Genomic DNA, 121,229 nt, shown 5'->3' on the forward strand with positions numbered 1-121,229 from the left:
AAAAAAAAAAAAAAAAAAAAAAAAAGAAAATCGCAACATTTTCGTCGTTATGTTCATTTTCACCTGACATTTGAAATTCAAAACAAAATGACGAAAAGTGAAGTTCTAGGGGGAAAGAAATTTGTCAATAGTTCTACACACTATGGCAATTTGTAGTATTTCTGAGAAAAAAATGTTTCTCCATCCATTGCGTCGTGTAAGAACACCTTAGAACTAGATAAATGATGTATTTTCGAAAGTGATGTGTTTTCGAAAAAGGCTTCGGATTTTAAAACGAACCAGGTTTATTGTTGTTTCATTGTTGTGACAGTTCGAATATTTAGTGCCTGATATTTAGTGACGCACGTCGAGAATTTTTTGTTTCAATTGGCAACATTTTCTTAGTTTTAAGTATGTATAAATGTAACCCAGAATAAATGATAAAAGTTTATTGTTTCTTAATAATTTTTGTCCAGTGATATCATACCGAAAAGAAAGCGACGGATTATTGTATGTGACCGGTTTGGTCACTCGTTATGGTCCGCAATCAGTTGCCAGCGCAAGGGGTTAATGTGAATGACTGTGACTTTAATGTGAATTTAATTTTATAACAAAAACCTGTATAATGAAATAATAAAATAATCTACGAAATTGAATTTTAGTGACTTCAATACGAGTTTAACTTTATAAGAAAAGCCTGTGTAATAAAATAATAAAATAATCTACGAAATTGAATTTTAGTGACTTCAATACGAGTTTAACTTTATAAGAAAAGCCTGTATAATAAAATAATAAGAAAGTCTACGAAATTGAATTTTAGTAACTTTAATGCGAGTTCAACTTTATAACAAAAGCCTGTATAATAAAATAATAAGAAAATCTACGAAATTGAATTTTAGTAACTTTAATGCGAGTTCAACTTTATAACAAAAGCCTGTATAATAAAATAATAAAATAATCTACGAAATTGAATTTTAGTGACTTTAACTTTATAACAAAAACCTGTATAATAAAATAATAAAAAAATCTACGAAATTGAATTTTAGTGACTTTGCCATTACGAAAGCTACCATTTCACTCGCGTGACTTGAGTGAAAAGCAACCCTTGCAGGACACCATAGGGTGCGAGAATCGTCACGAAAGTGGCAACAGGTGGTCAAAGCTACCGCCTCGAGGATCGCTGTCTATAGTCCTTTGTCAATGAATAACGAAGAAGGCGTTACCACGATGTGAAAGGAACCCTGTGCAAAGAATGGCGCACAGAAGGGTGCTGGAAGACAGCGGATAAAAGGTAGGCGGGCGTCAGTTACAGATATTTAAGGAAAAACAGGTGAAACGATGAGAAGGATGAAATATTCTTTCCCTCTATAATCTGTTCTTTCGACAAAAAGAAAAATTGGGGACTTCGTGTTCTCAATTTTTCTTTCCTGCTGTTCGACGTTTCCGAGAATCATCTGACTTAATGTCGCAGCAATTTTTGAGAATGGACCGATCGTGACTTTGCTTCGTAATTGTTCTGTGTCGAACTGAATGAAGCTTCTCATTGTAAAAATTGTAAATCGATGACTTCTATTCGAAAATCTTCGGACGTGTGTTGTATCTATTTTAAAATTGGGAAAAATTACATAAATTATGGTTTTACAAATAATATATTAACAGTACTATAAAATACATGTGTATTATTATTATATATAGATTATAAATATTAATAAATAATAGTATATGAGTAATATAATAATATATAAATACTAATAAGTAATAGTTATATATATAATAGTATAATAGTATTTATGTATTGTAACACATATATAATAATTTGTATTTCATTTTTTTAATTATGTTGAAAATAAGTCAATAAACTAGTCTGTATAGTCAATAAACCAGTTTACATTAAATATTTTATACTATATTATATATATTTATATTATATATATATAGTATTATTATAATGTTATATTATATATAGTATTATTTTATATACTTATATTATATATAGTATTATTTTAAATATTTTATATATAGTATTATATACAGTATTATATACAGTATTATTTTAAATATTTTTTTCTAGTTATTATATTATATTATTATATTATTATATACTGTGCATTGTACTCTTTTATTTTATCCTACAATTTTCCATAAATGTATAATAATTCGTAGTTTAATAATGACAGTGAATGAAATAGAACAATAATGCAAATATTCTGGTACCGCTGTAGAACATATGCTAATTAGCTGCTGTAACTACATTGGCTTATCAGGAAACAAAGAAATGTAAAAATTTAGAGAAACAAACATGCAGCAATCCTTATACAAACTATGAAAAATAAAATGCTCGTATATAATAATTTAAAATAAAATTCTACTCGCGTTAATTGCTGCATAAAACGCAGTTGAATTATCATTAACCACAATTCAATTATCAAAATGGAATATAAACTTGCATAGAAGCGAAACCAATTAAATTAAAAATACAATCAATTTATTTTGTAAATGTAAAGTGTAAAATAAATTCAATTCAGACTACAATTAAATCGTATTAGGTATACACATATTAATTATTGCTGTCATTATAATTAAGAATTGTTTAAATCGAACTACCTCAAAGTGAAACGTAGGTTTGCTTAAAAATTCGCAGGTACTTCCCCCCCTTTCTCGCGATCGAACACGGTGGGGCTCGATGACCACACCGACACGTGATCCGTCATGCGAAATGAAAACTGTCCGATTCGGAAGGTGGATTCGAAGAAGGAGAAATCGGCGAGTCCCACGCAGAGACGATGATTAAAATTGTAAATATCCACAGCGGCCGATCCCCGGTGTTACGACCTTTGCGCTGCTCGACGGCGCCCCATCGGCTCACCCCATACATCAACGGATATTAGATTATAGTAAGAGGCGCGCATTAACGAACGTTGCATTCGCGCGGCGCCTCATTTGCCGCCCTTAGGCCCCGTTCGCGCGCCATTTTTCACGCAACCGTCACGTCCCCGTGCACCGATCGCCGATTTCACCGCGGGTGCTGCAACCATCTCCTTTCTTTCTCTCTTCTTCTCTTTTTTTTTTTTCTTCTCTTTTCTCTCTCTGGAGCGCTGGAGCGGTAGTATCGAATGATTACGATGAATAATTGATCTAATACGGGGAGGGATCCAGCCGAGCGATGGATACATTTGTTCTCGTTGCAAGTAGGTGAAGGTTCCGTTGAAAGCCGCCTTCGACGCGGCTAATGGCGTGCGCAATCTTCGTGAAATCGCCTTTTGTTCGCGCGGCGGGTCTTGTTTGTTAATTAGCAGAACGCGTGGGGGTAGCGTACAAAGGAACGGTGAAAGCGAAATTAGAGGCCGGTTAGGTGAATCGCGTCGATGGCTTGCGAACGTAACTCGTAGGAAACAGCGTGAGCGTAAGGAGGCATCGTATCTTTCAAGAAGAAGAACTTTGGCAATTTTCTATAAATATTAAATATAATATTATATAACAAATATAATATAAAATATTTAATATAATATAAAATTTATTTATTATAGCATAAATAATATAAAATATTTAATATAATATTTAATGCATTAAGTGTATGAGACATTTAATATAATATTTAATGCATTAAATGTATAAGACATTTAATAAAATATTTAATGCATTAAATGTATAAGACATTTAATATAATATTTAATGCATTAAATGTATAAGATATTTAATAAAATATTTAATGCATTAAGTGTACAAGACATTTAATAAAATATTTAATGCATTAAATGTATAAGATATTTAATATAATATTTAATGCATTAAATGTATAAGACATTTAATAAAATACTTAATGCATTAAATGTGTATGATATTTAATAAAATATTTAATGCATTAAGTGTACAAGACATTTAATAAAATATTTAATGCATTAAATGTATAAGATATTTAATATAATATTTAATGCATTAAATGTATAAGACATTTAATAAAATACTTAATGCATTAAATGTGTATGATATTTAATAAAATATTTAATGCATTAAGTGTACAAGACATTTAATAAAATATTTAATGCATTAAATGTATAAGATATTTAATATAATATTTAATGCATTAAATGTCTTATACATTTAATAAAATACTTAATGCATTAAATGTGTATGATATTTAATAAAATATTTAATGTATTAAATGTATAAAATATTTAATATATTATACGAGTGTTTTACGAATAAATACTTGCATCTGTTATTAGTAGTACAAGTTTCTTTTATGAGCAAAAATTTTCTTAAATTTATCTGCTATGTAATATAAACTTTTTCACGAATTTTATGATGCACTGGAGTTATTACATTCTTACTCAAATTTATTAATTTCTCCAAATTCCTTATTCTTCAAATTAGAAATTTGGAATTATTATTATTATTTATGAAATTATTATTTTATTTACAAAATGTGAAGAATAATAGGTCTTTAAATTTTGTATAAATAATAATTTGAAGAATAATGAATTTAGAGCAATAGCTATTTACGAAATCAGACTTTTTCTTGTTAAAAATGATTACAAACATATCAACTCAAATACAATACTATTTTTTGCATTAATGCAATCAAAAAACAAAATGATGCGAATAGAAAACCTGTTTATTTGTTTGTCATAAAGAGAATTGAATCTGATATTCATTTAAAATAAATAATAGGTATATAAAATACTGTAAGTTTCATAAGAAAATCGAAAACATTTGTCAGCTGTTGAGTATTGGATTTATCAGTGATGTTACAGTAATTATTTAAAATTTTACCATAATGTTCTGCATTTTATTACAATGCTACAAAATAAAAATTGCATATCTCTAGTAATGCACGTGAAATATTTTTGACAAACGACATTTTTTAATTCTTATTTTAGTGTTTTTTGTTACCGTCTTCGAGTATCGAGCCTTTGTCGGATAATTTTAATTTAAAGATTCTTACGGCGTTGCACGGTAACGTGAAAGTGGGTACCATTGTTTTGGATAATTAGGCATGTATGTTATTTTCGATTGGTTACGGTGTGTTTGTTCTTTGAGCATTCAATTTGTAACGAATGTGATGCAACGTAACGAGGAATCGATGGGGCCTTTCAACGATGCTGCAATTTTCTACGATCTTCCTGCAGGTTGAAATATTCTTCGCCACTTTTATGAATTTTAGTTGCGAACAACTGTACAACAATGGTCTGATGCAATTTGCTTGATCGAGCTGAAAGAGATGTATTGCACGCTATCTCGTCGACTAATCAAAAAATAATATTTTACATAATGTGTTATTAATACGATTACGCAAGTAATCGTAAATATAATTTAAATAATAGCAATTTATAAATTAATATTATTACTTTTAATCTTTAGTTTTATCTGTCGAGGAAAATATATTTTTATTTAAAATTGATAGAGTGCACCAAACTTTTGAATGGTTGAAACTTTAATAAGCAATATTATAATATTGAAATCATGTTCATTACAAATGTTACAGTGGCTTATCACAGTGAATGTTCCACATTATATTCACCTATATTTACAACAAAAAAGAGCATAATGTAAGAAAAGAAATGCAATTAAGAGAAACTGTTTTCTTTTATCTTCAGATGTTTTACATTACAAAAAAGAGAAAGTGAAAAATGAGAATTGAATGACACCAAAGATTAGTTTCTTAATTTCATAACTTCAGTTCATTCATTGCACGAAAATTACACGAACAACTATTCTTTTAAATATCTACAGTACAAAGTGAACCAAGTTTACTTCCGAACAGCTCCTATTCTCACAGTCCAGAAAAGGAATGACTTCTTTTAACCACTTGCGCTGGCAACTGATTGCGGACCATAACGAGTGACCAAACCGTATATACAATAACTCGCAAGAGGTTTCAGCGAGTCTGTCATCGAAATTTAGGGGCTGAAGCGACAATCGCTCCTCACCTTCAACCGTAATATCATTCAACGAGAAGAGAAAGATAAAGTTTTCGCGAATTGAAAATGCAGGACGAAAGTTTCCTCCGTCGAGCGTTTGAAGAATGAAGGAATTCGATCCTTTCGACGAGAGGACTTTCACGTCCAGCGACGTTAGAACAACGGCTCTGACCGTCCTGGAAAGCACCCCCTCCCCTTAACTCTCATCCAAGAAACCACCGAGAAGAAACGGCGTCACATTTCATGGAGGAGCCGCTTCCCGCGGCAAAAAGAGAAGCAGCGCAGCGGTCCGGCGTCACCTCGTTCCTCGCCGGTAGAACGTGGTAAAGGGGTGCGGATACAGGTCGAGCTGGGAGCAATATTTTCATGGCGCTTAGCGGCAGGCCGGGTCGGACGGCTCCCATCCGCGCAGCACGACACTATTCCCGAACGTAACGCACGCACGCACGCACGCACGCACACGCGAGCCGAATACCGTGGCCGCGGCGATATTTTCCTGGATATACTGTGTAGCGCGTGTACATACATACGTCGAAGATTAATCGAGTCAAAAGGCCGCGGTCGTTACAAAGTGTGCCGCCCGCCGCGACGCGAAACCCATACGTTACCGGTACGAACGTTCCCGAACGTCGAGAGGACGTCGCGTTCGTGTTCTAACGTTCATCTTGTCCCCGTCGATACACCCACGCTGCCCTCGCGCCGACAATCTCGGAACGGGGGAGGCCGGCGTCGCCGCCACGTCGCCACGTTGCACCGAACTTCGCGTCCGCGTGTTGTGTCGAAATGGTCGGCGACAACTCCGCTCTCTCCGTGTGTCTTGATGTGTCCGCAGAATTCGGTTACTATTTTCGTATTTCGCTGTTTCGACAGTTTCCACACTTTTTTTGTCGCTGAGTTTTGGATTGTCGTAGAATATCATGAAAAGATAGGGGAGAGATAATGGATGTCTATTGTATAAACGACTATTAAGCAAGAAAAAAAAAAAAAAAATGGTAGAAATATAGAATGGTACTTTCTATAGTTGTTTTCACATTTCTATAGATGTTCACTTGAGTTAAATTTTTTATAAAAATGAATCATTGTTGTATTGTCATTATCAACAGTATTCAAATTTGTCGGCTATATATGTATATGTATATGAAAAGTACAAAATAGTTGTAAGATATATTGTAATTATATATATACATATATATATATATAATTATAATAGCAGTTGAAATATAATTTCAAAAGAAAATTGAACAGTACCACAAAGGACCGTGAAAATTTTCAAAACAGGGTACGTCACTGGATAACTTACTTGTTGCTAGTTAAGAAGTACTGAAAAATATGTGTGACATTTGTCTTATCTTAAGATGAATTGTAAAAAGAAAAGTACAAATTAAGTTATGTGGAAACCTATCAATTCTCAACGTGACGTAAAATTAATTAATTTGCGATTTTCATTTGGTAAGAATTTACCAATATTATAGAGCAACCCTTACATCATTACCAATATTATAGAGCAATACCAATTTACCAATATTATAGAGCAACCCTTACATTATACATCAATACCAATTTACCAATAACAATTTACCAATATTATGGAGCAATACAAATTTACCAATATTATAGAACAATACCAATTTCCCAATATTATAGAGCAATACAAATTTACCAATATTATAGAGCAACCCTTACATTATATAGTTGTTAAAACTACTAAACTATAGTAGACTATTCTACTATTTATACTACTCGTTATTAAAAAAGCAATTAAAAAAAAATTAGAAATATGTATATGAATATTTACACGTACTTCATACAATTCAATGAAAGATATGTATTTACATATGCATTAATCGAAGCATGTGTTGAGAAAGATGAATATCATGGAAGACACAAGTATAATACAATTTACAATGAAGAAGATGAGAAAGTTTTAAAAATTAGAATAAAATCTCAGCATTTCATTGTCAAATATAGGAAACATGAAAAATTTACCATAATTTAATTAATAATATAAATTAATTAATAAATAATAATATTTCATCAAAATAATAAATTTAATATTTAATATTCAATATTTAATATTTAATATTATTAAAATAATATCAAAAATGTGAAGACCTTCAACATCATTTTAAATGAATGTCGTTCTTTATTCAGTATATACGCAACTAGAGTAATAATAATATTAAATAAACAAACTGGTAAATTTGAATAGTGGTGTTGTTCTAGAATACGATAAATTCACATTTGTACAGTCTTCTTACAGTATCAGACAAATATTTGGATACACTTTCATCACATTTGTACTTTCATCATATTTAGTTTAATATTTCATCACATATTAATTTTCATATATCTTTTGGCTATTATCTGCAATTACAAACATGTTATTTCCTACAAGTACATAATGTACTAAAGGATTATTATCGATATTAAAATTGCGTTATTATTGATATTAAAGAATTTACATTTTATTATATATTTTATATATATTTTTTACATATATTATATTTCTTACTTTATATATATTTTATACACATTATATTTTATATTTTATATATATTTTTATATATAACGCGTATCGATATCAAAGAATTCATATTTCATCATATACTTTATATTTCATACATGCTTATATTTTTATATTTTGCAAGCAAATTTTTGACTGCTGATGCATCCACAAAATCATCATGGATATGCGCACAAAATCAACCCCCCCGATTTAATTCCAAGGATATTCTTCGTCTTCGTTACGTTGAAGGACAGCGAAAGATAGTGGAGAATCGTAAATGTCGATCGCGCGGTCGGTGCCGTCGGTCGCGATCGTTTGAGGTTTCTTCGAAATCAAGCGGATATTCCTCGGAACCACCGTGGGCACAATCGCGTGTTGGTCGATTTCTGTTGTCATCGTGGCCCGTGGAGATGGACGTGAGAATGCGAAAATTCATAGGCAAGGAGGGGGCGCACGAGGCCCGTCAGAAGGCCTTAGGCTGGCTCATTACCAGCAATTGTGGCCGAACGGCACCCCGCGGCGTGCTACACGGCTGCACCGGCCCCCGCCGACCTTGGCCACCATCGGCTGAACCTTCACCGACCGCGAGACCCTGCCCCCGCCTGCCGTACGACAACGGAATTTAATTGCTCGATCAATCATTATTTTCGTGACTCCGCGACCGCCACCGTGAACACACCTCTTTCGTCGCGTTTCACCGTCGTTTCCCGATTTCATCTTTCGTCGTTCGAAAGTTGTATACGATTGTGCCGATGTTTTCGTTAATTTGGCAATTTTCGAAAAGTTCGATGCCTGATACGTAGATAGTACAAACGAGTGACAAGTGTCGTATGCACAACCTGAGGATTTGACGTTCCTACGAAACGATTTCTTCGAAAAGATTAATTCAGACGGGGTCAAGTAGGTTATTGAAATTACGTACGATCAATATTAGCGAAGGCTATAAGTACAACTGTAGGCACGTAGTTTATTAAGAGATAGTAAATAAAATGATCAATTTATAAATCATTAGAATAAGAATTCGTTCAATCAGGTATTGATTAAAATTTGATTTAAATTCAAATTCAGTTGGTTATATAAATCTGTATCTGTATCTTTATTAATTAATCATTAGAATACAAAGAATAATTATTAAGAATGTTTAATTAACTGCCACTTGCAGATTATTCCATCGTTATGATTTAGTTTTCCTCTATCTGATTGTAACCATGAAACAACTTGAATGAACTTGTGGAGAACGATTAATTACAAAATAAATAGTTTATGTAATTGGACTTCTATTTATTATTTCTTGAATTGTAATTTTTCAACAAGTACACCCGTTATTATCTTCAAACTTTTTTCTATCGTCGTCGCAAAATTTATAAAGTTTCAAGAAGATATTTAATTAAAAAATTACATAGTGCAGGTGCCATTAAGAAATTCTTCCCATCATGTTCAAGCACAAGATACCTTTCAACACTAAACGATAAATGACAGGTCGAGATCTAAACTAAACGAAACCAACAGATACAGTTTCATTGTATTGTACTTATACCTATTTGGCTTCGAGTCGGTTTCCTCTTTCATTAGATTGGAACTTCGTACACGCCCTCCACAATTCATCGCGTCTGTCAAATTAAACTTCGACGCGATTCACGACGAAATTCCGACCATAACGTCGTAACTCATAAAACTTTCGCAGTGTCTTTAGACATTCATACGATTATCCCTCAAACGGAACCACGCTCCATTGACGTCTTCTATTCCGTTATTATTATCAACAGCCAGCGTTTCACAAGCCTCCTTTTATTTCTAAACACGTTCGCGTGAATCTGAAACTCGACCGAGACAGCCCACGCATTATTCAAAGGCAAATAGACGACACTCTCTAATCAAACACTGCTTCATCTCTCTTCGGGGCAACCGCTGGGACAAAGAGCGTCAGCAGACTCGACACGCGGAAACCAATGCCCTCGAATGGTCGGCTCTCTATCGAATTAACGGAATACATTAACCACAGCTGTGTGTGTTGTATTCCGCCGCGCGGACACGCGCCTGCCGCGTCCATAAAATTCCAGCTAATTCCCCATCATCATAACAATGAGAGGCTAAACACACGCCGTTTCAAAAGGAACGGCCGGGGCGATCAGAATCGTTGGTCGGCATTGGTCTCTTTGATGACTGCGGACAGATCGTCACTTAGGGGATGGGATCGAGACCAATACGTGCCACATACTTGTTTACGAGTCATAGCTTCGACTATCTCGGTCGAATATATGGATCTCGAGTATCGCCACAAGTGAAAATGTTTCGATGAACATGCACTTGTAATGCGTTCTGGAACATTATTGAGAAGCAGGTCAAACTTTGTTCATTATTATTTTTTAGTACCACCAGCTCGTGGGTCACTAAGTCAGTGGCGTCACTTGGAAAGGGGGAGGGGAGGATGGTTAGAAACTACTTTTTTTCGGTTCTCACTTTGATAATCCTCTGAAAAGCTTATGTCTCCTTTTTTGTTTTACAACTTTTACTTTTGCAAGTGAAGAGCAAAAAATAAATTGATACAAGACGTGAAAAAATTGATACAAAAGGGGTGACATCATGTCCAGTCACCTCTGCACTGTACATTATATATATATATATATATATATATATATATTAAGGAAAAATATTAAGAAATAAAGTATATCATCATAAAATAAAGTAAAGCATCATGCCCAGTCAGCCTTGCATTGTACATTATACATATATATATATATTATTTCTTAATATTTTTTATTGTCTGTTGTCTCTTTTATTATATAAAAAACTAGCAAAGCTAACCATTTTGAGAATGGGATCTAGTGTGTTTTTTTAGTATTTATTACATCTGTTCAATCGTAAGCGCTGTATAACATTTTTTGGACACAAGTAACTCGTATAACATTGAAGATTTAAAATACCTATATGTACACATAACATTTAAGACTTAAAATACCTATATGTACACATAACCAAGTCGTAAATCCTCCATAAAACACAATTATGCATTTATTTCTCACATTTAAGCTCTAACCGAACACGTAATTTTCTTAACATTTTTTGAAAAGAGGGGTTCGAAAAATAATTAAAATTCTTTTATATATATATATATGATGATAAGTTTATAAAAATCAACGCGTGGTTCGGTCAGTGTCTGGTTCGCCATCATTGTTCTAGAATAAAACGTGTAGATGCTCGTTGTAGGTGCAATTGTTGAAAATACAGAGTGGCCATAAAGTCTCTTTACAATTTCAAAAATTTATTACAAAGGCAAATGAAAAGATAGATAAGTAGAAATTATTGTAAAATAAGACGTATATATTTAAGTATTTTCTGTTTCGTTTAATACAGCTCTATATGGGCACCATTAGTTGCACAAAGCACATTGTAACCTTTATTAATTGTTTAGTCAAACGTTATATATATAATTAATAATTACATATTAATTAATTATACATAATTAATGTTATTCTCTGAATTAAAAGAGGTATCATCAATCGTATTTTTAATATTGTTTGGTCAAACGTTATATATATAATTAACAATATACATATTAATTAATTATACATAATTAATGTTATTCTCTGAATTAAAAGAGGTATTATCAATCGTATTTTTAATATTGTTTGGTCAAACGTTATATATATAATTAACAATATACATATTAATTAATTATACATAATGAATGTTATTCTCTGAATTAAAAGAGGTATTATCCATCGTATTTTTAATATTGTTAGGTCAAACGTTATATATATAATTAATAATATACATATTAATTAATTACACAAAATTAACAGTATTTATATTTATTAATATGTAATTAATTAATAAGTTACGTTTGATGCGAATGCAATGCTTGAAAATTGCAAAACAAAGTTCTATCTATTACACCAACATGAAGGTGAGATTTCCTATAAGCGTCAAGAGCATGCGTGTTAGGTGCAATGCGCGTTACGCGCGTCAACGTATTTATACCGATACCGAAGAAAAAAGGCGCGAATTCAACCTTCAAACGTCAAACGTTTAATAAAGAAGAACAGTTTATAAAAAAAATCCCGTCTTCGAAAGTTTCGTAACTACTAATCTCCTAACCTATCTGCTATCCGAAACCACTATTTTCAGTCTTTATTCCCGGTAAGTAGTACTCAACATTGAACGTGTCATTGAGAATGCTTACAAAGAGCTTCGAATTCAAACGAACAAACAAAAAGCATGCGGAAACTTCGTCGCGAAGTGCTCGGATTCCGATGAGAGAGCAGAGCGTACAAAACACGGGAGAAGAACAAGAAAGGGAGAGATACAAAGTGGAGGAAGAGAAAGAGAGAGAGAGAAAAAAAAGAGAAACAGGCGGAAAGAAGAGAACGAAGGAACTGAGACAGCGTGGAGACAAAACGAACCAATTCTCGGCCTTTTACGATCATTCTCCACGCTCTCACCGCGTCATTAGCTGCTTGCTCGGATAGATAGAGGGCTGTGTTACGAAAGGGGAGCCCCTCTCCTCCCGCCGCGAGTCACCCTTTCTGAGAAACAATCTGTTATAGTGGACCACATGAATGGCGAAACGTAAAAATATCCCCTCGAGTTCCCACGTGGCCGGCTCAATGGACCCGGGAAGGAGCGGCTTGGATCTTCGAGGACGGCCACAGATCGAGAGAGAGAGAGAGAGAGAGAGAGAGAACCGAGAAGAGAAGATGATGAACGAAGGCCAGGGAAGGAAGGTGGAATACTCTTCGATGCTTGGCGCGCATGTTGAACGAGGAGAAAGGATAAGACAGGCCACTCGTTGGTGGAGTGAGGTGGTAAAGGATTCGTCGCGGAGTGCGGTTTTCAACGAAGCCAATTATTAGATGCGTCTCGAGGCAAGGAGACTCGAAGAAAGGTGCCTCGGATATCGATGTGAAATACACGGGGGAATTTATATTTTTGTCGTGGACGTAATTGGGAATGGGCCGCGTGAAGAGAGAAGCGGAGAGATTTAATTTTCGAACGAAACCGGCCGGCGGGCTTAGAACCTCTGACAGCTTGCTGGCCGCGCGAATTGCAGTCGTTGCGAAAGTAGACTGGCCCCTTGCCTTTCCTTTTTGACGAACGTGCTTCCACGTGTATTTCGGAGGTTTAAAGGTGGACACTTTTCACGGTCCTTTTCACGGTGGTTTACGAGCGTTATCGCTGAACGAAGTTATTATTACGAAGGGGAAAGTGTAAATATTTTAAAGTAAACGTGCAACACGAAGATGTATGTTTTCTTTCTTTCAGGGAAAAGACGGGATTAAGGAGAAGAAAGAAAGAGAAATTGTATTGACAATCGGAACGAAATTCACGGAATGACGCTCATGACGATCAATTATGAAGTGTGAAACACTGTGATTCTTAAATGCACGCTCATATTTTGAATCTACAGATTAAATATTTGTAAAACGTGTCACATGAATGATCCATGTCCTATTAATCTTAATTTTCGTGTTATATAGGTAATTCAAGAAACTGTTCAACGTGTTTATTTTATGTCTCAACACAATGCTATTCCGTTGAAAATACCAAGTGTTTCTCATAGTCTGAAATCCATTCTGAATGCATACAATTCATCTCAATCGAACGCACAATAGATTTTTTAAATTGCACGAAAAATAAAAATGGGTTGAATTCTCATCAACGCACATCTCGATGGATTCTTTGTAAATATTAGATAAGGTTTAGGTGTACGCAGCAGCATGTACTGAGAGACAAAGTGGATGCATTGAATATTGCATTTCTTCAATCATCATACGAAACTTGAAAATTAAAGGATCTATTTATTTTATCGTGTAATGCAGAGTATGGATATGCATTTAATGATCACTCTGTACGATAATGAATTATTAATAAATTTCTGATTGTTACTGTTGTCTAGTGTGACAATCTAATAATGCCAATAACACAGATTATAAATGAACATCAGTTTTAAGCTATATATTCTTGTATACTACATTGTAATATATTATTTATATAATATATATTATTATTATTTATCTTTATATACTATATTATTATATATTATATAAGATATATTATATTATTATAATAGATATAAGATATAGAAGAAAATATTCAATATTATTATTTATTATTATATACTATGTTATAATATATTATATTATTATTTATTATTATATACTATTACTTATATAATATATTATATTATTATTTATTATTATATATTATATTATAATAGATATTATTATTATTTATTATTATATACTATATTATAATATATTACTTATATAATATATATTATTATTATTTATTATTATATACTATGTTATAATATATTATTTTATACTATATTTCATACATATATTCGGATTCTTGCGAGTATAAATAAATTTTCATACCGAGCAAACAATTTCTCACACACCCACGAGAAAACCCGAGCACGAAGCAGTCTTCGAGTCACGACCGCGTATGACCGCTCATTTAGGGGGCCATTCATCCTCGTGACACTTCTCTTGTCCGGTGTCTCAGGGCGCACCGACCGATAACTCTCCCCCTGTCTATCATTTTCTCTTTAGGCCGGCGCTGGCTTATTCGAAATGGAACGAAACGAATTACTCGCGTTGTCGGGGACACGTGCTCTCTCTGGTCCCCGGCTCGTCGTTGTCGTCGTTCGTCGCGTCTCTTCATTCCTCTCGGTCCGTTCCTTTCTCTCTTTCTGTTTAATTGCGACGACCGCTCGGGCGGGCAGCACGAGCTGGCTGGGCGGCAGAGAGGGATCAAACATTTATTATTCCGAGGGATAAGTCCCTGTAAATACCCGCAACAGAGACAAAGAAATAAAAAGAGAAAATGGGGGAGAGAACGGAATGTTAACCCTTTGAGTACTCTCGATAAGCCGTATAAACCGTTCTTTGTATTTATAATTGCCCCCTCCCTTTTCTTTGGACGTGGTTACTTGCTCGCTCTTTTACAGGTGATGGAACGAACGAGTGTTATTTACGTTATTCTTTTTATTTTTGTCTTTCACGTAATTTTTAACGTTACGTCAAAATGAAAATTTTAGCAAATTTGTATTTTTTATAGATACTTATAGATAATTTTTATATTTATTTTTCTTATCAGCGAGTTTAAGAGCAATGTAAGTCCAAAATTAGATATTAATAAAAAAAAAATATTTATATATATATGTATATGTATATAAATATTTTTTTTTTAATATTTAATTTTTATTATGCACATATATGCATATATATATATATTTTTTTTAAATATCTAATTTTGGACTTACATTGCTCTTAAACTCGCTGATAAGAAAAATAAATAAATAAATAAATAAATAAATAAATAAATAAATAAATAAATAAATAAATAAATAAATAAATAAATGAATAAATATATATATGAAACTTGGAACGTGAATGCACGTTGACAGAAGGAATAGTGAAAAATGCATAGTATAAAAGAATAGTAATTTATATAAAATTACTACAATGTAGGATACGATGAGCATCACCTATAAATACAATAATCGTATAATATCGTGCGATATAATGATATTAAAAAATAATTAATAATATAATATAAATAATTGTATAATGTAAACTCAATAATAACCTAATAATTATAAATAGTCAAGTGATAAGTTCGTTCCTGTTTAATACACAAATTTAAGCACGTTGCGAAGATTATTTAAAAAAATAGCAAAAGTACAAGCACATGTTGCATTTCTTTTGCAAGAATACGTGTATGAATGAATTTATTATTAAATATCAATGACAAAGCGAAAGCGCATAATAAAATTTGATTAAATTGAAAATTCTAGAACCAGTCCCCAGTAACTCAACTCAAAATCTCGTACGTATCAAAGTGGATCAACGACGATAGTTAAGAGATGGTTAACAACAGCATACACTCGTACACTTCTTACACTCGTTGATCGAGTCGAAGTCACTTGTCGAACGTTTCTTGGCCAACAGATCTGCTTGTTCTCCCTCTTACTTCACCCTTGGATCCAACCGGGGCACCTTTGTGCACGTCGGCGAGACCGAAGAAGAGAGAAGAGACGCTGCAGAGACACTACGCTGCTCGTATAGCCCCTGACAATGGGCCATTCATTCGCCATTGTATCCTCGGCACATTAATTGTCTCTTTGAAGCCCGATGACCTCCGTGGATACGAGACCGCTCCTCCCTCATCCTTTCCTTATCTCCTCCTGCCCTTTCTATTCTGGCACCCTTTTGTATGCCGATTGCCTTATTGGTAGGGGTTGATAAAGGGTTAAGAGAGGGTAAGGAAGAGAGATGATGCCTGACAGAGAAGGTGAATGAACCTTGGGCAAGTGGTAGACAATTTGGTAGACATACAGTGAATATCGCGTAGTCATCGTATATACTCAAGAATTGTCGATTTTTCCAACTGTTACAAACAGAGGCTGAAAACCGAAATATTTCGAGGTTTAGGTATAATATACTCAGAGGCTGAAACCGAAATATTAATGAGGTTTAGGTATTATACCGGTATTTGATACCATATTATCGTAATGTAATCGCTATTTGGGGAATAAATTGTATAAGACGGTCATACCGGTATTTTCACACGTATTTTATCGGTATTTGATGTCCACAAAGGTAAAAATACCGAAATATATATACTACTTTACTGACGAAAACACGTTTTTCATTTTCTACGTACAGTGACTCTTATTTATTAATGTTCGGACATCATGCTATTCAAAATATTGTTGTGGATTTCGATTGTTTATAATAAATTTGGATTAATTTTTTTTAATAATATAATAGAACATTCATTATGGTTTATAGTAACGTAAATTTTATTTATTCATTGCACATACTTTTCTTAATATCAAACAATAAACTGAACTATGTCGAAACGTAGCGTGGCAAAAATATTCGGACATTTGAAGAAAATTGTCAACATAAACAATAATTAATATTATGTTAGGTAGCCCTTAACTTCAATAATATATCGCAGACGCGTAGGCATATTTCCAGTAATTTTTTTTCAAGTAATTTAGCGGAATATTCTTCCATTCTACGATTAATCGTTGTTTTAATTCCTCTTTCGATTTGTTGACGTATACGACAATTAGAGAAAAAGGAGAAACGTATCGAGAAATCGGTCATCTTTGAAAATTAAGTAAGAGCATCGTGGCTGATATTCTATGGAGATACAACGATGAATTAGTATTAGAAATAATAAAGGATACGTGTGTAAGCGTCATCAAATTTACTATCGGCAGCTTTATGAAAACGTTTAATCATTGTCTCCTTTTCCTTTTCTAATATATTAATATTTTATTTACCGGTATTATACCGAAATACATCTACCGACCTAACATCGTTTTGATAGCATCGTACCGGCATTCGCACCATTTCGGTTTCATCAAACGTAATCGAATAGTAACCTAAAAATACCGGTATTTTACCGGTGTCCGTAATACCGATTCGGTCTCTGGTTACAAACTCTTCTCTGCGAAAGACAAATATTGCAGAACGGAGTTGAAACCTTAATTTTCACAGTGGAAGAATGTGAAGATATCTTTTTTTCTCGCAAATGCTACGAATTGTCATAGTGAAATGCATTTTTCGTGATTGAACCTGGAGATTGAAATCTTAACATTTGATGTACGTGACTTTCTGTCTGTTTTATTGAACACACGAGTTATAGCTTATTTAACGTGTGATTTTATTAATATTATTTATATTTGAAAATTTAATAATTTGTATTTAATAACGTGTGTTTTTATTAATATTATTTATATTTGAAAATTTAATAACTTGTGTTTAATAACGTGTGTTTTTATTAATATTTACTAATTTACTAATTTAATAACGTGTGTTTTTATTAATATCATCCAGATTTGAAAATTTAATAATTTTCGTTTCTTACAAATTACTTCTTTTTATATTTCTGATAACTGTCAACGCTTATGCTTATCACTGAATGCCTGTCACAAGCAAAAGTATTTTTCCTTTCATCAAACTCCACTTGGATATGTCACAAACAGGTTTCCGTGCAGTTTGGATTTTCAGCGATATAACAAATGTATATAATAATAAGCTACGTTGCACGTCAAATTAAATTAAATTTATTGGGAACTCAACTTACTGGATCACTTGCAAATTTCGTTTAGGGAAACAGCAAAATATAAAATTCGTAGACTCGTAGGAAAAACAAGACGTGAGATATTTATAAACTCATCAAAATTAATTACATCTGAAAATTTCCAATTTCATCCAAAACAACTCTTTAATCGAGAAAATCGTTTGTCAGTCGTCAAACAAGCGTTCAATTCCAAAGTTCACGGTGGAAGAAGGACAATCGCAGTTAACCAGTGGTTTATTACCAAAATCGCCATGAGCATCGAGTTTCAAGTCCATCGAATTTTGACGAAAAGCGAAGGAGCAAGGGGAAGATCGTCCAGCAGGAGATCCCCCCGTAAATCCCTGGACGATGTTTCGCTGAATTACGAGCGATATCGAGGGGAAGGGTTCCGCCGATATAATTAAGGAGGCGATCATCCTCCGCGATCATCCTGCTCGTGTCTCGCGTTGGAATCCAAATTTTATGCCGGTATCATAAAAGCGCGTGACGGCAGAAGAATTAGGACGGCACTCAGTTCCTTTCTTCACTGTTGGCCCTCACAAGGACCGCCGCGGATATTATAAAGGCTAATTCACGACGGGCTTCTATATTTCCAATGTTTACTGAATCGATCGCTGTTAAACTTCTGCTTTTTGAATCCTCTTGCTCGCCTAACCCTTTCTTTCGTGGTTTATCAACTGGTTTATCAACTGGATGACTGTTTGACTTTTGGGCGAAATTTTTTATGCCTCTTTGAGTTAAACGTGCGACATTGAGGAACGAGACGGACCTCTGTGTACGTTACCATAGGTGTTCGGACGCTATTAAGTTATTGCAATAAAGTTCAAATTATTTATTAAATTATTAAAATAAAGTTGTTTAGATAACTAGCTATTTAAATTTTTAAAATAATGGTTCAAACGAATGCCTGATGGATCTATAAAGGCTAATTCACTTAAAATTTATTATATATTATATATTATATTTATTATTTATTATATATTATATTTATTATTTATTATATATTATATTTATTATTTATTATTTATTATATATTATATTATGTATTATATAAGAAATAAGTTAAATAGTAATTTATTTAATATTTATCGAATAGATTAGTATTAAATCTCTACTTTTATTCGAATCTTCCTTTCTTACGTGATTTATTAAATAGCTGAGTGATTATTCGATTGCGAATAAATTTGCGAATAAATTTCATGAACGTGGGGATTAAACGTGTAAAAATATGCAGAATTGAAATGAATGTCTGTATAAACTATTGTACATAAGTATTTGGATATTTTTAGATTATTGCAATATGAAATAAAATTCAAACGAATCTCTTTAATAATCTTAACTATATATGGTTAATAAATATTGATTAAAAGAATTACTGATATTACAAAAATTATAATATTTAATAGATAATTAAAGACTTTGTAACGATTGAAATACGTGTTTCTAACTATATTGGAAAGATTTTAAAAAGCATCAGCTATTTACTAAAAATGAATATGAAATTTAAGAATGTAGAAAATTAACAGTAGCATAACTATATTATCAGAAAAACTTTTAATAACGAAAATTATTCGAAAACACGAAAAAATGTACAAATCTCTATGTAGTTCAAAAGGGTCAATGTTTTTTAATTTAATAATTATGACATGCAAATATAATCTACTAATATTATATTATGGTACGAATTTTACAACGAAAAATATTCGAAAATGTGTAAAATTTTCCAAAATCAAAGGTCCAAACAAACCTCCACGTAAATGTTAGATTATTAATATCTGATTATTAATATAAAAATCCTCTGGCACTATGTTATAACAAGAATTTTTAAATTTATTCGATAATGTGCAAATATTAAAGGATGAAATTAATCTCTGTATGCTATTTCTAATGAATTTCCATAAAAACGTCTAATTCGATGATACTCATTTAAATATTTAACTTCGTGGTGAAAAAATGCAAAAATATACAAAAAATTAAAGGGAGCCTAACCCAAACCTCAATGGCGTTTTAAGAAATTTTAAAACGAGTGATTGCGATATCATCCAAATATTAATTCAATAAATTAAGTTTGAGATGATTCTAAAAACTTCATCTATAGAAATTTCATCCTTTAATTATATATCATATTTAGATTTCCTTGCTATATTTTATATATACATATCATGTCACATGTAAAATGCTTTTCAGTATGCTTCTTGGAATTATTTTTTACTTTCCTACGTTTCTAAATAACAATTCTCCCCTAAAAGGCGGAACACGAAATAGGCATGATCCAATGTAGGATATCTGTCGTCTAAATTACAACACCAATTGGCATTGAAAATATTTCTTGCAATCGAACACATAACGTTTCATTACATTTATGCAAAGAGTTTTATAAAAGATTCAAGCGCTAGAAATTAAATATTAGATACAAAAAGTATCTCATATATGCACTTCTCTGTTTCTCTTTTCTCTTTCAGAATAAATTAAAACCAATTGAATAAAGCGGGTATTCGTTTTACTCCAATATGGCGTGCCGTGTACCACAGTCGGAATTTTACAACAAAAATTGTCCAAAACGGTAGAAAACTCGCGAGAAATTAAATATTATATATAAAAAGTATCTCATATATGTACTTTTCTGTTTTTCTTTTCTCTTTCAGAATAAATTAAAACCAATTGAATAAAGCGGGTATTCGTTTTACTCTAATATGGCGTACCACAGTCGGAATTTTGCAACAAAAATTGTCCAAAACGATAGAAAACCTCGCAAGAAATTAAATATTATATATAAAAAGTATCTCATATATGCACTTCTCTGTTTCTCTTTTCTCTTTCAGAATAAATTAAAACCAATTGAATAAAGCGGGTATTCGTTTTACTCCAATATGGCGTACCACAGTCGGAATTTTGCAACAAAAATTGTCCAAAACGGTAGGAAACCTCGATCGAGAACGAGAAATCACGGAGAGAGATGGAATGATCTCTGATCGTTGTATAGTGATTCTGAAAATCGAAACGTCATCAAGATACGTAGGCCTACGAAATCGGTGTCCATTGGCCCTTAAACCAACGAGCCACGAATAAAAGAGGGGACATCATGGCGGGTGGGAGAGCGAGAGCGAAACACGGATGAGTAATATGGGTTCCTCGCTACCCTCACGAGGCTGAAAGGCAGACGAGGGTGTCGCGATTCCCCGCTGTGCATTGATGGCCTCATCTAGCCTAGAAGAGCTCGGGAATTCAGCGGTAATTACCTTTTCTTCGGGCCGACGCCAGCCAGAGGTGTTTCTGGTGTACCGCTGCCCTCAAAGACTTGGACGTGGAAGTTTTCAGCTGCTTGTGAAGCTTCATCAAGGTGTCCCGTGGCCGAGTAATGGTCCCGCGATGTCCGTTGGCGATTCCTGATGGGCCTGGGATAATGCATTAATTCTGGCTCGTTCGAGCTTGAAGTTCCAACCGATTTGAATGCGTTGCGCTTTAGCATAAACTGGCTCTGACTGGCGAAAGAAGTTACACGGTAATTGTATCCAATGTTGTACTCAAGAATTACTTGATGAAAATTGATTATTAAAGTACCGTCAGTGTGATATTAAACGGAATTAGTTGATCATGGTTTTGCGATCGACGGGCCAAGTACTAGAGCAGGCAAGTAAGCTTTGCTGTGTTAATTTTTGTTTCATAGTTTCGCGTATTTTACGTTTCAATTTTTATATTCTTTTCCTTTTACGGCTCATCGATTTGTTTGAATCATATTAATGTATTTGATTGTTGACGCAACACTTTATTCGCAGTTCTTCGATTCTTTTCGTTTAGATTGTACCTACGAAAATTAATTTCAACTATTGTTCGCTTGTTCTATCGTTATGATCGCTATTTCTTCTATATCGCCCTCTTTTTATAAAATATTTATAATATTTATATTTATAAAATATTTATAATATTTATAATTATAAAATATTTATAATATTTATAATTATAAAATATTTCTAAAATATTTGTAATATTTATATTTATAAAATATTTCTAATATTTCTAATTATAAAATATGTGTAATATTTATATTTATAAAATATTTGTAATATTTATAATTATAAAATATTTATAATATTTATATTTATAAAATATTTCTAAAATATTTATAATTTTATTATATTTTATTACATTAACATATTCAATATTATTATATTATAAATATATATTATAAATATATTTTGTATTTAATTATATTTATATATTTTTATTATTTATATATTATAAATATAATATAATTACTATAAATAATATTATAAATATAATATAATTATTATAAATATTATTATATTTATAATTTTATTATAAAATTACAAATTTCTAAATAATTACTTGATTCTTCATGGACTGATTAATACAATTCGTGTGAACGCTACAAAAAAAGGAAAAAAAAGAAAAAGAAACACAATGTTACGTTAAAATGTAATCAAAGTACCTCTGAACCTCCGATACCTCTAATTAACGCGTCTTTCAAAATTATCCGTACGAAAATCGTACGATAAGGACGAATTAAAATACACGTAACTCGCATTTAATTCGCCGGCCGGTTAATGACTTTCGCGCGGCGCGTCGTAAACTCGGGATTTTTACAGGACACGGAGACCACGTCCGCGGCCAAGGCATAATTGCTGAATCGTGAATGAATCGCGCGCGTTCCACGCCAGATTCTCAAGATCATTACGGCCTTGCAAGACACCTTCATCGAGGCCCGCAGACACCGGGACAGCCTGTTGAAGCTTCAGCCACGGACTTTTCATACACCGTCCATCCGACACAGGCATAAACATCTCTCGTTGCCGTTGACAGCCGCTCCTTACGGCGAAACGTATCAATGTACGTGACGTTTCGTACAGAAATCCGCGAATTTTCCCACGTATCTCACGCCGCGACCGGCTATTTACGATTCGGTAGTATGCTAGTGATTTCACGTGGAAAAATCACAAGTTCTAGAGAAGAGATAAACATTGTTTCGATCGAGGCTCAATTTTTCGAGAAAATCAGGTACATTTGGCTAGAATTCTACGTTGGACAGAAGGTTATTCTACGAGCGTTGTTTCGAAAATAAAGACAGCATCATTCTTCTTTTTTAGAAAAAAATCAGTGTAATCACCTTTTACCTGTCGGTAACCAATGCCTTTTCAGTTTTTTAACTCCAATACACATTCCCATTCCTATAAATATTTCATTATATTCTTTTATTCATTTTATTATTATTGCTTATGATATTTTTGCATCATAAGACTTATTTACTATAAAAATTTTATTTTAATTCTTAACATTCCGAATTATTATATTTATTATTTTAATTCTAACTTTAAAAATTGATTTTATTTATATTTTTTAATAATGTAATTAACTTTATACTTCAATATTTATTATAAATAATATTTATAACATTTATATTTTGTAAATATTATAAACAATAATATTTGTAGTATTTATATTTTGTGAATAATATTTATAAAAGAAGAAGATGACTAAAGAAGATTAAATTTGATTTGTCCCCAAGAAATGCTTTTTTAATTCTCTGCACGAAATTCTTGAACAACTATCGTAAATAACGAGTGAAAAATTTTAGGGAGAAATCTTTCCATTGTACCCGGCTGTATCGTCAGATTGAAAACACCCTGTATATATCCACGACGAGACGGAAACTGATCGTACTACTTGTTAGCTGAAATTAATTCGTTCGTGAAATTTATGAATTCCGTTGGAATTTAGTCGCGTCTCCAGCAGCGAACTGGATGGTACGAAGGAGTGTTTATGATTCGTTGAACCGTGGACACGTCTGTCGGTCGTTCTTTCTCTTTTTTTTTTTTTTTTACAGCAGATGAGAAATGAGTATTATGTAACCAATGTTGTTTAGACGATACGATTCTCGAATTGTAGAGAACACGTATTCGTAAAAAAAGAATATATATATATATATATATTTGTAAAAATATATATATATATATATAGATGTATAAATATATATAAATAAATAATAAATATAGATGTATAAATATATATATAAATAAATAAATATATATATATTTTTTTTATTATAAGAAACAGAAACAGAAAATTTTTTATATTTTATGTTTTAGATTTGTTTTACTATAGAAACAGAAAAATTTTGAGAAAATGTGATTCATATTTAAATTTCATTTTTTCGTTATAACTAATTATAATCAGGTCAGTATAATTATGATACTGTACTGATAAAATTTCTTATTAAGTGTTCTCATTTCGTACCATTTATAGTATTTATTACTATTATCATGATATACAATAGATATATTACTATTAATATTGTTATACAATAGTCTTATAATATTAATATTGTTATACAATAGTCTGTAAATTAATATTGTTACACAATATTCTATACAAGGACGTATTATAGAATTCATACCAAGTATCTAAAATTTTAATATTTCTTATTGAGTCCGGTTTCATTAGACTTTCGTATCATTTAATTGTAAAAGTATTGCATCAATAGTAATATGTCTGTTTTAGATGTATTATATATTGTATATATTGTAGTAATAATAAATGCTATTGAATCATACGAAAAATTTTTTCAAAAAATTCAATGAAAACACATAATAGATGATATAGATTTTAAATATTTTATAAATAATACCGAGTATCTAAAATTTTAATATATATATAATTAAAAATTATAATGTATATATAAATAATTATATGTATAAAATTGTAATATATATGCAGATGCTAATATCTCTTATTGAATGTTTTCATTGGATTTTTTAAAAGAATACTACCATGACATACAACATATGTGATATATTATTATTAATACTATCATATAATATTCTACACAGTACATACATCATATACATATTGTAGAGTATTATATGACAGTACTGTGTAGAGTATTATATGACAGTATTGCACATATCTGTAATACCACGAATAATGGTATTATATAAAAAAAAAAGTTTCACTGAAAAACAAAGATGCACGCAAGTGGTTCCTATAATTACTGTAAAAGCTCGTTAAAATTGTCAAGAGAAAAAGAAACATCACAACATATTACGACATATTACATCACATTACACGGTGCTACACCATACCATACAATATTATACCGTATTAAGTATATTATTTCATAGTATTCCATTCTGTAACCGTACTAAAACATATTTTACCATACTATACCACATTATACCGTATTATACAATATAATATCCTATCACAGCATACTGAACTGCACCAATACAATATGCACTACATTATAACATATTATGAAACATTATAACTTATTATGCCACATATTGTATTGTACCATATTGCACGCTTTTCTTTCGCCATTTTATAAATGCCACCAACGTGGCCAACGTGTCACAAAAACTTCGCCACAGAAACGCGAACTTCGAACGAAACGAAAGAAGAGAAGAGCAGAGGGGTAGCTGCAGCGCTCTCGCGCGAGAGCCAAGGTGCTAAATAATTTCTATCCTTCGAAAGGAGGGAAAGAACGGCGACTCGCTATCGCCGATTTCTCCACGGCTATCTGGCCGTGCCGTGTGACACGGATGTAAGTTACGAGCGTCGGAATAATTACACGGGGCCGGGGTATTCGAGGCGAGTCGCGGTCAGCGGAAGGCGAAAGACAATTTTACGCAGCGGGGCATCGGTCGTCCCTGGCGACCCGGTGGCAGCCTCCTTTTCTGCTAACTATTTGCCCCACGAAATCGACAGCCATCGTCGGGGCCATCGTGTTCAACTTGGGAGAACACCGACGATCCAACTCTCTATTTCAACGTGGCTGAAAATGATATATCGCGCCGCGTTCCACCCCGCAGCAACACAAGTTTCCTTCGAACCGACGCGGGGGTGGACGATAAATCATAGATACGTTTTGAACGGCGCTCGCGCGGTAATTGCGTGGAATTGCCGTAGAATTCGTTTCTCGCGATTTCGCGGCTAAGTAGATAAGCCTGATTTATCTACTTGATTTATCTACTTTGTCCGCGACGGTGCTTTATGCGCGAGCATTGTTGCTAAACGACACTCGCGTTATTTCCTCAAGTGAAAATCGGAGAACGATTTTGCATAAATATGAATTCGAGAAGGTATCTTCTGACGAGAAGCAGGAAATGGTGATAAACTGGTTTTAACTCGATGAATGTATTAGTATTGAAATAGGTGTATGGTTAAATGGTGTTAATTTTTATGTTGCAAATTGTTTGTTCATTGATCGCAGCATGCACGTCATGTGGAATGAAATAATACAATTTCACGAAGGGGAGATGTCAATTGGCTATCAAAATCGTGTAAATTAATATCGTTGGGCTATTTCCTGCGAGGATTTTTGAACAGTAAATCAATAAATATGGCCGATTCGATTTTTATAATTACACAATTGATGTAATCGTTCGTTTTTTTATGTTTCTTGTGCTTTGTAAAATATAATATTTTAATATTATAATATAATAATATTAATATATATAATATTTTAATATTTTAATATTATAATATTATAATAATTTAATATTGTTAAATTTTAATATTTTAATATTTTAATATTGTTAAATTTTAATATTTTAATATTTTAATATTGTTAAATTTTAATATTTTAATATTGTTAGATTTTAATATTTTAATGTTGTTAAATTTTAATATTTTAATATTTTAATGTTGTTAAATTTTAATATTTTAATATTTTAATATTGTTAAATTTTAATATTTTAATATTTTAATATTGTTAAATTTTAATATTTTAATATTGTTAGATTTTAATATTTTAATGTTGTTAAATTTTAATATTTTAATATTTTAATATTGTTAAATTTTAATATTTTAATATTGTTAAATTTTAATATTTTAATTTTTCAATATTGTTAAATTATAATATTTTAATATTTTAATATTATCAAATTTTAATATTATAATATTGCATAATATTATAATATTATATAATATTTTAATATTAAAATATTATATAATATAATTTTTTATAATTAATTTATAATTTTAATATTATAATATTATATCATACATATAATATTTTAATATACTTACATTTACATAAATGTAAGGGAGATGCCGCGACTACAACATGTACTCGACGATCTAGAACGCGTCGTTTCCAAAAGACAGTCGCGAGAAAAGTCAGAAAGACATCCGTCAACGAAGAAACTTGCCTTCATTAAATCGAGCAGCCGTTGGCCGAAGGGGCCCGGGCTTTATGTAAATCAGTCGCGCGGCGTAATTGGCACCGAACGAGAAAGCTAATTACCGAAATCGTGCACCCGGGACCCCTAGGACCCAGAGCTCCATCAGCGCTCAGCGGGATGTCGCGACACCCTCGCCCCCTCCGGCTATCTGCCCGTCCCTCTCCCAATTTTCACGGACACGATCGGCACCAGGGCCGCGATATTACTCATCCGGGGCCGATATACGACTACCTGCTTCTCGATTATGCTCGCTGCTACTCGGCTGCGCCGGCTCGCGTCCAAAGAGTGGCGAAAGAGATATATTTCGACCTGTTCTCTCTCCCTTCCTCCCCCTCTCCTTTTCTCTTTCGAGCCACTCCACCTATTTCTTCCCCGTTCTTTCTCGAAAATAAGTAATGAATAATATCGTAAATCTTCGTGGCCGGAATGAGCGTCACCCTTTGTGGCGAAAGTGCGCGAGAAAATTTGTTTATGGAGATTTAGAGGCCGTGGCCGGCCGCGAGTTTCGACGAGTGTTCGTTCGCGAAGAGGGTGTCGAATGTAAGTCGGTTGGGTTTGTTGGGTGTTGGGTGATACTGATCGAACGCGGTTTGCTCGTCGATGGGGTGATCAATGCCGACGAAGAGGGGATCGGATTGATCGATCGTGTTTGATCGAAGGAGATTAAGTGCTTGAGCGATTACAGGAATAACCGAAGCCTGTTACGAAAATATTCTTTTACTTGTAATTTAAATTGCTAATTGATGGACTGTGGTAATTCTTGCGTGTAATTTTATATTTTTGCGAGCACGTGAGAAATTGAAGCAATAGAAAATATCTGATACGTCGGTTTTAGGGGATTGCTGCGAGCGGAAGGTCTCAATCTTTAACCACTTGCGCTGGAAACTGATTGCGGACCATAACGAGTGACCAAATATACAATAATATACGTATACAATAATTTGTCTCTCTCTTTTCGAACTCGTCGGTACGATATCACTGGATAGAAATTATCGAGAATGAATTTATTATTATATCTGTTTTGGGTTATACTTAAATATACTTGAAACTGAAAGAAAGTAATTGCAATTTTGGGACAAAAAGTTCTCGACGTGCGTGGCACGTTATTCAGCAGATTCAATTACAAAATAAGGTTCCTTTCAATGACAACTTCGATGATTTCACTTCATCGTGCGAAGTTCTAACTATATTTGAATTTTGTCGACAATCGTTTGACTGTGTTTAAAGTGATTGCCCGATCTTTTCCTACAACACGATGCTAAGAATTGCACGTGTTCGTACGAAAATTCAATTGTCAAATCGTGACATTTAATCAATTATTAAATCGCAATGGCACAAAATTATAGAATTTTGATTATACGACGGTGTCGTCCCGGTATATTTGATAAATGACGAAAACAAAACAGAGCAATATTAAATTTAGTAGCTTGGCCGTTAAAAGACTCAATGGCAATAAATTACATCTCCTCAAAAAAAAAAAAAAAAAAAAAAAAAAAAAAAATCACTCGAGACATTGTCGCTTGTCGAATTCGATCGATAATCGACGTTCTCATTTTCCATTATATTTTACGAAAGAAAAATTTCTTGGTGGATCATATTGCAATTTACATAATAATGATCTTTATATGAACTTTTTCTTGTCCTTTTCGTTGATATTCTTCCAACGTATTTTACTTTCTCTTCCCCCCCCCCCCCACTCTTTTGTAACATGCATCTCGAATTGTGTTTTTTCTTTCCTTTTTTTTTTCTTCTCCATTTTAAGGAGTGTTCGACGTGCATTTTGTTTTCTTTTTTTTCTTTGATCTTTGAATTATTATTATTATTATTATTATTATTTTTTTTTAATTGTTGGTTATCGTGTGCGTCCAGCTGCAATCATTGTTCTTAAATCATTATCCTCCATCCGGGAGATGGATCTCTATTCGAATTATATTACCTATATTACTTCGTCGATCGATGACTTTTTTTTCTGTCTTGTTCCTCTTCCTTTCTTATTTATTGTTACTGCCACCGTCGCAGCGGTGCGATCGTTATTAATTTGTCATCCGTATCTCTATTGTATCGATATATATACATATATATATATATTGTTACTTGCGTATTACTTCTTGAATTGTAACGCATTTGTCCTTGAAGTCGCGTGTGCGATCCCTGGATCAACGACAATTTCAAGAATTTTCCTCCATTCTCAGTGATCTATTATCAAGGAGAAAATTGCAAGATATTAAACGAAAGAAAATAGAAAATAGAATCATTTTTTTGGAATAAAATAAAAGAAATAAAAAGTTGAGTGCTTTTAAGGATGGAATTATTTTTTTTTTCTTTGCAAAATTAAACAATGCAATTGTCGTTGAATTCGCTTACAATAAACTTGTAAAATCTTTGTTTGGCGATTAATGAAACAAAAGGTGACTTGGTCCCTTCTTCAATTTCACAAATAAAAAGAGATTCGATTGAAAATGATAAGAGTGAGAGAGAAAGAAAGAAAGGTTATAGAGTGAGAGAGTGAGAGCGAGAGAGAGAGAGAGAAAGAGAGAGAGAGAGAGAGAGAGAGAAATTATACGCTGAATATGCGATAAATGATTCCATACTAATCGATGTAAACGAATGAAAAATATTAATTTTTACCGAGACGATTATTTGAATTTCAATAAACTTGATGCCATGAAATGAAAGAGAAAACAACGCTAGTGTGACAGAGACGATTTTTCTAATTTCTAACTCGATTATGAAGATAGAAGGATCGCGTGCTTTCTAAAATTAATTAAATCGTCTCTTTACACTGGTCGAACAATTCTTTTATGGCTATTTTATTTGCATTTGTTGTATCGAATCTGAAACTATCGCAAATAGCTAATTTTACATTTATCCAGGGCATTATTACGCAATGAATGCATTATACTTTACTCTTGATCGTAAAATTCGTAAAATTCAGAATATTAACTTCATTCCTCTGGGTTAACAAATGATCAGTAATTCCAAAAAGGAGTTGCTCGAATGTTGGAACGATTATTATTTGTGATAGTTTTTCTTTTAAATTGCGTTCCCATACTTTTCAGAAATTCTGATTTGCGAAGCAATCAGTGATTCGTGTTTTCTTTTTTTTTTTTTCTTTTTCCTGCGAAAAACCTCGACATTCTTATCCCTTTTTTTGCGTGGAAACTGTAACATTGCGACATTTAACATTTGCGAAACTCGCGTGATAACGTACGCTGTGTATAATTTTTTTCTCATGCCTGACTTGTTATTCGGAATTATTTCGATCCACGTGACTGCGAGTGGATGATTGATTTAATTTGTAAAATATTCACAAACATTGTACCTAATTAAAAAGAAAAGAAAAAAAAAAAAAAATACCAAGGAAAAATAGACATTTTTCGACGGCTACCACAGATAATTAGACGATAATTTTATTCAAAACTCGGCTTTTCTCGTCGTTCTTTCGTCATCGAACTTTTTCCTTTGTCGATGATTCTTTGACTGTGTTGTGTTGTGTCATTGTCGAACGTTCGTCTACGTTTTCTTATCCTTTATATAAATATGCACGTATATTGCAAAAGTCTTCGGTCATTTGAGAAATATTTTTGTAATAAGCGTTTCACATACAAATGAATTTCTGTGGCTTTTCTTTCGTGATCCACAATTTAGTTTAGTTGGGTATAGAGTTCTAAATTAAATTAAATTTCTGCAGTTAGCTTAGAACTAAAAACAGTTTGAAGCAACGTACAAAAGAAGAAAAAAATTTCAATTTTTTACGCAATGACCGTGAAACTTTTGCATAGTAAGGGGCAAGAAGAATTTTTTTATGAAGTTGGTTGGCTCGTAGAGTACTTTTCGCTTGTATTTTATGAAACATGGAGATAGAAGCCTGGAAGGGTTCTAGAGAAAAATCCAAAAGCGATGAATTTTCAAAGAAACTTTACAAAAAAAAAAAAGAATTAGCAAATAATGAATCAGAGAGAGAAAGAAAGAGGAAATAAGAGAGAGAACAGAACGCAAGGAGACGATAACGACGACGACGACGACGATAATAACTCTTCTATTGGATTTTAAGCATAGATTACCTGATCAAAAAAAAAAACATCGAAAGAGTTCGTAAATGTAGTGCTAGTTACTTTTAAATTGTAGGAGATGATGAATTGTTAAAGAGAATGAAAAGAAAAAGAGAGAGAGAGAGAGAGAGAGAGAGAGAGAGAGAGAGAAGAAAAAAAAAGGAGAGAAAGATGGATCGTTCAACAGTTAGTATATCGAAATCGGTCAAAGTATTGGAATTGTACTATACACTCTCCTTGTTTCTAATTTTCAACTCAAACTTTCCCCTATAAATGTGTTAATCGGAGATCAAAGGTTACTTAAGTCTACTAAAAAAAAAAAAAAAAAAAAAAAAAGAAATAAACATTTCTAACCGCCGTCGTCATTGTTTCGCTTTCTGCGAAACTATTTCACGAGCGATATCACATAAACATAATGGCGCCGGCATAATCTTACTACGAGAGTATTACACGCCGAAAGAAAGAAAAGTTGCCGGCTGGAATACGTCAGCCGTGTGATATTTACAGGTTTCAGCTTCCTATGACGTCAGTCCCCCGCGAAAATCCATATATCAAACGTTAGAAGGCGCATCGGAGAGACGATGAGTACCAAGCCGAGGGATTCTTCAAAGATGATCAGCGGGGGTCCACGGGACGGTCCTCCACGACACACCGAAAGAAATAACATTCCCTCCGCCTTTGCTGGCGCGCGCGTCCGTTCTGTAACCCTGAAATTTGTGGTTTTCCTTAAACAGGCAGCTTCCTCGTGTTTCGACCCGCTGATTTCGGCCGGGTTTCACCCCTTCTTTCAGAAAGGAGGAAAGAGGAAAAAAGAACAACGAGGACGAAGGGAAACGTTATTAATCGTCGCAGTGGGCCGTTGAAAAGAGGCGCAGAACACAGCCAGGAGAAGACGATGAAGGTGTACAGGGTGTTTCTGATCCGGTGGTACAATAAAAGGAAATCTTTTCATTTAATTTGTGACTTCAAACTTACAGATATTGTTTCTCGATATAAATTATCGTTGGATCGCTTAAGAATGCTCGTGAGTCGAATTCGTTGGCGATGATAGTTTTGAGAAAATTTGAGAACAATTTCGATATTTTAATATAATTTACATAACGTAAGGTGTAAGACTGAGTTTCGGAGACTGGTTTTCTAATTTGGATTACAACTATCTTAAATTGGACCACATATTTATTTTTGCACACGCATATATTGTAAAAAAGTAAAGAGAAAAAAAAAAAAATAACTCTAAGAAACATTTTGCAACATACTAGGAAAATTTAAATATTCTAAATTTTAATATTCCATTTAAATATTCTGGTTTAAGAATAACCTTAATAATAAATAAAAACTAGCGTAAGTGTCAAATCAGTGGCGCGATGTTTCTTTAAAAATTATAGTCGCAAGAATACAAAATTTACCTACTAAAGTTGAAAGTAATTATTATACTTTCTCTACAATTCCTCAGTTCCCTGTTGCTACAACGAATTAGATTATAACACACGGATGAATTCTTCTTCAATTTAGGCAACATTCCCTTTCAAACTTAATCTCAATTTCAAACCTGCTCAAGTGAAAAAGGAAAAAAAAGTGTCCCCTTTATCAACTTGCCTTATCATAATCACCCCCCTGCCCCCTCCCATTTCAATTGTATCACTAGATCAGAAACATCCTGTATATTCTCTATCCTCCGGCTGATGCTGCTCGGAGGATGCTCAGGTAGCCAGTGGATCCTTTGACCTTTCCACCGGCTGTCCTGCGGGATACGTCTCGTTCCTGTCCACCTTCTGTCTTTTCTCACCGAAAGAATTCCGCCAGCGGCCGATTCCTCCTTTGGGGCGGAGTACTGGAAACTTCAGTCAGCTCCCGCTATTCATTTTGCTGCCTCCGAGAGAATGGTAGAATTAATAAGTGACATCTCGTAGGGGAAGACACGAGGAAAAGGTGAAAGAGAAACAGAGAGTAAGAAGAAGAAGAAGATGAAGAAGAAGATCGCTCTTCCTTGCCCTCCACCTTTCGTTCTTTTCTTTTTTCGTGGCTTTGTCGTGCTGGTTCGGTCGCGTTGGTTCACGCGGTCCTCCGAACTCTTCGATCCGCCGCCGCCGCGTCCCTTTGTTGCGCCGACGCTGCCTTTTGTCAGGCGACGAATGAAACACCTTGTCTTTCGGCTCTGCGTAACACAATGCCTTTATCTCGCAGATAAAACCGTGTCTGGGAAGCCGGAACGATGAAGACGAGGGGAGGATTGACAGTTGCCCGTTGGATTATTGGCTCGGAGGCACGTGCAGAGAAGTCTGGGTGCTGGAGAAGACGCGAGATTTCGCTGATTACCGGGGAATCGGTGTCGTTCGACGATGCTGCAGAAGCTTTCCAGTTACGTTCCTTGCGGGAAAACTTTTATTACACGCGAGTTTTTGGAAATTAGATTTATAGATCGACAATTGTTCGATTGCCGAGTGTGAAGAACTCGCGAAAATCCATTCCTTTCCTATTTTAAATATTTTTCTGTTTGTAAGGAAATTTGATTGTACCTGCATTCTTACAATTTACAAAAATGCAGACAGTATAGATTTTTAATATCAATTTGTAGTGTCCTGTATGCAGCAATGAATAACATACAGCGAAGCTTTGACGATCGAATTAATATCACTCCGGAATCGCCAACGTTTTAATCAAATTAAAATTCAACGAAATTACGCGTTTATAACAATCACAAATTTCATTAACTATTAAAGTATCAGGGATACTTTGTTAACTATTAAAGTATCAGAGAATTATCGTGCGAACGTTTGATCAATTATAAGAGAACATTTACTAGTCTACACTTTAGAACTTCTACGATGTTACCACCTATTGTCATGTCTTACTATTTAAATTTACTTTCACAACACATTTTCACAGTGCTGCGACTAAAAGAATGCTGCTTTTGAATTTTTAAAGAAAAGCAGTACGGAATATGGCAAATATATATGTGTGTCTGTGTACTATTAATAATTATTAACTTTTAATTAAATTTTATTTAATTAAATTGAATGTTAATTTATTTATTTTACTGACATCTATATCATTTTAACTATTTGCACTGGCAACTGATTGCGGACCGTAACCAAACCGTGTACAATTTGTCGCTTTCTTTTCCTTTTAAACTCGTCAGTATGATATCACATTGAGAAGTAATAAATTTATTATTTGTTTCGCCTGGGTTATACCTAAATATACTTAACACTGAGAAAGTATTGCAATTTTGGGACAAAAAATTCTCGACGTGCGCGGCAAGAGGTTAATAATATTTACTAACATTGTTTAACAAATTTATTTATATTACCAAACATAAATTTATTTATTTTACTAAAAACTTGCAAATCCAAAAAAATATCTGACTTATATTGATTTCTATAACATCTAATACGTAAATAACTATAATTTTTGTATCGGCGAGATACAATGACGAAGCAACAATGTGTCTGCACAAGGTAAAATTATCAAAGGGTGGAATATACGAATACACGACGTTATAGTCATATTTCTAAAAAGTAAATATAAAATAAATATTTAACGTTTAACACAATTATATAAATATTTAATAACAGACAAGTAAATAAAATAAATAGAAAAATATATAAAATATCTGATTTATATTTATTTATATTTTTAGAGGGTCAAGTGTCACAGTCATATTTCTAAAACGAAAAGTAAATATAAAATAAATATTTAACGTTTAACACAATTATATAAATATTTAATAATAGACAAGTAAATAAAATAAATAAAAAAATATATAAAATATCTGATTTATATTTACTTATATTTTTAGAGGGTCAAGTGTCACAGTCATATTTCTAAAACGAAAAGTAAATATAAAAGTAAATATTTAACGTTTAACACAATTACATAAATATTTAATAACAGACAAGTAAATAAAATAAATAAAAAAATATATAAAATATCTGATTTATATTTATTTATATTTTTAGAGGGTCAAGTGTCACAGTCATATTTCTAAAAGTAAATACAAAATAAATATTTAACGTTTAACACAATTATATAAATATTTAATAACAGACAAGTAAATAAAATAAATANCTTAAGTCTACTAAAAAAAAAAAAAAAAAAAATATGTGATAGAAACGATCTGCGATCAAAACTCAGAGTACGCTCGCTTTATAGAGTAAATTCAGTGCCTTTGAAATAATTCTAACTGAAAAAGAGACGCTTTGGAGAGACGCTGAACAGAATATTTAAGAACGAATCGAAACTGACAGACGGATAGAGATATTTTTCAAATAGCTGTAAACTGTTCTAGAGGAATGGGATAATAATGATTTGAATGGAGACGAATGGTGTCCAAGGTGTCTAACAACAAAAAATGGAGCATCCTCGAACATCGAAGTAATAAAACAGCAAATTTTCGCAATTTCGTGATATGTTTCTTCCAGAGTCGGACAATGAAAGTGTACCGTCTCCGGTAAAGCCGCAGCCGAGGGTCCCGTACTGCAAGACATACGAGGAGATTCGTCTGGAGGAGATTCAAGCCGAGAGTGCCGCCTACTATTCCTATCAGGCTGAGGGCTCTCAGAGCGACATTGGTGACGGTAACATCAAGGCTCGTAGGACGAAACGAATCTCCCAGTATCCGCCGGCAAACAAAGATTCGAACGACAGAAAGGGATTGGACTTCGAGGTTCTCACACTCGACGAAATTCGTCGTCGAAAGCGTAAAAGCTTCGAGGAGGCTAAAACCGGGAACAGCGAGGCGGCGAGCTCGACGGAATTGTTGAACGACACCGTGGAAAGTTTGGCTGGACTTACAGAAACAATTTCCGCCAGAGGAGTGAAAAGACGTCTGAATGAAAATTTCGAGCAAGACGCTTCGAAGCGCAGGCGTAAAATGAAGTGTCCGAACGATCGCGACGCGATTTCGAGCGGCATAGTGCCGCCTGTTAAGCTCAGAAGATCTCCAAAGAGGTTGGGCTCGCTTCAGGATGAAGAACGAGACGCGAGAACTGACCAAGAGCAGCAGCTCGAGGAGAAGAGGGACGAGTCAGGTAGAAACAATCCTGAGTCCAGTTCCATGGCGAGATTGAACGAATCGGAATCGTCGAGTTCGACCAGTAGGCCTAGGAAGAATGAGGTTGAGGTCAGATTGTGCGACAGCAGCACGGACGAAGATCAGGTGCCGTTAGAGAGAAGCAAGCAAAAGAACTTGCAATCAGTTAACACTGTCGAAGATTCCAAAGAAGCAGACAGTTTGTTGAATATAAATGAAGAGGATTATTTAACGTTGGACATGGCGTCGGATGATATTTTGAACGACATCGACGCGTTGCTCAAAGATAAAACCTCGGTTTGGAGGAAAGGCTAATAAGGAGCATGTACATACATACTGGAATGATATTTGTTCATATCTCGTGGTTTCTCTTTCTCTCGTTTGTCGATGAGTGGAGAAAAAGCAGGTAAAATTTGTCGTTCGACTTACTTTCCACTTACTTTCGAAGCGACTGAGGGATTCTGTCTTTCTGGTTTTCTTTCGTCGCAAGATGAGACGAGAACGTCGATGAATAGGCAGTTGTCGTTATAGGTTGATTCTTAAATAGGTGAAGAGAATTCTTAGATAATTTTTAATCGTGTTTAATTAGTAAAGGGCGAAGAGGATCGTATTTTCGAATTCGATTGCTTTTGTAGCTGACTTTACCGATGTCTGGATGCTGTGTATTTGTGAAGGAACGCGAAGGAAGGATTCTTCACAGATTGGTCGAATTCCTGACCTTTAATTTTTTTTACACTATTGTCGGAATTTAAAATTCGATCTTTTCCAAAATTCTCCCTTTTATAGAAAGTTATGGAAAACAGTGTTGATAGGTGAGATAAATTGAGAAAATAATTCTCATACTCGCGAAAGTTTCGTCGATATTGCTGATTTATTAGTCCAGGATTTTTTTTTCGACGATGACATAATTTTAATACACTATTGTTTTATTATTTTATTTGTGTTTTATAGTCTTTATATTATAATATTTAATATTATACGACAATATTTGTTCTTGAGAACGAATGCATTTCCGTCATTTTTTATTCGTCTTTATATAATGTTAAGATGTTCCTTTGTTAAAATTGTTAGGGATTCGTTATCTTTAATCATATTTTCTTTCTTTTTGTTGAACATATCTCTAGTTTTATTCTAATTATTTATATTTCGGAGCGATATTTAGAACAATCAAAGCCATTAACAATCATTTTTTTAACTATTATTTTATTTGCATGATATTAAATGGTTCTCAAAATTGAGACAAATTGTAAATAAGAAAATTAACAACGTTTTAAACAATGGTTATACTTAATTAATAAGAATAAAAGAGACAAAGCATTTGTTGAATTAAAAATTGAAGATTAATATTTAACTTCCAAATCTTAATTATGTTCTTTGTCGTGTAAAAAGATTTCAATAGAATTGAATCAGATATACACATATCTGATGTATCTGTGTTCGATGTAGAATTCTTTTATTTATTATTTTCGAATTGTTACGAAGCTTTCAAGCGTTATTTAAGTCCGGAAGAGTATTCTCCGCTCTAGTATTTTGATTAGCTTCGTTAAATAATTCATATTTCGTAATTTCAAAATATCGGAAATACAAATTATTTAAACAAAACGTAAGAAAATCAATTTTATCAATTTTACTGGAGAGAGTAATAATTTTAATTAATAACTAAATAACTAAAAGATAATTCAAAATAATTTTAAAATTCAAGTAAGATTTACTTTCAAGATGAATTTAAGAAATTTGTTTAGAAATTTATATTTTTCAATTTCTAAACGAACGTTGAATTTTCTTTTAATCAACTTATATTAATCTATGTTATATTTTTCAATTTCTAAACGAATTTTCTTTTAATCAACTTATATTAATCTATGTTATTAATCTGAGAAAATTGTTGGCTATCCTTTATTTGATTTGCATTTCGTCGATAGGGAATAGAGTAGGCTAAATCGGGACTTGGAAGATTCGTTCGTTCTGTTGGACGTTTCTACAAGTGATTCTGATCTTTGAAAGCATAGAAAATCCAACTACCTTCTGATACGATTGTGTTAAGGGATAGTATTAAATTGGAACAAATATACGATTGTTACATTTGCAAAAACTGCTGGACCTCGTTCCTCCTTTCCTCTATTATAAATTTTACATTAGAAATAAGTCCAAAATAAGTGAATTGAAAGGTAAGTGGTGAAATCAAACTGAATGTTACTTGAATGCACACACTATTTATTTTGAATGCATAATCGTACGGTTAACATACCTGGTTTCGCGTCATTCTGACTGATCAAAATCTTGCACCGGATATAAATGATGAGTTCGATCTCGCTTTTTTTTTTAATCGGATATTTGGGGGATTGGAATCAACTATAATATAAATGTCGAGATATTCTTTACGATGTACACACAACAAACGTTCAATTATTCTTGCTTCTCTTCGACTTCTTACACGAATATAAATAATACCGACTTAAAAACTATGGTTTTTTTTCTTACGATCTCCTCTCTCTCTCTCTTTTTTTTATTTTATTTATTCGCCTATAGAAATTACGTCTAAGAAACTGTGGTTTAAAATCTCTGCGAGATTCTCCCCATTCTTGCTAACGAGTTCTTCTTCCTCATTAATGCTCTACTTTCTTTTTCTTTTCTTTTTGTTGCTGTTCTTTCTCATGTGTAATTTCTTTTCCCTTTGGTTATCATACAAATTTTTTCCTCGAATTTCGTTTTCTGCTCCGATTCCGATATGAATTATTTCTTTAAATTTATATTATGATAAGTAAAGTCGTCGCCGCCTCGTGGTCGGAGAAAAACGACGACGACGCTTGGAATTAAACGATCGCATCGAAGAACGAAATATTTCGGTTCGAAAACTTACGTTTTCTCGTGAGAAAATACGTCCAGACGTTAGGAAAGTTTTCTTTAAAAATGTGGAAAAACTAACGAAGTGTAATTAATAATTCCAAAGGGCAAAGACTAGCAAAAGGCAGTCCTCGTACTTGTAAATTCGATCGAAATGAAAATAGATTCGTAACTGGCAGGGTAAGCTCTCAAATTTAAGTTCAAGTCTGATTTTCGAATCGTCGAGTCTTCCAACATTTCAAATCTTCAGAGTTTCTGAACTTTCCAATTTTAAGGAGAAAAGAAAAAAAAAAAAAAAAAATAAAACTTCGTGCATGATTAAAGAAAACTTGTTGTAACATCGTCTGCACGCTATGTAGCGCTAACAAAGAGGTCGGAAAAATAACTATGTAAGATCGAAACGCGAAGTAATATGTCTATCAATGATTAGTCTTCAATTTTCTCGATTTATTCGCAAATTTTATGTATAATATTGCCGCTTACAACAGAACATTTTAAACGTTCAGCTTCGAACGAATGTCTCGAAGACCTCTCTACGTATGTTGCTCAATTTCTGCTGGTCGATAATAAGCCAATATAATAGTACCTTGGCTGCCTATTATTACTTAATTACCATCGAAACGAAAATACTTCGTGACGTAAATTCCGCTAACAACATATTGAAACAGTTCGGTACCTACCTATTAGCTTCGTTACAAAGAAACTTCTCCGTCATGGTGTCGTCATGGACTACCATGGAGATACTCTTGCTAAAAGTACTTTTCGTAATCGTAACTCGCGACACAAACAAGAGGTTTTCTTTTCTTTTCTTTTTTTTTATTTGAGGAGAAAATTGCACGCGTCCTGAGAACTATTTTATGTACCATTCATACTAGAGACCAAAGGAATTTGTTGGCCAAGGATCCATCTTTTTACAACTGGTTTTGAGGTTAGTTTAAGAAAAATTGTTTCGCTGTCTTTTTAAGGTTTGTACAGAGACTTTTGAAATTGATGATGTCTTAAGTTATGTATAACCTATAATTTATTTTAATTTTAGTACATTGTAACTGATAAAAAGTTTCGTTTCGCATTCGCAACCATAGAAATATAATTTAAATTTGTAACAAGTTTTATTTGGCAAATCCATGTCCAATTAAGTTCTTTGGTCTGTAGCATTGTAGGAGAAGTACGATAGCTATATAGAAAACATAAACGAGAGATTATCAGGAGATAATTGTAGATTATCTGCGGCATAAAAACTTTACAGTACTACCGTAAGTGTTTCGATTGTTTTACTGATTATGTGAATTTTCTGAACGTTTTCTTGATTTTATTTTCCTCTTTTAGAGTATCGATGATGCGCGAGTCTACGACTAAAAGACTTCTAAACATCTGCATTTCGTAAATTCGTTCGAGACAAAAGTATTTTTTTCCTCATGCTTCCAGGCGTGTACGAGCACATTGAAAGGTAAATATTTCGATTTGTTTCAAACAATCGGATTGAAAAAGTAAGCTCAGGAGAAAGCAACTGGGAACCCTCTGTAATTAACGGTCGTACACGTCGATCGATTCGCAAAAGAACTTTCATCTCGCGCGTGAAAAGAAACTTTTCGCAAAATTTATTTTTCTTACGTTTGATAGATCTTATCGTCAGACGTGACGTTTATCATCATCATCATCATCGTTATCATTTTTATTCTCCTTCCTCGTACGTTCTTCGAGTGATTTTGAAGAGAAATCGGCCTTTGGATTGGTCAAAGGCAGTCGACGATCATCGACAACAGAACGATTTTTTTACTGAACGATTGCAAGAGCTGCCCTTTCATCGATTTCGAACGTCTTCTCCTTGCGTTCTCCTGTATCTAACGTTTGTAAGACTAACGTAAGTCAAAGAAGCTCAAGCCTACGGAGAGGATGTCGACACCGATGACCACCACGGTCACTGTAGCCGAGGGGACCAGTATTGCGCTGCCATGTCTGGTGCTGGTTGACCCGGTACCGCGATCGGCACGCTGACACCTGGTGATATCAGACCTGAAAGAGAAGTAAACCGCCTTGTTTAACTGATATATCTTATTGGTAAGAATTACAGACATTACGTTTAGCGTACATATTTACAACAAAACCCTCGTATCTGTGAGAAATTATTCAGGCACGTTAAGTTAGGATTTTCTAGGTACGAGGGTCTTCTCGTATTTCTTGTGTTATATTAACAATGTTATCGTGGTTGTATTGATATAGGATATCAGCATCGAGATTAAGAATCTTTCAAGATGAGACCTTTCAAAGCATTTGAGTGTCTGAAGAATAAAAATACAGAAGATGGTCAGTCATGCGAATTCGAGATCAACTGGGACATAATTTTATAACATTTTTAACACTAAGCTATCCAGATAGGAATGTTTACGTGCACGTGTAATATCACATTAATGATTAACAGGTAAGCATATTCTTCTGCATTATTAACTTCCGACCTTTTGCGACCCAAAATGACCTTTTACCATATCTTGTTAAACTTAATATCTCTATATTGGGCCTAGAAATATACACTGTAGGATATTATCTAAAAAAAAAAAAAAAAATGCCGTCACCTTGAAACCTACGGATCTTTAGGATAAAACTACTTACACCACGCTATCACGAACTATGTAAGTTCGTAAGTAATTTACTTTCCGACTTTTAAAATATTATAAATTTTCTCGGGAATTTTACTTTAGGTAGAGTTTACAATTGACTTATTCTCTTAAGCTTCTGGCATTTTAATAGTATTGCAAGTGATTTATTCTATTCTAATTCAATTTTAATTCCAGGCTTGGAAGGAATAACTGAATCGATTCTCGAAGCAGCGAGTCCCTTTAAATCCAACGACAACAAACACACCATGTTAAACCGGTAATTACCACGCGACAAAACCTAAGAACCACTCGAGCTAGCCAAGCTCAACCAGCCAAATTCAGCGAGACTAACTACCATTATTATGCATGTAGGTACAGGCTGAAGGGAATGGAGTTTTGTAACGATAAAAACACCTTGCGGTAACGCAGAAGCGAGTATAATCCATTACCGGGAGATTGGATAGCGTGTTATCCGTGGTAGTCCATCGGCTAAAGTGCAAGCAGCGAGTGCAGTGAGTGCGGTAGACACTCACCGGTGGAACTGGTATTCTGATTGTACTGATTCAGGCCCGCGGTGTGGTATGGCTGGGTGGGACTGCACGTGGGCCGTGCCCCGTATCCCAGATGAAGGGGCTCGTAACTCGGTGGACGAGCCACGCCGCACGAGTATCCGTTGTCCCGTTGCTGAAGGCACGCTCCGGGACTTGGGCCCACTGTCATGCCCACGGTCATGCCCATAGGGCCCATCCCACCGCCTGTTGACAACGACGACATACTGCTGGTGGTGTGCTGGTTCTGCTGGCTACCGCTGGACATCGTAAAACTCGGCATCGACGTCATTGGGCTGCAAGGTTTTACAAAAGTCCTCAAACACTAAATGAGAAACAGGCAAATTTCCACCAGCAGAAATTTGTGCAAGTAGTACAGCTGTAGAATAGACTGTAGATTTTCGAGCATTTTTATATTTATATGAATGTAAAAGTTTTCGCATAGTGCATGTACTGTCTGCAGCGTTCCACTTCCAAATTTCCCATGAATATATTAAAATAAGAAAAATATGCAGTCTAGTTATGCTGTTATTTGTAGCACTATAGGGATTTGAAATTATGATAACTCAAAGATTATAAACATAATGTACAAGTATTGATTAATTAGAATATTACAAGATGTTTCATTATATCTTAATTAGACAATTGTAATGTAATGCTGTACATTACATTTTATGTAATTGTGGAATTGTTCTTATCTTTTATACAAATAAATTCATAAATTGTACATAACACGATTTCGTTGTAATAATTACTAATAAATACTAATAATTAACTGATTACACAAAAACTACTTGTGCAATTTATTACGAACACCTTCAATAATGTTAATTGTTAATTTGCGATTGATTTTGATCGAAATTTTAAATACAATTTGCAAGAAATTAAATATTAAATGGATGAGGATCTCGATCTATTATGGAAAAATTTATAAATCATTATTCATGAATTTCCCACGACAAATGGCATATGGGAAGAAAGTTTAGGGTTTATTTGATAACATACAACTGCAAAAGTTCGATAATTATTGCTCTAAATTAGTTTTTTTTGCAATTGAAAAATTAGCTCGTTTATGGACACACAAATGCTAGCGGCGCGTAGCGGTGAACCAGTGGAACTAACGTATATTGCTGTCCTTTTCGCACACTAGTGCTCTCCTTGTCTGTCGCGCAATGTATATCTATCCTTGTCGCACACGGTTGCGCTCCTTGTCTACCGACGCTGCTGCCCTCTAAGCCAGTCTGATTTTTGTTTGGAACTAAAAGGTAAATTGGAAAAATCCGATAGATGGCACCACTTGCCACAGTACACTGTCGGTACATGTCGGTACGTGTCGGTATGTGTACTGTAGCAAGTGGTGCCATCTATCGGATTTTTCCAATTTACCTTTTAGTTCCAAAAAAAAATCAGACTGGCTTAGAGGGCAGCAGCGTCGGTAGACAAGGAGCACAACAGTGTGCGACAAGGACAGATATACATTGCGTGACAGACAAGGAGAGCACCAGTGTGCGACAAGGACAGATATACATTGCGTGACAGACAAGGAGAGCACCAGTGTGCGACAAGGACAGCAATATACGTTAGTTCCACCGGTTCACCGCTACGCGCCGCTAGCATTTGTGTGTCCATAAACGGGCTAATTTTTCAATTGCAAAAAAAACTAATTTAGAGCAATAATTATCGAACTTTTGCAGTTGTATGTTATCAAATAAACCCTGAACTTTCTTTCCATATCCCATTCGTCGTGGGAAACTCGTGAACAATGATTTACAAATTTTTCTGTAATAGATCGAGATCCTCCTCCACGTATGACGAGTTACCGTAACTTTCGAGTCATCGTATCGCCGTTATTTAATCCGCAAATAGTACAGATGACTAATTAGAACAATTAACATCACATTACTAACATTTCCAGCCTTTCATATCCTTCCGAGGATATTTTATATCCTTCGTACTATTGGATTTAGCAGCTGTCTAATTCAATCCTAAATTTCTTCAGCGGCTGAACGATAACCGGGTTAAAAGGGATGGAAACATCAGGAGCACCATCGAAGAAACGACGTTGATTCTCACCTATACGAGTCTGGCATGCTGGGTATTCCCGGATAAACGGCCGTGGGTGCGAAACCATGGTGTATCCTCGGTGGAGAGGGTGGTGCTTGCGGCGGTGGTTGACTAGCCAAAATACCCGAGGCTGGTGGCGGTGTCGGATGGCCAGCACCCACCAGGCTCACCCCTCCGGCGTGTTGTTGCTGCTGTTGCTGTTGCTGCTGTTGCTGCTGCTGTTGCTGCTGCTGCTGCGACTGTTGTTGCTGTTGCTGTTGCTGCTGTGGCTGCTGGTGTTGCGGGTTGTCCCTCCGTTGCGTGCGCAATTTCTCTTCGCGCCGCCACTTGGCCCGCCGATTCGAAAACCACACCTGAGTTAGTGAACGAGAAGACAGACGAAGATACAGGTCAATCGCTAGGCTACAGGTTCCGCCTAATTTTCGGTCTTTCGTTTCTCGATCCGTTTCTTTTATGGAAATCGTCTCGCGAGTTCGGCCGGAGATCGGGCGGCTTGGGGACTCTGGAGTGGACTCTGCAGTTGCGCCTTTTGGGATTTGTACGTTGGTATTTCGTTCGTGCGATCGTTATGAACGTATTAGTCTCTACAATGTAAAATATCGATCAACCAGGTGAAAGAACCGTTCGTTTCCTTTGAATTCCTTGCACGGAGACGCGCAAGTATTATTAATCCAGGGATTTCTGGTCAGCCTCGTTAGGTGATTAACAAAGACTCGATGTTAAAAAATAGAACGTGACTTTTATTGCAATATAATATCAGTGAAATATAATATAATTTGTTATAATTTTGTCAATACAGTCTGTTTGAAACATGAAATTACAATAAATGATACGACGAAGGGATGAACTTACGAACGAGAAGCATCAAACGAAATACGAAGCAATACGAAGGATTGCGACTGGTTTCGTCGGAATTGGAGGACTGAAGGATACACCAGGAGTAAAACGAAGAATTACATCGTGGCCATAATTGTATGTAGGATGTAACAGGGATGAAACGACCGTTCTCGCGCTCGATCACGTCCTCACACTGACTTCATCTCACGCATTGTCTCGCTCTCGACACACACGCACAAGCACACGCACAGTGAGACAGTAGCACCGATTCACCTTTGGAATTTTGAAACGAACGAATGAGAAGAGCGAATGAAAATACAGAAGAGAAAAGAAAAGAGAAGTAAAGAGAAAAGGAGAGAAGAGAAGAGAAGAGAAGAGAAGAGAAGAGAAGAGAATTGAAAGAAAAAGTGTGCGGGTATAAAATATAGTCACCTGTATTCGAGCTTCCGGCAGACCGATCTTGCCAGCGAGTCTCTCCCTGGCGAATACGTCTGGATAATGCGTCCTCTCGAATTCCTTCTCGAGAGCGTCGATTTGCTCGTTACTGAAGCTCGTGCGATTCCTTTGAAGCTTCCTTTTTAAACGGAGACGCGCCTGGTCGTCGTCCGTGCCTCCGGACACGCTACCGGCGTTGCTGTTGTCACCGCCGCTGTTCGTCTCGTCCGAGTGTGCGCCGCCCTCCAGTTCCGCCACTAAAACAAACGCCACCATTTTTTACGTCACGATTTTATGCACCGCAATTACAAAGAGAAATTCATAGAGAAATATCATCATTCACTTTCGAATGTACGAAAATATGTAAATTTCACGTGCACGTGTGTACGATATCGACAGCCAACGATTTATCGCAACGATTTATCTCTATTGGCTCGTAACGATTCTTTCTTTAAACGCGTGTTTCTGAACGCCTGTCGACATTTTAAACGCGCACCCCCGCACGTAATTTACTACGCAAAGGCAATAGGAATGAAACAACAAACGAATTATCCACAGAGTTATCCACCGGTGTAAAACAATCGAAGCCCATGGCGTTCGGTTTTAATTCAAATTCTATATATGTATCCACATAATACGTAATTCTCGCCTGACTGCCGTTTTATTTTCCGTTTTATGAACGCTGTGTGCCCTCGCTATGAAAATGATCTACGTATCGGAGGATAATTACTCCTCAGATTTCGCAACAGTGTAGCAGTCCGCGTTTGGATTTCATAAACTTTTCAACTCTCAGACAGATGGGAGATCCTAAATTTCTCATTTGAAGGAAGATGGAAGAAGAAAAAAAGGGAAATCGGCTAGGAAACCCTATCGATCGCGTGAGTAGAGCGTCGCGACTTTTTACTGACCCTGCCGCTCTCTCGTTCCTTCTTTTTCAAGGGTCGTCGACAGAGGCCCTCGTCAGTTTTCTTATATAAATATCCACGTGCGTGCACGATTTTTCGCCGCGTAGGTGCGCGCGCGAGTGCGTGCGTGTGTGTGTGTGTGTGTGTATATATATATATATATATATAGGTAGGTACACGTACGTGCACGTAGAAACGCGAGTAAAACGGGTGGATGGGTGGGTGGAGGATCGAAGGGAGAAAGGAGGCGTTGCTGGGTGAACCTTATCGTCGGTTTCTGGGTGAGCGCGTCGAGGCGTCACTGGGTTTTGGCTCGACGACGAGAACTGCCTGGAGGGTTGCACGCGGGGGCGGGGGGGGGGGGGAAAGCTGGTGGAATGGCTGGCTAGGGAAAGAGGGACGCACGATAAGACGTCGCAGCGTCCCGACGCCAGCCGTCCCTCTTCTCTCTTGCACGATACGCCTCTGTCATCCGTGCAAAGTGCCACCCTTCTCTCTCTCTCTCTCTCTCTCCCTCTACTCTCTTCCTTTACTCCCCTACCACATTCTTTTTTCTCTCGCTTTTTTATCTCTGGCTCCTATCTTTCACCTTCTCTCTTTAATTTTCACCTTCACGGCCTAGCCTCCTCTTTGTTTCGCTTCCACCAACGATAATCTTCTACCTCGCGGCCAAAGTCTTTGCTCCCAGGAGTCTTCGAGTCGCGTTAATGGAAACCTGATAACAATTTCTCGATGGGAGGTCCAACTGCCAACTTCCGTTGTCGAGCCTCGTGCCGTTTCCTTTTTTCCTTTTGCCTCTCTACGGTCTCTCTCCTCTCCTGCCGCTTGTTTCGAGCTGTCTCGCATCGTCGAATCATTGTGTCCAACCACCTCCTGCTACCATCTCGATTTGACAAGTTCGTTAATGCTTCGTTAATTATCGCGTGATGTTATTGTTACATGACAGACCCTTTGTTGCGCGCAGTCTTACGGTCTTTGTAGTTTGCGTCAGTGACATTTAGCACTAGTGGCAAGTTTATCGAATCGATTGTCACCTATGAACTTTGCCGTGCCTCGTGTAGCCTATGACAAAAGGAACCCACTGTTGAAAGTGGGTTTCAACTCGACTGTCCTATGGAAAAATTCTTTGCGCAAACTTTGCGAGTACGATACAAGGCGCGAGAGAAAGGACGCTGGAATTAAATAATATTGTTGGATGACCGGAACTAGGCCTGATAATATTGGCTCAGTGATAACACTGACTGTGAGAGTAATAGACCTGCCTAAAAGTGCGCCACGAACAATTATTCATAGGGTAAATTCCAGTAGGGTAGCTTCTTTCCTCCTCTCTTCGATTTACAATTATGAAAAGACGTGCTGGAAAGTAAACGCGTCCATGTTTTCCATTAGAAAGTCCTCTTCACCACGGTTCAAACTCGAATACATCGTCTCAAACGTACAAGTTGTACATTCAATTCTCATTTCATTTTCAATTCAAATCCAGACGTCGTCACTGGCAACCGATTTTCAACGATTACATTCTCAAGGGAGCATTCGGTTGTTGCAAAAGAAAAAAAAAGAAAAAAACAAAACATAATTTCACGAGAGGCGAGAAAGGCGAGCTCTCCTTTTTTTCTTCGTAATTTCGCGAGAGACGTGTCCGGAAGAAACGAAAGGATCGCAACAGATGTTGGAAGGCGAAAGGGGAACGTATCCATGGTCGGAGGGGAAATCCACTCCATCCATTCAGTTTCTCTTACTCTTGTCCTTGGTCTTTCGCCCCAACCGAATCGTCTCTCGTATCGTCGTTCAACGTATCATCCGCCAACCAGCGAGTTCAAGCTCGCTGAAGCGCGATGGCCGACTTCATTTTCACGTTTGCTGCCATCGCCACACCGTCCCCCTCGTTCTCCCTTCGTTTATAAATTATTATTCCAAGCTTTTACAAATTTTGCATCAAACAATTTGCAGTGTACTGCAAAAGGACACTTTGGTCAAATATCACCGATAAAGATTGCAAAATACACTACTGAACTGAAAGAGAGCAACAGGAAGCAACGGGGGGTGACTGGCTCTGAAAGTTCCGAAAAGTTCAAAAAATTCGAAAAGATAAACAAAAAGGGGAGAAAAGAAAGGAAAAGGAACAATCGGCGGAACGAAAATGGGAAGAACTGGGGCAAACGAAGTGAGAGGTGGAAAAAAGCGAGAGGTAGAGGGAAAAGATAGAACTAACCGGAGGCGGAAGCTGCAGACAACGAGAAAGGGAGCAGAGGATAGAGGATAGACGACGAAAGAAGCAAGAGAGGAGGAGGAGGAGGAGGAGGAGGAGGAGGAAGTTCCACATTGTTCTGGATTCTACATCCTGTAGTGGAAACTTGGTGTAACAGCCCTCCGATTCCACGAGAAGTTTAGTACTAGGAACGTGGCTCCCTGCCAGCTTTCCAGGATGAACCTTAACCGCATCCATGAAAGGGGAGGCTACGGGATTATCTCTCGAGTTCTCTCGCTTCCTCCGCGATATCATTATGAAAACCATCGCCGCCGTTGCGCGACCGGGGCAATACGTCGTCGCTAACGCGCCCCCTGCGTCACAACAATAGGCATTATTTCGTTTCTCTTTGTCTTTTTAAACCAGAAAGCCTCGTCGAGATCGTTCGATTTGCTCGCATACTTGCTTGCCAATGTGTGTATTTTGTTCCTGCGCGTCTGCCTAATGTGTCATCCTCTCAGTTGAACTATGAGCTGTCACAGGTAAAAAAGAGAAAAACCAAAAACTTGGGAAAGAAGTTTAGAAACGTTGAAACAAACTAGCATTTTCACTTTTCGTTAGATGGTTTGTGGACCGCGAGACCACAACGGGCGGCCACAATTACCCAACGAAGAAGCCACAACGACGACACAAGACCAACCGAGGCGTATTAAAAACGTTTCAACGAAACAACAACCGCGCCACTTGCGTTCGCCACTTTGACCGCCACCGATCAACTTCATACAATGGACAAACTCTCGCCGTTCCGTCGCTCCGCGTGCAACTACTTCTAAAGTAGCATTCAGTTTCCAATCGGAATAATCGAGTAGAGGCTGAAGTTGAAAAGCTGGCGAAAGGCACGCGTGCGATTTGAAACGTGAAAGGAAAGAGTGTACCTTTTGTCGCTCGTGATCGTTGGCGCATTTTTCCAATCGGCCTCGAGGATTGGTTACGCGCGTTACGAGAAACAATCAACTCTGTACACCGGCGACTTGGAGTGGCGACTTCACTCGCGGTTGCCATTGTAGCAGCCGGTGGGCCTCGTTCGAGTGGGCGACGTAGAAAAAAAATTCCAGGGAGCGACCAAGTGGCGACGTTTAGTTAAGTGCACCGACGACGGCCATTATCGGCATTAATAATGCCCCTGTTCGCCACTCGTGTGCTCGTGGCCATTACTCAGCCAGTCTTTTCTTTCTTTCTTTTTTTCTTTCTTTCTTTCTTTCTCTCTTTCTCTTCTTTCTTCACCGCCATCGGTCCACCAAGTGCCGGCATCGCCCCGCGAGTCTTTACGAACCTCGAGTTTTAAGGACTCGATGTTTTAACGGTCTCGTTATTCTTCCCCTTCGCCGCGAATTTCTCCACCGACTCTCTCGCTCGAGACCGTTTTCCTTTAGGATTTTTCGCCGAGGAGAGAAAATGAACGAGCCGAACTTCGATCGTCGTGTCGGAAAGACACGGGAGAGATCATCGGCGCGAACGACGTGAGAGACGAAAGCCGAAAGCGAGGGGCAAAGGGGGGCCCCACCAGATGCACCATTGGCTGCGCGTCGAATGTTCGAATAGCTGGCAATGATACAGATGTTAGCCGTGGAATTACCGTGCGATGTTCATCGAAGCGAGGAGGGAAGTCACCAACCTCGGGCCCGTGCGTATTCGGCCCGGCAAAAAAACGGCCACCACGGCATTAAGGGTCGGCTAATAACGCGTAATGCCAACCACGTTCTCTCTCTCTCTCTCTCTCTCTCTCCTCTGCCCGCGCTCTTTGTATCTCTACCCTCTTTTTTCCTTTTTTTTTCTTCCTCTTCTTTTTCCTTCTCGGTCCAGCCAACCCCGTACGCGAGCTGCGACACGCCATAGGTGAATCCCGCGCGTCGAGGGGTGGCGTGTCCGCGAGGGGAAATGAAAAAGATCACGCACATTGGGCCACTCGTTCCGGCGTGACACCTCGCAACCCCCCTCGGACGCGTTGCGTCGCGATTATCATTTCGAAATCGACTAGAAAAGCCAGTCGGTGACAATAGCCGGCCATGATGCGTTAGTAACGGCCACTCACCATTTCGACGGACCGGACCGGCCGAAAGAATGGATGGAATGGATAGAGAGGGGGGGGGGGGTACGCCTCGAGGGGTGGTTTCTGGATAGAGAAAGGTCGAGAGTGGGACACGTGCAGAAGCTACTTATTTCCAGGTTAAAAGAGACGAATCCTTGACAGACTGCCGACATTTCGTTTCAACAAACGTTATAAATAAATTTCAGCAAATTCGAACTTGGTACTTGAGGAGCTCGAGTGTGGTAAATGCGTGACAAACCGAGAGCTGATTACTGCAATTTGCTCGAACAACCACTCTAAACTCCTCTTAGGTAGCTACGAGAGCCACCATTAAGAGCGGAAGCAACCCCGTAAGTAATACCGCGGCATTTAAGGCACTAATACACTCGGTACAAGTAATCGTTCGAACGAATTCCACCCCCTGCTCCGACCAGAGGGAGGGGGAGGGGGGAGGACACGTTTTCACCGCGAGTGTTCTCCCGCTCGAAACTTCTCCCCGCGAGCGTGCACACATATTTGGCATTAAGGACCGAGAATCCAATAAATTTGTCCGTGGGATTAGGCATTAGACCGAAGCGGATTATACCTTGAATTCCTATCCACCCGCGGGACGATAGCGATCAACCCTCGCTCGCTCTCTCTCTCTCTCTCTCTCTCTCTCTTTAGGCTTTCTCATAACCAGCGATGGGCTCAAGCACGCCGCGAGTCGACTCCAATCTCAACTTATCGACTTTGCGATTGCTATTTACATCTCGAGTGTTTTCAATACCCGAGCGAAATGGCAAGGCGACGGATTCTGACTCAGCTCGAGCTCGAGGACCCGAAAAAAATTTTTCTAAAATTCGCCAAGACTCTGAACATTGAAGATTTCAAAGCGTTGGAATTTACACTTGGAGTTCAAAGATTCCAAGGAGATAACATTCGAAAATTCCAAAATTCCCCGAGTGTCTGATTTTAATTCCGATTTGAATCTCGAGGCACGCGCGTCCCGAAGTTGATCCCATCGCTAGGCTGTAACGTATCGCAGCCAGGGATGATCCTTCTCAACTTGTATATCAGTCGTTACGAGCCACTCGATATCCGGGACCCTGTTACCCTCGTAATCACTTTCGCGCGGCACCAGCCACGAGAAAAAAAAAAAGAAAAGGAAAAAAATTATTAAAAGCGATCTTGGAGAATTTTTGTACGCCAATATATATATATATATATATATATATATATATATATATATATATATACACATATATTATATGTACGTATGTATGTATGCACATAGAATCGTTTTCCGATACTTTCGTATTAGTCGCGGGTTCGACGAGGGTATTATCTTCTTGCAAGCTATTAATACGTAGCTATTAACGTCGTCGTTGGTTTTTAAAACGAAGGCGATCATTTTGGATACCGTTTCATGGATATTCGATAACTCGACGATTTTTTATTCTGCTTCCTTTTTTTTTTTATAACTGCATAGGACGCATGTAGGCAACCGGGACGAAAATATCAGTTCAAAGTCCAAGTATCTATGGACATCTGATTTTTTTAATTCTTTCGAAACGAGCAGAAAAGTATGTTTGAAGTAAGACTTTGGCGCGAACTATATGGTTGGTAGAATTAATCTTCACACCATGTACATTAATCATCTCTTTCTAATCTCTAGATTATTAATTATATCCTTCCTGTGATTAAGATTCATTTAATCGCGAGTTATTCGAAAAAGAAAATGATTAAAAAGATCTTTGCTGGGAAAGAATCTGTGTTTCTCAAAAGGGGAAGCAAATAAATAAACAAATTAATCGATCGAATTAATAATGGAACGAAATTTATACAACTGACCAAGTGCAACAAGCGTTTCGACGTAATGAAAAATAATTCAGTTCAACGACAAAGAGCCATCAGCGCGGGCGTCGCTTTCATTTCGTAGTTCTTCGCCGTTTTATTGTACAGCGAAAGAGTTGGTGAAACAGTAGCTTCATAGTGGAACGAACGTTGCGTAACGTTCATTCATTCATGCCAGTAACGTTTTCGTCATAATGTTTTCACGGCGAAGAAGTATGATGGACCATGAACATGAGCGGCAGCTAACGTTAAATGGTCGGAAAGAACGCGAAATCGTCCATCCTGCTGTACACTGCACGTACAATGAACATGTTACACAGCAGTGTTTACGATACTATCGTATGAATGCAAATAGACTGTGCTTTATAGGTCCATTCGAACGAACGAGGCGCGAGCGCGCGTGTTTTATGCATATGTTCACGCACGCGTGAGAGAACAATCAAAGGGCAATTTACCAAACGTAACAAGACTTGCCTTTAATCCTTTTCTCCTCGAAACGTTTCCAATCTCAGTTTCTCAGTTTATTACATACCAGGGCTTCTCAAACTTTTCCACTTGGCGACCCCCTTTTACCCGAGCAAACGGTATTTTCGCGAAATACCTGGCTACAGAGGTATATAAACTAGGAATACCAATTAAAACGCTCGCTGATGATAAATCACAGAGAAAATTCATTCGATAACAATTCTTATACACACGAGTGTAACTTTACCGTGTGTCAAAGACAAAGCTAAACATTCGTACTAATTTTTTAATTTTATTAAAATTTCTGCGACCCCCAAATTATAATAGTTATACCTATGAATTACACACTTTGAGAAATCCTGATTTATACCGCAATATTTCTTTTTTTTTTTTTTATAAAAAATAATACTTTTGTAAACAAGAAAAATTCAAATTCTGTAGGGACCTATTCCTAATTTAAGTTTCCTTCTTCTTCTTCTTCTTCTTTTCTACAAATTAAAACTAAAAGCTTCGACTTTCCCCCGAGAAATCGCTACTCGCGGAGAAGAAACTGTAAATAAAGCGAGAGGAGCAATTACAACAAGCGCGGAAGTGTCGCGGCCGAAGCCTAACGAGCTAACCGACAATTAGCACGCCAGGTTGCCGCGAGAAGAGAGGAAGAGGAAGAGGAAGAGGAAAAGGAAGAGGAGGAGGAGGAGGAGGAGGAGGAGGAGACGCTGAAAGGGAGCCAAAGAGATAGATAGAAGAGAGGGGCACGTTTAAGCGGAAGGAGTTTGGCAATCGATCAACGCGGTGAGAAGAGAGAGAGGTGCGGCGAGGAGGAGGAGGAGATGGATCGGGTCGGCAAGAGGAGAGCGAACGAGGAGGAGTGCGCAAGGGAAACGAGGAACAGAGGCGAGTCGACGGAAAGGAAAATATTGGAAACTCCATTAGGAGTGGTGCAACCAGCCGTGCACCGGAATACATAAGCAGCTCTTCCATAGGGAGCAAACGAAGGGGAGAGAATGAACGTCGGGAGAAGGAGGAAAGAAACCAACAGGCTACAGAGGTTATTACGCGATTCATTTGAAACCTTTCATTTTTCGTTTGCTCTCCTTCTGCGCCTTCCCTCTCTTCCACGTCGTCCTCCTCCCGCCGTGTTTCCGCTTCCTTTCCGGCTGAAACGCGTCTTCAATCGGTTTCATTCATCCAGCTCTTTCTTCTCTTCTCTTCTCTTCGTTTCTTTTTCAATTCTGTGTTCCAATACATCGATTCAGATTGACGCGAATTGTTGACCATGTTGGCCTTGTCGTGATTCAGACCCTTCGATATTTGATTCGTTTTAGTTTTAGTTTATCTTTGATTCCAGAAGACACGAGGGAGTGTCTTTCTATATCTTCTAGGAAAATCAGAGTAAAAGTGTCGATTAACGGGTATGCGCGGCAAATTAATCTAAGATTAGATTACCCTTGCTGGTGCGCGTGATATACTCTCTCCGTAATCCGAGCACAATGTAACTCGTAAGCAACGATCTCTCGTATCTTTCTTCTCAACACGGGCCGACGCCAGCGGAATCTTCAGCAGCCACTAAATGCCGTGAAATCGGCCGATGATAACGTAGATTTGCGCTGCGCGGAAACTCACGCGATTACTTCCGGCCTCTTGAGTCGCGATGTACCTTTGCAAGTTTCGCCTCGAGACTTCCAACCGCCCTTTCCTGCAACCCCTTCTTCGCGCCGTCATCCTCCTTCGCCACTTCTCCCCCCCCCCCCCACTCTCTCCTCCTCTCCTCCTCACCTCTTCTCATTCTCTTCCTCTTCACGCGGTCTTTGCACCTCTGTCTTACTTCTACTGGTCTCAGGTGTCATCTTACGAACTACAGAAATTTAGGTTAACTAAAATATTTTCAAATTGTCCGACAACGATTTCTCCGAAACTTGGATTTCTCTCAAAGATGTCACGCTCGGTTCGCGTCGTCGGAGAAAAATTCAAAACAACCGAATTAACGCCACGAAATCAGTGGAAATCAGTGGTAAAATTACGTTTGGCCGACGGTTAAAAGCAATTGACCGGTATGGATACACCGGTACGGGCAATTTGTATCGGCAGCCACCCCGTTAACCGCGATGTAAATCAATGGCCAAGGGTGATCTCTTCCCTGGGCTGGGATGAATGGCCGCGTTGAAAAGCCCTAATTCGTTTACGACTTGCAAAACGAGCCTTTTGGGAGCAAGCAACTGGTAGCCAAACAATTTCTCTATCGTTATACACCCTCTTCGTTCGTCCCAGGGGCCGCGTCGTCCAAATAAAATCGACCATCGACCGGTGGTTTCGGTTTAGCCGCTTCCGAAACGCGGGCGGAGACCCTGAATCGGTAAGAAACGCGCAATTTCCACTCTCTCTGCCGCGATTCGTTGTATTTTCCTCTTGAAAAGTAACTCTATCACTACTGAAAGAATCAGACGAAATTTTTGAGTTGCGAAAGTTTTGTATGAAATATACAGAGCAGGCTTCCTTCCAGTTAGAGTGGCTAATCGTCACAAGATCAACCCGACCGTGCGATCGTGTCGTCGAAATCGGCATTGGCCACGGTCACTTGCGAAACGACGTTCGTGCGAATGTTTATGAATTTAGTGGAAGGAGAGACGAACGTGCTCGACTAGGTCGACTCGTGTCATCGATCAAAAGGTGGAACAGTCATTAGAAGTCGCGTCAGGTGTCTCGGTTGAATAGCGAACAAGCCTGTTTCACCACGAAACCTTCTCGTTTTCATGCATACATTTTTCTATTTATACTCGTATGATTTCAAACGCCGCGTTCGTTTTCAGACGAGATCGCCAGTGTCCAAAAAAAAAAAAAAAAAAAAAAAACGGGAATTGTATCTCAACAAAGTATTATTATCATAGTACTTTTATCCCCTCGCGACGACACCGTCGTTGTGATGATCGATACAACAGCAACAAACGAAAACAAGGCCCACGAGCGCGATTCGTAGAGACTCGCGTTGTTGCCAATTCCCTACAGGGAATATCTGATTGCAAACGAATGTCGGCGGGGGTTACAGTCTCCCTTCATAGACGATTAATCCAGTTTACTCGCAGACGTTGCCTCGGTACGGGGGTCCCTGTAAGCCGAGAATCCGCACAAACGTCCCTCCCGCGCTTAAATATATTCAATTACGCGACTCTGGCCCTAGACTGGACTCTCTCCTCTCGGCTTTCCACTTTCTTTTTTTTTTTCTTCTACCTAACGTTCGTAGCTTTGTCGCCTTTGGCCGTGATTTTGCCTTTCTTCCTGCTTCTATCTCTTTTCAATCCTTTTTCTTCCTGCAATCCGCAGGATTCGAAGGATATTCGCGCGTTATTCGAGTTTCGAGTTGGACTCTTTCTGCACGATACGTACGTACGTTCTCGAGAGATGAGTAGAGTTGATTGAGATATCAGTAAATTACAGAAACAGATTCTTGCATGAACTTGTAACTGAAATAATCAATTAAAAAATGTATCCTTTCCCATTGTCATTATACATCTATCCTAATCTACCATCACCGCTAGCCAAGTCCACCTCATAAAGGTCAAGGATATCTCGTCATGGCGTTTTATCTTGCATTTATCGCTCTCTCTCTCTCTCTCTCTCTCTCTCTCTCTCTACAGTGTATTCGACATATACACACGTTCACACAGAGCGATAGTGGAATAACGTAGAAAAATGAGCGTGAAGAGAAGAGGTTAGAACCAAAGGCAAAGATGGAGGGAGAGAAAAAAACAGCGAGAACGAGAGAGAGAGAGAGAGAGAGAGAGAGAGAGAGTGTGTGTGAGAGAGAGAGGGATGGAAAAAAGGAGAGTTAAGCCTGCAGGCTGCAGGCAAAGGTATCGGGCACTGGCAAAGCGAAAGCAGAAGGGAGACAGGCATCTCGCCCTTCTTTTGTCCCTGGGCCTCGGCCCGATATTGAAATGGAGTCGTTTGAGTGTGAATAATTTGCTTTAGCCGGGCCACCCCTCCGCTTGCCCCTACCACTCTCGCTATTCCTTTCCTTCTCTTCTATATTCGTCTCTGTTCCCTGGCCAGACTCTCTCTCTCTCTCTCTCTCTCTCTCTCTCTCTCTCTCTTTCTCTTTTCTCTCTCGCGAGATCGCCCTTCGACATTGGCACATTCCGCGAGTCACGGTTACCCATTCCTACTTTTGGACGATTTTATGTTAAATATTTCCCCGACGAACACGAGGCCGTACACGTCTCACCCGTAACGGCAAAGATCGAGGCACGTTCGATACTTCAACGTATCGAATATTACCCTGACGACACTGAATAAATTCTGCAATGACAACGTGATAATGTTTCTCAACTCTCAATTACTATCGTTGACTAGAATTCTTGGTCGTTTAAAATTCTTTATCGCCACGATACGCTATTTTATAGGGACGCTGCTACACGTACACGAGAATCGAAAATAATTCTCTTTTTTGCAAGAGTTTTTTTGAAATTCGAGATTGAAAGTCCGACGGCGTCCGCGAAATTCGCGGAGAACGAATGTTACGACGTCTGGCGTCGGCCACGAGATTCTTTCGCGATACTGTCGCGTGAATCACGAATCAGCCGCTGACAGAATTGTATCTGCCATTATAAATTCCGAAGGATGAACGCGCGCCGCTCGGCCCTGATATCACTGTGCACGTCCTCTCCATCCTTCTTTTCTCCGAGTGATGCTCGAGGATCGGGTACACCGCTGAATTCATTAGCGCGCAAAATCATCACAGTCACGCGTGCTGCGTGCTAGGAATCAATTAGGACGGAGACTACGGCGTGCCGTCATCGATTCGTCGTCTGGTTTAATATTAAATCGACACGTAATCGTCGCATAATCGATGCCGATACACGTAGGTAGGTATACTATATATTATAATAATAATATTATAGTATATTAGACATTGTGGTATCCATAAGTTGGCCAATGTTGTTTTTTGATACTGTGCAAAATTATTGTCACTTGATGACTAAATGTTTATGTAATTTGAAGAAAACGACGTTACTTACGGGTGGTATCCTTAGTTAACGTCGATTAATCCTTGAAATTTTCGTACAATATATTACGCGTGCGTAACTTTCTAAAAATTCAATTAGCAATAAAATATTAGCAATAAAATTTGAATGCCTTCGTCAGTGCAGTTGAACGTGCTAATATACCTATTTTTCTTTTTTTTCAATTATCGTACTACTACGACAGGTAGCAAGAAGCAAATTCGAAAAAGGACGATCGTGTACGTGTCGCGGGGTACCGAAAAAGCAAAGGTACGAGGCAACCGGATGGTGAGCCAACAACGATCGAGGATTCATCAGTGTTTTAGGAGGTCAATGTCGCTTGACGGCCGACGAGCCGGCGGTATAATTCTTTTTAAACATGCAGCACGCATACGAGCCTCACTGTATATATAATCCAGCCCGTCGACTTCGGGAATCAGTCAACCCGACAGCTTCACCGAGTAACACACTAGCGCCACAATGAAGGTACTTGTTCTACGTTTCTATTTTTTGAAGAAATAAAAAAACACACGCACACTCAACACACGTAATACTTAACTTTTTCGAAATCTACGTCGCTTTTTTCCCCAAGGTCTACGTCGCTTTCGCTCTCCTGATGGCCACGGTGATGGCAGAGCCACCGAGGTATCGTCCGCAGCAGCAGAGACAATTCTACTTTGCCAGACAGCAAGAAGAAACCACCACAGCGGCCAACGCACCTTACCAACCTTCCGGATGGAGACCAGCCGGTCCAGCCTTCAATCTTCCCCAGAGAGCACCTCAGAGGCAATACGGGGCACCTAGTGCACCTCAACAGCAGTACGGAGCACCTACTGCTCCTCAGCAACAATACGGGGCACCTGCTGCTCCTCAGCAGCAATACGGAGCACCTAGCACGCCTCAACAGCAATACGGAGCACCTAGCGCGCCTCAACAGCAATACGGACCACCAGCAGTTCCTCAACAACAGTACGGACCACCGCAAGAAACCACCACTGCCGAAGTGCCAAGTACCACCGAGGCAGAGGATGCTACCACTGTCGCTAGCGTCACCGATTCCGAGGTAAGGGACACATTTTGCTTCCAACTTTTCCCTCGAAATTAACCAAAGTAACCGTCATACCGCAGACTTTTCAATAAGAAAAATTGTGCAAATTCGTGTCTTCGAAACGACACAGAATCTCGGTGGTCATAATCGGAAAATCCTTTCACGCGCAACTTTCTGCGAAAATGCATGAAAATTTTCTTTCGAAAGAAACGTTCGTTTCAAGAGGATCGAGTCGGGGGCAACGAATCTAACATTAGGGGAGCAATTAAGTGATCGGCGGAATTTTTCGAGAAACGGTACGAAAGGGAGGTAACGAGAACGATCGGTAAGGAACCGAAATCACGGATCGCTGCATCACGGATTGTATCACGCCGCCTTTGAATTTGGTAGCGGGGCAGGCGCACGCGTGCCTGCACAGCGATCGAAGGTAAACGACGAGTCGAATACTAATGTCGTTAAGACGGCCGAAAAAGGAGAACGGAGACAGAAAGGGGAACCCGAGAAAGAAAGAGAGAGAGAGAACGAACGATTCCCTGGAACGGCGATTTAAAATTCCGTGGAAACCTCGTGCAGCCTTGTGCCAAACGGGCCCTGCACACTTCCAATCTTCTTTTCTTCTCCTTCGTTGTACCAAATAAGACGATAACAAGTCTGATAACACGTAACACGATGTTTCAACGATGAAATTTAAGCTCCTCTGCTTTCTTTTTCTTTTTCATTCTTTATTTGCCGGTCTTTTTGCTTGGCTTCTTTCAACCGAAGAAGAAGGAGAAAGGAGTTTTTTTGAAATGAAATTGGTCTCGTCGAGGAAGAAGTTTCTCGGGTGCCTAGGATTTTTAGAAAGAGAGCAGGAGTATTTCTTAGATTCGCAGCACCTGGTTCGCTTGCAACTGGTTCACAGTAGCGTGTATACAATAATTCGTCGCTTTCTTTTTCATCAACTCGTCGGAATGATGTCACCAATTGCAAGTTCACTTTCCATTTTAAAATAATTGCCTTGCCTGTGTTTATATTATATTTGAGTATAATAATTTAAAACTGAGAAAATACGGATAAACTTTGGGACAGCGTCTCTAGATAAAGAAATTCTTTAGCTGCGGAAGATTCGGAGGCTTGCAAAGCGAGAAATCCTGCTACTAAGGATACAGGGCGTCGATCTAATATTCTGTCATTTCTGTTCTCTTTGTCTGCTCTCCACCAGTCCGAGCCCGTCAACGCCGTGAACGAGCTCGACGACGAGGACGTCGACGAACAGCAGCCGCAACAGTCCGGCGAGTACTACGTGGCCCTTCCCGATGGCCGTCTCCAACGCGTCCGTTACGTCAGCCGCCAGAACATCGAGGCGATGAAGTACTTCGCCAAGATCCGCGCGGAGAACGTGGAACCTCTCCGCGGGCCCATCTACGCGTACGCCCCCCTGCAAAAGTTGCAGATCGTGCCAGCTGGACTGCAAGTGTCCGTCGCTCCAGTCGCCTCGGTCGCAGCATCACCGTCGGCCGAGTCGAAACCGCAAAAATTGGAGATTCAACCGGTCGCCACGCAAGTGCAGTATCAGTACGACAATCCCGCCGGTGTGCTCCCGTTGGCTGCTTACGCTGCACCGAGCGACTCTAGATACCTTCTAACCTTGCCGTAACTCGAACGGACGACGATTCACTTGTAACTTTACTTGTACATACTCGTACATGTCGTTTGACGAGGACCGTGCCGAGGTCCTGAATTTAAAACTAATTTTAAGAAGATTGTAAGCGCGAAGCGTAAGAAAGTAGAAGAAGTAACAAGGACGATATTAACGAGCAAATAGCGGCTGTTGACTTGACAACATACTTTCTCCATCCTTCCTAGTTTGCGCTCTCCGTATCCCCGCACAATTTCCTATTTCTTTTGAGTACGAAATCTGTTTGCTTTGCTGTTGGAGCGTTCAGTCATCTCCTGTATATGATATCGTTCTGGAGAAGAGGAGAAGAGGAAAAGCAATTAAAAGTGCAACGAGCTGGCAACGCTGGCAAACGAAAAGTGAAGAACGTGCTATGCTTCTATCGCGTGCGGACGGAACGTGTTGTTTGGTAACTATTTGGAGCGGAGGTATCGAGACGAGGTCGAATGGGAGAAATCCTGCGAAAGAATTTTCTTAGCCGCGGCACGTGGACACGCGGAGCAGAGAAACGCGGATGTGTTGGTGGCAGACCCGTCGGCATGTAGACGCGCCTAACCGCAAAATTCCAGAAATTTAATATCTCGCTCGACTCTACCGGGGTTGGCCGTTTCATAAGTTCACTCCGACACAGCCAATCCCTCGTCAGGGATCCTCCTGAAATTCTACAGCCACGTTCCAACCCACCAAAATGCTCTTCCCCTTTCGCCTCGCGTCCCTCACCAACGTGCTTTTCATCATATCCCGCAACCACCGCGGGACCAGTTTTCTTCTGTCTCCCTCTCTCCTCTCCTCTCCTCTCCTCTCCTCTCCTCTCCTATCTGATCCTCCTGGTCGCGGAAAAATTGCAAAAAGAAACGAGAGAAAGAGAGGAGAAAAAAAGAGACTCGTTTCGCCAACAATGGTTATATATTGCTTCTTGCTTCCTGGTGCATTGGATCGGTGGTATTTAGCCGAGTCAAGAATCAAAGATTTTCAAACGCACAATTTTTCGTCTAATTAAAATACAAATTCCCATTATTCCCCAAAGTTTGGGGGCAAGAGCTAACACAATCGAAAAATCCGAGGATCTTCGTGAGGAGAGCCAGTCTTTAACAATCGACGCGGAAACAATCGATGCAAACTGCAAACTGCTCGAACTTTTCAAACATTAAACAATGGCTGGCCGTCCGGCCGGGAACAAAGAGATCTCGAGGAGGCCTTCAAATGGCCTCAAGATTCAACCAGCAGCTAGTTTCAAAACCGAATTTCGGATCGGCCAATTACTCCGGTCAAGCGGTCAAGACCAATTAAACTGATCTTGAAGAGCAAACCAATTCAGTCGACAGAAGAGAGAGAGAGAGAGAGAGAGAGAGAGCTCTGCGGTCGTTTGGAAGCTCAAGTCGTGAATCAGAGTTTCTTTGGGATACTCGACGAAAGCTCGAAACTCTTCTCGAAAGATATCTGCTCTTAGTTTCGAACTTGTTTCGAACAATACTTTATCAAAGTATTCGCGCGAATTTATCGCGTTTGAATTCTTAGAAATACCGCTTCTTCTTCTTCTTCTTCTTCTTCTTCTTCTTTTTCCTTTTTTCCCCTCTCTCTCTCTTTCTCTCTCTCTCTCTCTCTCTCTCTCTTTCTCTCGAGATAGCGAATGTTTGAACCAACGTGCGACGTATTTGAACCCATCGTTGAAAGTTACTCGGGAAAAGTTTCCCGTCGGTGGTCCCCTCTGCTCTCGCGACGTCTGCACTTGAGCTAACAGCCGGTACACCGTCCTTCCCATGAGATATTAATTTTTCCGGAAGTAACCTCCGCCACTTTTCACTCCCCTGTTTCTCTGTCGCGACGGTCTTTCTCATCTCTCCCTCTCTCTGTCTTCTCGTTCTCGTCCGGAGGTGTTATTTTTAACAGAAAAAATGTAGAAAAGGGGGGAAGATAGAGAGAGAGCGAGAGAGAATACACAAAGCGAGAGCGAAAGCGTCGCGAGTTTAAGGGTGTCGCTTATTCTGCGCGGGATAATTGCATATAGAGGAAATTTTAAAAAACTGGTTCCGCGCCAAATTAAGTTTAAGGTCAGAGTCGCTTCTACTCTCCGTGCACTCTTCGTTTCTGCGATTTATCAATTTTTTTTTCTCGCGCGTTCGTCACTTGACGAAATCTTATCAAAATACAAGAACTTGAAACTGAATATTATTCTTCCCTTAGCGCAAACGATGATTACGCAAACTGTAACGCTACACCTTTTAGATTTAAATCATCCTTAAGTACGTTAATCGTTAAATCAGCTCTGAAACGGAGGAAGAGACGGTATGGCAGCTGCATCGTCGATCGCTATATTACCATCAGATAAATCTACCCTTGCGTCGTGAACAACGACTACTGTGAAACTCAACATGCAAACATCCGGTCTATCTACCGATGATTATCACGATAACAGAAAATGTCGACCAGTACGTATTTTCGCGGGGAAATAACTGCGAAATAAATGCATCGAATTATATATCAAGTTACGTTCCGTGCTCCCCTTTTTCTTTTACTTTTTAATAAAATTACCCGCTTTAGTGTCAGCAAATTAATATTTCGACTAAAATTGAATTCAAAGCATAATTCTTTCCGCTGACGAGAAACATCCTGCAATTGTACAATCGTTCAATCGCACGAGTACATTGCTCTCTCTCTCTCTCTCTCTCTCTCTCTCTCTCTGTGGTAATTTCTGTCCAGAGGTTCCCACTGGAAGAGTGGGATTTTGAGGATTTTGGTTTGGCCAGGTTCCCATACGCGCTGCGGGAGCCTCCCGCTATTTTCTTAATCTGGACACTCGCGGAGGCGAGACAAACGAGCGAGAACACAGAGAGAACGCGGGATGCCCGCGGCGCAAGGGCGCGAGAAGACCGAGCTACCCCCTTTCGTGGCCCCTACACAATCGCAGGGTATGAGGAACGAGAGAGTAACCCCCAGATCCGAGACTCGAGAGAGTCAGGTTTGACGAAACGTCGCCCCTGACCTCTTTTTACAATTCTCTCTCCATTACGTTATTCCTTTCTTCTTTTCGCGTCTTTTCTTTCTCTCGTGCCCTTTAGTCTTTTCCTGTGTTTGCGGGTGGTCGGTGGCGCAGCTCGATTCTCAGGATCTCTGGTTTCGGTTTCGGTTCCTCCGAAGTCGCACGATCTCGCACCGCAATCCCCTTTCCTTCGAGTTTCGTTTCATCTCGAACGTAATTTATCGAAAAGAAACGTTGCTCCTCGATGAATCGATCTTCTCTGCCTACGAAAGAGCTCGATAGAAGATTTCGTCTCCTTTTCTTTTCTCTCTTGAGTTGGAGAGACGACCTATTTTCGCAGAGAGACGGAATTCAACTGCATGTACATATGTACGTATATCGTCTCGCTGCTGTCTCGCAGCTTCTCGCCGGGTTCTCGCCTGGCGAGGAGAGAAAACAATGAGCGCAAGGAAAGAGAAGGTAGATGCCGCTGAAAGTCAGCGGTAGCTCCCACGTATGGCAGACGCTGCCTGCCAGTGATTGGAGATCCCCCGTCGACAGCCCACGTCGAACTCTCTTTCGACTCTCTTTCGAAGTCGGCACCTGCTTTTACTTGCCCGTCTGGCTGCTTGTTCGCAACGAGAAAACCCTTTGTGATCCTTCCGTTTCTCCGCCTTTGTGTGTGCACGCGCGTGCGTGTGTGTGTGTGTGTGTGTGTCGTCTACGTCTACGTGTACGTCGGGCACTCACGCACACGCACACACACACACACACACATGCTCTCCGTCGCGTGCATACACGTAGCAGCTCTTGCTTCGTCGAGAGTTTTCAGAATATTTGAACGCTCGCGCGGCCGCACGTACGTACGTACACACACGCATACGCTAGGCGACGCGCGAGGGTGATGTGCAACCAGTGTACGTACGCATTGCGTCACAGGGCACGTCGATATTGAACCGGAGGGTACCAAAACAATAAAGTTCCTACTGCGCTTACATCGGTTCGAGCCTTTGTACGCGAGAACTCGCTGCTTGATTAATATCGCCGAATTAATATGGATGCAGGAGGGGGAGAAGGTGGTGGAGGGTTCGACGGAGGAATCCTCCCGGCTTCCTACGCTCTGCCACGGATTTTCGATGTTTTTGTTAACGACGAACACGGCGCACCGAAAGGGGGGAGGGGGGAGGAGAAGGGACCAGATCGATCGCGATTCATTTTCCGTGTGTTTCTGCTCTCACTTCGCGTGATCTTGTTGTTCGACGAGCAATTTTTGTTTTTTTTCTTTTTCTCATATGGGTCGTAGTGCACGAGATGCACAGCGATGACTGGGATTTTGAAGTGCCAGAATAAAGATTTAATAAAGCCACGATTCAATCAAGACAAACTTGTGTCTCGAATATGCACGCCGAGTAAAGAGTTTTGCAAGTTTCGCGCGAAACGATGAAACTAAACGTGGAACGAAGAATAATGGAAAAATAAGGTGATTCCTAACCGCGTGGCGTGTGACGCGCTATCAATTACACAAGTCAATGTGTCGTTAGCACGCAGATCAATCACTGAGGGAGGGGGATTACATAATGTTACACAATCGGACGAGCATGTTCATCGTAGTAGAGACGATTGAATTATGATCCCTATGCGCGAGGAATTTCGTATGACTTCACTCGACGATCGACCTAATATTCCCGATTCGCTTTTGCAAATCCGAACGTGACATCTGACTGCTGTTTTCGTTTCCGCTTTTTGTTTTCTCTTTCCCTCTCCCCCTTTTCTTAAATTAATTAACATGATACAAACGAAGAAGAAAAGACACTTGTTCGTTTATGAAGTTAACAAACAAAGCCAACGTCAAAATGCACATCGATCCACGATATTACACGTACGTGCAAAACGTTAGTTAATCCCCTGCGCTGGTAACTGGTTCGCGGACCATAACGAGTGACCGAACCGTATACAATAATTAGTCGCTTTCTTTTCCTTTTCAACTCGTCGGTATGATATCACCGGATAGAAATGATTAAGAAGTAATCAACTTATCATTTGTTTTGCCTGGGTTACATTTAAATGTACTTAAAAAATGTTGCAATTTGGGACTGGGAAAAAATTGTCGACGTGCGTGGCACGTCATTCCAGCGCAAGAGGTTAAAGAGGCTCGTTACGGAAAAGAGAAACTTTGCAGATCGGAAATGCGAGAAAGGAGAGTCAGTCTGAAATCAGAGAGGAAGGCGAGGGAGGCAAGAGGCAACAAAGAGAAAGGAAGAAAGGAAGGAAGAAAGAAAGAAAGAAAAAAAAATCCAAGGGGTTGTTGACGACTTCCCCTTAAACTGCCTGCTACCCTCCAACTCCGCCCACGGCTCGAAGCACGGGAAGTCGCAGCCGGAGTGCCTTTTACAAAACGGATCTTCGCGCGGATCTTTATACACACGTAACACGTACTCGGCGTTATTCACACGCGAGTCACGTTATATTCATCCCCAACGGTGGCGGCGTTTGGAGGGAGTTTTGGCCACGTTTGCCGCGCGTGTGAACGTTGCCTAAAAGACCGTTGCCTAAGAAAGAGAAGAACGCGCTACTTATATACATGCATATATCGATTGGCATTACGAGGCAGATCAGTCAACCCTGGAGCCGTCCCTCTCTCGCTCTCTCTTTCTCTCTCTGTGTGTGTGTGTGTGTGCTCTGTTCGGGCGAGGAAAACGATGGTTAAGGAAAGAGAGATCTCTCCTCTGGTAGTAGCTCGACACCCCGGCTCTACAGCCCCTTCTTCTTATCCCGTTCGCGGCTGAGACACTTTGTCACCCTCTCACGCGCTTCCCTCGATTGAGCATGGCCTGGCCCCCGACGAGAAGGCTCCGTGTCAAAAAGAGTTACACAAGGGATGGGGGCGGAACGAAGACGGATAGATCTTTATTGTCGTCTTCGGCGAGAGAAAGAGTTAGCCAAGGTGGAAGATTGATCGTCGGAGCGAGTGGAAAATTGTTTTTTTCGGCAGCCGCTGGTCTCTGCAAGTAATCCGCTACGTGGATTATTGTTTCTCGGTGTCTCGGTGTCTCCGTGAGACTGAGAAAGATGGCAACTTGTTAGTCACTCGTTTACGAGTTTACGAGTTTAGAATTTTCTTTTCAGTGGAAACTATAGTTTTCCGCTACAAAAATATATATTCATTTCGTAGGAAGGAAGAATCGACGAAGTTGGGTTCCAAGAGGGTTAGAAATCGATCGACCGACGCCCCCGTTTGTTTCCATTTCCAATGTTGGAAACGGGAACACGACATCCACGACAATTTCACGAAAAAACACAGCGTGGCTCGATGATGATGATGGTAGGACCATGCGATCGCGGACGCGATAACAAGGGAATTCGTGCATAAAATGGAGTCTTATTGGCGTAGCGGCGAGACCGGAAGATCGGTCGGGATAGAAACACGGGTTGGAAACCGAGCGATACACGTTGGAAACCGATCGGCCATAGCCGAAACGATCACGGTGCACCAGATCACGTATTTGCAGCGGCCGCGGAATTTCATCTGCGAATTCCGGCCTGTATTTTCCAAACTAGTTGGAACGAAAGAATTTTTCCTCGACCATCGATTTCTAGATGCGGTCGGGAATTCGTAATAGCGCTGACCGCGGTATCGAATGATTCGCATACACGGCTCGATTGTACGTTCGTGCAGACACGCGCAGACAAACGTACGCGTGCCAGTGTACGTACGCGAGAGGGTGGGTATTGCAAAACAGAACGAGAGAAAAACACTGGTGTTTGTTATTTCGACGTACGTACGTACGTACGCACACGTAGACAGACGAGCGTGCAGACGGGATATAGGCTAACTTTTCTCCCTGCGGAAGACCGCAGAGCCTCCACCGCGCATGGCTCACCGCAAAAGCTCGACGATGCGTTTTGCTCGCTCTGTCCGCCATGCGAGCGCATTGACATTCGCCCACGTTCACGCTCCATCTTTTTCACTCGCCCCGTATAAATTGCCTGCGTGTCCATGCACGCGGTTTTTCGACGAGCAAGGAAAGGCTTTCTTTTCCTTCTCCCTATCGCGGAAGGGATATACTCGCGCCTCTAGATTTCGTTGCACTTTCATTCGATTAACGTTTTAAAGATTCATCATCCTTGTCTTTCGAACGTATCACCGTTCGATAGAAGCTAAACGGATAAGGATACAAGACTGAAACAACTGGTATGTATAACCGCGCAGCATTCATCCGAGTTGCAATTTTTGCTAAAATCATCATTTACCAAGCTAGCCCGAAATGGCTCCAGTTATCGAGAACACCGAGCGCTTTATTAAAAACGACGCCAAAGTTCTACAATATTTATACCGTAGACGTTGCGAGCGAATTTTCGTTAGATTTTAATCGAACGAAACTGACAATAACTGAAATTCAACATTCCATCTATAAATGCACAAATTCTCGCAATTCCACCAAAATCACGATTTCACCGTCATCTTCGATGAGAGCTCGATTATCCCCTCGAAATTCCCTCTGAAAATTCGATTCATCGCCAAGGTTTCAAACCTCTCCTCCGTTCCTCGAGCCTGCATCGCGTAAAACACAGACATATTTACAAGGTGTCGTTCCCTGCCGGTGACGTTTCTTGGCCGATCTCTCGTCTCGGCAGCGTCGACAGAGAAACTCTATGCATTGGATTCGCAGGTCAGTGAGTTGTCGCGTCGAGTCATTCAAACCGGTGTCACCAGCGCTCGATTTATCGTGTTCGTCAATCTTGGAAGACTGACCTCCCGTCGTGGCTCCGGTTACCGTCCACGACGATGTTACCACCCGCCCCCGCGTCTTTCCACGGCCCGCCTCCGCCACCGCCAAGCTAGCGCGGCGCGGCGTTATCCTGGCAAGCAGCACGCTCCTTTGTCTTCCGTTTTATTCCGGTCCGCGGCGCGATGGAACCGGCCACGTCGATGAGTATCTACGCTGCCGAGCGAACGATAAAAAGCCGGGGGCCCCCCGTCCCCTCTGCACCGTTCTGCAAACGCTCGCCGATCGAGCCGCGGGGCCACCATACCTTCATTGCGCGCCAATCTAACAACGGAACAATCGAATGGCCTCCCATTTTCGAGTTTCAGTCTTAGAAGAATGCTTCTGGAATTTTTTTTGTTTCCACAAGTTTATTCCAGCAGGTTTCAAGTTTGACATTTTCGATTTTTTAAATTTCTTTTGCCGTGTAATAAAAATATTGGAGAGTGCTGGTATCGGCTACCGAAACAGAACGTTTCGAGCCTGCTCGCGATCTTACAATTAGCGAAGCGCACGAGCAGCGTTAGGGGATCTATCGAGATTTCAAGCTCGCGAAAACGAGCGACAGCCACGCGGGGAAACTTTCGATCCGTTGTTTCGAGTGGATCTAATGCTGAGAGGGTGTGGTGAAAAATAAGGAATCAATTACAACCTTAATGCGTCGTGTAGGATTATGTCGCGTTAGAACGCGACTAAAAGAGGAGAAAAAGACACGCGCGTTCGACAGATGAAACAAAAACTACGATCCCTTGTAACATGCCAATTATTTTCAAAGGCCAAAGCTGAAAGAGAGAATTTCGATGACTAGCATCGAACACGCGTCGTCTCGTCAGACAATTCCCGCGGATTCCTCCACTTTTGTTAAACAATGAAGGTCAATAGACAAAACGGAACGCGAAAAAGGCCGCAAGAACGGAAAAAAAAGAACAAAGAGAAAAGAGAAAAAAGAGAAAAAAGCCCTCTGAATTTCTTTTGAAAAAACTTTTCCTTTTCTTCGTTTCCGCGGGAGGATCCACCATTCGCAGAAGAGAAAGATAGGGGGAGAGAAAGAGAGAGAGAGAGAGAGAGGACGTGTATACAAAAGCTATCGGGGAACCATTAATACGCGGATCGCGCGTTTCCACGAGGATTCACGATAGTGGCGAGAACAATGACAACGAGGACGATGCTTACTCCACGACGAACCAAACCAGCGACGAAAGACAGAGAGCTAGAGAGAGAAAGAGAGAGAGAGAGAGAGAGACTGCGTATTGTCCTGCTCGACGATAAAAGGTTTCGCATCGTTGCAACGGTGCCTACCTACTGGGACATGGGGGGCTCCAGAAGACGAAGTAGTAGAAGCAGAGCAGAGGAACGCACTGACGACAAAACGCGCCTGCGAGAGAGAATAGAAAAAGAAGAAAAGATGAGAGAGAGAGAGAAAGAGAGAGAGAGAGAGAGATCGGGTGCAGCAGATAAAGAGGTCGACGATAATGCTCTCAGTACCAGGCTCGGTTTCCTGGCTGCACCAGGGCGGCCATTATATTGTTTTACCTCCGTATCTCAGCCAGAGATCAACCGCGGAGAACTCTGTGTGCTCACCTTCCATCGGTGAGAATGATGATGGCCCCTCACGATGGAACTGGAGGAATCGCTGGGGACCGAGACTGCCGAGAGTGAGACGAACGTTGAAAGAAAGAGGATAATAATAAGCGGAGCGAATGTTTTGGAACATGTTTTGACGCGAGTGCCAATAAGTAGGTTAGATATCTGGAAGAGACGTGGATACGCTTTGAAAAAGCGAAAAGCAGTGATAAAAGCGACATTTGCATGGGTTGAAAAATTTTTGGGTAATTGGTTGATCGATGAACTAAGATTTCTTTCATCTTCCAACTCTTAAAATTTGTCAACTCTTGAAAATATTAGACAAAAATGGCCGTGTATGATGGCAGGACAGATCGGTGGATGTCTTGTACGCGATCATCGTTGCCATCTCGTCGAGACGTCAGCGTCGGCGTTGGCGTCGGTATCGGCGGGGTGTCTGCTGAGGCTGATCCACAATGCATCCCCGAGTTGCATTGTGCCGTTTTGCATGAGACACGAGACACGAGACACGAGATGCGGGACGAAACGAAACGAGACGAGACGAGACGAGACGAGACGAGACGAGACGAAACACGGCAGTAGCAGCGGCATGCAGAAGAGAATTCTATGAGGGAGGGTGGCGAGAAAGGAGAGGAAGCCGGAATAAAACTAGAGAGGAGAGAGAGAAAGAGAGACGACGCCAGAGACGATGAACAAGAGAGGCCAAGAAAGAAAAGGAGACAAGGGCGCAAAGAGACTCGGTGCTCGATCGAAACGAAAGGGGGTTCGGGTCGTATGGGCATTGTTTTTTCATCTCTCGGGTCCCGTGCTACGAGGTGAACGATAGGAGAGTGAAAGAAAAAAAAAAAGAAGAGGAAGAAAAAGATAGAAAGAACGGGCGAAAGAAAGAGAACGACAGCGAGTTCTGAATGGCATCCCAGAATTTCAATATCTGCCCGACGCGATCGCGGCTGCGTTCTCATTTCAATTGGAAAAACTGATTTACTGGCTCGACCGCGATTCTCTCGGCTCGGACGATCGATGATGCGAGCTAAACATTCGTGCGGTTGACGTATGTACGACGTTCAAATAATCTCGCGACTCTGATCATCGATCGGACCATCTCTTCGCAGTTTCTCTTTCAAGAAAAAGAAAAAAAATATATAAAGGAAAGAACTGTTTGAGAACTGTCGACAGCTTGGAGAAGCAGCGAGCAACGCGGATTGTTGTGTAAAGGATCGGGCGCGATGATTGCGGCGTAATCTGCTTTCGCTTTGCTCTCGGGGAACCTGGTGTGCCAGTTGTCGTTTCTGATTGGCCCGAGGCGACTTCCGTCTCTCGGAATCGGTCGCTGTCGAAACAACTGGCGGGCGAAACGACAGAGAGGAGAAAACCTCGAAGGACGAGGACGAACCGACTGAATCTCAGACAAGAGGGATGCAGATAGGGCAAATGGAGAGGTAGCAAGTTGAAAGAGAGAAGAGAGAGAGAGAGAGAGAGAGAGAGAGAGAAACAACCCTCCTGACACGGGTTATCCTATAAACGGTGGCAAGCCCGCAGCTACGCGGAGATAATCCGGCCCCCGGGGTCCGCGTGCGGTTGAACGCTCGCAACAGTTACCATATTTGATTGTATCCCTTCTATCCTTCTGGAATACAAAATAATAACGCGTCCTGCGCCGAATCGAGGGGCTCGATTAATCACGCTTTCCTAGCGGAACGACTTTGCCTCGCGAAATTATCTGATTATTTTCGTAGAACATCTTTCGCACACGAACGTACGTATTACCTACCCATATCGCGCATATTTGTTGCACGAAACATTTTGAAATGGCACGAGATGGCCACGAAATGCTTTTTGGCCTTTGTTTCTGTTTTTTAATCGTGTCTCTTTAAAAATACGACGTTGCCAAAAATCCGCAGTCCAACGATCGTTCTAAATTCTAAGATTCCCCGTCCAAACGTCGCGTCATGAGATTCCATCGGCTCGACCGTAAAAAAACGGGCGCACGTACGAATCAAAATCACGCACACGTTGGTTTTTCGCTGCTCGTGACACTATCCGCCACCGGTGGCGGTGGAAAACGCCCGGCCAAAAAGAAATCGCGCGTTTGATATGCCGCCAAAGGGAAACGCGTGTATGCTCGTGTACCATGAAAGAGAGGCAAACAAGGGGTTGGTTCAACGAGTACGAGAGAGACAGAGAGACACACAGAGAGAAAGAGAGAGAGAGAGAGACAGAGAGAATATTCCGTCGGTTGAGTTACAATTTCGTGTGGGTTGGTCGGTCGACTGCAACCATGCTTTCCACCCTATCCAACCCCCTACACCCCCATTCGTCTGTGTCCTTCTCGTTTCGCTTAAACGTAACAATTATTACCGGAAAAGCGCTGCACACGCATGCGGCAAACCGCGGGGCCCGCCGACGGAATTACATTGATATTAGTATCGTTTCAGCCGGCAGATTAATTAATTAAAACGCGCCGCCTCTTCCCCCTATTCTCGAAACCACCCACTCTCCCCCTTCGCCGTGCGTGTAAACCGCCTGCTCCCCCCTCTCCCTTCACCTTTCTTCTCTTGCCTGGATTTCTCAATGCTGGCCACTTTTACACACGCGCGAACGCCTTACTGCACTTAAACGTGCGGCACGTATACTCGTATATTGCAGATACGAAGGTGCGTCGCATACATTTATTTTTTTGCGTTTTAGAGAAACGTGCATTGCGGATATCCGATGGTTCGGATAAATTTCTGGGGAATGTATCGAATAGTTTTTCTCCTTTCGTTTTGAATTCCCAAATAATAATTGAAGACGAACCATTGAACAGATAGCGAACTGCGCGCGTTAAGGAAATTTTCGTAAGACTTTGCTCTTCTAACCGATATTTTATGAATCTTTAATCCAATATTTTTTGCTGAATTTCTAACGAAGAGAGGCGCGTAACGCATGCCTGATTTAAATGAAATGTAATTCATTGGTGTTTCACTTACCCTTCTTTGCGTGCAGAATATCCGCAGGATCCGGCGGCAGAGCTGTACAATGACTCGGACTCAAGCTGGGCTGCAGGGATGGAAATGGACTGCCAGCTCCAGATGGATACCTAATGCGAAATAAAATTTTGAAAACGGAAGGGACCGCGGTCTTTGTGGTCTTTTTTTTTTTCTCTCTCGACTAAATTATCCTCTCGTTTCTTTAAAAGGACTTTGAGAATTTTCACTCGTAAAACAAGAGAGACTGACGAGAAGATACGTTATCAAAGAAATTATCACAAAAAGTTTCTCAAAGGTTTCAAATGCAACACTAGGTGAAATTTGGGGAAATTTCCTGCAATAAACGGGAAAAGTTAAATTTAAATTACCATGGATTGGGCCTCGGCCAGCCAGTGGTTTGCCCGTTCAGCAGCCTCAATTTGTCGTAAACGCTCTCAGCTGGACTGCCAGCACCGACTCCAACGCCAACAGTAGCCACTCCTTGCTGCTGCTGCTGTTGTTGCTGTCGTTGCTCTTTCTGTGCCGCTAAATTTCTCAATACCCTGTTTATAGATGACACCTGAAATTAAAAAAAAAAAAAAAAAGACGGACTAATTACGACAATCTCGTATTTCTCAAGATTCACAATCTACGACCAACGTGTAACTCTTCGGATTCCCTCCGGAGGAATCTCCAGCAAACGAGCTGCACGCGGCTTGAGAAGAGCTTTCACAAAAGAAATCTCCGTCGCTCGTTTACCTCGAATCGCGCTTATCCTCGTGGAGTATCGGTTCCTAGGGACGCCTTTAGCAGATTGCATATTGGCTGAAGTGGTATTGGATTTATTATAAACACGCGAAACACCTCGATTCTCGATCGAGATAGAGAAAGATGAGAGAGAGAGAGAGAGAGTGAGAAGAGTTTGGGAGGAGAGCAGGGAGAGGAGGGCAGAGAGCGCTTCTGCCCGATGAAATGCGATGAGAGCGGTAATTAAAACGATGCGGTGAGCGGCGTGTGCTCCACGAGGGAGTTAATTACCTCCGCCTTCAATTATATCCGTCTCGCGTCACTCCAAGGGGACTTTGGCTTCTGCCAACCTAAGTACGCACTCGCGCGTCTGCGGCGCGAAACATGCGCGCACGCGGTCGTCTCTACACGCGCGATGCTACTTCCGCCGATCGACGCGCAAGTACCACCAGAGAGAGAGAGAGAGAGAGAGAGAGAGAGTCGTGTAATTTCCAAGTCTTCGTTGGAAAATTAAGCAGAATTTCCCGGCACCACGAAAGGCACAGCCTTTTGCTTGGAGAATTGCCTTGGACTGATCGTGAGTTTCCAACAGTTAATGTCAGACCTCGATTCTTTCACAACGTACGTGGCACGTGTGCTTCAGTTGACAAATATTTACCAAGTTGAGAGAGAGAGAGAGAGAGAGAGAGAAGAGAGAAAGGTGGAGAAAGATAAAAGGAGAACTTTTTTTACAGGTCTCGCCATCTAGATACTCGTAAAACTTTCGTCCCGCGGTTCTAAGTCTTTTTCCCCGTTTTATTCAACGAGTTTCTCTCAACCTTTTGTTTCGTCGAACGAACGCAATTACATCTTCGAAGGCGGAAGTATGCACGCGTCGAGGAATAACTGGAGACCGTGTACACCTCTCTCTCTCTCTCTCTCTCTCTCTCTCTCTCTTTCTCTGTTCCCCTTGGTGTGGTATCTTTTATTTATCCTCGGGCCGACGTGAGCTGCCTTCGTCGGTTCTGTCACTTACAGCTCGTATAAATCCCAGCCAAGTCGTAAAAGAATTCCAGGCGAGCTAAAGCGGGCCACGTTCCCCTGCTGCCGATAGTTTCGCAATTCATTTCCCAAACCTCTGTATTTTTCCTGTCCGTGTGTGTCGCCAGCTGTTCACACGCGACGCTGGAGCTAGACGCGTATAGAGACGAAGCAAAGTAACAGGGATTGTCAATTTTTATTTTCGTAAACGCAACTGAGAAAGTGAAGGAAGTTTAGAAATTATGAAATAATTTGCATCTGTCACTTTCACTGAAATTCACTAAAGAACGAATGAATAATCGAACGATCTCCGAGAAATATAAACACGCTATGTAGCCGATGGTAGTCTGGTGGGAGACGTGGTGTGGTAGAGGAGAAGAGGAGAAATCGCGTGTCCAAGGATTACGCGCCAAGTTCTCGGATTGGCCATGGGAGATTTTCGTTCCCCAAGGTTTGTTAGACCCGGTGTCAGGGTTCCGCAGCGTTGAAGCGAGCTGACATCTCGGACCCACGAGCCGGAGTGTACTGTCATCCCCCTCAGTGCACACGCGGACACACCGCTATCACGAACACGTTCCAAACATGAAACAGACGTCGTTGATACTCTTCCCCCGACTTGTCTTCGATGTCCTCTGACGTTCTGGACCTCGATTCCTCTCCTTTTTATCTTATCAACATTCTCGATATCGAGCTTTTCGCGTGCAACGGGTTACGACGTAATTTTTTTTCCAAGATAATAGCGTTGCACACACATCCGTCGGTGATTTTTACGTTGAAAATGTTTCCGAAAGAGGCACGAGGCGGCATTTCACGTTTGAAATCACGTAAGAACAACGCTTTGCAACAATTTTTAGTGCTTGAAATTTCAAAGTGCAGAGTTGCAGAGAATTAATTAACAATAGTCTCGGGAAAAATATGAATTCGCATAAAAGTCCAAGCGCGAGTGGACTCGGCTGTTACACTGTTACACGGTTGTAGCTGTTTCATCGCTGTGTGTGGAAATTTGAAATATTTCAGAGGGGCGTCAAAACGGGAAACCTTCGCGTTCCACCACCTTCAGGTTCTCCCAGGCGATTTATAAAGTAACCAGGATCCAGAGATATTTCCAATTTTCCAGCGCCCGGTCCGAACAAACCCGATATTTCTTTGGGTCTCTTTCGTCTTAACGCGATGCCACGAAACGCGTACAAAAGCGTCCACGTCGAGTGACTTCTCGACGTCACAAGCTCGAGAGTACAATGAGAAGTCGTTGCGGCAAAGAAGCTTCTCTCTCTCTCTCTCTCTCTCTCTCTCTCTCTCTCTCTCTTTTTCCGCGACAAAGCCGACGTTCCAAAGAACGGGTGCCAGTCAAACGACAATCCCGCTGTGACATCGAGTGTCCTGCCTATGTTTGGTTCGTTTCTCTTTCTTCTTCCTCTCTCTCCTTTTTTTATTCACCGCGAATATCCTTTTGCTTTATTCTATATCCACGACAACATTTGCGCCCTCGTGTCACCCTCGTCATTATCGTGACAATCGTAACCATACTAGAAATCGATCCCACAATGCCACGTCCCGCGTACGTACTACGTTTCATGGCGAACCACTTGCCAAACATTGAAATTGGTGACACGTTTCCTCGGTCAGTCGTGAATAAGGGAGTTTTACGTTCTGTCGACGTGGTTTATTTTTTTTTTTTTTTTTCGAGAGCGAAGATATATTGTAGTTAGTAGTTAGTATTGTAGTTAGTAGTCTATGCGTTTAATCAAGTTTGAATAATTGTTCTGCAGTCAGGGACAAGAACAAAATAATTACACTATTTCTTTGATTATTCTAAAATTTTCCTTAAAACATTTTTCTTTTTATATGTATAATTACAATTTGTATTCTTCAAGAGTGACGACGCGTTCGTTTCAAAATAATCCGCACGATCGTCGAATTATCATCGTTATCGAATCGTAACGAGAATAGTAACGAGGATAATATTATGACGTCTCTATCCAACACCCTTTTCGACGATGAGCCACCCTCTTCACGCTTCATGCTAATTTCATCGATCCACCGGATCCTCTTCTTATAGTTGCTAACGTGTTCACGAGCCCTCGCCGCGTGGCGTCCTTCGTACGAATCGCACGGACCAAGGATTATATCCATCACTCTTTTGTGTCTGTCGTAACACGACGCGTTATCATACTTTTCAGCGTTGAGAAGCGTCGCGGGACATTTCTACTACGGGCAAAGATTTTTTTTTCGGACAATACGAATAACGATGTTCTATCTAACATTGTCACGTTTTCTTTTTTATATTAAAAACGTGGATGCTCGAGACATTTGTAGAAAATTTAAAGTTTAAAACATTCGAACCTGCGAATAACGTAAAAATATAAAATATTCAAAGCGCAGAGTACGATATTCATCGGTGACGCGAAGCGTGGCGTCAAAACAGGATATGACCGAGTCGTTCGGTGAAAACAGCGTGAACATCCGCAGCTTTCCGTTCCGTCCGCAACTATGACTTTCATGACTTTTAAATAACCCTCGTAAAGTACCTTGGGCCAAGCAACGTGGACCAACTATTACTTCAGGATGTTTTTGTCATAATAAAGCCGCGATGTATGGGGCTGGTCGAAACCCCAGGATAACGGAAGTGAACTGAATGGGGAAACGAGAGAAGAGTCGCACCCTTCGCTTGATACACTCTACTCCCGCTTATGATCGAGCCTACGAGTGCTCGGGTGTTTCAAGAGACGGGTGGATCCCGTCGAAATAATAATTGTAATTAAATAATTAGTGAAATTCGTACGCGACAAACATCTATTCGCGGTACGAAACGTGGCGTGTGCTGTTGCGTAGTACAAGCACACGTATACACGCACACTACACCTACAGAAGGCGGTAGGAGAAAATCTGTCACGTAACCTGTCATTAAATCACCCTTCTTGCTCCAGGAACCGCAGAGCGCAGTGCGAGCACCTAAATCACAGGTTACGTGATTTCTGGATCAGCCGCCATACGTCACCACCTAATAAGAGTATATCGTGTTATGCGGTTTCCGCTCTTCGACACTTGATAATGATTTAACGCTCTGCTTCTAAACACGCCTCTCATTGTGCTGTAATAGGTATAATCTGCGTTTGCATTTTGAGTATACAATAACGCGTATTATACAGCCTGCGACGTATCGAAAGCGATACAGATTAATTTGCGCTGAATGGAGGCAACGCGTGCCTCCAAAGAAATGTAACCATTTGTTATTTGTATGTATTTCAAGTTTCAAAGGAATGCCTCGCGACAAATAACTTTATGCGTACATCTCTCCGCGTATATTTTTCTACCATTAAATTCCCACGGAACCAAACATGTAAAAGCAGGCAAATGGCGCAATTTTTCGCCGATTATTCGGAATTGCGATCGCAACGAATTCGCGCGCGTGGAAATTGGGGTGAACCCGGCGCGGCACGCGTCGATACGCCGATTTGCAGTATAAATCTTGCATCCTACGCAGCGACAATATCAGCGTAGTCACCCCATACCGCGTGGGAAATCCCGTCTGGATCAAGTCGAAGGAGAGTGGAGCCGAGAAAAAAGAGAGAAGAAAAAAGAGAGATGCGAAACGCGTGCACCACCGATTGTGTAACGTGACAGCTCTATTATGTACTCGCCTCTACTTAAGTCGATTCAACTGACCGCTCACCCTTCTGTCCGAACGAAAATCGAACGCTGACGTTGTAACTCTCTGTCAAAGTGTCTGGTTTTTTTTCATAACCATCATCGTTTCATGACAATCATCGTTTTCAACGATTGTGAATTTCAGCGATTAAATAATTATAATCAAAGAATATGAAAAGTGACGATTGTCGATCGTGTCTTTCGAATAGAATACTTCGTAATGGATTGGCAATCCAAATTATCACGACATAAATTAACCAACTGGCTCTATATCGAGTAGAACTAGCCGTGAAAACCAATTCCGGCCAACGAAGACGATCTTTTCCCGCGTACAGTTATCTAACCGGCCATTATTCTACGAGTTATCGCTATTGCTTTGATTTATCGTCCGAAGCACCAAGAAACTTTGGCCGAGCCGTTGGTTACATCGTGGTATTCGTGTTTCCGAGCGCCACGGTTGCCTATATATCGAGAAAGTAACGCTCGTCGGAGACTCCATCGACTCCACTTGGAAGAAAAAGAATATTTCATTCGTGAAATGTAAAACTGAAGTAATAATGATTTTCGGGTACACGAAGAAAGAATGAAAAATGTCAGAGAAGAATCGCTTTCGGAATTATCGCGGGATTATTAAATGAATAAGAAGACCAAGGAACAACACGTGGGCAGAAATTCACACGATAATATCCAAGCAAACGTGAACCACTGAAAGAAAGGAATCACGAGCAGGGACGAGAGTAGAAGGGAGCGAGTGCGAGCGATCGCGCAGGCAAGATACAAATTACATTTAAATAGAAGTCGAGGAACGCACGGTATTCGCAATTTAAACGGATACAGGGCGAAAGAGAGACAGAAGAAAACAAGAAGGCACAGAGTGGAACACGCGAGCGAAGAAGAGACATGAAAGGCCGATTGTAAAATGCAAAGTGAAACGGCCAGCGGATGGAACGGGGACCAGATATGAGATACAACCACTTTTACTCGGCCCGAAAGGATCCTAGAACATCAGACATGGCGGTGGCTGTTTCGTCGAATTTCAAATTTATTAAAAATCATTCGCGCTACCAACCTCATATTCGAGAAATTATGTAGAGTCACTTCGGCGCGTCAATGAGATTTCACATTCAAATTTCAATTCATTTCATTTCGCTTTTGCGACCAGCTCGAGCCCGTCGCTAGCGCGTTGGACGTGGCTGATGCCACGTATAATCACAGCTTTTAATCTGGAACGACGTAGGGTGGTTCTCGGTGGCGACGGAAAGGGCTGCTGCCTCGAAGACGCCCATGGGGTGGTACTCAGTTCGCCAGTGAGACGGGGGATGCGGTATTTAGCAACGCGCCAGGGGGTTCCCCAAAGTAATAGAGGAGCGGCGAGCGCGCCACGCGTCGCGCGTTATTGCCTCCTGCACGCATCATGGAGAACGCGCCACCAGCAACCCCTATCCACCTCCGGATTCCTATGATCCGGGCGATGCTTTTCATCGACGATCCTCGAATCGGTAGAGGGCATCGGTCACGTGCGTGATTTTCTGGATTATATCTCGCAATCGCTTGTACGACGATGATTGCGACTGAGAGGCAGTGCAAGAGCAAGGATGACGTCAGATATGTATCGAGAATTTTACTCTTTCCTCCGATCGATTCTTTTACGCTTCTTCCTTCGACGACCGGACGATTTGATTTCTTTCGTTCTTCCTTCGTGTCAGGAGAATAACTAACAGCGAACCGCGTTTCGGAACGCGGCGACGGAAAAGTTTCCAGGCCTGCCGACGAGAGGAATACCTCTGTCGAAGCGGTTAACGTCAACTTTAACCGGGCCAGCAACCTTATACCGAGCCGTTCAAGTTCAACCACCGTGTGGCGGCTGTCCCGTCCAATCAGAGACGATCGACGTGCGTAAACGGCCGTGTGTCATCTTGTAGACGAGGCTTGTACGCGAATTATACGTGCACGGACCGGTATAGCCGAAGGATATCGGTTTACAGGTTGACCGATTGTCTTCAACATTTCCCTTTTAAGAGGCTATCAGACACTTCGATCTTGCCGAGGTGTACTTTTATTTTTGCTTTCGTCAGACTGGTCTCTCGCCTTGAAATTATAGTTTCGTGGTCGTCTTCTTCTTAGCTCGTCTTACGTTCGCCAAGATAAGTTTGATACGATATACGCGCATGGAACGATTGTCTTCTAAACAGATTGTAACGACAGAAATTTTACACAAACGACTGACAAACGTGGGTAAATTTATCCTAATATTTTGATCGAACGTTCGTGCTAAAAATTAATTCGGCAAGGATACGTCGGTCAATCGTTGACGCTCGAGTGATTAAAAAAAAAAGAGGAAAGACGAAAGAGACCAAAGAGGAAGAAGACTTCACCGACAGTTCCCGTGAAAGATCGGCCATGGAAATACGGGGGACCGTAGGTTACGTGCGAGCCCGAAGGAAACGAAACGGTGGAAAAAGAAAGGAAAGGAAAGCGTAGGAAGAAACGACGGACCAAGGAGATGAAAAAGGGTGAGAGTTAGTGGTGGTTCGGCTGAGAAATACATAATGCAGTAGCCGGACGTCTCCGACACCCTGTCCCTGCCGCCTGTCTCTGTCTAGGAACCAAGAAGAGGGCCGTGAGAGGACACGGAGAGAAAGAGAGAGAGAGAGAGAGAGAGAGAGAGAGAAAGAGAGAGAGTGAGAGGGTGAGGGGAGGGGGCTGGCGCAGCAAGGAGGGTTGGTAACGCGAGAGGACGAAGGGGTGCATTGATTTACGCGGCCAGGCCGAGCCGAGGGTGTCTCCAAGGCGGACGTACAGGGGCCAACAATTCACTCGCTTCGGCTTCCACCAGCCATCCATTACTTTGCCTCTTCTGCTGGCTGAGATCTGACTCCCTTACACCCTCGGTGCGCCACCGACCAACGTTGCTGAGTCTTATTTCTCGATTCTGGCTGACATTGTTGCGGTCACTTGCCACTACGTGCGAGTATCGAAACGGACGCACGTACGATCTCTAATTCGTTTAAATCTTACTGCAAAGTTTCAGAGGATTTTCTAGACTAGTTAAAATTCGCATCAAGAAAGTGTTTCTTTTTTTCTAGAAGACTAATTAAAAGACTGTAAATATTGTTGGGTATTTTTTATATCTTGATTTAGTTGTTCGACGAAACGAAGGAAGAACGAAGAATTGTAGAGAGAGAGAAAGAGAGAGAGAGAGAGAGAAAGAGAAAGAGACGACAATGGAAATGGAGAAAAGCGTGACCAGAATGCTAATAGAGACTACTGGTCGTTGAAACGTTGGTCCAGTTTGTTCTAGCACGTGGAAATAGCGTGCAAACACGTCCCCGAGACGGTCCATTCACTGCGGGAGACTATTAATTACAGGAACACGCTCGACCACCACGGGAAATCGTGCTATCCCCCCGATTCAACTCTCTTGCGGTGCCCGTGATTTTCCACCCCTAAGTCAGCCAGCCAGAGGAAACAACGATGGTGTAGATGTCACATGGTCACTACCTATGAAAGCGACTCTCGAGCGTCGCTTCGTTTCGACGTCCAATTCCGTCATTCGACTCGGATAAGTAAATCTATCTAATTGAATTCGATTGAAACGATCGAGACGATCGACGATTGATTTTTATTATTAAAAATGATTAAAAGAAAAAAAGGGCGAGTTATCTTGTAAATTTTGTTTCCTATCGTCTCGATTAGAATTCGACGGCGAAATAAATATCGTTGATTTTTCGTAGAAAAATTGAGAAGCAACCTTAACTTTTGGATCGAGAATGTATATAGAAACCACTCGTGATTTCGAAGTGTTCATTGGGGGTGAGACATCAACGTCAACTCCCGGAAAGAACGATCGCGGTCAGGCTGGCCAGCTCAACGAACGTAATCTCGTTTGACAGTGGTTCTCTCCTGATTTAGAAAACTTCTTCCTGTATCCGCTGTTATTACGTAACTATCGGGCAAACAAACTGGTAAAAATCTAAATACCATGAAACACGTAAAATCTTTGCACGTTTCGGCTCGATCCAATCCATTTGGAGTAGCAAATATTTAAATTGCTAACTTTAATAAAAAAAAAAAATAAAAAAGAGGAAAAATAAAATGGCAAAGAATTCTTAAAAAAAAAATCTCTTCCTGATAAAAGCCAAGTAACAAAGAAACTTTAGAAATTAAAGAATTTCTTTCTTTGCAAAGTACTAGTCTCTATATTACTTTCAATGTAACAAAGATACTGTTAAACGAATTTTCTACTTCCATCAACTTGCCTCTATGCCTATACCTTTTCTACTTCTATAAGAAACTTTTTAACAATGGGAAAATTAAAGCGGCGGAAGAATTTTTTAGCGAGGTACAGGTATCCTGGAGAATTGGCCGAGAACCACTGATAGTATTCCGGAATCAGTGGTGCGAGTAAACCAATAACGCGTCCGCCACGCCGGGTGCCAGATTCAAATCCAACCGGGGACTGAAACGGCATTCGACGACGAAACGGATAGCGAAAGCTTCACAGGACATTTCGAATCCGACGCCACGTCCTGCAGCCGTTTCGGGTTTGTCAAATCATTGTCCATTCGATCGTGCACCCGTTCGTTCTCAAAGAGAGAGAGAATGCCTACCTCTTTTTTTTTTTGTCCGTTCCTTTCTCGTTAGTTCGTTTTATTCTACTTCCTAAACAGACCGGAGTAATTGGACGCTTTTTTTCGCGACAGTAACTCGTTCCCCAAAGGATTTTCCAGATTTTTCTGTTTCTTTTGTTTCTTTTACCGGCGGCTTCCAATTTCATTTGATATTGGTTTTTCGAAGTCTGGGCCTGGCGTTTCTACGAGAATCGGCGAAAGATTTACAACTTGGAGAGAGAGAGAGAGAGAGAGAGAGAAACACATGTTCAGACAGTTTAAAAAAAAAAATATACGATTGAAAATTGAAAATAATCCGAATTGGAAATAAAATATTCGCGTGCATCGTCGCCGCGTCCTCTCGAGCAAGCGGCAGCTCCGGATATTCAAGGATATTCCGGCCGTTTTACGGGGGTGTACGAAGCGTATCCAATTTGATGGCATTACAATAACGGGGGTAATGTCTGAGAATAATGAAATTTCCCTCAATCACCGCGACCCGCTTGGAATACGTTCCTCTACCCTGCTACCGCCGCCCAACCCCCGTTTTCATCCCCCTCTTTCTCCTGCCTCTGAACTACGAGCTTCCAACAGAGGCAGAGCTCGAGGACAACGAAACGAAAGGAAAGGAAAGGAAAGGAAAGGAAAGGAAACGAAAGGAAACAAAAGGAAACGAAAGGAAAGGAGAGGAGAGGAAAGGAGAGGAAAGGAAAGGATACAACGAAACTCGAGGAGGAAATGTGCAGACGGTTCGAACGATAGCGACGTTAGCGAATCGATTTCGTTCGCGTGCTATTTCGCTCCTTATCGAGGCAGAAAACGAAGAGTGCTCGCGCGCCGCCGCGCCGTTTCATTCCCAGCGTCGCGCGTCGACGCTTTCAGTTCCGGTTTCTTGATTCGCCACGCGATTCTGTTCCGTTCTGCTCGGGAGCCACAGATCTCCGAGATTTCTTTCGGTTTCGTCGAAAAAGGCGAAAAATTTAGACCGAAGAATTTTCAGCGCAGCTTGTACATAATTTGTGTTGACATCAGACAACGCAACGATGTTCTAGAGCGACACGATGCAATCGTAACTCTACATCTTTACGTCAAACACACAGACCCATAAACCGTATTCCTACCAAACAGATTTACACAAGCGTCTAATGAAACACCAAGAATTCCATTCCAACTGTTGGCAAATCACGAAACACTGACATTCGGAGAAATTAAAACGAGCAGTCAATTAACCTAAACGGGGGCGGCGTAAGTTCCAGCGGAAAAGCTCGTGTTCCGACACGGGGCGGGATGATCGCGGAATTTAGCGCTTTAACAAATTACGCGGATGGAGGGTCGAATAGAACGAAAGAGAGAAAGAGAGAAAGAGGGAGGAAGAGAGAGAGAGAGAGAGAGAGAGAGAATGAAACAACCTCCAGGGCGAAGGAGGATCAAAGCCGGTGTACAAAGTATAATCCCGGCCGCGTTTGAGCATCCTGTAAGCGCTTCTGAACTTGTTGTGGCCAAGATTAACGTTTCTTTAATGGCCCGTGTAATATTCCATTATGTACAGTTCGCTCGAGAATTATTGCGTCGAAGGGGTTGCAAGGAAAAGAGGTGGAGTTGGTAGATCGAGCGGATCGAGAAATAAAAGGAAATTCGCGATAGAAGCAATTTCTCTTCTCTCGCGACCGTTCCAGCCAAGACGATGATTTAGTTTGATCCAGATTTCCTTTTCGCTTTTCAATTTCTTCAGATTTTCAAGCCTCGGATACGGATCCTTAAATCTACTATTTAAAAAAAAAAGAAAGAAAGAGAGAAAGAAAACTGCTTGGTGCAGTAAAAAGTTTCAGCGATAAATTTTTAACCTAAACATCCGAAATTTTGCGCTCGACGGAAACTAGGCTCTTGTCACTGCGAAAATAAAAAGTCTCTGCTGAATCGTTTCCTATTTCCATCCACTCTGCGTATCACGCTCGCAAACGGTATCTTGCCTTCGATACTTTCCTCGTAACTTTAAGGGAAGAAAGGGTGATGAAAAAAGCGTCCTGTGTCTCGGTATTATCCCCTTCTCTTGGAGAATTCCTGCTCGAGCATCTTGCCGGGTATATACGTACACCTCGGAGCCATTACCAAGGCGCGATGGAAAGAAAGACGAAGAAGAAAGAGTAGTGAGAGAAGGGGTGGAGGTGGAGGAGGAGGGGGTGGCGAAGAAGGGCGGCGAGAGGAAAAGAGAATTTAGCGACCCTCTTTCGTTTTTTACCCTGAGCAAGAGTCGAGAGCCCCTTAGCCACCGTTTATTGGACGCATGCAAATATCCATGGCAACGAGGGACCACCATGAGAAGCAACCCCTCCACCCCCGTCGCGAGCTTTCTACGTATTAGTGGGTGGAGTGCGAGTCTTGGAGATATCACGAAGAAAAAGGGAGGACCTCCGGAGGGAAAAATTTCCTTTTGATCCGCTGCGCTATTCCTACCACCGCCAGCGATTTCTTAATTGATTCCTTTGTCCCGCGAAATCCAGCCCTTCGCGCCGCGTCCGACGCGATTCCTCGATGCTGCGCGTCGATTTTAATAAGAATGTTTGTTAGAGAATCTCTTCCGGAATTCTGCCGGAGAAAGAAATTTTTGCGGAATGGATGTCTCAAGTTTTTTTCTCTTGAACGATATTTCTCGAAATATCTTTGTCATTCCACCTTTTCCTGTCTGACAGCGTAATAAGATCACTCTCGTTCGCGATGATAGCTACAAATGAGTCGACAACGATGGAATTTATGTCGTTTATCTCTGTTTACACAGGGATTTCATCGGTTGGCATAAACACACCCTTATAGTCACCTCGCAGAAAACTGATTCCCATCCACCCACTTCCCTCGACTCTCTATGCAAATGCGTTTCTGTTTTGTGTGCGCGTAGAAAGCCCCGTTGACAATACGCTTGCGCGCTTACGACCTCCACCCTACAAAAGTCGAGCTCCATTACGCGTGTTTTGCGACATGCTTTATAAACTGTCGTCCTTGTTACAGTGGAAAGCATCATTGGACCCAAAGCTCCCCCTTTTTGCACCCGTTTCATTTAATGTTCCGTTAACGCGAACGCGTAAAGCTCGCCGCTCGCGCTTGCCGCTGTAATGGCGGCTTTCCGATCCTCCGCAGTTGAAATACTGTACGTGTTCGTCGCGTTTTTATTTTCAACGTTAGACCTATCAGAGCCAGGTTCGAAATCGTTCGTGGTGCATATTTGCATTTGCAATCTGATCGTATTACGGGCGCACGAACTTGAAGACATTACGAGTCTGAGTGAAACACTTACAGGAGGAATGGAAAAATTGTTAAAACGATTAAAGGAAACTTGTGTACTCACGCTAGGGATATTATCGTTGGTACAGACGCCTTCCTGGAGCAAACGATCTCTGATCTCCCACGCAAAGATGGAGGGGCACTCGCTCTTGTAGAGGGAGATCTTGCTTACGACTTCTGCCGTGGCTACGCGTGGCTTACTGCCACCGATCGCTCTGGGCCTGATCGATCCGGTTTCATAGTACCTGCAATAATAATAATTTGCGGTACAATACGGTACACCTTGACGAGCGAATATATCAAGAAATTTTCTTCCAACGGTTCCCGAGTGATTTTCCCAAGGAATTTCCTAAGGCAAATAATAGAGGCAAAGTGAGCAATATTTCAACCAACCTCCCAAGAATCTTCGAGACGCAGCCATTGCTAACCTGTAGGATCCTAGAGATGTCGCAAGGCCTCGCACCCGAATGCGCCAGCTCGACGATCTTTTGCCTCGTCGAGTCTGGAAGCGGTCTACCGCCGACGAACACACCTCCGAGCTGATTCACGCCACTGTGACCTGAAAATAAAACGATACGTCGATGAAGAAATCGAATCGTCCACCATCCAGACACGGACGCGGATGCCCAACGTTTTGCAAAAAGCAATCGTGTATATTTCTTTTTCAAGACTGAAGAATTGTTTTCCAAATTTCTCCGTAACGTTGTCAGTCGCTCGCGTTCCCTGATATATTTTTATCGCTATTTCTATGACTGTTCAATATTTTCTTCCAAACGAACACCTCGCATCGACGTGCGAGGTTTCTCTATTTTTCTTCTTGGAAAATTTCTCCCCCAAGAAATTAGGGCGTGGCAGGACTGCGACACGGTGGCCCGTCTTCTTCACGGCGGCTGCGGGAATATAAAAGATTCGCGAGGACGACACCGAACGCTGCCGACTTTCGTGTGTGTTCGCCGTGTCACCGACACAATGAGTCGAAGATTATCTACGATGGGATTCGCTAACGTTTTAACGCCCTGCAGCCAACCCCTCAGCCACGCTCGTTCAACCCTCTTGGAGAACGAACAGCTTCCAGGGAAGAAAGAAGACCCGTGCCCCTCCTTTTTCTCATCTTCTTCCTCCTCGCGTTCTTTTCCTTTCTTTTTCTTTTCTTTTTTTCCTTTTTTATTTACAGAAGATTTCGAAGAGGAGGGGAAAATACGTGATCTATGACGACGAAGGTATTATATAGGAAATGTGAGAATATTTCAGAGACGGTGAGACTCGTTTGAAAATTTTTTCGCTCTGTGAATCGCAGAAGTTAAATCTTTTTACTTTCGAAGAGAAGCACTTTTGAACAATACGCGAGCGACAGAGGGAGACTCCGAAGAAATATTTTCATCACGTCCCTGTGATTAATCGAGCTCTTTATATACTTTATCACTACTTTATACTACAATTTCTTCACAGATGAAAATCATCGATTCAACTGGTTGGGATACACAGAGAAATTGAAACAATCGCAAGTTTCGCAGCGAAGGCACCCCCTTCTCTAAAGAGATAATCTGCTTCCCTTTTCCTTTCGAAACGAATATCCTTTTCCCAGGGAGGAGGCTTTAATTTATTAAGTACGTCGCAAACGCGTGTTTACACGTTGCCGATTGGTGGTGAGTTATAGATAGACGGGGACGAGAGAAAAAGGTTTTTCGAATGAAAGGAACACACTCGTATCGACTAGGTATAGAATCGCGAGGAATCGTCTGGGCGATTCGCGCGCGCGAGCCCCATTTTCGAAAGTCAATCGACCGTGAGCTATCCCCTTCCCTCTCTCTCTCTCTCTCCTCTCTCCTCTTCCCCTCCCCTTTCGTCAATCGCATACGCTCGTAAATCTCCCTTATAACTCGCGCCGAGACTCGGGGGGTAGCTGACGACGACAACGCGTCGAATTAGCCCCGTCTGGAAATTTTTGTCGCCCGGTCGTCCTGCCAACTTTCCTCTCGCGTAAAGAATACCTGCCAACCGAACACTCTTCGGGAATTATTGCTTCTTCAGCAACGACGTTCAGCTGTGTTCGAAGGTATTTAAAGGCTTGGCTGCTGCCACGACGTATCGTTTAGATACGAAACTTCGAGTTATAGATCCCGCGCGAAGATGCCGACAGCGTTTAAAAATAGTTTATCGATTGTGTGAACTACTCATCTTCTCTTTAACCCATGAAGAATTAAGCGGTCACTTATCACCGTACAAGCAACCGAGTAGCAAGACGAGAGAAGAGATTTGTTGATATCTTGTCGTTGTGCGTATTTGCGTGTAGGTATAAGAAAAAGGGGTACGACTGGATGGATTTGAAATAACCGCGGCGCTAGAGCAAACAGCAAAGGGAAACAGGGGGATCCAATACGGCTAATGAAGTCCTAATAAACGACAGGCTTAGAGCTTGGCACCCTTCCCACTGATATTTAATGCAAATATCAGTTACAGTATCAAAACACGTTCTCCGACAGAATGGCCACTCGAGCGCACCCCTTCATCGCGCGCTGCTAATACGCGCAGAGTTATGACGATCCGACTGACTTGAGAGCGTGCCCCTTCATCGTTACTTTGTACCCTCTTGTAGATAAACAGAGGCACGCGTAAAGATACTGCAACTCCCCCTCTTTTTTCATCTCAAGTATTTCCTTGCAACTTTTTTTCCACAGAATTTCAAGTATAAATTTCCGATCATCGATCGTCAGTCAGTCAGAATCATTGATAAAGAAAAAGAACAAAAAAAAAAAGAAAATAAAAAAGAGGGGAAGAACGAAATGCTACAAAATTTCGGCCAGGAAACATTCACGTGTCGTAGAATGAAATGCTCGTACTTAAATAAGCAGCCAAGTATCCTTTAATTGAAGGAAGCTGTGTTACGCGTAATCAATTGTACAGAGTTATTAACGCATCGGTATTCATAAATCAACAGCGAAAGGGCAACACGCGGTAACAAAGGGATAAACAAAAAACGCAACAGGGGCAAATGTCGCTAAATCTCTCTCTCTCTCTCTCTCTCTCTCTCTCTCTCTCTCTCTCTTGGTCTCTTTCTTGCACTCTCTCTGTACGACCCTCGACGTGAAAGGGGCGAGGAATACGGCGAATTGTCGAGTTTCGAATGCCAGTCCTTAACGAGCGATAATAACTCGAGCAAATAGCGTGCATTTCTAGAGCGTTAGTTTCTGCTCGTGTTACGCGTCCGTTGTAAACGTCAAGAAAAACAATCGAGAAGAAGGAAAGAAGAGGAAGGGATGAGAGAAACGCGAGAGGAAGAAAGCAAGAAAGAAATTAAAGAAGAGTCTGAAAAGAAAAAGATAAGGAATAGTCGAAGATGAAAATAGAAGATGGAGCAGTTGTGAAAAGAATCGCGAACGAGATGAGACAGTGAAAATAAAAACGAGCTATTTCAAGTTCTAAGAAAATCTGACCGTCATTCGATTCCTGTGCAATATCGCAAGGATCGATTTATTATTCTCTCAAACAGCCACGGACGATTCCCCCGAGCAAGTTACTCGCTACGCTAAATCCGCACTTTTTCAGATCTTTTTCAAAGATCCCTCGTTCCTCATTTCCATTCTCTTCCGTGGAACAGTACATCGAAGTATCGTTAAAAAAGAAAAAAAGAGAAGAAGAACTAAAATCGTAAACCCCTTCCCTCACTGGCTGGAAACTTACACGAGGAACGATTAACGACGGCGAAACTCTCTTTGGCGGCTTTTCGCCAAGAAAAGATTCATCGTGGCCGAGACTTTCCGCCGACAGTATGATAAATTGCGTTCTACGTAGAATCTCGTTTAATCGATAATTGATCACCGTTCTTTTGTTTTTCATGATACCACCGATAGCGAATCAGCCATTATAACTAGTTAGCTGGAAAAACCGAGAGTTCCTTTCGTCGTATTCAGTCCACCGTGACTGAGCTTGGCCGACTTGTACGCACAACGTACGATGATACTATCACATACGTTGAAATATTTCGCCATGCGTTGGCAACGTTTTTATTTTTTATTCGAAAACGTATGCGAGACGCTTAATAAACGATATAAGCGACACTGGAGGACAGGCGACGTGCAAAGGATCGCCTAAATTTCAATAGCTGGTCCATCATTGTTCCGTGTAATTGATTACATTAACGGAGGACCACCTGGACGTAGTTGGATAAAACTAAAGAAGAAAAAGGGAAGCTACAACGTGGCAGGAATAAGAAGTTGCCTCGGATGATGAATGTGCCTTCTGAGCCGTCGCGTCAGCGAGGCTCTGTTTCTCGTTTGTAAACGAGCTTCCCTCTTTTACCCGCCAATGTGGACACCGCTTCGCTCGTTTTTACCGGTGTTCTATCGACAGGAAGAGGAACGTTCGTCCCCCCCCCCCCCCCCCCCCCCCTCGCCGTACTTTGTTTATCTAACCATTTATCTTCGACGAGGTAAATTCGCGAAATTAGCGGATGGATTACGCTTCCTTTTTATTTTTTTTTTTTTTTTGGCGAAACCTTCGTAGCCAAAAACTACCAAATATATGAAACGAATTATTAAAATTACGAATTAGATTGTACGTATTAAATGGAAAAATCTTCAAAATTTACCATGTACGGCGACTATGACACAAAGACGGGATTCACAATGGAGCAAGGAACGAGGAAGCTCCGATACAGCGTCCATTAAGTCAAGTCATTTTACGTCATTGTGGCCAACTATGCTCTTTCTAATCTGAAACGAAGACACAGAGACAGAGAGAGAGAGAGAGAGAGAGAGAGAGAGAGAGAGAGAGAGAGAGAGAGAGAGAGAGAGAGAGAATTCGTAACAAGCACGGAGGCAACTTGTAAAGTCTGAACAATGGATTCTGTAACGGGATGACAAACGGTTAGCGAACGATTAAGGTCGGTTCATCCGTTGTTGGTGTCTCAATCGGCTCGACGTACAAGTGTTTCCGGGGAATGAATGAACAAGACATCCCCCGCCTGCCCCCGTGGAACCATTTCAAGCCGCTCAACTTCCAAGAGGGAGGAGTCAAGGGATGCCCACTTGGCCTCGAGTACCTTCGCGGTGCCGAACGTTTCTGCACTCGGCGAGGATAATCGCTCGAGAGGATGAAAGAGGACGTGACCGAGAGCGATCCTGCGCCTCGTCCGACTTCCTTTCGCCGATATTTCAAAATACAAACTCCAAATATTGACCGAGGAACGACGTAGCAGGTGTAGTAATGGGAATCGAAACGAACGAGCTTGTAACGATGAGTTTTTGTTAGAAGAGCGACGTGAAAACGACACAGTTCCATTTTGGTACCGTCTCTTCGACTAAATCGTTCGAAAAAATTTAAAAATGCACAAAGATCCACGGCGTATCGCTCTGCCGCTGTGTTTTCGATCGCTAAAAGTCACGAATGAAAAAAATTCTACCAACGACAAGCAACGATTCCGGACGATTGACCAGATAAATCAACCTTGCACTCTCTCCACTGGCATCGACGTTGACAGGGAAATAAGAAAGTACACGAGTTTCGTACCCGTAACAGGGCAATCTATAAAATCCCCTATTACAACGATCTATAAAATCCCCTATTACAGAATCCCCTCAGACCTAGGACAAGCCAATACCAAAAGACCAAATTGCAATCTATCAACCTCCAGCGTCGAACATGTACAAAATTCCATATGACGCCGGCAAACATCCTCTATTCTGTCAGCAAAATCATCCTCTCAGAAAACGAGACTCTCCTCTCTCTCTCTCTCTCTCTTTTCTCTTTCTCTCTGAGATCCCATATATCTTACCGCGCTATATTGAGACACATAACAGCGAAACTATTCTGACGAGGGTTGGCTACGTGTAAAACTGACCGGCAGGTAAAAATATTGGAGAAACGGCGGAAAAGTAGAAAGAGAGTCGAGAGAACGACTATGCAGGATCGTCATAATAGCGTCATTGTTGCGGACATGTTTTCAGAATGAGGAATTCTTCAAAAATCCATTCTCTTCTTTCACTGTCCTAGCGATGGGTTCAACTGATGGGTCCTACCGATACACAAAAATATTTGCACAGCCTAGGCACAGTTAAAGTTTATCATTTAAATTTAGCAAACGTGAAAATTCTGAAAGGCTAAAAGTGAAATATATTCTAAAACTTGGAGAAATTTAGTGTTTCAACGAGTACGAATATTGCTTTCTTCCCTCTTTCCTCTAAACAACTGCAGTGGCGAGGCATACTAAACTCGATCCCATCGCTAGTCCTCGCACAATAAGGACTCGAGTATTTGTTGTGTCGCTGTTTGTAGCCAATCTGCCGCATGCTTTGACCCACCTAGTACCTCTTCAGCCGTGTATACACGCGATCGTGCTCCCCTCTTTTCTTTTTCTTTCTTCCTTTTTTTCCTTTCCGAGGGAGGGTTCGATCTTTACGTGAAGGACGTTTTCCCGAAAATTTGCTGCCGACAGTTATTAGTGTTATTAATGGCCGCGCATTGACAACTCGATTCATCGTCGATCGTCGATTTGTAGCGAGGGGATCGACTGCTCTATAGGCAGATGTACACCTTCTGCTCAAGGGTCAACGGAGCACGGGGATGATTCTCTGAAAGGCGTCAACTGTGAACAAGAGCCGTATATAGGTAGTGCATGCTTCTTGTGGATATCGTTGATTTGTCGTTGTTATTCCTCGTAGCGAATGAGACGTGTTTTGTAAGGTGGTTACTCGACAGCACTCGAACGTTTATATTCCGACAGGTATGTTTCCTTTTCTTGCTTCGCGTTGTTGGAGCTACGTCGAGAATCAACGTTACGAGTTATTGGTAAAGTTTTGAAAATATAATAAATATAAAGTTTCCAAATCTCACAGGAAACGCCGTGTTTTGGATATTTTATTTTTTTTCTTTTTTTTTTTTTGCATGAAAATCCTTTTTAACATACAACGGCGGTAGCATAGCAAAGAATGCAAATGCGAAATCACGTCAGCTATCGCCGACGTTTGTCCGCGATTTTTCGCTTAATCTGCTGCTGTTGGCTGTTCCGGGCCGAATTATCCAATTACCTGCGGGGTTAACCTGTACCTTGGAGCTTTCCTGCTCGGATAGATGTGGATCGACGACAGCCAGGGCGGCAGCGGCAACAGCAACGGTAGCACGAGGCGGTCCGTGGTCCAAAGCGGACCGGACAAAGAGCTCGTAAACGCGTTATTCCGCGCCAACGGATCTGTCAGAGCCGCTTCTCCGGGTGCATCGCGTGGAAAAGGTACGTCCATCGGCTTCCTAGGCTATCCACATATACATATTTCTCTCTCTCCTCTCCGTGGACCGACCGCCACTCCGTTTACCTTCGTTATCTTCGCATCGACCAGTCTCAAGACTCGGAAGAAACGTTGATAACTTTTCGAAAACGATTTCAACACCGAGACTTCACTTTCAACACCGCGTTCCTTGCTTCTCTCGAGATCTCGATTCTGAATATGTTAATCACTTTACCACGTGGATAATTTCTAGCCACGAGCCGGCTATTATTCCATTTGAATTACCCTGACACCCCATAAAATAGCTGCAAGGAGCAAAAAGCAAAGAGCAGGGAAATCCCGCGTGTACAATGAGAGGCGACATGTGTTCGACGACTCGTAATCCTCGTAGCTACAGCAAATTCGCACAGAGCTGGAAAACGGAGCAAATCCTAATCGCGATTTCTACGTCGGGGGACACTTTGGAATAGCTGGGAAGGGGGGGGGGGGGGGGGGGGGGGGTTCCTTTTCCTTTGGTTATTGCGAAAAACGCGGCGAGGTCTCGGCACGAAAACACAGAACGGGGAAGAAAGAAAGAGAAAGAGAAAGAAAGAGAGAGAGAGAGAGAGAGAGACGAGAGTTGAACCGGGAAATAAAGGCGAGGAAAGGGGCCTTTTAACGTGAGCACAATCGGGCACAAGGTGCACAATGACATCGACTGGCTCTGGTATTGTGGTCGACGCCGCGGTTCCCGCTTGTTCCCATGGGACTCGTGTCCGCCGAGGGTTTTGACATAATTAGCTCACGTATCGGAATGATCAGCTGTGGGAATAGCCAGGCGTAGCTGTCGATCTACGTCTAGTTTCTCGAACTCAAATGCCAGCCATCCGGTCTTTATCCTTGACGTCACGTCACCGACCGGTGTTTCCTGACGTTCCGTCGAAACTTGGAGATTACATAACGGAGATTACACAAAGAAGAATACGTAACGATACAACGAATCTTGCTTCAACAACGTTCATTGATCTTGATACACGAGTGATATATACATTGCCGTAAACGATAATACTCTATCTTTGAGAAAAGTAAAAAGATCAAATAAAATCGTCTCGAGTCGAAACGACTTGTCCTAGTTAGGGAAATGGGAAATATGGGTGAGGCACGCAAGAGCGAGAGCACGAGAGTTCGGCGAGATTAGTCGACTCGTCAGGACCTGGAGAGACTCTGAGAGCAGGTGTGCGGGTGGAATCGTTATTATTGTGCGCGGAGAACGGTCCAGAACTTTGAGAACGTGAAGTGGAGGACCACTCGAGGGTCTTTTTCAGGAAAAAAGAGAGAGAGAGAGAGAGAGAGAGAGAGAGAGAGAGAGAGAAATGTTTTCACCACACTGGCGTGTTCCTGTACCGAGGAGGTTAAGCGCGCGCGAAACGAAAGGAAAAGAGTGGGGAAAAAAGACGAGAAAGGGGAGAGGGACGAACAGTGGTGTACAAATGAACCTTTCAGAAAATCGAATGAAAAATCCGTACGTGGCGACGTCATTATCGTCCTGTTAAGTCGTATTCGCTAACGATCCACGCGTTTCCCGTCTATTCCTCACGCAGCGTCGCCATTTTCATCCAGAGGGGAAAAACAACCGACGATGAACAGGGAAATTGCACTTCAACGAAAGTTCTTTTTTTTTTTCCCCGAGTTTTCGTTATTTTATATGGAGAGCCGAGGCGTACACGTGCACTTTAAACGCGAACCGGAGAATGTAAACGTTCGTTCAAAGAGAATGGGGGATTTTGTTGTACGATGATACGATAAGTGTTTTGCTGAAGATTGTTTAACGATTCTTTCGTGGAACGTCGCTGACGAGATCTCTCTGTACAGTCTACGATGAAAACTCTAAAAGTTTTTAGCCTTTTTTCAATACTGGTACAACAGCATTCTGGTCTAATCGGTAATCGATGAAAGATGAAATAAGTAAAAAGTTTTTAAAAATCGTTTGACATTCGTGCGATATATCGAAACGTGCCTATTTGAAATCAATATAATCATATTAAAAGCGAGTGTATATGCACGCACGCATCGTACGATTGTTTTCGAGCAGGTCTGTACTTTAGAACGTCAAGTAGTGATCTCGTTAGGGGAATGAAAAATTGACGAGCAACGTATGGCAGTTATATCTAAACGAAGTGTTCTGCTCTTGGTTTCGCCGATTTATCGAGTTACAGTTTCAATTCAACTAGAGAGATACACTAGATCCACGAGAGACATAGAAACAGATAGTTTGTTCAAGAGAATATTCCGAGACGACTCAAAGTCCCTATTGTTCTATAAATACCGTAAGTAAAAACGGGTAGTGATCTAAATAATTTTCCTTTAGGAAAGTAAATTAATAATCCTTCAATGCATTGTCAACGTATTGTCAACAGCTACGCTACACGGTGTATTGAGGACTCGCTTTCCTTGATCCAAAAACTACACGGATCTCCGTTGCGAGAGCAAATCCACGATCCACGGGGCAAGTACAATGAGAATCCGATGTAATCTCCGGAAATGTTTAGGGGAAAATTAGGCCGACAGTTGTCGAGGTACCCATGGGTACCACTGGCCCCTCTGAAGCGGTTTGTCAAAATATTTATTCAGCACGGCATTCGTCGGTTTTTTTTCCCTTTTTTCTTTCTTCTCCCTTTTTTTTCGATTCTATTAGATCCATCAGAAAGTCCCGCTGTTTCTTCCATCGCCACCGTTTCGCTCGCGTGGCATAGATCCTTCGAAATCCTGTTTATTTTCCTCTTCCTCGAGTATAATACGTATTCATTTATTTCGTCATTAAACTCCAGATCATACATTTTCGGTGCAGACATTATCTTTTCGCTTTCACTCGTTACGACAATTGGTCAAAAGGTTATTAATACTATGACGTTAATTTCTTATAAGGTATTTCTAACCAGAGACCGAATCAATACTAAAATATCGGTATGATGCTATCAAAACGATGTTAGGTCGGTAGATGTATTTCGGTGTAATACCGGTATAATACCGGTAAATAAAATATTAATATATTAGAAAAGGAAAAGGAGACAATGATTAAATGTTTTCATAAAGCTGTCGATAGTAAATTTCATGACGCTTATACACGTACACTTTGTTTATTTTTATTAGCTTTTTTATTAGTTTTTTTTATTTTATTTATATTAACGGTTAGCAGATGTTAAGGGCTACCTAACAAAATATTAATTATTGTTTATGTTAACAATTTTCAGGTTCAAATATTGTAATTTTTCAAATGTCCGAATATTTTTGCCACGCTACATTTCGACATAGTTCAGTTTATTGTTTGATATTAAGAAAAGTACGTGCAATAAGTAAATAAAATTTATGTTACTATAAACTATAATGAATGTTCTATTATATTACTAAAAAATTAATCCAAATTTACTATTATAAACAATCGAAATTCATAACAATATTTTGAATAGCATGATGTCCGAATATTAATAAAACTGTACGTAGAAAATGAAAAATGTGTTTTCGTCAGTAAAATGGTACCATACCGGTATATATTTCGGTATTTTTATCGTTGTGGACATCAAATACCGATAAAATACGTATGAAAATACCGATATGGCCGTCTTATATCGATATTAAAACCGATTTCCCAAATAGCGGTTATATTACGATAATATGGGAGCAAATACCTACGGTATAATACCTAAGCCTCGCAATATTTCGGTTTCAGTCTCTGGGTATAATACCTAAACCTTAAAATATTTCCGTTTTCACTCTCTGTTTCTAACTATACGGAAATAACGTTAAAAGGAACGGAGGAATCTGTCTCGGTAGATTTGGAGAACTCGTCTCGCCGATTAAAGTTAAATCTCACCCTGTCGCCAGCTAGCGTGCACCAGCCGGACAAAAGCGACGGCGACGTCGTCGTCGCAGTATCTTTTCACGCTGTCGCTATTTTCTCGCAGAGCCACCCTCCTCGCGCGGCAGTTCCGTAAGGGCGCGGTTTCCATCACCGGGTTTTTTCTTCGTGCTATTAGTCATACAGCGTGCTATAGTCGCGTGGAGCGTCGCGTCGTCGCTCGTCATCAACGAAACGACAAAATTTCGCAGAAGAATCCTCGAAATAAAAATTGAAACAAGAGCAGAACTCATCAACGAAGTATCGAACCGAAGAGATGAAAATTTTGAAAATCTGAAAAATAATATTGCGCGAAGAAGAATCGCAGATATACTCTCATTTCTCTCCGATCTCCAACGATACCACCCGAAGGTCGACGTTTCGTTCTACGAAAAAAATGTTTCTATTTTAGCGATGAACGAAAGTAAAAATGTGTGACAGGCTAAGAGTGCAAAGAGGAGGAGGAGGAGGAGGACGGGGGAAGGAATAGAGAAGTGTATTAGTGTGGGAGCTCATTAACGCGAAGAAAGAAAAGAACAAGTGGCCCGACGACCCTCGCCATTGTCAGGACGTGAAGCTATTGCGATGGGAATTTCATGGATTCTTCACGGTCGTCGCGATCGTTTCACTGATTTAACGCGGAAAAGTGAAGGCGGAGGGAGACGCCGGGAGACGTAACGCGATTGGATGTTCCTTTTAACGCTGCCCTCTCGCTGAATTTATCGCGTCGCGAGTCCTCTTGGAAATTATCCATCACCGAGATCGAGACGAGAAATAAAAAAAAAAAAAAAACCAAATCCGCGAACGAACAGACACCGACCTCGAATTTGTAAATTCCAAGTATCGCGTATCGTAACGCAAGCACAGACACGATAATAATACAAACGTCTTTTCCACTCCAAGGTACGCTGCGCGTGGTATGATAATTTCACAGAACAGCATTTTGCACGCACGAGTCACCACGAAACCGGTATCAGCCAACCGCTTCCTCGCGTAACGGCTCGCGTGCTATCCGACATTATATCGCCAAGTATCGAAGAATGGCTGTGGAGTCGCGTGCTTGTTTCCGCCATTGCGGCTTCGCTGGAGGCTGCACAAGCCTCTGAAAATACAGCGTGGACGTACCGGGTAAGTACAAGGTCCCGTTTTTCCTTGTACTGGCGTCTTCGAAGCCAGCACGGAGGAAAGCAGAGCCGTAGATTTTACGGCTATCTATCTATCGAGCCATTTCGTACGTGTACCGGGTACAACGGTGAATTTTCTCTGGCCTGTATTGGACCGGGAATTCCTCCGGGTCACCCTCCCCTCCGGGCCTCCCCCATCTTTTTCAGCCTGGACCTAGCCAGCCGCCGAAATGTGCCAGCCACCCGTTTCTGTTTGAAGAGGGAATTTTACAGTCGAATACACCTGATGCGAGACGTACAGTTCCACGTCCGACTATCTTCTGCCATCGGCAGCCGTCTCTCGTCTTGCGACGTTCGGCTTCGACGTTTCGATGGACGACGCATCGTCGTCGGTCGGTGGTCAGCCGCCGGATAGGAGGAGCGTTGTCGGAAAATCGAGAGAAATTCAAACCGAAGACTCAAAGGGGAAGGAATTAACGCGTTAATAAAACGATGCGTTTGATGGCACGACGTGCGAGTCTCGATATATCAACAGCGAGACAAACGCGAGGACAGTTAGGAGAAGAGACGAGCAGGAAGCCGGCTGTTTAAAATGCGAGGCAGTCGCGTAAAACAGATAGAAGGTTTCTTTGATACCTCAGCCATATTTCCTGCAGCGTCCTCGAGAGGCGGCAACCTCTCTCTCTCTCTCTCTCTCTCTCTCTCTCTTTCTCCCCTGTGTCATTCAATTAATTCGTAACTGCCCCCACATAAAAATACCGACACCCTCTTTCTTTTCTTCCGTCTGAAAGGAGAAAGGGGTGCACTGGCTGTGTGGAATTCCACGTTCAAAGCTCTCCTCTCTTTCTCTCTCTCTCTCCTCTCTCTCGCCCAGTGAGACCTTTACAGGAGGATAGCTTTCTTTGCCCTGCTCTTTCTGCTACTTTGTCGTGTTCTGCTACTTCTTCTGATACTTCTTTGTCTCTGTTTTCGTTTCTTTTCCTCCCTTTTTTCCTCCCTCTTTCTTCTCTTTTTCTTTTACTTCGTTTAACAGTTAGAAGAGTCGTCGTCGTCGTCGTCGTCGTCGATGGCAGCGTGTTTGCACAGAGAACAGTTGCTGCTCTCGTTTCTTAGCCGAGGCGAAGAAGAAGCGAGGCTCCTTTTGTCCCTCGACGCTTCGCTGCAAAGGAAACTCTCTCTCTCTCTCTTTTTCTCTTTCTCTTTCTCTCTTCGCTTGCCTCGTTTCTAGATGCGATATTTCCACCAGTTACGATTACGTTACGAGCATTATAAACGATTTCGTAGCAGAGGGATGAATGTTTTGATGTTTTTTCGTTTCGTAACACTGTTTCAAGATGGAAAGACTCGAGACGAGATTATACGTATATTATACTTCAAAAATAAAGGCCAAAGAATAAGGGACGCTCGAAACTTCTGAAATTGATTGATACAGTCGACGAATCGCCCTTTGATCGATCCTTGTATACGGAATTAAAGCAAGAGAGAGAGAAATGGAACATAAGAACGAGAGGAGATGCTTCCTGCATCTTCCTCCTTCTTTTCTTACATCGCGAAACTGGGAAACGAGCGTTCTAGGCGAAAAAAAGAGGCGTTGATCGTTTCTGAATTCCGAAAGATAGTAACGCCGTGCGATTCTTTTATCCTTGATACTGTGTCATGAATATAGACGAACATGATGTGTACGTATCGCTATATGTTAACCACTAAATGTACCATCCAAACATGACGCTTTCGTGTTTAAAAATCGACGACTCGTTTTGCCATAAAAGTGTCGAAAAATGAAATATACACTTTCGAGCTTAACTTGTGAAAACTCGTTTTTAAATCAGAATAGCAGAGGACGCAACTTTATAACAACGCGGAATGTCCGTTTTGAATGTACTGTCCACTAGGTGAACAAAGTATGCCATTTCTCAAACAATAAAACACACCTGAATGAAACCTATGGCAAAAAAAAAAAGAAGAATCTATAACCCTGATATTGGAAAAACTACGCAAAACGAACTCGCGAGAAAGAATGAACAAAAATTGTAAAAAATTTCCCGCTGTTTCACAAGCTAAAAAAAAAAAATAGGCGTTACTTTAATAATTTCGTGTAAGTTTCATAAATTTTATTGTACCAGAGCCTCGCGGGTATTTCGACTCGATCCTTTCCGGCGAGGAAGCGAAGAATGTGTAAAGTTGGCGTAAAATTAGGGGCTTGTTAGCGGAACTGCTAACGTTGTGAACCATTAGCAAATTAATGACAGAATTTATGGAGTCTCGGTTTCGCGAACTACGCGGGGACTTGTCAAACTTTCGAAACTCTCGCCCAGAAATTAGAATCAAGTCCTCGTCGTTACTCTCAGAGTTCCTTCACGCGGGCTACCTTAGCCCTGAATGGTTTTAAAAACTTGATTAAATCTGATAGCATTTCCTTACCAACGCCTCGCTTCTTACAACTATATCGTTCGACGCCTGATTTGCGAAAGAGAATTTTCTATTTCTACTGTGTTTCATAAACTTCTCGTGCGTTCTTTCACGATCATTTCTGGTCAAGTAAATATCTACCGACAAGATGTACTATTTGTTTGACACTTTTGACAAAATAGATCGTCCCGGATTGAGGTACAAACACGATAATTAGGTGACGTTACTGCGGACATACATTTTGTAACTGAAATTGACACTTTATCGACTGAATCGTATCACTGTCATCGTTCCTACGGCTTCGCGTGGCATGTTGTGTCATTTTGCTGCTTTCTCTCGATGGAAGAACAAAGACTTTCCAACAAAAGGAAGTAACTATTTAAATTATATTTCTTTAACGTTGAAAACAGTTTGTGAAAATTTTTGAATTCGAATAGCTTGGCGAATTGAAGAGAGAGACCATATGTGTAATAAAAAAAAATTACTACATCGTTCTCGAAGAGATTGATTACAAAATTGCAAATTGAAAGATCGAAGAACGAAGGAAGCGAGATTGGTTGCAAATTCAATACGAAATCGTGTAAACAACGATCGCCGAACGAAAAAAGAAGACGATGGGAAGAAAATAGGAAGAAAAAAAGAAAAAAAAAAAAAATAAAAGAGAAAACTCGATTTGTTCCCGTGACGAGGAGAAACCGGAAATACGATTTGTACGTACGATCGATCAAAACCCTCGTCTGGCGGGATCGCGGCCGACGTCGTTCCCATCGAAGCGATTCGATGAGCTAACGCCAACTTAACGCTACACACCCCACTGAGCCGCACTCGGTCAGATAACTCGTGGATTTTCGAGCACCGTGCAGATTCCCGCTCGCTCACTTGTAGATTCTTCGATGATTTAATTCCTATCGACCATTTAACACGTCACTTTGAGATCCCCTGCCGCAAAAAGGATACCGCGAAAGGATCGGTACCGAAAGCCGACTAGTTAGGACCGCGATTTCATTTCTCTCTGTTTTAAATTTTCCCAAATCCAGTCAATCGATCAATTACTCCTCTGAGAGTTTTTGTGAAATCTTTATACAAGAAAAGAATAGAAAAAAATGGCGCGATTTCCTCGGATGAAACATTTTTAGCAACTTTAGTTATCGGTTTCGTTCTGACGGATGAATTTTTCAAGTGTCGATTTTCGTTCGACAACGGGGGAAAGGTAGGGGCAGAGAATCCGCGGAAAAGGGCGAGCGTAAGGCGTAAGAGAATGGAAATCAATACGTGAAGTGAGCAGCAGCCAGTTTCAGGGCAGGAGCCTCGGTGTCGGCTTTAGAAAGCCTTGAGACGTCGTCTGTTCATCCTCTTTGGAGCCCCCTCCGATTTCGTGTTAAGAGAGCTCGAGCAAACGCGACGCGCAGGAAACTCGGAAAGACAAGGAGAGAGAGAGAGAGAGAGAGAGAGAGACCACGGTGAACTTCCATTCAGTACTAATGGGGTTAAACGCCTTAGCCATCAACCGAACGTCTCCCTCTTGATTCTCGGACGTTTCGATTCGGCTTCACGGCTATTTCCCGGTTCGCAGTTTCCTCGACCATCTCTCTCGAAGCTCTCTTCGGCTTCTGCTTCTGCTTCTGCTTCTGTACAGGCCGCGTACAATTTGCTGAGGCTCGTTGCGCCGCGAGTTTCGCGAGTTTTCGCTTTAAATGCCTTGTATGCGGTTATTATACGCTGCCGGTGGTATAATAGTGTCGTGGCGCGACAAATTTGGCGTGAAAGGGCACGAGTCGGATCTTTGTCTAATTGTAAGAATACGTAATTGCCTTTACCGCCACGCGACGTATCGTTTCAGTGATTCGCGCGTGTTTTTCGTCGTCAGTTTATGATGATAATTGGTACAATAAAATAGCTCAATGAAAATTCGATATAGCAGTCTAATACTGCAGTAGGCAGAGTTATCTTTCAACTGGAAATATAAAAAGCATTTGCAGTTTGGAGGACTGCAAATATTTTTGCTATAATCGCCTCTTCTCAATAACCTTTTAAAGCATAAAAGAGTAAAAGACAGAGACGCATAAAGGGGCGAAGAATTTAATAAACGCGAATTAAATTCCTTCGGCGGAGATATATATTTTCTTTCTGTTATTCGATAATTGACGATATAATCGGTGAAATTCATTCCCCTGGCAGCGTCGAAACGATTTTTAACTTTTCCGCTGGCAAACGGATCACCGAAACGCTTTGCGTGCAATCTTTCCCTCGCGACAGAAACTCGTGCATAGGAACGCAAGTAGAAACGTCCAGTCTCTGGTAAGACCACTTGCCTACGCGAAAGCGCACAGGCAATGAACTCTAACTTTAATTAATTTAGGCGCTAATATTATTCAATCGAAACTATAACGTTTCACGCTGTAAATTTTGTGCCAACAATTCTGTGTATATTATCTTTCAATTTTTAAAAATATCCATTCGAGTGTAAAAAGTATTACGCATTTCGCCTGCTGATGTTTGCCGATATGAATAAATAACACTTTTTCGAAATACGAAATTCATTCTGTAGATTTCGAAGCGTCGTGTACACATTTTCTGTTTGTGAAAATCTTTAAAAAAAACCATGTTTTTCATTGAAAAGAATTTATCGATGAACTTTTTATTGAAATTGAGTTACTGTACGAATACTTGTCACATTCACTGTAACTCGTTAATTATCCCGAGCAACGTAGGAGAGAAATTCTGTTGAAATTTACCTTTGTGTGCCATGTCGTCAGCGGTGACAGAGGCTAGGAGGCCGGTGGCGCCCGGCCATGGAGCGACCGCAGCGCCTAGTTGCTGCGAAGGCAGAATCTTCGGGCCTTTAGGCACTTCCGGTCACTGAAACAATGAAATTTTCTACTTAAAATCATCTTCGTTTTAATTTAACTAACCGCGCGTTCAACTCTGTCACAGGTTCCACAATTTTTCACCTAAAATTCTCCCCCTTCTCTCACTACCCCTGAAAAATTTAATCTTTCTCTCTTTAAATTTATTTTTTAAACTATTTCAAAAAATTATCCCGATCAATGTACCGCGAAAGTAAGTGGGAGGATAAATTCTGTACACGCGTGAAGATTTTCTCGAACTGTGTCCCGTGCGACTTTTAAGATCAGACCAACCTAATTTTAAAAACGAGATCGCATCGTCAACATCTGTGTAAATTTGCGAGTGTGGCTCGGCTATCTATAATTGAAAATACGGTGTCGTGCGACAAGTGTTCTATCCCATAATGAAACAGCTGGTGTAGATTTTGATATAAGAGATTGCACAAGAATCTCTAATTATTCGTAGATATACAAGGTACATGAGATATTTCTTGTAAATTTTTTGAGATTTCCTCTCCCTTCTCTCAAGATATTTACTATCTTTATTGTACCAACAAATTTTATTTCGCCTACAACTTCGCATCATCTACATGCAGGTATCACCGTGCGTCGTAATCGACCTAACACCCCCTATTACATTTACATTCACCGATATCATCCTCACGCCTAATTAATAGACGTTCGTTAATTCGAATACGACTACAGGAGAATCGTGTCATAATTACCTGCCGTGCAGCCGTGTAACGAACATTGAAAAGGTGTCCCTGCGTTCTAATTGGCTCCGTATCAAGCAACAACGACGCCGGTAAAGGCTCTAGAAAAGGCACGACTTGTTGAGCAAAAGAATCGGCATCCTACGAGAGAACTTAAGGGCCACAATGCGTTCCTCTGCCGACGCGAAAACCCTTTTTAAAAGCTTAGATACACGCGCACTTCCGTACCAGCCGCATGTGTACACGTGACGTATGTGTACACGCGCAAGTATATCTTCATTTTGAACGGTGACGACGCGTCGAGTGTCGTAATTACCCTCCTCGCGTCGCTTCTGAACAGAACGCGTGTGTAACGTGCAACGTCTGTTGGAACCTGTCAGCCGGTAGCTGGGAATTAAAGCGAAAAGAAAAAAAAAGAGAAAGAAACAGAAATGGTGTATCACCCGGAAACGCGAAGGGGTCGAGAGTGGCGACGCTGGCGCGATAATTAGCGCACAAACGGGGATCGATCTGGATATACAGAGAGGAGAGAGGTTCTGTCTGTGACTTTGCTCTTCTTGATCAATCGCAAAGGAAACCGGGGGTGATTCGACACCCTTCGACAATGTCGAAGAAGATTTTATTTAGTTTGTTTGCGAGACAGTGTTATTGCATATGCATACCGTTTAATTATCGGCTTCAAAGTGCATTGTTTCCTTGTTAGAGTCAACGAAGAGAGTGCCAAAGGGAGGATGGAAGAAGATTAAGAACCGGATCGAGAAGAAATTTAAACAATTGCTTCTTGAAACGAGTTACTCGAAGAATTGAAATAAAAAAAAATATAAGAACTGTTCTTTTTTTTGTCTAAAAAGCACTGACGTTGTTTTCGAAACTTTCGAAACACCGAAGAATCGTCGCACCCCCAACGACTCAGTGTCTCATTCACTGAGTAACTGGCGTTAAATCGTCAATTCACTTTGGCACTCGTGATCGTTCTGAATAAAAGTCGACACGGTGACGATGAACCGCGATGGTCGCGTTTCATTTTTACACGCTCGCAGCAGCAGCATGGTTTCGCGGCCCATTGAGACGCGACTTCCCTCTGTCGTGCTCGCGTGCTTCGACAGTACGTGGCAAAAAATAACGATTTCAGGATTTATTACGTCCTAATTAGTTCATTCTCTCGCGTTTTTATCTCGTCGCGGCTCACAAAGCGCCCCGTTACGCGTTTTAGTTCCCCGGACAAGCGACGAGACATCTCTCGTGCATTTCCTTTTATCAACCAGCACGCTCGCACGCGTTCGTACATTGTTGAAAGATTCTTTTTATTACGATGGTTTCGTTTATGCAACTGCAAAGCCGTTGTTCGAATATCAAACAGGATGAGAAAGAGGGAATATTATTAAATATTTTCTTTATTGCCAGAAAAATAATAAAACGAGACAAGAATTACTTTTCTCACTCGCTCCAAGTTTCTGTATAATGTTATTCGTTTTCTTAAGAGAGAACTCAAGGGAGTATCAAACGCGAGACGGTGGACTGTAACAAAATCGAGAAGAATACGAGAGAAGGGAGCGCAGACGAGAACAGAGAGAGAGAAAGAGAGAGGGAAAAGCGAAAAGGGAGAAAAGTACATCGCACTCGCATATTGTGCAAGAGGATTACCTCGGATTATGCGCGACTGAGCGCAAACAAGATCGCGCTGGTTTGTGTTTACAAGACGCCAAGCTGTCGATTTAGTGAACTCCGGCACACAGTCTATCTACCTCTGTGTACTCGCTTCCGTCGATTTGCATTAAGTCGAAACGTCATTAACCGAAAGCTTGATCCAACATTTTTAAGACGATAATATTCGTTCGTATTTTCTGCATTATTATTCGTGTTACTTTTAATTGAGGCGCTACTACGTATTCACTTGCGCTCGCCTCCGTGAGTAGATAAATCCTCCGGTCGACAACGTATTGATAAAAATTGAATAAACTTTTTACAAAGAAGACAACTAGATTCGGTCTAGATTTCACAAGGTTTCGACTTGTTCAACTTGCGAAACAACGACAGAGGTTCGCGTTATACAGGCTGATGGTAATAGGTTCTATATCCACGAGCTGGCAGCGCATTATGCTTTACATTTCTGACGAAACAGTGTTAATGGCATCGGCATCCAGCATCACTACCGGCAAACCAGCACGGCGACGCACTCTAAATCCACCCCCTCCCGACGTAATACACGAGCAAACCCGCAGGAATTAACTGCTCGCTCGCGCTACCGTACGCACTGACTTCCGCCGCCATTCTATTTCGCTTACCGCGCATTAATTAATAATTCCCACGAATCCATCGTCGAAGGGATACGCGAATTTGTACCGAATTAATCGATGGATTCCCTGCTAATTTATACCAAAGGAACCAGAGTGTGAAACTTGTCGTTCTTTCTTCTCAAGCCTGAGGATCAACGTCTTTCTATTGATTACGTAAAATAAAATAACTGCAAAATAACTCTCCTCGGGGAGAGAGAACGATCTGGACGAAGAAAAGGTAACGAGAGATTTTGAAATACATTTTTCACGGCATGGTTTTGTGTTATTTAACGCGGATTTCGCTGGGCGCACGTCGTTCATCACGCGAGACAAGAGTAACACAAAAGGTTAATGAATTTAGGATAATTTATTTTCGTAATGGTAGTTTTTATATACGTGTGTAATAAATCGCTGGACGCTTCATTGATCAACGTTAATGCACATATGTATATCATTTACGCGATATCCACGGCTGTTTAACGACACGTTAATAATATGTATAGTTAACTGGCCGTTAAACGATTATAGATCTTATGGAAGCCCCTCCAGGCGTGTAAAACGATTTACTTTAATGCAATTCCGGTCTTCCAAGGGGAAAATCTCTACTTACAACAGACGTTCTTAAAACGTTTCTTCTCCTCTCTATAGTCACGATTTCAATTTTTCTTGTTAAATGTTTAATTGTTGAATCAAGATTTATTTCTCTTTTTTCTTTTCTTCCATAAAATTGTAGAAAAATCAGCAGTCTAATTACGAACCTTCCTTTCTCTAGTGCTTCCTACCTGCATACATCAACCGCAATTGATCTCTTACTCACCATTCTAAATGAAAACCTAATTTTCATCAAACATCGATATAGCTCTGCCAAGCAACCGAGCTGACGATTGTTCGAAACAGATGGACCATAAAGGGTTATAGAATCTCTTTCATCCTCGAACGGTTCGATCACCTCTTCACGTACAATCAATACATGCCTGTCGTCTACACGTAACGTGGTAGACCTATGCAGGCACAAAACAGTTTTTAAGCGTCGAAAACTGAGTGAACCACCGCTAGAAAAGCCTCGGCGAATAACGAACCCTCGACTCGAGGGAAAGGCACGTTCACAATGTGCACGTCGAATGTCACCGCGGGGTGTCCAACACTTGTACGCGAGGCATTCACCGCGGATATACCGGGTTCGTTCGCTTCACAGGGTTTACACGTCGAGTCATGTACTCTATTGCCTAATTACACCATAATACTGCGCGAACCACGCGACAAGAGATACAGGGAAACGGGGAATATTCAGTCAGACAGAGATTACACACTGTTTGTACTATTCGACGAGATACGTAGCTATGTTAGTTACAGCTCGAATGTTTCGAGTATCCTTTTCTCTTTGAGAACGAAAGAAATCTTTTCGTACATTTCTCTGAGAAATAACAGCATTACAATCTCTATCCTCTATTTTTCAACAATCAATTGCAAATAAAATATTTATCCAGTTGAGAATGTATTATTTTTTTCTTTTTCTCTTTTGCAGATCGGTTTATTAACTCATTGCGATCGTCACGTCGTTAAATAAAGCGTCTGGTCGCTTCGCGGCGTCGAAGGGAAAGCGTGTTTTCCGACGCGACGCGTAATCGGTTTTCAGAAACGTGACTCTCTCTTCAGCTCGCGCGACGTGTTTCGCTAAATAGACGCCGGCGAAAGGAAGCAACCCTCTCGCTTGTCTTGCCGCTTAATAGTCAGTATCAGCGGTGAACGCGACTACACGGTGCGTGTGCGAGGATGCAGATTGCATACACGTACCGTATAATACAGCTTAAGGCACAATACACCCTCTATGGGCGCGTTATATCAGGGATGAATGTGATTGAACGGTACGTTGAGTTTCACTGTCTCTGTTTCGCCATCTCTCCCGCACGCTTGCACGCGTGTCTCGTCTCCCTTCCCGTGTTGCTCACGCGTTCGAACAGTCTGTAGATCTTTTTACAAGATCCATCGAACGAATTGTTGCAATTCAACGATAATAAATTTTTACGAAAGCACAAGCGCGAGAAGTTTTTATTTTATACGTATTTTGCTTCGATCTGAAGACCTGGAAGAATATCGGTCTAACAATCTAAGACGGATCGGCCTAACAACAAAACTTTAATCACTGAAAAAAACAAATAAATCAATAATATCTAATAGTCTTTTATTTCAATTTCAGACTTTTTATGAAAAAAATTTTCCAAGATACAACAGACAACCTCTGATATTTTTATGAAATTCTACACTCTCTTGACAACTCTGAACTAACAATTAATTTAAATAAATGTCTATACAAATGAGAAAAGTGTGGATTGAGAGTCACATTTTCAAAATTGCGTTTCAAAGAAAACAAATTGTCGCGATACAGCGTGTGCAAGAAGTTTTGTTCAAATTCATTAATCCCGAATAGAAGTAAAGACTCAGTCAACCGAATTAATACTTCTCAAGCGTAAATAATAAATCCATTTAACGCTCAGATTTTCATTGCTCAATCAATTAATTACTGCTCGATTTAACGTTAATGATTCGAATGAAATAATTTCGTTTGGGGCGTGGAATGATCTCGATTAAGAACAAATACCTCAAATACATACTACTAGAAAATCCTTGACACAGTGGTTTCGTTACGTCGAATCGAATTTAACGTCATTTCATTCATTTTGGTTTCGATGTATAAAATTATAATAAAGATCTTGAATTTACGATTTCAATACAAATTATCTGCGCGTTTCTAATTTCAAATCAACTGTGTCACGAAACGATCAAAAATTTAGACTGAATAATTTAGAAAATAATTATTTCTTCATCCGACTTTAAGAAACACTGTTACGTAAAGTTTTGTACTATTTTAATTCATTTAGAGAATGATCACTTGACTGATCATTAATAACCCTTTCATACCAGACGAGTATAATTATTGACTAACTAAACGATCAAAGGTAAATCTAATTTTAATACGTAAAGTACAATTTTTTTTCCATAGTTCAAACAAAAACGTGAGTTAATTACATCGATAACACAACGTCGATCAGTCAATTTTTCAGGGAAGTAGACAAGTTGTTGAGAAACGTGGAGAAGTTGTATCAGCAAACGAAGACACGTGATTACGTACCAAAAGCTGCCGTCGGCCGATGCCTATCGCTCGGCCAGCCTCCTCAGGGCGCGCAGCACAAGGAATCCGGGATAAGCAACGTGGTATTGTCGCACTTTGTGCACTTTGGCACAATTTTCACGAAACCAGGCTCGTCGCGTCAGTTACAGTCACTCGCGTTTCCTACCACTGTGCAATTTATCGTCTCTTACACGTCCTTTGCGAAAACTTCATACAACAAACACCGGATGAAAATCAAGACCAAGTCCAACAAAATCTTCAACCGACCGATCTACGATTCTCTCTCTCTCTCTCTCTCTCTCTGCCTCTCTCTCTCTCTCTCTTTCCTTTATCTACTTTTGGAAATCGGATCTTCTTATTCCAAGGATCGTGTCTTTCACCAAATTCACCGACTGTGGTCGAACGAGCGGTTTTGAAATCCGAGCGAACCGAGACGAACTGCGTGAGAACACTAAGTGTTCTATCGACGATTATCGGGCAGAATTAAATCCTCGCGGAGGCTGAACTCTTGGTGGCAAGCAGAATGCGACGGGGGTGGCTCGTACGATCCGTACGAGCGCAGCACACGTGCTGCTCTGCAGCGTGATTCTTCTGCTTTCTTGGCTCTCTCTCCAGAGAGAGAACCCCCGTGTTTCCACACACACACAGACACACACACACACATACACACACACATACACGCACACGGGGGTTAGACAACGTGCGATATAGACGGAGAGAAAGAGAGAGAGAGAGAGAGAGAGAGAGAAGGAGGGAGGGAGACAGAGAGAGAGTAAAAGAGAGAAAGAGAGAGAGAGAGAGAGAAGGCAAGAAGCTCGAAGAGAGAGCACTGGCAGGCAACGCTGGCCGTGGAAATATTATTAGGTAAAGCACACGCACGGACTGGCACGCAACGACTTGCGGACTCTCGTTGGGTCGTGCTGGCGACCCCGCGATTCGTGTTGGTGCCGAGAAGTACGTTGGACCAATGGGCGGAGGGCAACGCTGCCACCACCACCCTCGAAACTGCTCGACAGTGGGGATGCTGGCTCCGCTTCGTGACATCATCGATTCTGAATGGTGGAAATGCTCAACCGTGCGGAAGGCTCATCGGAGGGCGCGTGGTACAACTACGCTGCGCAGACGCGGTTCAACAGAGTTGGGATAAGGGTGCGTGCGATAAGTTCGCGCCAGATGGAGACCGACTGCCTACTTGCGCGCCACGATCACTGCCTTCGAATTATTTTTATGAGTTTCCTGGCTCGAGTCTCTACGTTTCCATCCAACCTCCCGACCCTTTTGACTTTTTGAACGGGTGAATTTAGAGAAATCAGAGTTCTAGCTTAGGCTTCGTTCTGGAAGACCGCGACTGTCATTGCCGGCGAAGAAAATCTCTGTTTTTAACACCACGATCTTTAAATTTTTCCATTTCAGCAAGAAATTTTCAGACTTCTTTGTTTCCAGAGAAAAATTTCAAAAAAAGAAGGTCACGTGATCTCATGTCAGCCTAAGGGTAGTTTAAAGAACAAAGCGATTCAAAATGCTCAACAAACTCTCTGACGGATATTTTTGTTAAAATGTTTCTTATTGGCAATCTTTTCCACAAATAATTGACACACGTAGCAGCTCTTAGTCGATTCCTGGAAAACTTCGAAAGAAATTCAACCCCTGACAAGCTCTCAGATTCATTGTCATAGAAACATCTATCCGAGTAGATGATGCAGATGAGTGGTGGGCAGGTTCTCACCTTGGAAATCCCGGGTGGATGTATTAAAATATAATTTCCAGTGGCCCCCTTTACGCGAAAACGGTATCTAGTCACGCGTGGCTCGGTTGTGGGTGCTATGCACTCGAAAGTACATGGCGTACCAAGGGGGTGAGTCACCCTCTCTTCTTCTGTGACGAGCTCGCACAGACTACCCCGCGAGTCGCTTCGAGACGAGGGGTGGCCCGGCAGGGAAAGGAATAACTGCATCAACCCCTGTCAGTGGCGCGAGCCCACATTTAGGTCCTCCCTTTACTAAGAAACAAGCTCGTTTCACACGAAACGCCTTCGACAACGAATTGCCACCACGATTTTCAGTTCCTTTTTGACAGCATTACGCGCGTTTCAAATTCTATACGCAAGTATAGAATTTCGTATTTGTGAAATATTAGACTTTCGTATTTGTGAAGTATTAGACTTTCGTATTTGTGAAATTTTCACTAACGTTTCCAATTATATTTTTCAAATCTTTCAGTCTTTGAAGACAATGACAATAATAACATACACATTTGTATCATTGAATGGGATGATTTTAGATGCTAGCCGGTTACTATGATTCCCGTGTATCTAAATGTTCACAAATGTGCTTTACTATTTATGGCGAAAATGTGCTATCAAACGTTTTACTCGATCATTAACGAAGCAATGGTCAGCGGTTCCGACGCTTGCGCGCGAATTAGATCAAACAAAATAACTCGTGAAAGACGGAGACGATGATATTTCTCTGAACAGTCGAATCGTTTGATTTTTATCGAATTTCTGGCGAATGTCTGTTACGATCTCTTTTCATTTCTCCACTTAATCACTATTAAACTTCAATTTTTTACCCCAACAAGTAAAAGTTTAAACAAAACGGGGCTTAAAAACAGAGCTTCGATACGATAAAAACTTCTTACTTGTCACTGTAGAATCACAATTGATACCACAGATAGAGAGGAAATGTTAATCAATTAAAACAAGATAAAACAGCGTGAAAATATGATTTTAGATTTTCACCAGTTGGATACATGTTTCAGGAGGCTGTAGATTGCAAGTCACGATGTGAAGCCAGCTTTAGGAGATCCACGCTGTGGAAGTAACGCGTTTCGATTTTGCGTTAGCTCAGCTACGCGTGAATCCAGCCAAGGTCAAGTCGTTCCCCGTTTCCGAGCATCCCTCCGCCGCTCGGCTAAGATCGATTCTAACGAATTTCATATCTAGGGTGGATCTGTATCAGCATGGGATAATATTTCCACACTGGCTGTGATTAGTCACACCTTTCTCCTCTCACCTGATTGAACTTTCCTCCTGTGATTTTCCTAAATTATTTAGGTTAATTTAAGTATACCCAAGTAGGTTTACATCTAAATATAATCAAAGTAAAAATAAAAAATCTAGATGAAAATTAACAACATCAAATTCTGTCCGTAAATATTTCTTTGATACATTCTCACGTTTATTAGGTTCGCACAATGATTTGCAATTTGTTGTAATTGCAAGGCTTAATAAATTTACAAACGTGTTTCAGTGCAATATTAACGAAGAATGATGAGAAGAACAAAGAGTGAAAATTAATGGAAAGAGAGCGTGAAACTTCTTACTAATAGATTTAGTCACGTTCCTGCGCCGTACGTAGAACGTCCTATTCTACTACGCGGTATGTGACAGTGCTAGAATCGCCAATTTACTACACGGGAATTCTAATTACTTATACATTATCTATGTTATCTAATATAATAATCACAGGATTCTCTTCGAAAAAAATGGAAGATAAAATACATTTTTTTTACTTGTCAAATGTGTAAATGCAAGTAACGTCAATGTCAATAAACTGGTGTGCAAAATTCGACTTCTTCTTCGTAAGAATATTCGTGGTCAAATTAAATAGAACTCTGAATCACTGAATCACTGAATTTGCAATAGAAAAGAGTATCAAAGTTCGTGTGAAATAACGAAAATTTAACATAATGAAAAATTTGAAAATAAATTTTTAAAAGATCGAGAAGCAGTGCAGAATTATTTGAAGTTTCAAAAGGTATACCTACTCAAAAAGTAGACCAAGACTCTCAAAAGTATGCCGTGGATCTTGAGTTCTCTTGAATGTTCAGTTCCTCTAAGCATTACGTTCAAGTGTATTTCAACCACTACTCGTCTAACAATCAACCAACCAACCAAATAGGTATATCACCTTTGCATCTCAGCTAAATTCTTTTCGTTCAGCTGAATTTCTCTTAACAATTGCTCCAAACCATTTACAATTTATACAAAATTAATACGACAGTAGTAGAGTTGATTTAACTAATTGGTGGAGTTGCTACGCAGTTCACATCTAGGAACTAGATAGAGATCTTCTAATGCAATTCGCCCACCCTTTTCTCCGTGTCAAGCACAGAGTTGTCCATTCAAAATCGCACGTCTCTTCGAAATGATCGAAATCTTTGAAATCTACTTATCAAATCTAACCGCTTCTTCAAAAATGTTGCCCATGTAGGATGTATCTTGGCAGTAGAGCGTCCCTGTCCGCGCGCACGCAGGGGACGAGGACAGGTGAAAGGTAGGCTCCGTAGCGGGGAGAAAAAAGAAAGCTTAGGTCTCGCGCGAAGGAGCAAAAGAGCGAAAGAGCTCGCAGAAGGGTAAAAACAAACAAATTAACGTCAGAGTCGCTTGTTTATTGTTGGGTGGGAACACGGTAACCACGCCTTTGTCAAGCACGCCCTCCGAGCGTTATATTCCCCTTTTTGCCCCACTACCATCAACGCCCCTGAGTCAGTCAGTTTTCCACCCCACTCTGCGTTGTGCAGCGATCGGTGGTGGAAATGACGTCAGTTCTGTGTGTGCCAGCATGCAACAGGCTGTTCCGAAACCGTGGACGTTCAACGCTTGCGAAACATTAGCCTCGACGATGCCCTCCACCGGCTAATAATTAACATGTAAACGATGGCTTGCTCGAATATTAGGGGGTGAGCAGCGACTCTGATGGCTCGAACTTGTCCATACGGGATATTCCCGCACGATCGAATCGCACGGCATCATTATGTTTTAAAAAACGTGTGATTCGAAGATTTCCTACACTGATGAGTTAACTTTTAGCGGCAGATTTTTTGAAATCCCTAAAACACCCCTATTTTCATGTTTTCGATTGTGAGAATTATCTCTTCTGACCGTGGATAGCTTGCTTATCGACTAAACAATGTTTGATGACTGATTTAACTGGAAATGGGGTTAAATGTTTCAGTGTAAATAACCGGTAAGCAAGAGTTTCCCTATTAGTCGTCTTTTACGACACGCAGGGATTACGTTGGGCCTATTCTACCCCCGTGCCCACAGAGGGATGCGGATAGGAAACTCCTTTCATAAAAATATGAATCTTCACAAACGCTTCCAGCTTAACTTCACGTAAAGCTCGGCATTAATCTAATATAAGCGATTCGCAGGAGAGTCTCGACGAAAAATTTAACCCCTGCGCCGATAACAGTGGCTGGTAGGGTGATTCCGTGGGGTCGGGTAGGAAGGAGGTCTATCCAGGTTCGGACGTTCAGCGAGAAAGCCAGCACGGATTGTAAATTATACTGGGCAGATAGAGAGAAATTCATGCTCTGATGACGCAGCGTTAACCACTCTCCGGTCATGCGATGATCAAAGGTAACAGTAATGGCCCGTGAGAGGATATCCGCTTGTATTTCGCCTAATATACTGCTGGCTAAATGCTGACGCGATTTCGAGAGTTGCTGCTAGCAGAGAAGATGGGGAAATCCACCCCGGAGAGAAAGAGAGAATTGACAGACATGAATTTTACCATTTCTGATAAATATTTGAGATTTGATAAATATATTATTTACAATGCTAGTAATTGAAAAAATAATCGCGGAAAGCTGATACTCTACAAAAGTTATCTGCATATATATTTCAGACTCAAAAATGTACATAGGAGGCAAACATTTATTTGTAACAAAATCAATTATAGTATAAAGACTTTCTTTTTGCTTTTTCTACTGAACGATAAAGAATCTATTTGCAACGGATTAAGAAACAAGAAAATTCGCAGGAAGAGGGAAGCCAGAAGCAAAGAGAGAGAGAGAGAGAGAGAGAGAGAGGAGAGAGAAAGAGAGAGATCGGAAGACTGGAAGATCATAAATTGTTGGAGCAACGTGTGTACCTAACGTGCACGCACGGCCGAGCGCGAGATCGCGCTTAACATGCCTTTCAAAAATTTCACACGTTACCGATCTTCCGACTCAGCCGCTACTCTGCAAGTCGATCCATCATTTCGCTAGTTTAGCCCGGAATCCACGAAAATTATCCGATAACGCGGCGCCAACCTCTCGTTTGTCTTTGCCGAGCGTCTATCATTCTCTCTCTCTCTCCTTGTTTCTCCTCTTCTCAATGATGAACGTCGCTTCGATCGTTTGATACCGGCCAACTTCCTCGCGAATGATAAAGACCTTTATGGTCTGATGCATACGAGCCACGCGATTGCGATGCGATTTTCACAGAGCAGAGAGACAAAGACAAACGCAAAAGTGGTATGGAATCGCACGACTAATTGTAAGACAGCAAAGACGATAGAAACGTCGTGTGCATCGAGCCTCATGTATGCATACTGATTTCTAATGAAATCTCGAAAAAAATTTTTACGAATGTAACTAAAGGAAAGAAAGCTAAATATCTGACAAATTTTAGATTTTTCAGAAAAAACGTAGGAAATTCTCCCTAGCAATTCATCCTTATCGACACAGAGCGACGTTTCGCTGTGTAACGTGTAACGTATACTCTGGCTTCTGGTACAGCTAGGGTCCGAAATATCCATAGCATCTGGCCGAAAGTGTGAGAGGGGCATTGTGCCTCGTGCATAGTTGGCATTTCCTCGGTACATTCTCGGACCTCGGCCCTGACCAGGAACATGATTAGTATACGCACACTTGACCTGGCCGACCTATTGTCAGCACAGAAAGAGAGAGAGAGAGAGAGAGAGAAACACCATTATAGCGATACTGAACAGGAACACCCCATTATTCGACACCCTGGGGTACATCGTGTACACGTCTGTTGACGCTTTATTAAAGTTCGCCTTCTCGTTCCTTCGCCTAAGCGCTTCACGCGCGTATTTACACACAGACATGTGCATAAATTCAATTCAATTTGGGAGAGATTTTTATTGGAAATATTCAGAATTTTGGAAAACTTGAGTCGAGATGATTGCGTGATAGAATCTACGATTAATGCATAATGCAACAAAATTTTGTAAGAAAAATCTAAAGAATTTAAAGACCACGATGAGTTACCAAAGTTACTCGAGAAGAAATGATTTTGAAGAATCAAGAAGCCAAAGTGTTTATCTATGCTCCATAAGCTGACACCAGAAGACGACGAGTGTTCGTAATTCCTAGCATTCTTCGAACGAAATCCCAAGCGTTCCCACATGAGCCAATGGAGAGGTCACGAGGGGGTGGATCCGCCCTACGAGAAATCACAATAAATACTTTGAACCGCTGTTGCGGGATCAGTGTCGAGAGACTGAGATCAGAAAAAGGAAGAAAATTCCATGGAGAGATTATGTGTGTGCAAAGAGACGATGAGTGGGATTGCGTAGGATTAAATTCGAGTAGCTGCCTCTCTTGCCAAAGGGTAGGAACCTATTGCTTCACACGAACGTCTCTCTTTCCCTCTCTTTTTCGTCGCACGAATAAAAGCCGAAGAAATTATTTCCAGTAAACATGTAGTTTTCGTCGAGCAACGTTCTCATTATTTTTCAGACGTTTATCAGACATTTTCGCAGCAACGTCTTTTAAATAACGTAGCAGAGTTGCTTCTACGCTTTCAGTGATTGTAATTCAATAGCCATAGCCGGGATAGTAACTCTTTGCATTCAAAAGCCAGTGAAACACCCTCCCCCAACCGCAAATACCCACTTACTGTCTAGAGGAGAAAGAACATACCGACAAAAAGAAGCATACAAATATACTAACCCATACAGTGTTCACCTTGCCATGCTGGAAGATGTCTCTTCAAACTGGCGTACAAAGATATTTATACAAAGAAGGGATCGAGAGGGTGCGTGGCACAATGAAACTGTGCCTGGATTTAAAATCTCTCTCCAGTGGAAATCGCGTTACCGGCTCTCGCGAACGCGCGCCCGTGCGAAGGGATTAAATAGCAACGCAAAGTTCTCCACCCATTTCCACGATATTCACCGCAGGGTGTTCTTGGGTAACCGCAGATGCGACACTTCAAAGTGATGTCGCGAGACTCTGTCACGGGACTCTGTTACGCATGTAAACACCACGCAACGTGCACCGGTTGAGGATAAACAGAAGGGCGAGGAGGAGGTGGGTGGCTGCATCCTCGTTAGGAAGCGCGCGCGGAATTTAATTCGAAATAAAGGGCTTGAAACGTTCCGACGTGTTTCTCGGGATCCTTCATAGTTAGATCGTGGATCGCCCAACGATTGTCTGCTCGAACTTTTCGAAATTTCACTTGTATTTGTACTTTGACGGTAATATAATATAAAAAGTATTTGATAAAAAGTATTCGTCATATAGAGGAAAGAGCCAAGATTCTATACTAAACTCAATTGTACTACAAACAACGGCGTGAACTCTGAGCTTGAAGATGAAAATAAATCTGCATCGCACATCTTCCACTCTATTAGCCCCTACACCATCGTTTAACATACCTTCGCAGCATCCGAGAGATTCCATCGTGCTAAAGATTCTCACGGCGGTCATTACGGCGGGGACGATCAAGATTCAAACGACGATCAGCACGGTGACGTATAATTTTCACCGCGTGCGCACACGGTGGTCCATTTCCCATCGACAGTCATCTGTCAGGCTCTCTTTGAGCCGCCTGTATCGCCGCCGGTGTAAAGTGTCTTGGGCATGCAAACGGCAGGTGACCGGTCGCCGGGTCATCTTATACGCGTACCACGCGTTTTTTCGCGCAGCGTGTCTAGGATTTGCACCATGTTGAGCGGCCATTTCTGCGCCGTAAGGCGCGCGAGTCGAGGGCTAATGTTACACTTCTGGGTGGTTCACGGTTTCATCGGGCGACCAGCTCTTCCTTTTTCTCCAGAACACGACCCCGAGATCGTTTACACGTGGGTAGAACCCTTTCCATGAAAGTACGCAGTCGCCGCGCCAGCGTAATTACTTTGAAACTCTCCGTGACGGATATCTTTTTCAGGCTTTCGACGTCACTGCGTCACAGCGTATTGTTTATGTTGCGTAATCGCGTTCTTTGACTTATCCCGCGCTGCGTCACGTTTTATCCTCCACGCGGTGAATAAAGAGCTGTAACTCGTAATTGATTGGTTGCAGATTTTCATTTTGCTTTGCATATACGTGCACGAAAGTACATAAAATATCCAAAGCCTCACTCTTCAACAGTAATAGTAAAGAGAACAAATTTCTACCAACTAGGTTTCTATTTTTCCAACGCCACGTTTCTAAAAAGTTTTGCTCACGAGTCAGCAAAAAAATTTGCAGTCTGGCGATTTGCAATGAAATTCGCAAATTAACTTTGTTCGGCGTAGCTCTGTAAGTGTGCGAACATCAGAGTTAGGTAATACACGCCGTTGACACGTTAGGGCACACGCTCGTTGGCGTCTGTCGCGTGCATATTTGCGCGCAAAAATCCCAGCCATGGTGTTCGGTTTCGCGAATGTCTGCTGAGTCAGGAACCCGACCATCGATCACTTATTGTTAGCGACCGAACAGGCGTCGTATCGCGACTGCACTTATTTGCTTCGACACCCTTTTCGCCGACACAATTCTGTCATTTCCATAAAAAGTCCCGATGCTGATAGATCGACGCTTTCAATTCTGCTCCAACAGAATCGATCGCCGTACGATCCGATCGAATTATTTCTTTCCTTTGGGATTTACCGTCGACTCCTGTTAATTGCCACGATTATTTTTTTAAAACGATCAAACGACATAAATGAAAAGCTCTGGTCTCCGAATTTCACATCTATATCCTTTGCTATTTTAACTCTTTTATCGTCAACCAAAGTCAAGCAAGTAAATGCTCCTCCTCTCTCACTTTATGCGTTATACAAATGCATCCTGCGTTTACAGGAATACTCATAGTCTAATCATACCGTTTCCCCAAAATATACAATGCCCGCGCGGAAGACGATCTTTCAGCTGCGCGAAGCGATTCGTCGCGGCCTCGCTCAATCCCGTGGTGAACAATGAACGAAATTATCGGGATGGCCAGGCAGCACGCGCCGCAAATCGACGTGTTGTCGTATATACGCGTCAACTCTCGAAATCACGAAGCCACGTTGAGTCGACAGCTCGAGCGTGAATCCTAAATGTTCGTTGCACGCCACTTGGACGTCTCGGTCCTCGACAGCAGCGGTCCGAGACGAATCGCACAAAAGTTGACGTCTCCATCTCTCACGATCGGCAACGAGCCGGTCACGCCCGTCGTCCTTCTTTTGTCGCTGGATTATGTTGTTGGCTAGAGATTTATTATTCGTACAAGGGTGTCTTGTTATTATCCACGCTCGATTCTAGTCGTTTAGGGTGCTGTTTGTTCGAGTTGCCTTCTTTATTGTGCTCTACGTGTAGATATCGTCTTTCCGTAGATGAATTGGCCAAGAGATTTTTGTCGATCGATCCCTTGTTTTCAAAATTTTTATTACGCGCAGCATGCAAACTATTTTTACATTTCTATCTTTGAGTCCAATAATTTCCATTTACGTAACGTTAAAACTCTTACACTTTATTATAAATTATAAAAATAAATATACTTTTATATAATCTGTGGCTAGAATATAGAAAACACAGACACGATTCAGTAACTCTCAACTTTCTAGCTGAGTTGCAGTTCCAATAAACTCCTATCCCAATCAACCCGGTCGGACTTGCGTCCTTTTTACATACAAGTCTTGCGAACCCGAGCATGTTCGCCTCGGAGTGTGTCCAGCCTATATTCCTCCGGTGTGTTATCTAAACACCCGGTGTCTCCACGCGCCTTAACGACAAAAAGAAACGGACAGGTTCTAAAAAAAAAAAAAAAAAAAAAAAAAAAAAAAAAAAAAGGAAAAAAA

The 121,229-nt window shown here is 40.8% G+C and overlaps 3 protein-coding genes and 1 long non-coding RNA gene across 12 annotated transcripts; 3 read left to right on the forward strand and 1 right to left on the reverse strand.

Moving 5' to 3' along the window:
• The first annotated feature begins 35,836 nt into the window (after nt 1-35,836).
• Nucleotides 35,837-38,403, forward strand: LOC122535364. The gene has a single exon (XM_043666835.1). The coding sequence runs from the start codon at nt 36,171-36,173 to the stop codon at nt 37,107-37,109; it is 939 nt and encodes a 312-aa protein (XP_043522770.1). The 5' UTR covers nt 35,837-36,170; the 3' UTR covers nt 37,110-38,403.
• An 867-nt stretch (nt 38,404-39,270) lies between these two features.
• LOC122535359 (paired box protein Pax-6-like) lies at nt 39,271-110,574 on the reverse strand. 3 transcript variants are annotated; one of them, XM_043666831.1, is made up of 10 exons: nt 110,452-110,574; nt 104,222-104,345; nt 87,253-87,418; nt 86,924-87,104; nt 73,948-74,138; nt 73,580-73,689; nt 46,114-46,373; nt 44,854-45,170; nt 42,766-43,076; nt 39,271-41,651 (listed from the first exon to the last, which is right to left on the reverse strand). In XM_043666831.1, the coding sequence occupies exons 2-10, from the start codon at nt 104,232-104,234 to the stop codon at nt 41,557-41,559; spliced, it is 1,644 nt and encodes a 547-aa protein (XP_043522766.1). In that variant the 5' UTR covers nt 104,235-104,345; nt 110,452-110,574; the 3' UTR covers nt 39,271-41,556. The 3 variants fall into 3 exon arrangements, with proteins under 3 accessions (XP_043522766.1, XP_043522765.1, XP_043522767.1); XM_043666830.1 differs by having other exon boundaries at nt 44,854-45,197; XM_043666832.1 differs by having other exon boundaries at nt 42,682-43,076; nt 44,854-45,197.
• LOC122535361 lies at nt 40,478-42,696 on the forward strand. 7 transcript variants are annotated; one of them, XR_006308153.1, is made up of 6 exons: nt 40,478-40,566; nt 40,675-41,696; nt 41,859-42,057; nt 42,158-42,265; nt 42,428-42,509; nt 42,605-42,696. It is a non-coding gene; the product is annotated as an uncharacterized LOC122535361 (long non-coding RNA). The 7 variants fall into 7 exon arrangements; XR_006308152.1 differs by lacking the exon at nt 42,158-42,265 and having other exon boundaries at nt 40,675-41,085; nt 41,259-41,696; XR_006308149.1 differs by lacking the exon at nt 42,158-42,265 and having other exon boundaries at nt 40,675-40,891; nt 40,965-41,696.
• Nucleotides 58,932-61,445, forward strand: LOC122535360 (class E vacuolar protein-sorting machinery protein hse1-like). Its single transcript, XM_043666833.1, has 3 exons — nt 58,932-59,082; nt 59,189-59,659; nt 60,846-61,445. Exons 1-3 carry the CDS (start codon nt 59,077-59,079, stop codon nt 61,278-61,280), a joined length of 912 nt encoding a protein of 303 aa, XP_043522768.1. The 5' UTR covers nt 58,932-59,076; the 3' UTR covers nt 61,281-61,445.
• Nucleotides 110,575-121,229: the final 10,655 nt, after the last annotated feature.

This window comes from Frieseomelitta varia, unplaced genomic scaffold (genome assembly GCF_011392965.1).
Source record: "Frieseomelitta varia isolate USP_RPSP 00005682 unplaced genomic scaffold, Fvar_1.2 scaffold_707, whole genome shotgun sequence".
In the NCBI taxonomy this organism is placed as follows: Eukaryota; Metazoa; Arthropoda; class Insecta; order Hymenoptera; family Apidae; genus Frieseomelitta; species Frieseomelitta varia.

Excerpts from the sequence above, each read along its gene's own strand:
- LOC122535364 (XM_043666835.1), top strand. The coding sequence starts at position 36,171 with ATGTTTCTTCCAGAGTCGGACAATGAAAGTGTACCGTCTCCGGTAAAG.
- LOC122535360 (XM_043666833.1), top strand. Across the intron at positions 59,660-60,845 it reads CTAGCGTCACCGATTCCGAG|TCCGAGCCCGTCAACGCCGT; the intron begins GTAAGGGACACA and ends GCTCTCCACCAG.
- LOC122535359 (XM_043666830.1), bottom strand. Across the intron at positions 74,139-86,923 it reads CCAACGATAATATCCCTAGC|GTGTCATCTATAAACAGGGT; the intron begins GTGAGTACACAA and ends TTTTAATTTCAG. Across the intron at positions 45,198-46,113 it reads TGCCGGAAGCTCGAATACAG|GTGTGGTTTTCGAATCGGCG; the intron begins GTGACTATATTT and ends TCACTAACTCAG.